Here is a 144,179-nt window from a genome sequence, read left to right as displayed (position 1 = left end):
GTGCATGCGTACACTTATTCCACAGTAAGCATAAGCTAAGAGAGAGAGAGAGAGAGAAAGAAAGAAAGAGAGAGAGAGAGACTAAACTACCGTAATAGTTTAGTCCAATATAACAGCACCCCCCACCCCCTCTCCTGCAAACTCCTCCCCTCCGTGTGTGTTTCTCTGGGGCTCTGCAGGCAGAGTGTATGCCAGGCGAGTCTCTGCCGCCTAGATGGCGTTTCTGGGGTTTCCTTGGCGTTTCTGCGAGCTGGGATGTGAGCTGGGATGAGAGCTGGAATGAAGCTGCGTGCGATTCTGGGCTTTTGAGCTTTCTGCTGCGTGTGTTGCACCCAGAGTGTATTTTAGGAATCCCCCATGTTGTGCGCCAGCTCCAGCGCGAAAGCGAAAGCGTTTTCGCCGCATTTTCCTCACGCTTTTTTCTGCTGTTTTTGCTCGGGTTTCTCTAGTCTGGAGAGCACTGTCGCCACTTAGTGGGTCGGTGGAATGGGTTGTACACGTTCGGTGGCTCCCATATTTTTATAGGAGACGTAGGGGGCTTGGATCCACGTAGCCTGGTAAACCGCCCGTCACGTGAACTCACATTTCATTTGGTTCTCCGTGACGGTCTGGACCCGCACAGGCAGTTAAGATGATTGGTCGAGCCATGCCGGCTCGACGAATCAGCGGCGGCCGTAGGCGGGCTCTGGCTCGTCTGGGCAAGTAGTGGGTACATGGTCTTTGTAGTTCTTTTCACTCTCAACATGGCTGCCGCCACGGAAGTGACAGGCAGTCTGAATGAAATTGAATGTAACGTTCCCAATTCTATGTATTAAATTCTAAAAAACGACCCTCAACATTTGGGAAGGCTAAGCCACACAACTAGTTCGTTATAATCTAACTAAATGCTTCGAAGGTGACTTTACGACCGCGAGGACTCAATCAATGAATACCACGGAGATCATCCACACAGGCACCTTCGGCGATCTGATTGGTTGAAGTTAACACCCACCAGCGGTGATAGACAGATGGGTCATCCAATCACCTGCCAAGTAGCTTGGACAAAGTGCCCGCCTCCGTCAGCGGGTCTGGTGACTTCATTCCCAGATCGACTGGTTTATTGAAACCTATGTGGAGCTATACCGTCCATCTGGCAGGGTCAGGTTAGGATCCACGTCCCACCGTCAAAAAAAAAAAAAAAAAAAAATTTGACGAGATAACTCGTCCACGGCAGTCAACCGTTGGATTTTTTTTGACGAGATAACTCGTCGACGGCAGTGAACGTGTTAAGAGATTTTTAACTATTTGGGACCCATTTCTGGCCTACCTTGACAAGGTTAGGGGCGACGGGTGACTCGCCCGGCTAGTCTCTCATGGACCCCCTTGTGTGAGATCCCATGCATAGCGTCTTTTGTGAGCATGTAAGCACCTTGTGTGGCTGGTGGCACCACATTGTGATATTGGAGTATCAATGTATTTTTTAGTATATATATGTTTTTTTCGCCCCTTTCTTTTCTTTTCCCATTCTGAGTTTGTTTTGTTTGTTGATGTTCTGGAAATTATAAAATTACAAAATAAAGTATTGGGGAAGGGAAGAAAAAAAAGGCATGGAGTCCTGAAAATGAGTCCAGGACTCAAGTCCGACTCAACTACAACACTGGCTCTCATGTAAATTGCAGATTAGCCTACTGTAAAATACACACGTTCCTTTGTCCAATTAGCGTAAATTGTGGGCCTGTACCCGGCCCTACCAATGGGCTTTTTTGGACCCCTTTGGGCTGAAACTGACGACATCACCATGATGTTCCGGCTCACCTGCTGTCTGTGCCAGCCAGGTTTCTTCTGAAGATGGGACTTCCAGGACCTCTGGACACTACGCCTCCATCAGTCCCGTCGCTGCAGCTCTCTGCCCGGGGAGAAGGGCCTGGACTGGGGGCCGCATCCACCTCCATAATCCCTGGAGCTCCTGGAGGTCTGGAGGACAGAGGAGAAGGAGACCTCCTCTGGGACAGAGGAGAGAGAGACCTCCTCTGGGAGAGAGGAGAGAGAGACCTCCTCTGGGAGACAGGAGAGGGAGACCGGGATGTCAGAGGCTCCTGGAAGGCTTGGAGGTGTTGAGGGGCTAAGAGGAGGAGAGAGACAGAGTATGACAGGTCAGAATATGTGTAGAACAGAGAGACAGGTACTAACTGTTAGAGTACTAGTACAGTATAGAGCACTCATTCTCAACCTTTCATATCAAGAACCTGTAATTTACTTAGTCCGCATTTGGGCCACAGAGCATGGAAGATTTTGCCTCTCTAAGGCTATGTCCACACGGAGACGGAAGCTATCTTTTTTTTTTTCGTTTCAGAAAAGTTTTCCATAAACATGGAAACGTTTCAAGAAATGTGTGTATCCACATGAAACCACTGAAACCGCTGTAGAATAACAGAGAATGACAATCTCGTCAATAATGGCATACAACCTCTAGGGGCGCACAGTCTATAATGTGTATCTCACTGTAGCAGCAGCTTAAACCCTTGGCTTTGCGGGGAGGTTTGCCATGTCGATGAATAAAATGATGAAACCTACAGTATACAGGCAAATGCAGAGCTGTTCAGCAGGGCTGATGGTCTCCCTGTAGCCTACAATATAGAAAGTTAACGGTGACATTCCTGATATCATCCACTTCCATGATCTTTAGACATGTTGCAAACACATCCCAGCGTATTGGCCGCTCCTGCACATCACAGCACAGGCTAAATGATGCAACATAAATATACATTATATAAACTCATGGCATAAATGTGTTTTTATTGGAAAAAGTCGCGTCAAGTAAGCTAAAGTCTTGTTGAAGTGGACACTAGCGGATATCACAGACATCACAGTGCAACCGCGTGTTCCTCAAACCTCTCACTTCCCTATTCACGTTGTATTTACGAGGGCTATATATAGGGCAAGAGAGTATGTTGGTTACACTCAGGGTTTAGATTTCACTTTATTTCATTTTGTCCAATATTAAAATATTCCAGAATTGCATGTTGTATTAAAAATAAATATAATTTCTATCTAACACGTTAAGCCTGATTTTGTTTGTGTTATTGTAAAAATGTAGCCGCCGCTAAGCCTTCTGGGAAATATCCGATGAAGGGAGGGGAGGGGTGGATGGGAAGAGTCAGCTGTGTGGAGCCCTGAGGGTGTTGTAGGCTACACGCTGTTCTCCGTGTCCACTTGTTGCTGACGGTGGTAATAGAGGAGCATTATATTTTGCTGCAAGATCCCCACTGCTGTAGCACGAACGTTACTGCCATTATTGTTGCTGGTGGAGAGAGGTGGGGCTATGGCGTCATCGTTTCAGGAAAGATGCGTATGGGTTGTAAACACGGAAATGCAAGGGTGGCGTCTTCAGATTTAATCACTCTGGGACCCGTTTTGAAAAATTAGCGTATACGGCCAGAACGTATAGTCCCAGAACGCGGTTCCATCTGGACGAAACGGCTATATGACAAAAAACTTTAGCGGATACACCTAAAGTCGTCTCCGTGTGGACATGGCCTAACTCAAATCTGAGAATATTTTTATTGTTTTGTCCATGGAGTTGTCCAACTCCATGACTACCTGTATTGTAGATAAACAGAAAACAGGAAAACTATGATCAAAACATTGATCAAACATCAACTTCTACATTATCTAATTGTGTTCTCTTCTTGTAAATGAAATAATGCTGATGTTTAACAATTCATGTTTGCGGGGGACCCTCTGGAACCCCATCCCACGTTGAGAACCACTGGTATAAAGTAGTGCATTTGACTGGTCATGGTCTTATCCACTGACATGGATATGTCAGTCGATATGTCTTATCTCAGTTAGTGAAAATATTCAGTATGCATTGGTGATTCTGCCTCTTGGTCTTCCTGCAGACATATTTGTGGAGTGCCGCAGGGTTCAATTCTTTCAATTCTGTATGTAAAGTGCTTTGTAACTTGTTTTGAAAAGCGCTATATAAATAAAGGTATTATTATTATTATTAATTCTTGGTCCCACTTTATTTTCACTCCACATGCTTCCTTCTAATCACCTGTTGTTTTGGCATCTCCTATTGTTACGCAGAAGATACAAAACTTTATCCGTCAATGAAATCAAATGATTTCAATTGATATATTATTTTAAAGGACTGTCTCATTGCCATTAAGTACACAATGATACTATGGTAATACAGCCAGTAAATGCACAGTAATATCTGTGGTAGTATAATCATTAAGTACACAATAATACAATGCTAGTACTGTGATAGCATTGTACAGTTATTGCACATTTCTAATAATTTTATCGCATTTCACTATTATTATTATTATTATTATTATTATTATTATTATTATTATTATTATTATTATTATTATCATTTTAAGACAAAGCAGATGGGAGGACATGTTGTACCTTCAGGCCAGTCAGCAGGGTCAGGCAGCAGTTCACCAGCTCTGCAATCAACATTAAAACCATGAGAACTGGGACCGGACCTCATGTGTTTGTGTCCTTTTCATTCTTACAGATATATCAGTTATACAATAGCTATGTCAGTTATAACTGTCAGTTGACCTGACTGGACCTGAATCATTAGGAAAACAGATAACAGATCTGTATAACAGATGACAGAAACTCTGAACATCTACATCTTCTACATCTATGTTACTAATCCGACTGACAGAGGAAGAAGAGGAGAGCTGTCTGCTTCCAGAGTACCTCATAATGGAGTACACATAGTACTAGAGCTGCAATGATTAATTGATTAGTTGTCAACTAAATTAATCTCCAAATCGGATTGAGTAATTTTTCAAGAAAGCCAACATTTTCTGATTCCAGCTTCTGAAATGTGAAGATTGTCTGGTTTCTTTACTCCTCTATGACAGTAAACTGAATATCTTTGGGTTATGGACAAAAGAAGACATTTGAGTACGTCATCTTGGCCTTTGGGAAACACTGATCCACATTTTTCACCATTTTATCTGACAGCGCATGTGTAGTCTGCTCCAGCGTCAGACGGTACATGGCTCCCTGACTCTGCAGTACAGTGTGTGAACTTTGTCAGTTTGCTGTGGGATCTGAGAAACTACAGGCTGGAAGTTACAACATGAAGGGTGAGAGACATTAACAAACAACAAAGGGAGAAAGACAGACAGAGGGAGAGACAGCCTACAAAAAGTCTCTAAAGACTCTCCAGCTGATCCAGAATGCTGCTGCACATGTTCTGACAAGAACTAGGAAAACAGATCATCTTTCTCCCATACTAGCTTTTCTGCACTGGCTCCCAGTTAAATCCAGAATAGAATTTAAAATCCTTCTCCTCACCTATAAGGCACTAAATGGTCAGGCACCATCATATCTTAAGGAGCTCATAGTACCTTATTACCCTACTAGAGCACTGTGCTCCCAGAATGCAGGTATACTCGTGGTTCCAAGAATTTCAAAAAGTAGAATGGGAGGCAGAACCTTCAGCTACAGTACCAGGCTCCTCTTTTTTGGAACCATCTTCCCATCTCAGTTCGGGAGGCAGACACCCTCTCTTACTATTACCATTATGCTCTTACTTATTATAGTTGTTAATGGTATCATTATTCCTGCCACTACTGTGCATCTCTCTCTCTCTCTCAACCCAACCGCACATGGCAGATGAACGCCCACCAAGACCCAGGTCTGCTCAAGGTTTCTTCCCTGGTAAAGGGGTCTTTTCCTTGCCGCCGTCACCAACTGCATGCTCTTGTTGGGAAATTATTTCAATTGCCACATGACCTGCAGTAAAACTGCCAGTGCATGTGAGAATTGTTTCAATTGTTGGGTCTAAAAATAAAGAGCCTGGTCTTCTACCTGCTCTACTGTATTTGTAAAGCACCTTGAGGTAACTCGTTATGATTTGGCGCTATATAAATATAAAATTTATTGAATGATTGAATAGTACCGGTCAGTGTAGCCGCGGTGCGGTGTTGCGTTGCTGCACTGTGGCGTTATGTTGCCGCGTTGCTGAGTTGCGTTGCCAAACGATGGCGTTGCGTTGCCGTGTTGCTGCCTGGTGGGGGAGGGGAGACGCTGCCGCAACTCTGCGTTAACTCCGGGATTATCTGAAGGGAAGAAAAACACATTAATCTAAAACAACAGGAAGCAATGCACCAGGCACACAAACGCATGCATGCTCGTGCACACGCGCGCGCGCGCAAACGCACACACACACACACACACACACACACACACACACACACACACACACACACACACACACACACACTCTTAGGCTGGTACAGACCATGGGTACAGACACCGCAAAGGTTGATTTTAGTTAGAGAAAGTAACCGGCAATCAGTATCAACTTAACCTCTTTCTCTCTCTGCCTGTCTCCCTCTCTTTGCCAGTCTCTCTCTCTGCCTGTCTCTCCCTCCTCAGTTTATCAGGTCTAATGAAGGCTGATAATTAATGAGCAGTAATCCTGATCTAATGCTTTTAGCCCATCAGCAGAGCAAACACAGCTTTAATATCATGGCCTTGTTAAGGATCGTTAACAGCTCTCGTTAAGGAAGCACCAATAAGAGCCAAGCTCCTCAGGTAATTAAAACGGTGGCAGTTCCCTGTAAATGCTTGTTAATTCATAAGCAAGCAACAAATACACTGCAAGCAATTAGGAAACACTGGCATTCACTGCTGAGCAAAGCCCTGTGTGTGTGTGTGTGTGTGTGTGTGTGTGTGTGTGTGTGTGTGTGTGTGTGTGTGTGTGTGTGTGTGTGTGTGTGTGTGTGTGTGTGTGTGTGTGTGTGTGTGTGTGTGTGTGTGTGTGTGTGTGTGTGTGTGCGCGTGCGCGCGTGCGTGCAAGAATGGACTGCCCTCTGGTGGTAAAATGTCTAAAGTTGAAGGGACTTAGTGACTGACTGACAGACAGACCGGCTGAGAGAGATAGATAGATAGAGAGGGAGAGGGAGAGAGAGAGAGAGAGAGAGAGAGAGAGAGAGAGAGAGAGAGAGAGAGAGAGAGAGAGAGAGAGAGAGAGAAACAGAAACAAAGAGAAAGACAGAGGGAGAGAGAGAGTTGAGAAAACCACGTGAGGCATCACACTAATCTCCATGATAGACTGAACTACAGTCACTCTGGAGGGCTGTGTGTGTGTGTGTGTGTGTGTGTGTGTGTGTGTGTGTGTGTGTGTGTGTTTAAATTGTTGACCGACAGTGAGCTTATTGTGCAGACAGCCAATCAGAGCCTTGATGAGCCAATGCCTGAGCTCTGAGGTGGTTCTTGTAACAAGATACAGCAGAGAACATAGAATCTAAGGTTTTCACACCTGAAAGCCTGAAGGAAGGTTCATGTTTTGTTACATAGTAGGGCTGTACAATATCCTGTAGTCACGTCAGGATGTGTGATGTCATGTAAGGCAAATTAATCTGCTGCTTGATACAAAAGGAAAACTCACACGGTTCTCATTTTCCACAACTAATGTACAAGAGGTCTGTCTGATATAACATAATTTACTCCCATTTTAAGGGTTTGTTACGAGTAGTGTATATGTTACCTTTTGAGCTTTCGCAGCTCCAAACCATAGTTGGGAAGCCTCTGGTGTTGTGCTAGTCTATTTTAGCTTAGCCTGGCTCATAGCTGCTAACAAGCCTTTTACTAAGAGTCAGGACCAACTCTGCAGTGGAGAACTGTCTGGCACTGTATTTGGGTACAGCAGCTAACATAATGCACGGCCTCTGTGATGTTCTAAGCTATTTTCCCGCTAAATATGCTAACTTTACTCAGTTAGCATCCTGTAACTTACTCTGCTGTGGCTAAAACACACTCACTCACTACTATGTCACCTGTGCAGGTTACCCACTAAGCCACTTTCTTAAAGGGGCAAGGCTTGATAGAGCTTTTCAAGTCATTTGATGAAGAATCCTGTATTTTTTCATATCGCAATATATATTGCAGAAACAAAATATTGCGATGTCAGTTTTTTCTATAATAAAACTGCCTAGGCGGACGGGCTGGCGGTGTCTGTCTGTCAGTCACGTTTGTGAGGTCAGCCGGGCAGACGGCCCCGCTTGACCGATACCACGCGGCCCAGGCCCAGGCTGTTACCTGGTTTTATGTCTGGTTCTTAAATGCTTTTAGGTCTGGCTGTTACATGGTTTTAGAACAGGCTGTTACGCGGTTTTAGGTCTGGCTGTTATGTGGTTTTAGGTCTGGCTGTTATGTGGTTTTAGGTCTGGCTGTCACATGGTTTTAGACCAGGCTGTTACGTGGTTTTAGGTCTGGCTGTTATATGGTCTTAGGTCTGGCTGTTACATGGTTTTAGGTCTGGCTGTTGTTACATGGTTTTAGACCAGACTGTTATGTGGTTTGAGGTCTGGTTGTTACGTGTGTTTTTTTCAAATATTTTATTCTCAGTTTTTCCTAGAACAACAAATGAACAAGACAAACAGGCTCAGACACAGGAAAAGAAAGGAAAGAAAGAAAAAACATCATCGATATTTAACATTACAATGTGGTGCTACCAGCCACGTAAAGTGCTTATGTGTTTCTAAGAGGTCATGTGCATGGGATCCCACGCAAGGGGTCCATGAGATACCCGATGAGCCATCCGTCACGCCTAACCTCAGTCACTAGTCATTCTTAAAGTCCCTGGGAACCAAAATCCACAAAAACCTTCTAACTATTAAATGTAGGGTCTTATGTGAGTAATTGTGTGGCTCAGAAAGTATGAGCCATTACTTTCAACCCAAAGCCTTAAAATCGTCACTTTTCTACAAGGTCTGGATTTCCATTGCCTCATTGAAGAGAGCGGAGCGCGCGGTGCTAAAATGCAGGATCTTATCACGTCATAAGATTTAATCGAATCACACACACGCATGCACGCACGCGCGCACACACACACTCAGTGTGCGAACTATACTGTGGCTTTCGGGGGAGCCGACTTTTGAGGGGCTCAAATTCATAAAAGGGCACTACAGCCGCCGTCCGAAGGGAGGCGGCGGAAATTTGAGGCAATTTGAAGGCCAATTTAGGGGTATAACTCATTTTAAATCAGCACGCTCAAAGACACGGATACAGCTCTTGTCTGTTCCACTTTTCTCTCCAAGAGAGAAAAGCGCGCTGCGCACACAGAGAGGGAGGGAGGGTGAGAGAGCACAGAAAGGCGAAACGGGCGCACTGCTCTCCATATACACTGCATCCACAAGAACATGATATCTCTGCCCAACACTTTTATCCACTCCATAACGCACATGTCCCACTCACTGTGAAGTTCCTGACGCATTCCATCTCACAAACAGTCCTCCATATGCGGGAGGACTCGGAGGTAGGCTATTCCAGCTTCACCTCATCGTCACTTTTTCCACATCTGCGTTTGAAGTAGAAGCGACTTGTTGCTGTTCAACTGACGGCTGCTTCCATTTCTTCGTGAATGTAAAGTTTGTCAAACTGCCTTGTTTTCTTTTTGACATCTTGCTGTTGTTTTAAATCTGACCTGCCCGCGTGAGTGACGTTTGATTTGCACCTGCGCCGCCACGCTTCGATGTGGTGATGATAAGAATAACATGCATGTCGGTATAGGGGCTTACAGTGAATTTGACAGTGATTGAGCACACTCTGAATCATACGATTAAAATAGCGTAATTTTACGCATTATTCACTATGAAGGTACAGAAAAAGAAATAGAAAATACATGGGGTAATATATATTAGTCAATAATTTAGAGACCCCCCCAAATTTCACAAGTCAGCCTTTCAGGGGGTCTACTACTTCTTTAAGGGGAGCCAAAGCCCCCCCAGCTCCCCCGTAGTTCGCACCCTGCACACACTGACACACACACAATAGCACTGTGCAATCGCAGCGCTGTGGCGAGTGTGTTCGCCGAGCAACGCGCGAACACACACACACACACACACACACACACACACACACTCTATCTCTCTTTCCTTCTCTCTCTCTCGCTCTCCGAGAGAGAGGTCTCCTCCGAGAGAGAGAGAGAGAGAGAGAGAGAGAGAGAGAGGAAAATACCTGCTGCAGACGGGACATGCCCACACAGTCCGCGGGAGAAAATACACTCTAAAATGTAATTGATTCTCATGACTTTTGCCATGACTGTCAAACCTAAATTTATATACTTTGCGACGTTCATCATCGTTCAAATTTGGCTGGTGGCTTATTAACACATTCACTGCCAACAGTTTTTTTTTTACTGTAGGTAGCTTCTGCCAAGTTTTTTTTTTTAGGATTCTGGCTCATCTTTCAAGAGCCGAGGATTCTTTTCTGTTAGGATTTTGTGAACACAAAATATCCCAAAAGAACTAATAGAATGTGTGCTTTCTCTGTCTAAAAGAGTTAGTTTGTAGAGTTAGTAGTTATGTAGGCATTAGCAGTTGAATACAGCATGGTTTCAGCGTCTGAAAATTTAAGCTGAGATAAATGCCTTTTTGTGAAATTCGATAGAACAGTCACTTTAACCATTTATTTTTGGCATCAGTAAGACGTCAGACATCTAAACAATAGTTTTGAACAGTAATTTCCTCCATAACAGCAGGAAACCCCCCTCTCCTTCAAACTCCTCCCTCCGTGTGTGTTCTCCTCCTCCCTCCGTGGCTGCAGCGGGTCTGTCACAAGCGAGTTTCTGCTGTCTGTGCTGCCTGGCTGCCCCTCGTCGGGCGAGTCTGGATGGGCTTGCTCGTTTCTTGGGGTTTCGGTTGAGAGATTTGATGAAGCTTTTGCGATTCTGGGCTTATTTATGCAGCGTGTTTCAAAGTGTGTTGCACCCAGTCTATTTTTGGAACCCCCCACCGTTGTGCGCCACCGTTGTGCGCCAGCGCGAAAGCGTTTTCGCCAAACGATTCTACAGTATGAGAATGGTTTCCTCGCGCTTTCCCCTGCAGTTTTGGCTCGGCTTTTTCTAGTCTGGAGAGCACTGTCGCCACTTAGTGGGTCGGTGGAATGGGTTGTACACGTTCGGTGGCTCCCATATTTTTATAGGAGATGTAAAAGGGTTAGATCCACGTCCCACCGTCAAAACATTTTTTTTTTTTTTTTTGACGAGATATCTCGTCCACGGCAGTCAACCGCTGGTTTCTGCTTGACGAGATATCTCGTCCACGGCAGTGAACGTGTTAACATAGGTTCCTGTGATGTGATTAACTCAAAATGCTAAATAATAAAAAATATATTTCTGGTTTCCAAGGACTTTAACCTCTTCAAAGTAGGCCAAAAACGGGTCCCAGAACGCCGAAAACCTTTTAAGCGAGTTGGTTCTCAGGAACCTGAGTCTCTCCATCTGTATAACAGAGATCATGTCCATCAGCCACAACTGAAAAGAAGGTGAAGAGGAGGACTTCCATTCCTTCAGAATGAGTCTTTTGGCAACAGTTGTCCCAAGTGTGAGAGGTTGTTACGTGGTTTTAAGCCAGGCTGTTATGTGGTTTTATGTCTCGCTGTTACATGGTTTTAGGTCTGGCTGTTACGTGGTTTTAGGTCTGGCTGTTACGTGGTTTTAGGTCTCACTGTTACGTGTTTTTAGGTCTGGCTGTTATGTGGTTTTAGGTCTGGCTGTTACAGTACATGGTTTTAGGTCTGGCTGCTACGTGGTTTTAGGTCTGGCTCTTACATGGTTTTAGTTCTGGCTGTTAGTGGTTTCAGGCCTGGCTGTTACCGGTATGTGGTTTTAGTTCTAGCTGTTACGTAGTTTTAGGTTTGGCTTGTTATGTGGTTCTAGGTCTAGCTGTTACTTGGTTTTTGATCTGGCTGTTACATGGTTTTAGGCCTGGCTGTTACATGGTTTTAGGTCTGGCTGTTACATGGTTGGTACCTGTAGCAATACTGGTGCCGGAGGCCCACAAAACTAGATTATCACGCTGCGTAGTATACATTTGAATCGGGTTCGTTTGGCTTTCACATTGCAATGTGCGAGCACACCAAAGAACTTCACATGGCATACCTACATCACCTACGCGTACGCAGGCTGCGTCTCTCTGTAGTTGACGACTGGTTTGTAGTAGACAGGCATGTATGTGTCTGATGTGTTGCTAGCCTTCTATCGCATCTGTACAGGCAAGGTGCTTTGGCCCAACTTGATGCCATCCGAACCAAAAGTTTTGTAGCATCTTGAACAAAAAGGAGTGAAGGATTTAGGATGTTTGTGTTAACGTTGCGTTGGTGAAGGCCATAGTGGGCCACCTACATGGGATATTTGGTGGCCAAAGAAGTCACTTTTTGTGGCCACGGGCCATGGTTAATGTCGAACCCTGGAAGCAAACAAATCAATCAGGGGTCAGAATTTGTTCTTCACTCACAGGTCGCAAGAAGAAACCAGATCAGCTTAATCAGATCAGCTTAATCAGATGAGAAGAAGAAGCTCATTAATGGTGAGAGGCTCGTTCAGCATCAAATCAAACCTCTCCATCCTCACTTTGAAACTTTTCTCATCTTGTCCTCCCCCCTCTCTCTCTCTCTCTCTCTCTCTCTCTGATCTCCTTGTGGACTCAGAGCTAATTGAGGTAGGCCAGCTTCTTATTATTCATGTACAATTACAGGCTGATAACATCTTAAATCCTTCTAAATGACCATTCATGCCTCGCGCTCGCTCACGCCCGCCTTTGAAGTCTTGTCAAAGATGGAAAAATCTGCAAAAAGAGAGAAAATAAAGGCCTATCGAGAGGGCCAATCTTCATTAACCAATAACGAGAGGGCGGGGGGTGGGATATATGACTCCCCCCTCCTCATGTAATATAAACTAAATTCCATTAATTTTTTAAGCTGTGTTTAATACATCTTCCGCGGCAGAAAGAGAAAGTTTCCCCGTCTTTGTCATGTCTCTTCCAGCTGACTGTATGAATATTAATGGCGGTGTTAGGCTGATTAAACGGGCTTGGGCTCAAATCCACCGCAATCCGCCTGTGAGGTGCCCCGCCGTGCCAGCACCGCCGCCAGCATGCATTTAGACACTGACATTAAGCTGGGCGAGAGACACCCACGTTAAGCTGGGAGAGAGAGAGAGAGAGAAAGACACCCACAATAAGCTGGGAGAGACACTGACAATAAGCTGGAGAGAGAGACACCGACATTAAGGTGGAGAGAGAGAGAGACACCGACATTAAGCTGTAGAGAGAGAGCAACTTACTAAATTGTACTGTGGCCAGCCTCACGCCAGAGACGGGGACTTGGACTTGCAACTTGTACAGAAGTCGCACACACAGTTACAGAGTTACAACTTCTCACAAGGGAAGCGACACAACTCCTGGTCGAGGCACTTGTCATCTCTCGCCTGGACTACTGCAATGTTCTTCTGGCTGGGCTACCTGCTACAGCCATCCGTCCGCTTCAGCTCATCCAGAACGCTGCAGCCCGTCTGGTATTCAACCAACCCAAATTCTCTCATTTCACTCCCCTCTTCCGGGACCTTCACTGGCTTCCCATCTCGGCACACATTAAATTCAAAACACTGGTTCTGGCCTACAGGGCAGTACACCAGACAGCCCCTCTGTACTTACAATCTATGGTCAGGCTCCAAATCTCTCACCGTTCCCTCCGCTCCTCCACCAGCGCAGGACGCCTCGCCCCCCTCCGCTACGGGGGCTCAAAAGTCGCTCATCCCGTTCCCGACTCTTCTCGTCCCTGGCACCTCAATGGTGGAACGAGCTTCCACCTTCAGTCACGACGGCCGAATCACTGCCGATCTTTCGGAAAAGACTAAAGACTCACCTTTTCAGGCTCCATCTGGGCCCTTCTTCAACTAACTTCTTTCTCTCTCAAAAAAACAACCTAACCCTACCCTAACTAACCTAAAATCGAAACTAACCTAAACTAAACTTGTACCACTATTCCTTACAGAAGTTGTAGTTGTCATAGACTGTGTTGCATAGTTGATTGCTCTATTGCTGACAAAAATGTGTTATTGTAAGTCGCTTTGGATAAAAGCGTCTGCCAAATGACGTAATGTAATGTAATGTACCGTAAATTCCGGACTATAAGGCGCACCGGTGTATAAGCCGCACCTTCAGAGTTGACTATTTTTTTCTTATATAAGCCGCACCGGACTATAAGCCGCGGGTGTTTTAATGGTATTTTTTGTTTTTTTTACAGTGCACACAGTGTCCGCGGTGTGGTGAAAAGAGGGCAAGAGAGGAAATTAAAACAGAAGTGGATTTATAGTTAGAAAGAGTGCTAAAGAAGAGAGAATTCCGTTTTTTATTTTTTTATTTTAGTTACTCACAGTACTATTGACCAGTCCAACTCAAAAGATATTCGGCAGTTTCACTTTGAGCTCTTGTTCCGCCGCTGTCCATCAATGGTTATGACGAGTCTCGCTGGGTACAGTACGCCAAAGCGATATCCATTGACTTTAACATTTTCGATGATGCTGTTGTATGTTGCGCGTTTCTGTTGCACCAACGCGGAGAGGTCCTGCCGGACGAAAAAGCGCGTACCCTCCCAGGTGAGGGGCTTCTTCCCCGCAGCCTGGAGGATGAGTTGACGGTCGGGCCAGCGGAGTAGGCAGATGAAGATGGCCCTCGGTGGCAGGCCGGGGTCTGTACGTGGCCGAGGCGCCCGGTGTGCCCTGTCCACCTCTGGTGGTTTCTCGCCTTCCTTCAGGTCCAGGATGTAACACAGGATTTTGCCACGAAAGCGTCCATGTCACCAATCTCAGCTCCCTCTTTTACATTGATCAGGCGAATGTTATTTCTTTTACTCCTGCTGATTAAGTCATCAACCTGCGTGTGTTTCGATTTGTTTTTGCATTTTATCCACTTTCGGACTCACTGTGTTGTTTTTGTCCTCCAGTGCGCTGATGCGCTTTTCCGCATTAGAAACTCTGTTCACGATTGCCTTATTTTCTTTAGTGATTGAGTGGATGGACTTCTGCACGTTTTCAAACTTGTTTTCAAGCTGCTCAAACCTCTGAGCGATGTCGGACTTAATCGATAGTGTTTCACGGAGTAAAAGTTTAGCCCAAGCCGTGTATCTCCAGCCTCCAGCAGGTGAGTCATTTCCTCATTCATGGCGGTGATTGCTTCGTCTTTTTCTTTCTGCTTACCTGTGTTGTGTTATGTTATGTTATGTTATGTTGTTAAAAGAGGGCAAGAGAGGAAATTAAAACAGAAGTGGATTTATAGTTAGAAAGAGTGCTAAAAAAGAGAGATTTTTTTTTTTTTTTTTTGAAAAAATCCATAGATAAGCCGCACCGTTATATAAGCCGCAGGGGCCAAAAAAGGCCAAAAAACGGGAAAAAAGCCGCGGCTTATAGTCCGGAATTTACGGTAATGTAAGTTGAGACTCGTCATCAAAAGACTTGAGACTCAACTCTGACTTAAAGTCGAGCTGAAACCAAAAATGTGTTTTTTTTCATTTGAGTTCAAATACCTGGGTATTCCGTGCACCTATTTATTAATGTATGCAAAGAAAATCACAAAAATCAAATTTCTTTAGTTTTTCACACTTTTTCACATCAAAAGTTCATTTTTCAAGATTTCATTCATAACGGTAATCTACAGTTTGCTGACATCACATAGTACTATCAAATTTCTACCCAATTTCAACCAATCATATCACGACCGATCACAACATGGCAGCTGTCAATCAATCTTTGTTTCAGGAGAATTTTCTCCTCCAAATGAAGGAGAAAATGGTGCCTAGTGTCTGTAATCTGGCAGAATTTCTAGCCCATAAACTAACTACTAACTTGGCCAATTGTATGTAACATACAAAATAAGGTAAATGGTAATGTCTAAGAATGCAAATAAATGTAACTGGCTCCTTAAAATCACATTCCAGGATAACGTTAGTTAAGGCCAAATTCAGACCCCAGCCCCTCGGAGATTCCAGGCCGACAGGCTGCACTTTCCGCTCCGCACCACACAAAGGCAGCTGGCTGCCTGCGCTCTCTCGCGTAACGCAACAACACGCTGAATCCCACTCGATTTGGGGGCGGCCAAAGCCAAATCCAGTCCCCAAAATCAAAATCAAATCAAATCATCGACATTCTACTATGGTCCGCCTTTCAACCTGTCATCTCAGACAAATTTAGTTTTTCAGTCTGAAACGTGACTCCGACCCACGCGCCACTTGGGCTCCTTGGGTTCATCTCGTCTTTAAAGAGCATGGAGCAGGGCAATTCCTTTACTAAATGTATACTTAACCTTGTCCCTAGGTCGATTTGAAAAGTTAATGCAGGATTAAAAACAAAAAAAAACACCTTCCTTTTTGAGAAGAAAATAACAGGCTTTTATTTTGTTAAAGGAACACTCCGCCCATTTTCAACCAGCTTTGTATCATTAGAACATCAGTAGTATATCAGAAAACTGTAAACGGTTTTGAAGTCTGTCATTTAATTTGACAGTTATTGAGTGTTAAAGTGTGGACCAGTGACATCACTGGTCCACACTAACTCAAATTAATAACTCATTAACTCAAATCAACTCTCAATAACTGTCAAACTAGATGAATGATGAATAGTTTGACAGTTATTGAGAGTTGATTTGAGTTAATGAGTTATTAATTTGAGTTAGTGTGGACCAGTGATGTCACTGGTCCACACTTTAACACTCAATAACTGTCAAATTAAACGACAGACTTCAAAACCGTTTACAGTTTTCTGATATACTACTGATGTTCTAATGATACAAAGCTGGTTGAAAATGGGCGGAGTGTTCCTTTAAGGCAGAGCCTGCTAAGTCACAGTGGGGAGTGGCTCCCGCGTGCATGTCTCCCTCTCCCCTCCCACTGTCGTCAATTCCATGGTCAAATCAGTCGCATTTCAGGACAGCTAGTCAGGTCAGGTACGTACGCTAGTCAAAGTCAATCAGTCAGCCAGTTAGTCGGTCGGTCAGTTGGTAGGTTAATCACTAGTTAGTTTTTAGTATATAGTTAGTCAGTCATTTAGTCAGTAGCTGTAGTAAGTCGTTGTGTCAGTGAGTTTTGGGTCGGCGTGTTGGCCTGCAGGCAGATAACGAGCTCAGCTCCACTCAGCTGCTGCTACTACTGTGCCTGTCTGCGTGACACACTCTCTTTCTTTCTATCTCTCTCTCTCTCTCTCTCTCTCTCTCTCCCTGCATCTCTCTCTCACTCTCACTCGGTGTGTGTGTGTGTACCTGTCTGCGCTGTGACACGCTCTCTTTCTCTCTCTCCCTCTCTCTCCGCTGGTGTTGTGCTCAGCCAGTCCCCTCTCTCTCACTCGGTGTGTTTGTGTGTGTGTGTGTGTGTATCGCATTACAGTCTGCACCTCGGCCCGCCTCCGCTCGCCCCTTGCTTGCAGGCTCCACTCTATCTTTCTCCGCGGTCCGGTATTTCGTGGGCTAGCTCTGGGCTGTTCCTGCTCTCTTTGACGCCTAGCAGGCTCAAAATTATAAGACTGAGGCCCATCATATGCATGTGCATAAACATGTACTACCTCCTCTTCCTCCTGAAAACCGGCGTTAGCATCCATAGTGTGTGACTGACAGCCCTGACCTAAGTGACAACAGACAGAGGGACAGACGGGCATGCCTGGCGACTCCCCTTTCTTGCGTCACAGCTTTGGGGTCCAAGATTTCAAAATAAAAGCACAAAAAGTAAAACGACCCCAGAAGTCACTGTAGTGTATATGTAAGTGTCTTAATGTGAAAATCCAGTTCCTCCATAATTCACCTACACATTGACTGATTGTGGTCTCTAACCTGCACCATGCTCTTTAAGCTTTGGGATTCGTGAGCAATCTTTTTTTTTTCTTTTTTTGGGGTGCAAAATGTCTACTAACAATTACTAACAAACGTTTTGACTCTGATGAAGACGCAGCAGGCGTCGAAACGTTAGTCATTGAATAAAGCAATTTTCCAGTGAATCGTGTGCTCCAGGATCCTCTTTGGTTTGTCCATTGAACTTTTGTCATAATACTGTCCTGTCCTGAGAGCACCGACCTCCTTTTGCGGAGGGGCTGACGCGCAAGAGACTCCTTTTGTATGTCTACTAACAATGTCAACTAATCAATGCTGATAGTGTATGCTAATGAGTGAGGATACAGTACACACTTTGAAGTCCTTAGTTTTAGCTATGCAGTGTTCTAAGCAGACCGGATGGCATGCAGCAGATGATGGAACGTTCATCCATAAGACACTTAAGACTTGACTTGGACTCTGGCTCAAAGACTTTAGACTTGACTTCTACTTGAGACCTAAGACTTATATGTCCTTTATTTACACATTTAAATACATGTGTCATCAAAATGCACTCTGGCAGTTTAAAATGAGCAAACTGAATTGCAGTGCACAATACATATTAAATATTAAAATTCGTTCAATATCTAAAAATCACAGTAAAGCCAGAAACACAGTAACACAGGATTGCTCTTATTTGTGTCCATTCAGCAATCTGACCTGGACTCTTGACTTGGACTCTAGCTCAAAGACTTGAGACTTGACTTGGACTCTAGCTCAAAGACTTGAGACTTGACTTGGACTCTAGCTCAAAGACTTGAGACTTGACTTGGACTCTAGCTCAAAGACTTGAGACTTGACTTGGACTCTAGCTTAAAGCGGGACTTACCCCCCCAGATTTCCTGCAAAACGGCACTCCACTCGATCCGAAAACCCCGCAGGCAAGATGGCCGCCCACACTCCCCTCCTTATCTTGCAGAATTCCTCCCCCATAAACTAAACATATCTTGGCCAATAAGTATGTAACATACAAAATAAAACAACCCGTAATATCTTAATTTTATGTAGAATGCAGAGGACATGTAACTGTTTAGTTAAACTTGCATTCCAGGAATATTGTGCTCTAAAGATGACGCTAGTGGCTCGAGACTGTTTCGTACTGAAACCCACACGCTTTGTGCCAGCGTAACCTATGTGGGATTCGAAATAACGCATCCGAGATAGAAAACGTTATGAATATAGCCACGTTATAAACAACAAACTAACGCTGGTGATCCGTATGGAAACAGTGTTACTCGAAATGGTTAAAGTTATATCAATTTGGTCATTCAGTAGCGTTTTACTGCCATATAACATAACTAACTAGCGGCTAATATTAGCCACAGTAGGCATTACCCAGGGATGCATTGGTCTTAAAAGGGCTCAGGCTGCGTGAACTACAGTCATAATCAATGGGGTAAAAAACAATTTTTCACATGAGTGGGGGCGCGTGTTAACCCCACCGTGACGTCACGATGTACCAAATATCCCATTCATTTGAGGGCACAAAAAAAAGCAGTGTTCAACAGATAGAGGGAACTTATGCTGCTGAAAATGATACAAATGGTACAATGGTAACAGTTTGGTCTCAAATATGGAAATTTTGACCAGAATTCTTCACACACCACCCCCACAGTCATATATATGAAAAAAAGTGTTTTGGGGGTAAGTTACACTTTAAAGACTTGAGACTTGGACTCTAGTGCAAAGTCTCGAGACTTGACTTGGACTCTAGGTCAAAGACTTGATACTTGCAAGAAACGTGTATGCATCTCTGCCACACACACATGACAATATACATCTACATGATATACGCATACATAGATACTAGATACACTTACACACATACATTACATTACATACACACACACACACACACAGTACAGCAGGAGGCAGCAGTGTCACTAGTGTAGGAAAATATTTGGGGGCAACTTTTGCCTCCACTGTCGAAAAACTAGAAAGACCGCAACGCGGACTTATGCCTCCGCCATTAGTTCATTCTTGAGTCCAAATCGCCATTTGAGGCAAATTGGAAGAAATTCCGTCAAGGCGCTCCTGAGATGTTGCGTTACAGAGCTTGGAAAGTCGATGTTTGAGCCAAATTGGCAGAAATTCCATCAAGCCGTGAGATATGGCGTTAACAAGCTTGAAAATGGTGTTCGAGTGGTCACAGTGACCTTGACCTTTGACCACCAAAATCTAATCAGTTCATGCTTGAGTCCAAGTCGATGTTTGAGGCAAGTTTGATGAAATTCCGTCAAGGCATTCCTGAGATATCACGTTAACAAGCTTGAAAATGGCGTTCGAGAGGACACAGTGACCTTGGCCTTTGACCTTTGACCACCAAAATCGAATCAGTTCATGCTTGAGTCCAAGGCGATGTTTGAGGCAAATTTGATGAAATTCCGCCAAGGCATTCCTGAGATGTTGCGCTAACGAGCTTGAAAATGGCGTTCGAGAGGTCACAGTGACCTTGGCCTTTTTTGACCTTTGACCACCAAAATCTAATCAGTTCATCCTTGAGTCCAAGTGGATGTTTAAGGCAAATATGATGAAATTCCGTCAAGGCATTCCTGAGATATCACGTTAACAAGCTTGAAAATGGCGTTCGAGAGGTCACAGTGACCTTGACCTTTGACCACCAAAATCTAATCAGATCATCCTTGAGCCTAAGTGGATGTTTAAGGCAAATTTGATGAAATTCCGTCAAGGCGTTCCTCAGATATAGCGTTAACAAGCTTGAAAATGGCGGTCGAGAGGTCACAGTGACCTTGACCTTTGACGACCAAAATCTAATCAGATCATCCTTGAGCCTAAGTGGATGTTTAAGGCAAATTTGATGAAATTCCGTCAAGGCGTTCCTCAGATATCGCGTTGAAAAGCTTGAAAATGGCGTTCGAGAGGTCACAGTGACCTTGACCTTTGACCACCAAAATCAAATCAGATCATCCTTGAGCCTAAGTGGATGTTTAAGGCAAATTTGATGAAATTCCGTCAAGGCGTTCCTCAGATATCGCGTTAACAAACATCGTATGGACGTACGGACGGACATACGTACGGACGGACGGACAACCCGGATCCAGGCTATCGGCGGCGGCGGAGGCATAAAAAAACAGGGCATTTACAAAACTAGATTATCATGCTGCTACGTGGCCTTCAAATCTAGTTTGCTGGGCCTCCAGACCGGTACAATACACGTGGTTGTTCTGTGTGTCCGGCCCGGTTGTTATGTGTTGCTTGTGTTGTGTTGTGTTGTGTTGTGTGTTGTACTCTGCTGTGCATGTATAGTCTGTGTGTGTTTTGAGCTCTTATTTTAAAGGTCTATGCGTGTTGTGGGCTTTTATTTTAACTATATTTTTTTTTTCCTGATTTCATTTTCTCCCCAATTGTACTTGGCCAATTTTTATTTTGAAGGTCTGTGTGTGTTTTTAGCTTTTATTTTGAAGGTCTGTGTGGTTTGGGGCTTTTATTTTGAAGGTTCTGGGCTTTATTGTGAAGGTTTGGGGTTTTTATTTGAGGGTTTCGAGCGTTTCTTTTGAAGGTTCTGGATTTTTATTGTGAAGGTTCTGGGCTTTTATTTTGAAGGTTCTGGGCATTTATTTGGAAGGTTTTGGGTTTTTATTTTAAAGGTTTTGGGCTTTTATTTTGAAGGTTTTGGGCTTTTAGTTTGAAGGTTTTGGGCTTTTGTTGTGAAGGTTCTGGGATTTTATTTTGAAGGTTCTGGGATTTAGATTTTGAAGGGTCTGGGATTTATTTGGAATGGTCTGGACTTTTATTTTGAAGGTTCTGGGCAACCAGGACACATACTGTACCCTCATTCTGGCTTCCCACCCAGCCAATCGTGCCTGTATGGACGCCCGACCAAGCCAGAGCTAACACACAAGGGGCGCGAACCTGCGACCCTTGTGTTGGTATGCAGGGAATCTACCGATACACTACCCACCCTAACTCGGTCAGTGATTAACCCTTGTACCCTCCTTATATTTTTTGCCTGTTGCACTCCCTCATCCAGCAGCTGGATATTGATATTAATAAGTTATTTTTTATATTGATAATAATAATAATTATGATTATCCATAATCACTTATCCATTGGTAACTTCATACCTCATACCTCATATCAACATTTCATGCTTACTCAGAATTTTAACCCCTCAAATGCCAGTTTACTGTACTTACACTTTACAGCAGAAAACACAAAATTATGTTTTTTGCCGAAAAAACATGAAAACTGCCAATTTTAGACTCCCAACTAATTTTCACAAAAAACACAAAATAGCTTTATTCATCCATCAATCTTGGTCTAAAGGCTTCAAATCAGTAGTTTGCACTGGAAAATCCGGGTTCTCAGGTCATGTGACATGTTGCTATGACGACCACTGTACTGTGTATTTAATGTTAAACTGCATGCAATTGGCTGCTATGCCAGCACTGATCAAATACAGGGGTGGGGCCAAACACAATATAAGCTACAAATTTGATGTATTGACTCTAGCTGAGAGGTGTAAGATCAGAAAAATAATTATTTTTGGGGAAAGTACGTGGGAGTCCAAAAAAAAATGTTGTTTTTTTGCTAAATTAACATTGAAATCAATGGGAAAAATATGCAATGGATTTTGAATGGTTGTAACTCCACCAAATGTTCAACAAACTCCAAGGTTAGATATTAAGGTCAAATTTAAAGGTGTTTGGTCCAGGATGCCCGCTGAAAAAAATAAAATAGATTAATTTTGTAAAAATTTCCTGGAGGTCTCAAAAAAGTGGTTTTAATGGTTTTAATAGGATCCAGCTGCTGGATGAGGGGGGTTAACGTGATTATAGCGCTTACTTTTTGCCAGGAACACTTTTTTAGCATGGCGGAAGGTTGAATTACCATGATAAATCAAAAAAACATGATTTGGAAAGTTTCAGCCCTGAACTCCCAAAACTTTTTTTTCCACAGAAAAAAAAAATCACAAAAACCACCTTACGATCCATCTGCTGGATGAGGGGGGTACAAGGGTTTTAACTCACTCACTCACTGACTTCAGGTTAGGTTAACCCTAACCCTAACAGACTAACAAACTCCTCCTCTCTGGTTGCAAGTGAGTTCATTAAGGTTGCTTTCTTACTGTGAACGATTGCTTTCGTTCTGTTCTGTTCCGTTCCGTTCCGCACTCGGGAACGATTGCCCCCCCTCCCCTCTCCCCCGCTGGTCAGCTTTCACGTTTAAAGTCCCTGGAAACCAGAAATATTTTATTATTATTTAGCATTTTGAGTTCATCACATCACAGGACCCTATGTTAATAAGCCACCAGCCAAATTTGAACGCAAGAAACGTGTATGCATCTCTGCCACACACACATGACAATATACATCTACATGATATACGCATACATAGATACTAGATACACTTACACACATACATTACATTACATACACACACACACACACACACACACACACACACAGTACAGCAGGAGGCAGCAGTGTCACTAGTGTAGGAAAATATTTGGGGGCAACTTTTGCCTCCACTGTCGAAAAACTAGAAAGACCGCAACGCGGACTTATGCCTCCGCCATTAGTTCATTCTTGAGTCCAAATCGCCATTTGAGGCAAATTGGAAGAAATTCCGTCAAGGCGCTCCTGAGATGTTGCGTTACAGAGCTTGGAAAGTCGATGTTTGAGCCAAATTGGCAGAAATTCCATCAAGCCGTGAGATATGGCGTTAACAAGCTTGAAAATGGTGTTCGAGTGGTCACAGTGACCTTGACCTTTGACCACCAAAATCTAATCAGTTCATGCTTGAGTCCAAGTCGATGTTTGAGGCAAGTTTGATGAAATTCCGTCAAGGCATTCCTGAGATATCACGTTAACAAGCTTGAAAATGGCGTTCGAGAGGACACAGTGACCTTGGCCTTTGACCTTTGACCACCAAAATCGAATCAGTTCATGCTTGAGTCCAAGGCGATGTTTGAGGCAAATTTGATGAAATTCCGCCAAGGCATTCCTGAGATGTTGCGCTAACGAGCTTGAAAATGGCGTTCGAGAGGTCACAGTGACCTTGGCCTTTTTTGACCTTTGACCACCAAAATCTAATCAGTTCATCCTTGAGTCCAAGTGGATGTTTAAGGCAAATATGATGAAATTCCGTCAAGGCATTCCTGAGATATCACGTTAACAAGCTTGAAAATGGCGTTCGAGAGGTCACAGTGACCTTGACCTTTGACCACCAAAATCTAATCAGATCATCCTTGAGCCTAAGTGGATGTTTAAGGCAAATTTGATGAAATTCCGTCAAGGCGTTCCTCAGATATCGCGTTGAAAAGTTTGAAAATGGCGTTCGAGAGGTCACAGTGACCTTGACCTTTGACCACCAAAATCAAATCAGATCATCCTTGAGCCTAAGTGGATGTTTAAGGCAAATTTGATGAAATTCCGTCAAGGCGTTCCTCAGATATCGCGTTAACAAACATCGTATGGACGTACGGACGGACATACGTACGGACGGACGGACAACCCGGATCCAGGCTATCGGCGGCGGCGGAGGCATAAAAAAACAGGGCATTTACAAAACTAGATTATCATGCTGCTACGTGGCCTTCAAATCTAGTTTGCTGGGCCTCCAGACCGGTACAATACACGTGGTTGTTCTGTGTGTCCGGCCCGGTTGTTATGTGTTGCTTGTGTTGTGTTGTGTTGTGTTGTGTGTTGTACTCTGCTGTGCATGTATAGTCTGTGTGTGTTTTGAGCTCTTATTTTAAAGGTCTATGCGTGTTGTGGGCTTTTATTTTAACTATATTTTTTTTTTCCTGATTTCATTTTCTCCCCAATTGTACTTGGCCAATTTTTATTTTGAAGGTCTGTGTGTGTTTTTAGCTTTTATTTTGAAGGTCTGTGTGGTTTGGGGCTTTTATTTTGAAGGTTCTGGGCTTTATTGTGAAGGTTTGGGGTTTTTATTTGAGGGTTTCGAGCGTTTCTTTTGAAGGTTCTGGATTTTTATTGTGAAGGTTCTGGGCTTTTATTTTGAAGGTTCTGGGCATTTATTTGGAAGGTTTTGGGTTTTTATTTTAAAGGTTTTGGGCTTTTATTTTGAAGGTTTTGGGCTTTTAGTTTGAAGGTTTTGGGCTTTTGTTGTGAAGGTTCTGGGATTTTATTTTGAAGGTTCTGGGATTTAGATTTTGAAGGGTCTGGGATTTATTTGGAATGGTCTGGACTTTTATTTTGAAGGTTCTGGGCAACCAGGACACATACTGTACCCTCATTCTGGCTTCCCACCCAGCCAATCGTGCCTGTATGGACGCCCGACCAAGCCAGAGCTAACACACAAGGGGCGCGAACCTGCGACCCTTGTGTTGGTATGCAGGGAATCTACCGATACACTACCCACCCTAACTCGGTCAGTGATTAACTCACTCACTCACTGACTTCAGGTTAGGTTAACCCTAACCCTAACAGACTAACAAACTCCTCCTCTCTGGTTGCAAGTGAGTTCATTAAGGTTGCTTTCTTACTGTGAACGATTGCTTTCGTTCTGTTCTGTTCCGTTCCGTTCCGCACTCGGGAACGATTGCCCCCCCTCCCCTCTCCCCCGCTGGTCAGCTTTCACGTTTAAAGTCCCTGGAAACCAGAAATATTTAATTATTATTTAGCATTTTGAGTTCATCACATCACAGGACCCTATGTTAATAAGCCACCAGCGAAATTTGAACGATGATGAACGTCGCAAAGTATATAAATTTAGGTTTGACAGTCATGGCAAAACTCATGAGAATCAATTATATTTTAGAGTGTATTTTCTCCCGCGGACTGTGTGGGCGTGTCCCGTCTGCAGCAGGGAAATGTCCCTCTCTCAGACCTCTCTCCTCTGCTCCGAGAGGGAGAGAGGAGAGAGAGAGAAGGAAATAGAGATTGTGTGTGTGTGTGTGTGTGTGTGTGTGTGTGTGTGTGTGTGTGTTCGCGCGTTGCTCCCCTGTAAAAATAAGGTTGCTCCGCGCAGCGCATAGCGTACTGACTGGCGGTCATCTGTCTATCTGTCTGCACGCGCGCAGACACACACTGACACACACACACACACAGCAGTGCCGCAGCAGGCAGAGGAGAGAGCTCTCCCTCTCAAGGTTCCTACACACCGCCGACGAGTCTAAGCGATAAACTCGCAGATAGACAGATACTGTAGATAGATAGATAGACAGATGTTGGTTCTTAAAAGAGCCTTTGTGTTGACGCAATGCGTAGTTAGCTAGCTGCAAAAAGGTGTGGGACCACTAGAACTCTGAAGAGAGATGGAGGCAGAATGTGCGGGACTGCGGGTTGCGCGCGTGTACAAAGGTTATATAGAGCTTATGACGTCATAAGCTCCTGCATTTTAGCACCTCGCGCCCTGCTCTCTTCAATGAGGAAGTATCTTGTAGAATCTTGTAGAAAAGTGTCGATTTTAAGGCTTTGGGTTGAAAGTAATGCATAATAATTTCGGAGGCACATAATTACTAACATAAGACCCTAAATAACATAGTTAGAACGTTTTTGTGGATTTTGGTTTCCAGGGACTTTAACATTTCTTCCGCGCTCAGAAACGGAACAGAGTGCACTATGCATCAACTATGCCTGGCCTATTATCATCGCCCGTTTGTTGTCGATGAGGTTCGGAACGGTTGGCTTTCACACTTGCAAGTGTTCCGTGTTCTGTTAAATGCATGAAATAAGTCTGTGGTTAACAAAAGTTTATGAAACAGCAAAGTTTGTGTTCAGCAATATAATTTTCACAAATGAGGACCACTATTATGATTTTTGAAGCGTAAATGCATTTTTAACACGATTTTCAGATAACCTCTTTTGTGATAGGCTTGGGCAGTATTAAGGTATTACGGTATAGCGGGGTATTTAGAAATCCCAACGTATCTGGGGGAGGAAATTCAGGAGGCATTATGGGAGGGAATTTTGCGTCGGATTCACTCCTCATCTATCTGCGCTAGGTTCGGTCTGACCCAATGCAAAATCCTTCACCGCGTACACTTCACTGCAGTGTTTTCACGTCACCGTATGGTACCGGCTGGAACCTCAACAAAGCAGGGACCAAAACTAGCACGACTCAACCCCGACTGTCCAGGTTTTTGATCGGTGGAATGAGACAAAAAAGCGAGACGAGCTGGGCGGGGCCGCGCTAATACCAGCGGTGGAAATGGGCCATAAGGTTAGACTGTCTAGGATTTATAACGATGTTGACCCTACATGTGACCGATGTCGTCAAGCTCCTGCTACTCATATTCATATGTTTTGGTCTTGTTCTTCCCTATATTGGCTGAACATTTTTAATTCAATTTCGGAGTGTATTGGGATTCAATTTGAACCGACAGCTGTTACAGCATTGTTTGGGGATCCACCTCTCATTCTGCTGCTTCCAAAATATAAAGCGGACTTTGTAGCTTTTGTAACGTTGTTGGCCAGACGTCTGATTTTGCTGAGGTGGAAGTCAACCGCACCTCCCTCTCATGCTTCCTGGATCAGGGATATTCTTTATTTTGTTAAAGTGGGAAAGATAAGGTGTACTGTTAATGGCTCACTTGCCAAATTTGATAAAACTTGGGGGCCCTTTTTTGCACAGGCTGGAGCTTGCTGTTGTTCCAGAGTAGCAGCTCTCTTTCTTCCTTTTTGTTTTTTTGTTTTTTTGTATACATCTGTAGTGGGTTTGAAATTTTTCTCTTTATCTTGTAAATTGGGTATTTTATCTAAAATTTTTGTCTTGGTGGCCGACATGTACGTTTTGTGATGTTTGTTTGTTTTGTTTTTGTTGTTGTTGTTGTTGGGGTTGTTTTTATGTCTCTGTCACTGGATTGTGCAAGATTTTGTTCTATAACTTATATCCACAATGTACTTGATACAACATTGAAAAGTGATAAGTGACTTCCTGGACATTTGTATGTCGTAAAACCAATAAACAAATCTGAGAAAAAAATAAAAGAAATCCCAACGGTATGATTTTCAATACCATCAAAACAGTTTTCTATCTTTTTTGTTCAACCTAAATAGTCACAAGTGTCCTTGCCTGTAGCTGAGCTTATTTTACTCATTTATTTTTATTTGCCATTTATAGGCTCCTTTTTTTAACCTTATTAATAGGCAAGCATATACGTGTTACAGAAGCAACACTATTGTTTAAGACCACTTTAAACTGAACGTTACAGGCTTGCCCATAACAGTGTCCATTCCATTAGTTTAATTCATTCTCCATTGAGGACATTTGTGAACAACATTGTGCATGTAAATAAAGTTTTCTGAAACATAGAAGTTGCAACTTTTTTTTTTATTGATGGATATTAATTTATACAACAGGAACTTAGCCAACAGAAGGATTATTTGGCGGTAGAAAAGAAACATCCCCATTGGCTGGTAGGGTTGGCATGATGGTCGAAGGCATCGACCATCATTGATGGGCTGCCCCCACTGACCTCTGAGCCTTCTACATCGGACCATCGTGTTACAGCCCCCCCCCCCCCACACACACTTTTGAATTTATGTGGCTAAAACAGTATTTAAGCAATATCACACGAGAGGGAGTGCTGTTGTTGGCTAATATCGGCACTGGTGTGATTCGGCCGTAGGCACGAGGCCGCAGGCCGAGTGCCGAAGATAATCACAGCAGTGCCGATATTAGACAACAACAGCACGACCTCGAGTGTGATATTGCTTTTATACAACAGTTCTATTAAACAAAGCTGATTAAAAAAATGACAAAAAGCTGAGAAAATATATGATTTCTCTATTTATTCCTCCGCCAACAAAAATAGTTCCCTCAGCTTTCTGCTTTGCCGAAAATGTAGCCTAATCAGCCCAATTAACTGCAGGCTGTCTACTTTACTACTGTCTACTCTACACAGCTGTGAAGCGGAGTGATCTACACACAGTGAAGCGCCAGTGCATTATCATGAAATATTGGCGCTGGTAGGATCCCTCTTGTCCAATCAAATTGCCCGGCCGGAACTACCTGTTGTATAAGTAAGGGATAATGTATATTGAGGCGGTGATTACGGGGAAATAATGACCGACAGGTGGATTGAGCCCGACGCGTAGCGGAGGGCTTAATCGTTCACCTGAAGGTCATTATTTCCCAGTAATCACCGCCTCAATATACATTATCCCGCTTAGAACACGGCCTACAACTAAATCATTCAATAATCTGACAAAAATAATTATTCAAATAGCTTTTTTAATAGCGTTTTCAACGACAAAGCGGTTTCATTCGTAATTGGCACACAAGACACCACAGCTGCAACTGGTTGGCCTAATTAGTAGTGGCTTGCTGACAAAAGGCTCTTATCAACTGATTAATCCAGGTGTGGCAGAGCAGCGGTCGGTTGTCGAGAAATAATGACCGGTGAATATTGTTGATTGACCAATCAGAATCGAGTATTCAAGAGAGCCGTGTTCTAATAATAGATAATTAATATAATCCAACACAGGCTATAGCAACAGCCCCTCCGACCTCCCTCTTTCTGCTGAGTGCTGTACGCTGCCTGTCCTGTTCCTGCGGTACTCTATTTGACTGAACTTATAATGTCAGTCATTCTGGAGCACCTGGAGGCCACAGCTGATTTGAGAAACATCAAAGATCTGAAGAAACCACTTCCGGTTTTGACTCCGCCCCTCACTCTGACACCTGTCACACAAATTCCAAAACACAGAAAGATGTGTGTGAGTGTGTGTTCAGCTCTGCAGCCCACCCTGCCTCTCTTCCCTAAACCAACAGAAGACAAAGGCAGAGGAATCCCCGTGTGTGTGTGTGTGTGTGTGTGTGTGTGTGTGTGTGTGTGTGTGTGTGTGTGTGTGTGTGTGTGTGTGTTCGGACCACCCACTCAGCAGATTAAACCACCAACACACACAGCACACGAGAGCGTTCACACGACCGGCCTCATCTCTCTCTCTCGCTCACACACTCCATCGCCCTTTGTCTCTCTTTTCTTTTTTCTTTCTGGTGTCCATCATCTTGTTAAGATAGTCTCCCTCTAAAGATCCTTTTAGATTGGCCCAAAAACCCACGAACGACCACAAACTAGTGAAACTACCAGCTTTTTCTTTGGTCAAAGAGCTCATTTATGCTCCATTTTCATACGAAAATAAATGTGTCCATTTCAAACTGTGTAACCGTCCCTGCCCACATACCTCCATGCATCTTTCACGTTGGTATTATGTTTGTTTTTTTAGATTTATTACTTGACAGATATATCATCAGAAAGAGACAGGAAAGCATGGGGGAGAGAGAGGGGAGGACATGCAGCAGATGACCGCAGGCCGGATTCAAACCTGGGTCGCTGGGATAAGGACTGAACCTTTATGGTATGCGCTCTACACTCGGTGAGCCACCGGGATGCCCCACGTTGGTATTATGTTAAGCAATACATCCACTAGCGGGCAGTCGAGAGTCAAATGTGTGTGTGTGTGTGTGTGTGTGTGTGTGGTACAGTACTTCTCCCTTTCCTCCGTAAGCTTTCAGAAAACATGCAGAATTATGCACAAAATAAACACAGAGTATAGACAGAAAGCTCTGTCCATAGGCGTATCTGTATTTAACGTTGACCATAATTGGGCCTTAAAAGTGACAAAGTCGTTATTGACAACAGCTTGAAAGACTGCATAGGCCACAATCAGGACTGCGTACTGTACCTGTACCTGGTCAGGGATGTGACACGTTTGGAGAAAAACGCCTACAATGTGAAAGTGTCAATGGCTTATTTTTAGCGTTTAACACAAGCGTGTGGGAGTGTGGGAGTGAGAACTAACCCGTTCTCACCCGTTCTCACTCCCAACTCCTCAAATACTGACTTTTGGTCTGAAATCTGCACTCGAGCCAGGTCCTCAAAGTGTGGTTAATGTAGCCTGCTACAGTGAAGATTTCCGCTAAAAACAGGGTGTAAATGACGTCTTTTCAAGTCAACTTGGCATCTCAGGGCTTGTGGAGACTTGGATTATGCCAGATGAGCAGTATGGACGCTTTCTTTCTCTAATCAGAATCAGAATCAGAAAGACTTTAATGATCCCCGGGGGGAAATTGGGAATCGTCTTTTTTATGTTTTTGCTCTTAATGGGGGTAGGCTAGAGCAGTGGTCCCCAACCACCGGGCCGCAACGCATTTGGTACCGGGCCGCGAGCCGGTCCAATTTCTTTTCTTTTCAAATAAACATAGGCTATAATATTATAGGCTGTGTGTGGTAGTTGAAACATAGTTTCAAGTTGACATTTATTTATGTTTGTAGCTAAAACAAAAACATAAATACTGTATAGGCTACATACAGTACAACACAAAAGGCTGTTATTTACCCTTTGTCGCCACCTGGTGAGTAAATATATATGTACCGGTAACTAAAACCATTAAAATTGACAAACGGTCCGCAACTTTTTTTTCCATGTATCTACCGGTCCTTGGCACAAAAAAGGTTGGGAACCCCTGGGCTAGAGTACCATTGACTAACATTAATTGTGCTAAGCTAACTAGCGCTATTAGCTAACTAGCACTATTTTTCTACTACTGTACATGCATAGAGGAAAGAACGGCATCTATCTTCAAATCTCCCAAAATGTTGCCTCATTAAGGCTCTTGATGCAATTGCACGTGGATGTGCGCATACAGAAAAAATAAAAGTAAACCGAATAAATAAATAAACAGTAGTTCGAACAGCTCCCCTCGTGCAGAACATCTGTTCACTTCCATGTCAGAATGATGCAAAACGTGTCATTCTGACACAGAAGTGCCTGGAATAAACTGCAGAGCTCTCGGCACAGGAAAACATGAAGAGGTGGTAAACACTTCCCATCTGCATATATTACAGATATTGTAATGATATAAAGTGTGTTGAAAGTTGGCAAAGCCTTCTTTTAAAGGTGAATTCAGTTTATTTACAATCTGGACCGTATTTTCAGCTTAGTTTATGTTATAGTCACACAGAACAGAAATTTCTGAAAATTATGCAGTATAGAGCTAGAATGTGCTGCGTTTATGTTATAATGTACCGTGTAGGCCAGCACATGGTACATTATAACAATGTACCGTGTACGCCGGCAGCAGCCAGGTCCTGAAAGATGGACCAAGAGACTCGATTTCTCTCTCACACACACACACACACACACACACACACACACACACACACACACACACACACACACACACACACACACACACACACACACACACAGGGCAATGCGGTTCTGAAAGATGAACCATGAGTCTGGCAGAGGCTTTGAAGTTACCAAATTGCTAGTCTCGCTGGCCAGCCTCCCCTCCCTACCGTGAGAGGAGTCTGGCGCCGCAGGTCTCCATAGTGGGATTGCGATGGGCGGCGCTTAGCGGCAGTGCCCTTGGAAAATAGTTTCCAACAATCCAACTTGCCGTTTTCAGCGTGTAGCAACGAGCTAGCGTGTAGGTTTCTGCCGTTAGCTTGCTAGATAGTTAGCGTTGTTGTTTTCACTGAGGCGGCAGGGCACTATTTACAGCGACACACAGGGAGGAGTGAATTGGAAGCGGCGGAAGCCGCTCTGATTGACATGGTCGGAGCCAATGACAGAGCTTGTAATAAGCCGGGAGCGGACATCCGACAGCAACTGAAACAGTCACTCCAATGGGGAGCAGCTATAGAGCAGGGGAGGGCTTATCCCAGTTGCCTGTTTCCGTGGCGCCAGACTCCTCTCCCGGTAGGGAGGGGAGGCTGGCCAGCGAGACTACCAAATTTCTAGCAATCACATCTGCAATTTAGCAGTGATCTGAGTGCAGCAGTGAGGTTTGAACTGAGGTACGATAACCAAGAGAAAGTATTCTGTGACTTAAGATTGGTCCAAAGTAAATCGGTATAAAACACACATTTACAATAGCGCCTATTTTTATTTTTATGCTGCATATGATTTCACTCACAAAGTAAAAATATGTTGATAATTTTTCACTGTGACATTTGGATCTTATATTTATCTTGTAACACTCTGCTTTCTTCCTTTTACCCATTTTATGTAAAGTACTTTGAATTGCCTCTGCTCTGTCTATGAAATGTGCAAATAAACTTGCCTTGTCTTACATTCTTCAGGGTATATGCAGGAATCCCGAAGTTAAATTCAAAACCTTTTAAGACCTTTTCCATAAAATATTATTTTAAGACCTCAACGCCACTTTTGTCACATCAGCGATAGGGGTGCAAATCACAAGTTTCATCATGATACGATATTATATAGATTCTTTGGACAACGATACAATATTTTCTGACATCACAAAGTCTGCCACAATACGATATCGATTCAATACAGGGGTCTGCAATCGATATGAGACGATATCATATGCTCATTTAACACAATCAACACAATAACTACAAAATTAAATACATCTCAAATGGCGATTAAGACTTTTTAAGGGCCTTAATTTCCCCTAAATTCAACTTTTAATACTTTTCAAGACCCCGCGGATACCCTGTTCTTTAGCATTCTGGGTTTATGCTTAACTAGTTTTCCCGGAATTTGCACTTGTCTCGTGCACGTGTAAATAGAGTGCAAGACCTGAGATTCATTTATTAAATTTTTTAAGTAAAAATTAAAAGAGCCACAGCTACCCATAAAGGAGCCGCATGCGGCTCTAGAGCCTCGGGTTGAGCGTCACTGCTATATGCTAATATGCTATATGCTAATATGTGATCTCAGCCTTAAGTTTTCCAGCAAACATGTTTGGTTATGAGAGGAAAGTCTAACTCTCTATATGCAGAGTGCTCCAGAGTCTCTGAGCCGTTTACCCAGAAGATTACTGAGCAAGGACAAACTGCTCTCCACCACCGCAGAGACGACTACACGGAGACATCAACCAGGCTGCTAAACACTAGAGCTCAACAATCAAATCAAAGAAAAAACATTTAAAAAACCATTCAAATCACAATTATGAACTTCTGCAATTTACAAATCTCAGAGGCTGCAGCTAATTTATTCTGAGATAATCTGGTCAAAAACTAGGGTTGCAGGATGATATTGGCAGCGGCGCATAATCCATAACGGCTGATAAAGGCTTTCAAATTAAATATCAGCATCGGCCCGAAACGAACATTTCTGCCGATATGACGCGCCAATAAAATGCCGCTTTAATTATGCCCAAGTGCTCGATGCTTAACTAAATGCTTAACTAAATACTTATAGGTTTGTTTGAAAGAAAATGTTCCATAAATAAAAAATATGGCATTGAAGTAGTTTTCTTATTTTGCCCAGTGAATGTGTACATTTTGAAAAGTATTGTATTTCTGTCTGTATCTGCCAGTGGGCCATCAACATAAGAGTAGGCATAATAATGTGTTCATTCCACTACAGGAGAGACTTGATGTTCTCTGAAATCAGGTAGAGAAATATATCAGTATCAGCATATATCAATATCAGGAACCAGCCAAAATAGTTGGGAAATGTCTGCATATCAGCAAAATAATCTCTTTTAGATAGGACACTAGTAGGCAGGCAGACAGGAAAGGTGGGGCGGGAGAGAGGGGATGACAATGCGGCAAAGGACCTCGGGTCGGATTCAAACCCGCGTCGGCGGCACGAAGGACTGAGCCTCTGTTGTACACATGCTACCAGGTGAGCCACCAGGACGCACATTGGCAAAATAATCTAATCTGGTGCCTCCCTAATGGAGGTGTATTATCTTTGTTCTTTAGCTCTCTCTTGTTCGTCTGTCTGTAGCGTCTTGTAAGTAGCCCATGTGGGCTGGACACCTTTTAACTAGTCTTTTAACAGATACAGACTGAGTTACCTCCTGTATTAACTGGAGGTGAGTTTGATTTAAACTCCACTCCACAGATACAGACTGAGTTACCTCCTGTATTAACTGGAGGTGAGTTTGATTTAAACTCCACTCCACAGATACAGACTGAGTTACCTCCTGTATTAACTGGTGGTGAGTTTGATTTAAACTCCATTCCACAGATACAGACTAAGTTACCTCCTGTATTAACTGGTGGTGAGTTTGATTTAAACTCCATTCCACAGATACAGACTAAGTTACCTCCTGTATTAACTGGTGGTGAGTTTGATTTAAACTCCACTCCACAGATACAGACTGAGTTACCTCCTGTATTAACTGGAGGTGAGTTTGATTTAAACTCCACTCCACAGATACAGACTAAGTTACCTCCTGTATTAACTGGTGGTGAGTTTGATTTAAACTCCATTCCACAGATACAGACTAAGTTACCTCCTGTATTAACTGGTGGTGAGTTTGATTTAAACTCCACTCCACAGATACAGACTGAGTTACCTCCTGTATTAACTGGTGGTGAGTTTGATTTAAACTCCATTCCACAGATACAGACTAAGTTACCTTACCTCCTGTATTAACTGGAGGTGCGTTTGATTTAAACTCCATTCCACAGATACCTAGTTACCTCCTGTATTAACTGCTGGTGCGTTTTATTTAAAGGCCACTCCACACATACAGACCTTGCTGAAGATAACCTGCAGCCTGTTTGTCTGTTTGAAACATCTCCTCTGCCTGGCTCAGCTCTGAAGTTCAGCTCAGCTTGTGAAGAACCAGCTCGCCCTCTACGGGACTGAAGAGGCATTTCACCTCCTGTTATTTTCCTCCGTCTTTCTGTCAGCTCTTCAGAGAAACACATTTTAAATGGTCTAGCAGCTGACAGTTTGAATATGTGACAGATTAAAGGTAGATCTGAATGCTACAGACAGCTCAGACTTGCAGATTACGTTTGAATTTTTCTGTCACTGTTACAGTTTTAAGCCACACAGAGGCTTTTACTTTACAAATTAGATACAAATCATTGAAGAGTGAAACGTTTTGAGTCCGTTAGTATCGTATCGGTAGTGAAAACTTTTGCGACCTGCGTCTTTTATCTGATTGGCTAAGCGACCATAATGTGACATTGACGAGTGCTGTTGCTGTTTGGCTCTCGACCAAAGAGTTGGAAGGCGAGTTGCACAGGAGAGGTTTTTCTCCCATTTTCTCCCCAATTGTACTTTGCCAATTCCCCCTGCTGTCCCGGTCGTTACTCTACCCCCTCTGCCGATCTGGGGAGAGTTGTAGACTAGCACATGCTTCCTCCGATACATGTGCAGTCGCCAGCCGCTTCTTTCCACCCGACAGTGAGGGGTTTCACCGGCAGGATGTAGCGAATGGGAGGTCACAATATTCCCCCCGGTTCCCCTCCCCCCGAACAGGCGCCCCGACCGACCAGAGAAGGCACTAGTGCAGTGAACAGGACTCATACCGCACCGGCTTCCCACCCGCAGACATGGCCAATTGTGTCTCTAGGAACGTCTGACCAAGCTGGAAGTACCGCTGCCGGGAATTGAACCCGGGTCTCTGCGGTGGTAGGAGAGTGGTTTTACCTCTACACTACCCAAACACCCCGCAGAGGATTTCAAGGTACGCTCCAAACAATGATGTTAGTGGAGGGAGACGCGTGAGGCGGTTTCAGAGCACCAGAGGGCGGATATTTCACCCACAGCTCAGACACAAATCCGCAGCTCAGACATAAATCTGCTGCAATTCAGTCCAGTAGGTACCGGTCATAAAGGAACCGGTGCCATAGTGGTACAAGGTTTCTGTACCCAAACCTAATTATATTTAAATCTGTCCATCTGTCTTATATGTATATACTGTAGTAGTATTATAGTATTACAGTGTTGTAGTACTGCAGTATTACAGTATTGTGTCTTTACCACTGTACATGTCCACCTGTGTTAAGTTTAGATAGTAGTATTGCAGTGTTACAGTGTTGTTGTTATAGTATTGCAGTACTACAGTATTATTAGTATTAGTAATACTAGTATTAGTTAGTATCAGTATTTACCTTTGTACATGTCCACCAGTGAGTCCCGGAGCTCCTTGCTTGGCGGCCATGTTTGCAGACTGAGCTGCTCTGCACTCTCTGAACTGAAACACAAAACACGTTAAACACACTAAACACATAACACAGAAACTACAAGTACAAAATCTGAGCAACAAGACGACTGATGCTGCAGGAAGGACTGAGCCTCATATGTGCTGTGCCAGGTGAGCCACCAGGGGGGCCCAAAGTTTTCAATCTAACGTATTTTGTTTCATAATAAACACATGCTCGTGCGCGCGCGTGTGTGTGTGTGACTAGTAAAATCTACTAGTCGTGAATGCCCTAACACACACACACACACACACACACACACACACACACACACACACACACACACACACACACACACACACACACACACACACAACTACACAAAGTAACATCAGCATCAGCCCTTGCTGTTCCCCAGGCAGCACACACAGGAAGTGACAGCCATACACACACACACACACACACACACACACACACACACACACACACACACTAGGGCATTCACAGACTAGTTGACTAGTCGACTAGTAAAACCACTAGTCGACACTGTGCTTAGTAGTCGACTAGTCGTTTTAGAAAAAAAAAAAAAAAAAAATCTTTAAGAAAGAACATGAGGTATTTACACGACATACATGGACTATCATAATATCCCATATCCCATATCCCCCACAAAGAACATCAAAACACAACAAAACAAAACAAGAAAACTGCATAAGATACACAATAATCCAAGAACAAACAAGACTATTGGACAAACAACCAAACAAAAACAATGCATTCAAAGTAAATACATAGATCTTGCCCTGTTGGCAGCTAGGAAATGCATAGCTTGAAATTGGAAAGCATCCAATCCCCCAGCTGTGTAGTTCACTGGTGGAATGAACTCTCAAGCTACCATACATTGGATAACATTTACTACAAGAGCAAAGGCAGATTCTTAGACATCCCCAAAATATGGCAGCCACATACAGAGTTTGAATTTAAGAACTTTTTACCCCAGTGTCATTAGGCTTATCAGGATAGGATCTGGATGCATTGTTTTTGTTTGGTTGTTTGTCCAATAGTCTTGTTTGTTCTTGGATTATTGTGTATCTTATGCAGTTTTCTTGTTTTGTTGTGTTGTGATGTTCTTTGTGGGGGATATGGGATATGATAGTCCATGTATGTCGTGTAAATCCCTCATGTTCTTTCTTAAAGATTAAAAAAAAATATATATATATATTTTTTTTTGCTAAAACGACTAGTCGACTAGTCGACTAGTCGACTACCTTTAGGTACGACTAGGCGACTAGTAAAATCTACTAGTCGTGAATGCCCTAACACACACACACACACACACACACACACACACACACACACACACAAACTACACAAAGTAACATCAGCATCAGCCCTTGCTGTTCCCCAGGCAGCACACACAGGAAGTGACAGCCATATTAAACCATCTGACACTGGGACAGTTTGCCCTCCCAGTCACCAAACCCGAACCGGTTTCCTCACTCACCACAAAACAAAACTCACCCTGACCAAGAGTCAAATAAAGCTGAACAGAATCGATCCAAACCAGGAAATGAAAGTCCTCCTAAAGAAAGCCCAGCCGTTCTAGTGAGGTGAATGGACTGCTGGTTGTGAACTGTAGGTCATATGGCCTCAGATTATCACGCTAATCTGTTCAACTATGTCAAACTGCTGCATCTAGTCTTAGTTAGGGGTGGGAATCACCAGAGACCCCACCATACGATATTATCACGATACTTAAGTCACAATACAATCGTATATATATATATATATATATATATATATATACGGTATATATATATATATATATATATTTCCTAGAAAGAACTAGAACGACCACACCGCAGATTTATGCCTCCGGCATTAGTTCATTCTTGAGTCCAAATCGCCATTTGAGGCAAATTGGAAGAAATTCCGTCAAGGCGTTCCTGAGATGTTGTGTTACAGAGCTTGGAAATTGGGTGTGTGAGGTCACAGTGACCTTGAACTTTGACCGTTAACCATCAAAATCTAATCAGTTCATCCTTTAGCCCAAGTCGATGTTTGAGGCAAATTTGATGAAACTCCGTCAAGGCATTCCTGAGATATCGCGTTAACAAGCTTGAAAATGGCATTCGAGAGGTCACAGTGGCCTTGACCTTTGACCTTTGACCACTAAAATCTGATCAGTTTATGCTTGAGTCCAAGGCGATGTTTGAGGCAAAAAATATATATATATATTTTTTTTCCCAGATATTTTTTTTATCCCATTTTTATCCCCCCATTAGTGCTAATTTTAATGTATTTATCCTGGTTGCTGCTCCACCCTCTGCCGATCTGGGGAGAGCCAGAACTGGCTCCATGCTTCCTCCGAGACATTGGCAATAGCCAGCCGCTTCTTTTCACCTGAGAAGGGAAGCTTCACCGGTAGTCACCCGTGTTTGAGGCAAATTTAATGAAATTCCGTCAAGGCATTCCTGAGATATTGCGTTAACAAGCTTGGAAATTGGGTGTGTGAGGTCACAGTGACCTTGGCCTTTGACCACCAAAATCTAATCAGTTCATCCTTGAGACCAAGTCGATGTTTGAGGCAAATTTGATGAAATTCCGTCAAGGCGTTCCTCAGATATCGCGTTAACGAACATCGGACGGACGGACAACCAGGATCCATAATACCTCCGGCCTGGCTATTGCCGGCGGAGGCATAAAAACTCATAGGTCGGGCGTAGGGGTGGGGATCACCAGAGGCCCCCACGATACGATATTATTGCAATTTTAAAAGAACCATACTCAATGTCTGTGTATCAACACAAAATATCCCCCCAACCCCAGTTTTGGCAGCATTTAGTTTTCAGAATCAGAAACAGAATTATTTTATTCACCAAGGTATGTTTTCACATACTAGGAAATTGTCTTGGTGTTTTAGTAGTTTCTGTTGTGTTGCTGCTGTACTGACAGGTCAGAGGTCAGGGTTTGAACCGGCTCCTGTGGTTTCAGGTCTTCACCAGGTTTTCACTCCAACCAACACTACAGTAGCTGCTTTCTACCAGGCAGTCCAGGTTTTCACTCCAACCAACACTAGGGCTGTGAATCTTCACTGGCCCTACGATTCGATTCGAGTACGATTATCGATGCATCTCGATGCATCTTAAATCGATGCATCACTTTTCCCGCAATACATGATTTATTTTTTCTCACTTTTTTTTTTCTCACTGTGTGGCTACTTTTAAAATAAAAGTGCATTTGGAATTGCATTGTATTATGATCCATAATTAAAATAAACAACTGCATGTACTTCCATTATATTTTATTTGATTATTTAAAAAAAAAAAAAAACGATTTTTGACATTTGTGAATCGATGCAGAATCGTGCACGTCCGCATCGCGATGCATCTTATAATCGATTATTTTTGACACCCCTAACCAACACTACAGCAGCTGCTTTCTACCAGGCAGTCCAGGTTTTCACTCCAACCAACACTACAGCAGCTGCTTTCTACCAGGCAGTCCAGGTTTTCACTCCAACCAACACTACAGCAGCTGCTTTCTACCAGGCAGTCCACTTGTGACTCTTCAAATGTTCATTTATCTTTTCTCGTAAAGTAGACGAAAAAACTTACAAGCATACTTTGGCTTTTATCGAGCATTTTGCCTCAGAATCCAATTAAATGCTTTGACATAATCTGTCAAATCAGACATGTCAATGCATTTAATGCAGGTTAGTAGCAATTGGAGATAAAATGCAATGACAACAGGCATACTAGACTGGCCCCTATGGCATTTTATGCTTAAACATATCCAAAGGAGTTTTCCTTGTAAACAACTCATTTTGTATAGATATTATTACAGCTGATATACACAGTATATAGCTGAAACCAATAATAGCCAATGAAGATACATTTTTCACATTATCGGTTCGATATATATTGTGCATCCCTATCGACTACTATTAACAGTACATAATAATGTCTTTAAAGACACGCAAGCTAGCTACAGCCACTGTAAGCTACAGTGCAGAGAACTCCAGCCTGCTGAGCGATGTGAAACTGAACCTGTGCTCCTGACTCAGTTAATTAGTGATGAGTTTAACTGTCAGCAGATCAGAGAGCAGCCGGCTGCTAATATCTGACCCTTTGTCTGAACTAGGGATGTCATGAGAACCGATACTTCGGTGCCAAGTCGATACCAACATTCTGAAAACGTGACGGTACTCGCTTTCCTCCAATACCCAAAGTACCGACGGGAACCGAGGAGGCAAATCTGGTTGCTTCATTTGTGTTGTTTTTGGGCTGTAAATCAGCAGTTATCTGGCAACTTTTTTTTTTTTTTAAGACTCGCAGCCGTGAACACGTGACTACATACCCACACACTACACACAGGAGAACAACATGCAACATGGCGGAGGCACCCGCATCTGCTTCTTCAACAACTGCAGCGACAGCTGCCCCTCCATTAGTTGGCAAGAAAAACACCAAAAGTCTGGTATGGAAGTACTTTGGATTCGAGGCTGATGAGCATGGATTAATAATTGAACCGATAAACCTGTATGCAAACGCTGCCGGCGCAGTTTCCAGACGAAAGGGGGGAACACATCCAATTTAGCGAAGAATCTAAAAGACCGACATCCAGACCTCTACAAAGATTTCAAGGTGAGTGCGTTTCATTTCAACGTAACGTAACTTGACAACGTGTTGTTAACACGTGTTGTCATTGCCCATCTATTAATAACGTTACCTAAGGTAACGTTAAACAACCCTGAAATAATAAGATTTCAAGGTGAGTGCATTTCATTTCAACGTAACGTAACTTGACAACGTGTTAACGTGTTGTCATTGCCCATCTATTAATAACATTACCTAAGGTAACGTTAAACAACCCTGAAATAATAAGTTATCAAACGTTTTGTTTGAGAAGGAAGGCTGGCATTGCTGTTTAGGTGTGTGTGTGTGTGTGTGTGTGTGTGTGTGTGCGGTTGTAATAGGCTACCGTTCACTCTGTCAAAAAAACGATTAAAAAAACATTTTAAATGTCACGACCACTCCATATCAGTAAACTACTGCTTGCACTGTGTGTGTGTGTGTGTGTGTTGTGTTTATAGTCATTAAGCTGTACCTACTAAATTAAATATATATTTTCTTTCACAGTATGAGCCAGAGGAGGACTTGGACCAGGAGGACAGGGCCGGGCCAGGGCAAAGCCAGCAACAGCGACAGCAGCAGCAACAGCCAACAATAAACGGAGGCTTTTCTGAAGCTCAAAAAATATGACCATGACTCACATGAAGCAAGGAAATTAGATAGGACAGTTGCTGAATTCATATGCATGGACAAAGTTCCTATCTACACCGTAGAAAAGCATGGATTCCAGAAAATGCTTGAAAAGTTCAACCCCAGATATGAGCTACCATGTAGGAATTACTTCATGTACACAGAGATCCCCAAACTCTACACTGAAACTAGAAACCTCATCACCCAGCATTTTCAAAGAGAAGCAATATTGTTTGTTTTAAATACTGAAGAAATGGTTCTAATAAAGGAGTGTATGTTGAACTACATGGGATTTATCGCTTTGTTTTTATTTTTACCGTGGTATCGAAAAGAATCGAGTATCGTGGAATTTCACTGGTATCGGCATCGACTACTACATTTCTGGTATCGTGACATCCCTAGTCTGAACTAACATCTGATCTACATTCAGAGATCTCATCTGCACTACAGCGTTCTGAATGAGCTGTAACGGTCTGATGGCACAGGCAGGTAGCCCAGTCAGAAGAACGTTGTCTGTAGTTGAGTGAAGCAGTGACTGACCTCAGAAGAACATTGTCTGTAGTTGACTGAAGCAGTGACTGACCTCAGAAGAACATTGTCTGTAGTTGACTGAAGCAGTGACTGACCTCAGAAGAACGTTGTCTGTAGTTGACTGAAGCAGTGACTGACCTCAGAAGAACATTGTCTGTAGTTGACTGAAGCAGTGACTGACCTCAGAAGAACATTGTCTGTAGTTGACTGAAGCAGTGACTGACCTCAGAAGAACATTGTCTGTAGTTGACTGAAGCAGTGACTGACCTCAGAAGAACGTTGTCTGTAGTTGACTGAAGCAGTGACTGACCTCAGAAGAACATTGTCTGTAGTTGACTGAAGCAGTGACTGACCTCAGAAGAACATTGTCTGTAGTTGACTGAAGCAGTGACTGACCTCAGAAGAACATTGTCTGTAGTTGACTGAAGCAGTGACTGACCTCAGAAGAACGTTGTCTGTAGTTGACTGAAGCAGTGACTGACCTCAGAAGAACATTGTCTGTAGTTGACTGAAGCAGTGACTGACCTCAGAAGAACATTGTCTGTAGTTGACTGAAGCCGTGACTGACCTCAGAAGAACATTGTCTGTAGTTGACTGAAGCAGTGACTGACCTCAGAAGAACATTGTCTGTAGTTGACTGAAGCAGTGACTGACCTCAGAAGAACGTTGTCTGTAGTTGACTGAAGCAGTGACTGACCTCAGAAGAACATTGTCTGTAGTTGACTGAAGCAGTGACTGACCTCAGAAGAACATTGTCTGTAGTTGACTGAAGCAGTGACTGACCTCAGAAGAACATTGTCTGTAGTTGACTGAAGCAGTGACTGACCTCAGAAGAACGTTGTCTGTAGTTGACTGAAGCAGTGACTGACCTCAGAAGAACATTGTCTGTAGTTGACTGAAGCAGTGACTGACCTCAGAAGAACATTGTCTGTAGTTGACTGAAGCCGTGACTGACCTCAGAAGAACATTGTCTGTAGTTGACTGAAGCAGTGACTGACCTCAGAAGAACATTGTCTGTAGTTGACTGAAGCAGTGACTGACCTCAGAAGAACATTGTCTGTAGTTGACTGAAGCAGTGACTGACCTCAGAAGAACATCGTCTGTAGTTGAGTGAAGCAGTGACTGACCTCAGAAGAACATTGTCTATAGTTGACTGAAGCAGTGACTGACCTGAGAAGAACATTGACTGTAGTTGAGTGAAGCGGTGACTAGGCCTGCACGATATGAGGAAAATCTGCGATGTGCGATAACATTGTCCAATATAGCGATGACGATACGACTTGCGATAAATAAACAAATATTAAAGTATGCATATTAGCTATACAGTTTATATGTCTTTCTGCTTTAATAATGCTAACACATACCCCAAACATAGCATATGCCCACTGAATAAAGAAATGAAATACACACTGACTCTAGCTGAAACTACACACAGCGTGTTTGGGCTTTGGCAGAGGGGCGGAGCGCATTGCGTTTCAGGCAGTCTTTGCGATGTGTTTATTGCGCATGTTCATATTGCGATGACGATGACCATACGATTAATTGTGCAGCCCTAGCAGTGACTGACCTCAGAAGAACATTGTAGTTGAGTGAAGCAGTGACTGACCTGTGGATCTGCTGCTCCAGGCTGCAGATCTTCTTCTTGGCTCTGAGCAGAGCGCTCTGAACATCTGCTGCCCTGCTGCCGGACGCCATCAACACGGCGTCTCTACCCCCCACCCCCCACACGCATTCACGACACCCGATCTGACGCTTAGTCCGTCACCGTGACGACCGCAGCACAGCATCGCTTCCGGGTCAGACAGGTGGTGGTGAGCTGTGATTGGCTGACAGCCACTCAAAGACACTGCCAGGTTGTGACTGTAGACAGCCAGTCAGGATTTGAAATATTGATAAGGTCACAGGCTTAGGTGTCTGCTGACACATGAGATGATGACTGCACCATCCTCCCAGCAGGAGCAGTACATAACTACACTGTATAATTACGTCTGCAACTAACGATTATTATTTATTTATTTTTATTAATCTGTCAATTATTTTCTCGATTAACCGATTTGTTTTTTTGGTCTATAAAATTGGTGAAAAGTGTCGATCAGTGTTTCCCAAAGCCCAAATGACGTCCTCAAATGTCTTGTTTTGTCCACAACCCAAATATGTTCAGTTTACTGTCATAGAGGAGTAAAGAAACCAGAAAATATTCACATTTTAGAAGCTGGAATCAGAAAATTTTGACTTTTTTCATAAAGAATTACTCAAGACCATTAATCAATTATCAAAATAGTTGTCGATTAATTTCCTGTCGATTGACTAATCGATTAATCGTTGCAGTGTAATGGAAACATTTCAGTCCAAATGAGGCTGATCTTAGCATGTGCAACTACTGTAGCAGCCTATAACCAATAGGAGACCATTGATGTGTGAGACGATTTTGGTGACACTACACTGTAATAAGAGTGAAGTTATTCAATATACCATAATTATGCAAAAGCCCATTTTCTCTAAGTGTTGTAGTATAACCATATATATTATATTACTATAGACGGGTCACTGCAGGCTCCACCAATTGTAACAAATGGAGGCAGCGTGGTCACCTCTCCCCTGAAGTGTTGTGAGAGGACTGTGCCTGGTGACGTGGGGTTAGTGCTGACCTAGCAAGCTAACTTGAAATAGAGATTGTGAGTTCCCAAACTCCACACATATAAACACAAAGCTGCCCCTTGTTAGCTCAATACAGTTGAAACTAAGATATTCCGTAAAAAAAAAAAAAATTCTAGGCACAGATTTAGCTACTACATCAACGAACTTCAGCTTTAGCTAATCGCTCCCTGCTAACATGAGTTCCTGTTGCCAATATGGTTCCTGTATATGGGAATATGGGGTGAATATGGGGGCGAAAGAATCTGTCATAATCTGAGATCACGTTGACTTTTCCCATTGACTCAGACCTGCCGAAAATCTTAGTGGCCATGTCCGTGGAAAGCCATGGGCAAAACCTGCGTGCCAAAATGACAGGAAGTGAGTTGAAGTTGGGCCGTCTTGCTTGAAATCCCATTGACTTTGGTATAATCAACAGGAGACCATTGATTATGTGTGATGTGATTTTGGTTTACATGTACATGGTGGTATAGGCTACCAATCAATGTTTCATGGGGGCTATCTCGAGTGTGCGGACTCTATTTTACCAATTACTGTATATTTGCACCTCTGTCCAGCACCTAGTTTTCATCATTGTTATTGTTTTATGTGTGTGCCTTTTTTAACAGTTTTGCATGAGGTTAGGTAATTTTGGTGACATTACACTCTATGGAGTGTGAAGTTATTCAACAAATAAATTCATCATATCATAATTATACGTTTGCACATTTTTCCAAAGTAAGTGTTGCAGCATAACCAACTGGAGACCCCCTATAACACCCCATTTACACCTGGTTTTTAAATGTGACCTGTATCCAGATAAGTTATCTGGATAATGGTCGCATTTAAAAACCAGGTGTAAATGGGGTGTAAAAGATCTGAACACAATGTGAGCCAGACTACCTGCAGATGTGGTCAGGAAGTTCTGATCACATCCTGATCATGATGCATTTACACCTTGCATTGGCATGCATTTTTCCTTAACAGATAAAATCCAGATATCTTATCTGGATACAGGTCACATTTAAAAACCAGGTGTAAATCGGGTGTCTGAGTCAAGTTAGTAGCCTATTGAATACTTTTCCCAATCAAATTTGATTTCCCCAAAATTTTGCAAAAGCGAAGTGTTGTAGTAGCTATAACCAACAGGAGAGGAGTCCAGTGATGTGGGTTGTTTTGGTGGCACTACACCAGTGGTTCTCAACATGGAGTCCAGGGACCACCAGGGGTCCTTGAGGGGTTCCAGCAAACTGATGAATTGTTGAATTCAACATTATTTCATTTTACACAAAAAGTGACACAATTAGAGAATGTACAAGAATGGCTGTTCTGATCATAGTTTCTCTGTTACCTCTACAATACAGATTGTCTTGGGATTCTGGACAAAATCATCTAATAACAATTAAAATATCAAATTTAAATGTCCGAGAGAAAATCTCATCAGATGGGGGTCTGTGGTAACTGTAGATGTGGACTGAATAGGGGTCCTATATGAAGGGTTGAGAATAACTGCACTGTGTGAGAGTGAAGTTATTAGTAAGTTAGTATTAGTAGTTAGTAATGAGTTATTCCTATCTCTTTCCGGTGTTGCACTTTTTAGACGGTCCCTAAGCACAGACAAGTTGATGACCGGTTAAACCAGACTTTACAGAGACTTATTTAACACATAATATAGCTGGGTAACCGGGTAACCGAGTTTAAACTCTCTAAACTAGAATACACATAGAGCTAAACCGGTTTTAACGCAAAACTAGACTCAACACACAGAGAGGTAAACTAGTCTTAACCACTGAGACCCAGCTGAGTGGACCGGAGTAGCCGCAAAACGCGACTATTTCACTCGAGTACCTCTCCCATCATAGTCGCGCTCGCCCGACCCCTTTATCGAGGGAAAGTTGCACATTTAGCGATCTACAAGCTTCAAACATGCACCAATCACTAATATAAACTACGCACCTTGTTGCCACGGATGTTGTCGAGCAGGCCGCGCTGAGGCCGCGCTTTGTTAACTCGTATTTTAAGAAAGTTTGGGTTATTTGTGTGTCCGGAAACATTATTTTCCCTTCTCCAACGACTCTTCTTCTTTTTTGCTGCTCACCGGTTCAACTGCTCAACTGCGCCACCGCATCATGGGGTATTACATCATGTGTCAAGTATGGGGAACGACACAGGGCAAACCCCATACTTGACACATGATGTAATACCCCATGATGCGGTGGCGCAGTTGAGCAGTTGAACCGGTGAGCAGCAAAAAAGAAGAAGAGTCGTTGGAGAAGGGAAAATAATGTTTCCGGACACACAAATAACCCAAACTTTCTTAAAATACGAGTTAACAAAGCGCGGCCTCAGCGCGGCCTGCTCGACAACATCCGTGGCAACAAGGTGCGTAGTTTATATTAGTGATTGGTGCATGTTTGAAGCTTGTAGATCGCTAAATGTGCAACTTTCCCTCGATAAAGGGGTCGGGCGAGCGCGACTATGATGGGAGAGGTACTCGAGTGAAATAGTCGCGTTTTGCGGCTAGGACCGGAGCAGCCTTTAGCAGCTGGTTAGCATGGAAAACAAACAGGAAGCAGCCACGTGTGTTCAACAGCGACACACAGACAGACCACGAGCTTTACCTTTCTTACCGGAGACCGACGGGACGTTTAAGAGGTGTTGTGCCCGGGGAAGCCTCGTGCGTGCTCTGTTCACAGCTTCGGTTTGTTTACTGGAACTGGAAGTTTGTCTGCAGTCAGTCAGACAAGCCACAAAGAAGACGACTTCCGGTTATACTTGTCAAAATAAAACTTGCAATGCAGGTCCCACGGATAACTTTCAAAATAAAACCCTTATGGTCTAACCCAGAGTAGATAGAAGAGTCAGACTCTTCTCAGAAGCGTCATGCCCATTGTAACTGAGGGGGCAATTGCCCCCTCAGATTTTTGAGAGGTAAATTTTTTTTTTTTTTTTTTTTTTTAATAAACATAGGCTATAATATTATAGGCTGTGTATGGTAGTTGAAACATAGTTTCAAGTTTACGTTTATGTATGTTTGTAGTTAAAACAAAAACAAAAATACTGTATAGGCTACATACAGTACAACACAAAAGGCTGTTATTTACCCTTTGTCGCCACCTGGTGAGTAAATATATATAACTAAAACCATTAGAATTGACAACCGGTCCGCGACTTTTTTTCCCATGTATCTACCAGTCCTTGGCACAAAAAAGGTTGGGAACCCCTGCTCTAGAGGAAAGATTTCTACCTTCTGAAAAGGCAATACCAGCCAAAATAAACATTGTGTTACATTGCTTTGAAACATGTGGTCTCCCTTTTTTGTCAAGTCCATTGAGCCTGGGCAGTGGCAATGTACTTAGTCTGGTGATTATGGATCTTTCCAGGAGGCTGAGCAGTTTGGAAAATAGCCTTATGGTTACACCTGCTCAGTCTGTTAATTTAAAATTAGATATTCCTCTAAATCTGGCTTCCAACCGCCGCCAGAGTTCGCCCCCTCAGATTGTTGGCTTGCATGACGCCCCACTCCATTCACTCCAATGGACCAGTTTTTTTTACTCTCAAGAGTTCCAGGAAGTAAGGTCCTGGATTAAGCAGCACTGTCGAGTTGCAGCAAAATAGACAGTTTGTGTTGTACTCTGAAAGGGTTTTTCATCCCTTGAATCAAATTGTAGGCTACATGATCAGCTTTATTTTAGCATGCGAAAGTAGCGCGAGACCCATTCCTGGCTGTTCATTGGCTAATGAGTCTCGCATTTTGGTCCTCCGCTGACGCCACTCTCTCTCTAGAGGACACTTCTAACCATGTGGGACTAGGGTGTGTTGTAAAATGTTTAAACAAAAGAGAAAAAGCATCTCCATGTGTCACCAATATCATCATTCATCACCTCGCTGAAAACCTGACTTGGCATTTTAAAGGCCCAGAAGAAATTTTCACTTCTCACTCAATTCCATCATTTTGTGTCTAAAGGGCAGGAAGTAACACAGGTGCAAGCAAAACAATGAGGGCCCCGGCACTGAATCACCAAATGGATTGGAAGATGGAAACCCTCAAGTTTTGCTTGCACCTGTGTTACTTCCTGCCTTTTAGACACAAAATGGGTGAATGGCTACATTACACACCGGGGTCCAAATACTAGTCAGTCCATGTAACACCCCAATTCACCAAATTCCAAAGTGGCAAATCAGACTTTAGAGTTACACACAAACAAACAAAATTGTCATTCCCATATGGCAGTAATAGTGGCTTAGACCAGTGATTCTCAACCTTTTCATATCCCTCATTTAGTCCACATGGGGGGTACGGTGGCGCAGTCGGTAGCACTGTCGCCTCACAGTCAGAAGGTCCTGAGTTCGATTCTCACCTGGGACACTGTGGGCGCTGTGGTTGTGTTCCCCCCCATATCATCAGTGCCTACTGCCCAGGTGGGGTATCTCGTCATAAGGGCCTTTCTCTCTGTGTGGAGTTTGCATGTTCTCCCCGTGCTCCCCCAGGGGGTTCCTCCGTATATAACCCCCCCACCAAAAACATGCAGAAGATCAGATCGTCATCGTCATCCGACCAGTGACGACAACATCCGAAGTTGGTCCCCGGGCGCTGTACGAGAAAGCGACCACTGCTCCTGGCCTGCCCCCCGGAGGAAAGGACATGCCTGGATGGGTTAAATGCAGAGGACACTTTTCACCGGCCACCGCCAGCATGAGTGTGTTGTGGCCGCATGCATGTATTGTGGTGTTCGTGTGACAATAAAAGACGGGCTTGTCCGTTACGAGAGTTTACATTACAGCCACAGACCCCCCCCCCCCCCCATTTGATGAGATTCTGTCTCCCAGACCCAAATCTGAATAGTTGTACTTTTATTGATGATTTTGTCCAGAACTCCGCAGGTGAGGTATAAGGTAGATGCCATCCCTTCACGACCTACACACTAGTGCCAGGACGATGAAGCGGTCTCGGAAACTCATGGCCGACCCCTCCCACCCAGGTCATAAACTCTATAGCCTTAAAGGGTGTGGGAGTGCCTTAAAGTTTAGTTTAAGGCACTCCCACATGGCAGAAGACTGAGGTCTGGCGGTAACAGAACCTCTCGACACAGGGACAGTTTCTACTGCCATCCGCCTCTTCAAAGACCGAAAGCCGCCAGAAATCAGGACTTTATCACTCCCATCTCCCCCCCCCCCCCCCCCCCCCCCCGAGCACATCCGGTGTCATGCCGAGTTTTGCACCCCCGCCGAGAATTGCACCCCCACCATATTTTGGGACTGTTTTAACTTAAAAACAGGGGTGCAAATCTCGGCAGGTACAAACCGCCGAGATTTGCACCGCCCTCCATAAAGCCAGGAGAGATCCCCAGGTCTCGAGGTCATCTGTACCCGGATTTTAAGCACCAAAGTTGGCTTCCATGAGCCAGAAGAGAGCCCCAAGCATGGAAGTCACCTCCACGCGGATCTAATGCATCAAAGTCGGTCTCCGTGAGCCAGGACAGACCCCCTGGCTTGGAGATCACGTCTACCGACAATTATATCATTTTTAAACAGTTAAGTTTCCGTATAAATCATTACAATATGCTCCCGGAAGGTGGGGATGCAATTCTTGGCGGGGGTGCAAAACTCGGCATGACACCGGGCTTAGCAACGGGATGGGGTTCGCCCCCACTGACATTATCCTACCCGACCTGCCCCCATATGCCACTTTAAAGGACTTAATATTTTGCACATTATAATTTGCAGAGGTGGAAAGTAGCCTACTCAAGTATAAGTACTTGTGTAGTTGTGTTTAATCATCATCATCATCATCATAACTAAAAGGGAGCATGTGGGCTCTGCGGAAGTGATGTCACTCAACTGGAAATTATGTCATCAGTGATGTCACTTGAGCAATTGTGCAGTGTGACATCACATTGCTGTTCAGACACACACGGGAATCCAGCCACATGTGGCCCAGGCCACCTCCGAAGGTGGCTTGAGGCAATCAGATCTCAATGCGCATTGGGTGCGTTCAGACCTGTACTTTACTGCAATCAGAGCGCCAAAGATCAGAACTGGGCCGTTTAAATGCCAGGTTCTGAACGGGGTCATAGTCAAGGCCAGATCTCTCTACTCTACAACACATTTAAATCTTATTCTAAGGAGTCATGTGACTCAAAAATAATATCATGGAGTAAAGATCTACTTGAGGATATTCTGGAGTGTTAATGGAGTCTAATTTGCAGCGAGGCCTTTAGCCTCTCAATAAATTCTAAACATAAACTGATCCGAGTAATGTACGTCCTCATTATCCAGTATATATTTTTTATTTTATTTAGCCTTTATTTATACAGGGAAGCACTTGAGAGCGAGCTCTCATTTCCAAGAGCACCCTGTTACAAAAGAACATATACAGGAGTTACAGACAGACAAGATTACAAAATTCACAATCAAGCAGCTATGGGTAATTAAGTACAATAATATATACACAAGCAAATACAATAGAAAGTCCCTGCTGAGAGAACATTAGGTAAAACACGAGCATTCCTCCTGTAGGGTGCTGTGAGAGCGCTTTGAACCCTTCAAAGGAGACAAAGTGGTCCAATTTCAATGTATTCTGAAGACTGTTCCATTTGTCTGGGGCATAATAAGAAAAGGCAGTCTTACCTTGCTCCGACCTCACACACGGAGTAAACAGTCTGATGTGAGAACGTGAGCGTGTTTGATGACTTATGTTGATATGGGTGAGGAGTGAGGACAGGTACAAGGGCTTTCCGGTTAGAGCTTTATAGATGAACAATAAGCAGTGTTGCTCTCTCCGAACCGTCAGGGAGGGCCAACCCACCTTATTATATAAAGTGCAATGATGTGTACAAAAGCCGTCACCTGTGATGAAACGCAGAGCAGTGTGGTATACTGCGTCTAGCGGCTTCAAAATGGAGGGTGAGGCGTGCATATATAAAATGTCTCCATAATCAAAAACCGACATTATTAGTGAGTGAACTAAAGATTTTCTGGTAGAAAGTGAGAAACAGGATTTGTTCCTATACAAAAAACCTATTTTTATCCTCAGCTTTTTTGTAAGGTATTCTACATGAGTGTGAAAAGAGAGTTTGGAGTCCAGCCAGATGCCGAGGTATTTATAGGAATTAACTTGATTTATCTGTTCGCCCTGAAGTGTACGGATATAAATATTGTTGCTGGGAGAAGGGGATCTTGAGAATAACAAGACCCCCTATGATAATGAGGATGTACATTACTCCAGTTAAGATAAATAAATTGAATCCAGACACCCCTGACACTTGTGTCAAATGCCACACTCATAAAGGAACTCTTTTCCATTGTATTTGGGAATGTGAGAAGATGCAGACGTTTTGAAAAGAAGTAATACGTTTAATTTTCCAAATAACCTCTAAACCCCTTCCTTAGCCCCAAAATCTGCATCTTGGGCCTATACCGTGTAAATCTATCTTTGAGAGAGCCTGACTTCAGAATGGTTGATCTCTGCTTAATACACACAAAACATCTCATAGCTACTGTATGTAGGCTGGAAGAATGTGTCATGTCCTCACATCAGCCACTGGCTTAAACAACTATCATCCTGTCTTGCACTGGAAAAACGAACATAGTCTCAAACATAAGATCGATCAATTCTACAAAATGTAGGGCCTCTTTCTAGATCTTCTTGAAAGCGAAGATCTGCAACACATTCTGGATTCATGAACCCTCTCATTGCTTGACTGTTTGAGGTGTTTGATACTACAGTTCATTTGGATCTCAAGTATTTATTATTCCTATTCTTATTCTACACTTGTATGAATTGTTTATATTTATACTGTATTGTCTCCTTGATTTGAGTTGATCAAAATCTCAATAAACAAATGCTTAAAAAATATAATAGCTATTCTACTTGAGTACTTTTAAATGTACGCTGAGTAAATTACTAAATTCAGATTGATTTTTGTTTTGCACACCGCACTATGAAAACAGCATGGTAGGATTGGGACTGCTTGCTAACAGGTCCGCATTTATGGGCCCAAACTGGTTGCTCGTTAGTGCAGTGGTCAATTAAATTAAATCACACTCAAGAGTGCCCAAAGGGTCTTTTTCAGTTTTTGTCTAAAAGGCAGGGTAAACACAGGTGCAACCAACTCACTAATTGGGGCCCCAGCACTAGATCACCTATGGACTGGAAGTTGGAAACCCTAATTCATGTTTTGGTGCACCTATGTTACTTCCTGCCTTTTAGACACAAAATGGCTTCTGTGAAAAGGGCCTATTGAATTAGACAGGTGTAGAGGATCAAATTGTAATGATCCCCATCATCACATTAGTTCAGAAATCAGTTTCATTTGACACTGCTAATGATAGCCATAGCAAAATGGATAGTATGTGATTGTGATATTGCTGCTGCTAGCAGCTCTAGCTCATCTGGCAAAGGAGAGAATTGCCAAACTGAGCATCCCTGGCTGCATCTGAACGAGCTGTTTAACTTGTTCAGTATGAAAAACAAGACAAAGACAGGGACAGCTTAGTTAACACGTGCTGGATGTGTGAAATGTAATTATTAGGGTAAATAATATACATTTTTAAAGTAACGTAAGTAGTACTTTACTTGTACAGTAGTAGTAACAGTAACAGTATTTGTACTTGAGTAGGATTTGTCAGTACTCTTTCCACCTCTGATAATTTGCGATTCTTTCTGTATTGCTTTGTCTTCCACTATTGATGTGATCGCTGTGCAGCATACTTGCACTAAGTCAAATTCCTCGTTTGTAATCTGATTACCTACTGTGGTTATTAAAGTGAATCTTGAGAGATAAGAGAAACTATGATCACAACAGTCATCTAGCCTACATTCTCTGTGTTCATTTCTTGTCAATGAAATAATGGTGAAGTTTAACAATTCATCAGTTTTCTGGGGATCCCCTGGAACTAAAAGACCCCTGGTCGGCCCCTGACCCCATGTTGAGAACTTTTTGTACAAAAGATAAAAACTGTGAATTCGAGGCAGATTGCGTGGTAAATTAAAATATAATTTTTTATCAAACAGAAAGCAGCACTATCTCTCTACATACAACATTTAATAAATACGTATACAATATTGGTGGATGTAAACTTTTGTTCAGTTGTAACTAATAATAATTATAATATAATTGGAATATGTGGTGGCCTGCAAAAACCCTTCGCATGGTGAAAATTAAACTTTTTAATTTTTTAATATTTCCATAAATCAGAAACTCTCCCCTATAAAACTTTTTGAATGACTGATAGCTCTCTCAGATCAAAAGCTATATGGGTATTTTAATGTTTTGTGTTTTGTGTCTGAGTAAAACGGCTTTAAAAGTAAAATGGCTTTAAAGATTCCACAACATTCAATTTTCTATAGTGGCATTCCACCGAAACCATAAACATAAAGACTTTCCCTTTTGTTTTACGAAAATAATTATTCACCATGATTTTTGACATTGTTTGGCTCATTGCCAACAATGTGTAGCAGCGACATGAAAGGTTCTCCCAGGCCACCACACACAATGTCTTGAGTGTTTTTAAAAGCTGTATCCAAAACAAGCACACTCAACATCAGTCTGCTTTGATCACTGCAGTCCAAGTGTCTAATGAACGGACAAATGATTGAATGGAAATGTAATGAAAAATCAAACAGTTTAGCTTCTGTCTTTAATCTGTAACTTCACACATTCACAAACAAACAACTGTGCAAATATTCCACCATGAAAACAGGTCGACTCCATGCTCAGTCTGTCTGAAACGCAGCAGAGAAACGGACTGGGTTGTGGACCTTGTGCTGCTGTAGGTACCAGATGTGCTCGGCCTGTCAGTGTTCGGGGTCCTGTGCCTACAGATGATGTCACAATGTTACACATTATAATTAGCTGTATATCTGAGAACAACCATTGAGACGTTTGCTATGCTATCGCTAACCAGAACCTTCGCAAGGGGTGTGCGACCGCACAGGCCCTCACGCCTCACGGGGCCTCGCACCTGGCCTGCATGGATTGTATTACGGATGGACTCTAGCTCCGAGATCTGTTCCACCACAACGGAGGGCATCTCTCTCTCTCTCTCTCTCTCACACACACACCCTCTCTCTGGGTCTCTCTATCTCCATCCCTCTGCTGCTTCCGATGCAAGAACCAGCGCAGCAACAGCGCACATTCACAGCACGCGCTCCCGGGGTGCGCTGCACTTTGCAGGAGAGACAGGGAGATAAATGAAATGAAGTCCACTGAGCGGTGTTTTGATCACATTTCTTTCCATGTGGTAAAACTTTGATTTGCAACTGTTCAGTTTTAGTCATTTTTCTGTGCTGAGAGAGATAAAGCAGCATAAAGTAGCCTAGGCTATAGGGCTGAGAACTGAAACCCCTTATTTACATTAAGTAAAACTAGAACGGGCTAAATTTGCTAAAGCAAATTTGATTGTGCTTGCTGCGGCGTGATGCTCCGCCCCCCCCCCCCCCCCCTTGCAACGCCCCTGCCTTAGACCCCACCCGCCCATCCAGTATAAATACAGCCCCAATCGGCAATGTGTAGCTAGGACGTGTTTAGGTGGTTGCAAGGGTGTATTAACTGGTTGCTAGGGTGTTTTCGGCTGATCGCTATAGGGCGTTCGTAGATCGTTGCTAGGGTGTACTAAGTAGTTGTGGGTGGGAAATGGGTGGGCAGGCCTATGTGAGTACAAGTGGGAGGAGCCAAAGAAACCAGGGAAGAAATAATTTTGATCGTAGAAGCTACGGTTCCAAACCTAAGAACCAAAATGTAAAGATGGCAGCTATAGCGCCACTGTGAGGTCAATCTGTGTAATTTTCTAGGCCAGAGTAGAAGAGTACTCTATAAACCTATGTACCCAATTTGGGAACAGTAAGCTCTTACGGTTTGTGAGATACAGGTACTAGTATACAGGTACTAATGTTGCTATAGCGCCCCCTATAGGTGAAATGACACAATTTTATTTTGATCAGCTCAGAGTACATATGTGCACACCTGGAGCAAGTTTGGTTCAGATCGGACAATGTGGTCCGGAGTTATGCCATTTTTTGTGAAATAGGCCCCACCCACAAAACTTCGGAAGTCGATTATCGCAACGGTGCTGTCTTTCAAAAAACCGCAGTCCACACATGCTGTAAGATGTGGTTTGGTGAAGATCGGGCACAATTTGAAGGAGAAATAGTGAAAAAACGCTTTTGGACAAAATTCAAGATGGTGGAAAATCTAGTTAGATGAAAATGGGCGGAGCCTATATCAGCAGATGCGGAATGACCCAGGGAATCCAGGGAAAAAATAAGTTTCATTGTAGACGCTACGGTTTCAAAGTTATGGACCAAAACGTAAAGAGGACTGTTATAGCGCCACCTAGTGGTCAACTAGTGTAATTTTTTCTGCCCATAGTAAAAGGTGATGCTGTAAAGTTTACATAGGTAGGTTTACAGCAGGGGTGGGCAACTATTTTTCATGGGGGGCCACATGAGAAATCCAGATTGTTGCCGGGGGCCGAACAAATATTGTCATGCCGTAACCCATGGATGGGCAACTTTGATGATAGAGAGGGCCACAAAAAAATGTCCTCGCTACCAGACTTTGCTGAGGGCTGAACGGTGCCAGCGCGAAAAATTTGGGGCATTTGAAGGCAGGTTTAGAGGAATAACTAATTTTAAATTAACAGTTGTGATGTCATTATTCAGTCTTAACCACCAATATTTGATCCTTTTCTCACTCACTCTAGTCTCGGCTCCCAGACGTTTGGTGAGCTGCGCCACCAAACGTCTGGGAATTTCACTGTCAGAAACTGTCTGTCAGAGCCCGGCGAGAACGGCCGGCAGCAGACACGCCTACATTTATTATTAGAATTTTATTTGGTAGCGGCAATGCCATTTATCATAGTTCCAATATAGAGCAAGACACCGATGTGCTGCAAAGAGAGTTTATACCTGTTGTTTATTTTACAATAATTTTTCCTACCCGGAAGTGGTCCGCTTGCTACTGTGAGTCATCAGCAGGCTCTGTAACGTTAGCCTCGGGAGTCGGGCTTATCGCTGGGGAAAAGACCTCTAGCCGCCGGGGCCGGATGAAACACGCCCTATTAACAGGTTATGTTTGTTTCTAAGTGATTAATATGTTTCTCCGCAAACGCGGCGATGTTTTGCGAGACACCCGTTCTGCATGAGCGTCACTGCCTCCAGAAAGCAGGCCCGCCCACAACACTCATGATTGGTTCTCCGATGCAAGGCTTCCAACAGCGCCACCTAACGTTATGCAAAGATTTAAATAGTAATATTCTCAGTCTTACAGGAGTGAAACGGATTAAGACTGAGGGCTGAGTCTACACTCACTCCTATGTCACCACCTGCTCTCCCTGCAGAGCTTGAAATTAACTTTTTTCACCACCTGCCAATATGGCTGCTAGATTTTAAAGTTACCAGCCAATTCGAATTTCCACTATCCGAAATGTTTTTCTTGAAATAAACGAGAATATGAGTGGGTTAATTTAAGCATAAGTATCAGTAAGTGGCCGGGATTCTCAAAGCCTGTGTTGAGGGTCACACGAACAAAAATGCACTCTTGAAGCTAAATAAATCCAAAACCAACAAGTTAATTATTTAAATTTCTACTTCAATGTAGAACAGTCATTTCTTACACATGAGATTACTTTTAGCCTTTTAGTGATAAAGATTATTGAAAGATATTCCATATTCCAGACTGAAATGCTATAACAGAAGAGTATTGGCCAGAATGACATGAACATTTGGACACTTATTCAGCATGTATCTTGCATGTTGCGTTCAGGTGCACTGTAAAAAAATAAATAAAAAATAAATAAATAAATTGTTGCAATTCCATCGCGGGCCGTATGTTGCCCATGTGTGGTTTACAGTGTAAACCTACCTACGAAGTGTGATAGCGGCAGGTCTTACAGTTTCTGAGCTACAGCTAATTTAATGCAAACGATTTTGAAACCCCATTCAAGTGAATGGGGGAAAAAATCACACGTTATTGCGAAAACCGTCCAACGAAACTCTTAGCAAAGTCTGAGCACACGATTCCTCAATGAGCCGCACGTTTTGACGTCTCACATGTCTACGTAGTGTGAAAACTGTCGGAGAAATGGCGAACACAACTTTTGGAAACGAGAAAATATAAATAAAGGAGAAGTATGAGAGATTCCAAGGATTGTGCTTGCCTATCAGCAAGCACAATAACAAGTTTGGTGATTCTATTCATGTGCTGATATACGGTTGTTTCAGAGTGAAGTTCAGAGTGGGCAGTTTCTCACTCATCACTGTACAATGTAACATGATGATTATGGGCTATACTTGGCTGCAGCTCTGACCATGTACGCATCGGTGCCAGCGGAGAGCGCGCACGCAATCTGCGGAGGTCTCCCTCGCCCGACCATGTCTCAGCTTTACTTTTTGTCTGTGCGCTCTGCAGCTGTGGCTGAGAGACTGTGCATGATGATGCTGTATTACTTTTTAGACCGCGAGCATGACGCACTGATAAAAAACATTGCAAGTATTTGGAACACTGAAAGCGGACCGCATGTCAGCATGAACGTGAGAGAGAGAGGAAAATATTGATGGCGAGATCTTTCTCCACATGTAGCCTAGATCAAGATCTAAAGCTATGACAGTTTTGCTGTGATGGCAATCCATTATTTCAGATAAACTACTACAAACATGTGACGTTGTCTTTGGTGCGCACTTGATAAATTATGTGTTCACTGTCCACTGGCATGTAGTAGGATTAGGCTTGCTATGTACGTGCATTCATGCGTGTGCATGTTAATGAGCAGGGCCTCGCACACGAGGTTCGTACATGGCCTCGCACCCCTCTTGCGACGGGCCTGGCGCTAACCACGATAAACAGCTAAAGCTAAACAATGTAATTGAATGGCAAGGTAAGCTGACGTTACATCAAGCTAATCGACTGATATTTGGAATACATTAAAAATACAAATCATACAAACATTCAATCATCAGGATTCAAGTGTACAGGAGCATTTCTCATGAACGTGAGCCTTGCTTTTTTTAATTAAATGTGGAAAAATACACTTTACGCGAGGTAATGTCTTTTCATCCGAAATAGGTTGGTATTAATGCATAATAGCATATAGAAGAATATAGAATATAATAATATACCATCCTAACACTGATTTAAATGTGTGTTTGAAAGTGTGTACAATATGTTTTATGCAGTTATGCTAAAGCTAAATAATGTAACTGAATGGCAAGATAAGCTAATGTACGCTAACACATATCTACCATCTTGTAACTGCATAAAACACAGTTCAAACACACATTTAAATCAACGTTATGATGGTATATTATGATATGCTTGTGTGCATGAATACCAACCTATGTAGATTGACAATTAAATTAATCGATGATTTTGTGTAGGTCCCAGCCTGCCAGATCGGCTTTCTGACGTGAAGCCAATCACAATGCATGATGTCATGACATCATCTGTACCCGAACACATTTGGCAGCTACACCTGCACGCTGCCGCTCCTCTCTGCTTCTCCCAGCAGGCTGGGTAAACGGCGTAAATAAAAACAGGAAATAAAGCTTGATGCACGGCATCAGTAATGAACAGTAGATAAACAAAATCTGGGACAGGAAGCGGCCTCGCTCAGTCCCACCGGCGGCGGCCATGTTGGCGCCGCTGTCAGCTGATCTGTAGTTGAGTGTCGTCACCATGGTGATGTCATGGCAACACTGATCCATCGTAATGTAGAATCTGTCTTCACATCGTCTGATCACACATGAGCGCGCACGCACACACACACACACACAGACACACACACACACACACACACACACACACACACACACACACACACAGAGGGGTCCGTCGTTGCTCTGTAAATTAACAGATGCCTGTCAGCCAATCAGGACCTGACCTGTCTCTCTCTCTCTGTCTGTCTTTCCAGTAGAACTCTGGAGTTCGCTCTGATTGGCTGCTTCATCCTCTTCCTCCTTTTGCACCTGTCTCTCTCTCTCCATTTATCTCTCTCTCGTTTTTCCTCTCTCGTTTTGTTCCTTGTCTTCTCTCTCTCCGTCCATCTTGTCGTCTCTCAACTGGATTTGCATCCTGTCCTCTGTCCGTCCTTCCCATCATGCTTTGCTCCGCTGGGTGTGACCAGCGAGGTCAGAGGTCAGGAGATCAGGGGTCAGGGAGGTCAGAGGTATCCACGGTAACCTGCCAATCAAACAAAACATTTTAGAAATCATTTTTTTAATTTCTACTTTATTGGCCAGTCAGATGGAAGAATGCAGTAGCCTGGGAACCTGATAAATCTGCCAGTGTAACCGAAGTGAATCAGCGTCGATTCCTCGTGAGTCCAGTGTGGTAGCAAATGGATTGGTTAAACTCACTCCCCCAGTATAAAGGCACGTTAATCAGCTCCGCCAAGGGAGCTAGCTCTCTTGGTGCAGTGGTTAACGTGTCTGACTCCCAAGCCGAAGGTCGGCGGTTCGTATCCACCCCTGGGCAAGCGCTTAACATGGGTTGCTGCAAGTACCACCAACACAACACCGTTACACCAACTCATGTTTCATTTGCTCTGCAGATGCATCTGGCCCCCCTCACGTTCAGACACATTTCCACCTGGAGTAGGAGCTTCCAGTCTGATAGAAACACGCAGTCTCTCGCTCCCGCAATTTCTTTTCATCTACCTAACATGAAAAACCTAACTACTCAGCTTTAAATTCAAGACTAAGTGGAGATGATATTCGGCTTCGTAACCGAAACATGCCTCTGAAAACGAGGCAAAAAGACTTAAACGAGCCTCCTGGGGAAACCGAGGTTAGTATGGCCTCCATTGCTGCTCTCCTAGAGGCGCACCGAGAAGCTCTCTCTGCCGACTTTCAGTCAACCATCTCGAAGCTCGTGACGAAGCTTGACTGCATTCAAGTCACAGTATCAGACCATGCTCTTAAGATCACTGCCCTGGAGGCCAATGCGACCTCACAGGAAGAACGTCTGTTAGCACTTGAAGCTAGCTGCGCTTCACTAACGGAGAACAATGCTAAATAGTCAGCTAAAGTCACCGATCTCGAGTCTCGCAGCCGGCGTAACAATATCAGAGTCATCGGTCTGCCTGAATCAACTGAGGGTCCCCCCCACCTCCTTCTTCTCGGAGCTACTCGCAGAGGTTTTTGGCGGGTTGTTGGGCTCGCCGCCCGAATGTGACAGGGCTCACAGGACACTTGGCAATAAACCAGCGCCGAGACAGAGACCAAGGCCCGTCATCGTTGGGGTCCACAAATATCAGATCAAGGAGAAGATCATCCACGAGGCCCGGACCAGAAGAGGGAAACTACTCTACCGGGGCAGTCCCATTGCCATATTCGAAGACTACGCCCCGGAGGTTATGCAGCAGTGTTTCAGCTACCGAGAGGTGATGTCGGAGCTCTACAACTGAGGCCTCAAGCCAGCCTTGCACTTCCCGGCCAGGCTCTCCATCGTGACAAAGGAGGGAGGTAGGAGAAGATTTTCCTCCAAAAAGGCCAAAAAGTATTTGGCTTCCACCGATCATGACACCGGTTAGTCTGGGCCTTTTTATATTTTTTATATTTTTTCGTCCCAGCGAACTCTCGGCTGTCTGGCTAGCTAAGCTAATCGCATTTCTTCAAGAAACTCACCTCAAACCAGCAGATCACCTCAAACTTAAAAGAGGGTGGGTAGGCCAATTCTATCACTCATCATTCTCAAGTAAAGCCCGTGGGGCTGCAATCCTTATCCATAAATCCATTCCATTCTCCATGACAAACACAATATCAGACCCTAATGGACATTTTGTTTTAGTTTCAGGCAGTATCAATTCATTCCCTTTAATTTTACTCAACATTTACGCCCCAAATATTGACGATTCAATTTTTTTTTTAATAGTTTTTGATTTAATCCCGGACAACAATTCAAACATAATAATCGGAGGTGATTTTAACTGTTACTTAGACCCATACTTAGATAGATTGTCCACACGCCCACCCTCAAACATATCATCTGTGCAAGTCTTAAATAATTTTATCAAATCGAGGAACCTAGTAGACACACTTGGATAATACACACCCCTGATAAAGAATTTTCATTTTACTCACATGCCCATAAATCCTACAGCAGAATTTATTATTTTTAATAGACTCCCAGTTAATTTCCCATGTTGTTAACACAAAATACCATAACATTTTGATTTCTGACCATGCTCCTTTGACTATTTCGCTGAACCTCTCTCTTCCTAAACAAAGCTATTCTTGGCGTCTTAACCCTTTCTTACTCGCCGATATATTACCACCAAATTAAAGCACTTTATGGAATTTAACGACAACGGAGAAGTATCAGATTCCACACTATGGGAAACATTAAAAGTTGTTATTCGTGGCGATATAATCTCTTATGAATCCACAGCGAAGAAAAAGAGCATTTTCAAAGAGCGTTTTCCTCACGCTTTTTTCTGCTGTTTTTGCTCGGGTTTCTCTAGTCTGGAGAGCACTGTCGCCACTTAGTGGGTCGGTGGAATGGGTTGTACACGTTCGGTGGCTCCCATATTTTTATAGGAGACGTAGGGGGCTTGGATCCACGTCCCACCGTAATTTTTTTTTTTTTTACGAGATAACTCGTCCACGGCAGTCAACCGTTGGATTTTTTTTGACGAGATAACTCGTCGACGGCAGTGAACTTGTTAAGAATTTAACCTTTGTGGCAAAAAACTCAGTCAAAATCCTTAACCAGATCAGAAGAGTTCTGAGTATACCAGACATCTCCGCTTATAAACCAATTTGTTTTAATCACACTTTTTTGCCTGCACGGTCAGACAGAACCTATTGTGCATGGAGTGAGAAAGGGCTGTGTTCAATCAAAGACTTATACATAGATGGCCATTTCGCCTCTTTCGACCTTCTGAGGAGGAAATTTGAGTTACCCAACAAGCATTGGTTTAGATATCTACAAGTCAGAGATTACGTATGCTCTAAGTTTCGAGATTTTGAAGTTCTCCTAGATGAACACACTCTCTCTGAGGTCTTGTCGAGTCCCCCCCACTCCAGGCACCTTATTTCTAGACTAGTACACTTGTTCGATAACTATAACAGGGCCTCCACTGAGAAGATTAGAGAGGCATGGCAGGACGAACTTGGTGTTGATCTATCACAGATTATATGGGACAGGAGTCTGTCTATGGTCCAGTCTTGCTCAGTTAATAGCAGACACCAGCTGATCCAATTCAAAGTTACTCACCATCTTCACTATTCCAAATCGAAATTGCACAAGATTTACCCATCTGTCTCTCCACTATGCGATAGGTGCCAGGTGTTAGAGGGTACATTGTCACATGCTTTTTGGCTTTGCCCTTTAATATCCGGATTTTGGGCCAAAGTTTTCGATTGGTATTCTAAGGCCTACAGAGTAACTCTTAAAGGAGAATTTCGGTTTTTTACACCACGGTCCTCATTTCCAGCTTAAAATATTATGTTTTACTCACCGAAATAGTTTGGCTTCATTCGGATGCCCACGGAAGATTTTAGCTCCGAGTAGTCTCCTCAAACAGGCTATAACGAGAGCCTGCGGCGAGTGCGGGGCATGCTGCACACGCTCTCTAAATGACACTTTTTCTGTCAGATCACGGTTCATTATGGTTGTAAATATAATTATTTAGCTAATAGCTAGAAGCTAAGCTAACATCAACACAACAGTCAACGTTGATCTGCCCCGGATGGGGTTACAGTGCCCATCTTCCCCCTGTGAAACCACACTTCTTCAGAGGAACCACAGAAGGGGGAAGATACGCACTGTAACCCCATCCCAAAATGTGGGAGTTTAAGGTTGCCGTTTTTATTTGCAAAATGACAGGCTATGCAGCATGAAACATATTCATACGATAGCGCTGCTTGGTGGACCATTTGCACGCGGAATTTACTAGAAGGCCCGGATAACTTGAACTGAATTGACTTACTTGCACAATACATCCATGCCATCTGTAACCGCGTGCAGCCGAGACGTTGCAGTATCCCAGTGTTTGCGGAGACTGAAATCTAAACTCGGATCAGATCTAAACTCGTGTTGGCTCGCGTAATACAATGCAACGACTGCCTGGCTTGTGAGCTAACTTACTGCTTGATAAAATAAAAATAAAAATAAGAGGGGGCATATAATATGCTGTTACTGTCGTGTAAATATATCTATTACTGTCAGGTCATCACAGCAAAGTGGAATTTTGATGTCATCATCATTCACTTCCTATAGTGGAGCTGGATTCAGCGTTGAGAGTCTGACTCATTCATCATTGGACAATACAATGTCAATCTTACCGATCTATGCAATCAACAACCAATTTGGTTGAATAAATAAATTGATTGATGATTGGTGAGGGCGGTTTAGGCTTCACTGTTCCCTGTGAATTGCATGTGTTTTTCAACCAATCATAGATTTGCCTGAGATAAATTACCAAGGAATTGAACAGCCCAAGAGGGGAATGTTATTGTAGTGTACCCCTGTGGGCATGACAGACAGACCCACTGGCACAGACTCTGTCGGCATGCCGCTCGATCAGTGCCCTACAGGTGTCACTGTCGAAGCATTTGAGAAAAAACACATTTTATTGATATTTTATAAAAAAAAATATATATATTATTATATAAAATCCCCCATCTCTTCTAAAAACTAAGGGAGGACCATCCTCCCTTGTACTACATTTAGAACCTCCACTGATATATACATGTATATACCGTATGCAATTTTCAGAAAACAGGCAGACAGACAGACAGACAGACAGACAGACCTTGATGAAGATAGTATCATCTTTGATGTAGAAGCCTGTTTCCAGCATGCTCTGAGCGATGTCGCCGAGACAGACAGACAGACAGGCAGACAGGGAGAGACAGAAAGAAAGAAAGACAGACAGACAGACTGACATACAGACCTTGATGAAGATAGTATCGTCTTTGATATAGGAGCCTGTCTCCAGCACGCTCTGAGCGACAAAGAGCGGACAGCCCGAGGCGATGTTCATCTCCGCTGCCGGCCGTCTGAAGCTGCTGCTGTTTGGGTCTGGCTTGAAGGCGTCACCCAGGTGCTTCCTAGACGCTCCCTGGTCCATCAGCATGAGGGTGACCTGACAGGCAGACAGACAGGTAGGCAGACAGACACACAGGCATATCAATGTCACTGTCACTCAGAACAACAGTGTTCAACAGCGCTCCAACAACATGCGCTGGATGAAGTCACATGCTAATCAATATATAACCTACAGTACAGTTTCCACTCGTAGCGGGGGGAGGGGGGCTACGCTTTGTGTGGGAACCACTCTAATCACACACCTCTCTGGATGACAAGCAAGTAGAGCAAACTGGCACCAGGCATACCAAATGCGTTGTCACTTTTGCCAAGTTGGCGACACTGTGCCACAGCGGACTGCATTCAAATAAAAAGCAGAAATGCGGCACCTTTGTGCAGGGTTGTGCAGAGGAGTGGGTATGTTTATTTGTGCTTTAACCGCTGTGAAACAATCTGAAAAGAACGCTCGTGGGGGAGGAGGGGCCAACTTTGAATGCTGTGTTTACAAACAGCAACCGACAAACCTGCATAGTGTGCCTTTAATCCTATAGTAATGCAAAGTGTCTGGCTGTGAATGAGTGAGCAAATTGTGTTCAGCCACAACTATGCCATTTTACGTGCGATCGGGCTGACTCTTTCAGGAAGTGTAAAGAGCACCCCTGCAGGTGACCTAGCGGCGCCGGCTTTTTGAATTAGGTAATTATGGCCGAATAAATGGACAAAAATGGCTAATTAGTGGTCAAAATGCCTCAATACAGGTTCAGCAGCATGGAGAGCTCCAGAGTGGAGAAGCACACCGGTGAGTGTTGTTGCAATCAGCCAGGGAAGTGGACTATGAAAACCCTCTAGGGAGAGAGAGAAGAGGCTGCATGCCAACTCTGTGAGCGAGGCCTGACTAAATGGCCAGTCAGTATAGTATAAACAGAAGTAGTAAACCAGTCAGTCAGAAACCAGTCAGTAAACAGTCAGTTCGTCAGTCAGTGTGTGCACCTTCTGTTTGAAGGGCCAGGGCAGCAGGGCATCGTACTCGCCCCTCATCACCACGAAGAAGAGTGACAGGTGCGTGCCCTTGCCCATGCCGTCTCCATTTAGGTAGACACGTGCGCACATCTTGTAGCCGAAGTATCCGGTGTAGAAGGGCTGGGAGTACAGAGACAGCGTCTTTGCTGCCACCGCTTCCTGTTTCCTGCGCTTGTAGTCTCTGATCTTCCAGATCAGCACGCCGTTGAAGCTCGCCGTCTCCAGCACCTGGAAGCGGAGGTCCATGTCAGCCAATCGGATCTCATGCACGCTCAGCATGTCGTCGTGCCGATTCAGCTGGGTCTCCAGAGAGGCTGTGTGCATGAGGAAGGATGCTGATTATTAACAGAGATATATAGAGATTTGTTTTAATGAGAAGGATGTGATAAATAAAATGCATTATTATTATTGTAATAATATTGTAATAATGTTTAATATAATAATACCGTATTTCCTCTAATATTGAACCAGGTCTTTATTTACCTCAACTGCAGGCTTATATTAGATGCAGGCCTTTATTTCTAATTCCCTCTGTTTGATCAGAATATTTGCTCACATTTTAGTACCAAGCCTCTTTGTTTTCTGATCTGCTTCTGTTGGGGTTCGTTATGTAGACGTTTTTTGTTATTTCAATGTATTACAATAACTAGTGCAGTGCCCGTTCCCCCATGCACCACCCCGTGGGCGCTTCCCCCCCGCACACACACTGCACTCTGTCAGGTCCCCCTACGCGCTTCCCCCCCGCACACACACTGCACTCTGTCAGGTCCCCCTGAAGTTTGAAGTCGATCCGACAAACCGTTCTCGAGATACGCGATGGACAGACATACAGACAGTCCTGGAATAAGTCCAAATGGCATGAAATGCGGCACCGCACTCCATCGGGGTCCGAGCAGCGTACTCCCCAAGTTTGAAGTCACAATCGGACAAATGTTTCTCGAGATAAACTGCTTTTTGTGTTGCCAGTAGGTGGCGGGGGAAATTGCAAGATTTGCAAGAAATTCAGCGCTGCACTACTTCAAGTTCCCAGGAGCACACTCCCCAAATTTGAAGTCAATCGGATGAATGGTTCTCAAGATAAGCCACTTTTTGTGTTGCCAATAGGTGGCGCTGTGCCGAATTGCACAAAATTCGACACTGCTCTATGTCAGGTTCCCAGCAGCGCACTCCCCAAGTTTGAAGTCGATCAGATGAATGGCTATCGAGATAAACCGCCTTTTGTGTTGCCAGTAGGTGGCGCTATGCCAAATTGCACGGAATTCAGCTCCCTGCACTCCGTTGAGTCCCCCTAAGCGCACTCCCCGAGTTTGAAGTTTGAAGTCGATCAGATGAATGGCTATGGAGATAAACCGCCTTTTGTGTTGCCAGTAGGTGGCGCTATGCCAACTTGCACAGAATTCAGCTCCCTGGACTTCCTTGAGTCCCCCTAAGTGCACTCCTCGAGTTTGAAGTCGATCGGAGGAACAGTTCTCAAGATAAACCACTTTTTGTGTGGCCAATAGGTGGTGCTGTGCCGAATTGCATGAAATTCGGCACTGCGTCGAGTTCCCATCAGCGCACTCCCCAAAGTTGAAGTCGATCGGACGAACGGTTCTTGAGATAAACCAAATGTTTTATGTTGCCAGTAGGTGGTGGCGGACGGACTCAAGCGCCTGAAGAAATTTGGGCTAAGGAAAGAAATCCTCAGGGACTTCTACAGAGGCACCATTGAAAGCCTGCTGACTGGCGGCTGCACGACTGACCGACCAACGCTTCTCGATGGCATGCAGCAGATGATGCTCATCCATAAGCAGTGGTGGATGGCCAGGTTTTACTCTGGGAACCCTACTTACACAGGACGGGGTTCCCGGAAGTGGCGTGGCCCTAGAGGATATTATTTCCGAATGCGTGACTCATTATAGCCTACCATTATAGCCATGTAAAAATCTCACTTAACTAAGATCACTGAGCTCTACTGATTATTTCCCCTTGGTTTTATTCATGATAAACTTGAATATTAATGCTGCTTATTCAGCTTACAAATACATGTTCTCCTACTATTATCTGTACTATTATCTGTGCAATAAAGACAATTGGCACGTAAGGTATACTTACTCTACGTATTTGCTTACTTAGACGTACTCCACTATTTTGCTCCTATCACATTTAATACTGTTTATTCCATGCTATGTTGTGTTCTTTCTTCTTATTCTGCTTATTTTACTATCGCATTACTACTGTGTATTTTATTTTATGCTATGTGTGTTATGTGAACGAGCAACTGTAACTTGTCCCAATTTCCCCCCGGGGATCATTAAAGTCTTTCTGATTCTGATTCTGATTCTGATTCTGATCTGTTGCTTTCATGCTGCCCTCTCTCCAGTGTTTACTTTAGCCCCCTCATTCTCGACCAATCACTCTGAATGACCCTACTTACAGCACCATTCACTCTCTCAACGACTGTACTCACAGCAGCCAGGGCTTGAAGGCGCACACGCTTGATTGAACACAAATGTATTAATATCGAATGTGTTTCGCATGGAAACAGGGCACTGCACTCCGTCGGGTCGCCATCAGCGCACCCCCGAGTTTCAAGTCGATCCGACCAACGGTTCTCGAGATACGCGAAGGACAGACAGAGAGACAGATGGCCCATTTCCACCGCAGGTAGTAGCGCGATCCCGCTCCGGTCGACTCGATAAATGGTCTCATTCCACCGGTAAAAACCGTCCCAGCCCGGGTTGAGTTGGGGTTGAGTCGTGCTACTTTTCGTCCCTGCCTCGTCGGGGTTCTAGGGCTGCGAACCCGGTACCATACGGTGACGTGAAAACATTGTTGACGACTGATTGGTCAGGCAGAATCGTGTTTACTCTGTCTATCTACTGACTGGCAATGCAATGCTGCATACCAGTTTAGTGGGCTTACCTTCTCTTCTGTTATGTTATTTCCATCAGTCTTTTGTGTTGCTGCCTTCGCCTCTGGTGAAATAAAATCGTGGCGGTGGTTTCAATTGTTTTGAGAGAGAAAAAAGTCCGCTGGTCAGGAAGCCCTTGTAGTTGAGTGCAGCGCTCCGCTAGGCCGCAGGCGGGTCTTTGGTGAAGCCGCGGTCTTGCCTGGTGAGAGGCCGCCGGGGTAGAGGCTACTCTGTTGCGCCTCTCCCGTCCCCGCGCAGCGCATGCATGTGAGTTTGACTAACAACAAAGTGATATCCATTCTCCTGGCCGATTGTCACATTTGCCCATGTACACTGTAGGTCATTTAGAGGCACCAGTATTTCATAAACAGTTTAAAAGTTCTGTGGATGGATTTAATTGTAACGTTATGTTATAGCCTACTTCGGCTATAAGCGAAGGACAGATATGCGGTCGCTATGATGACCAGCTGTGGGCGGGGGCAGATGATCGGCGGTCGAAGCAGAAAATCCATCGGGCCGAAACGAGTAGAGCCGACTGGTGACGAGCTGTGCAGGGCAGTAAAATGTGGTGGAAATGAGCCAAGAGAGACAGACCCTAGTATAGATAGAAGATAGATAGATAGATTATGGTAATTGAAGAAGACATGCTCCAGAGCCTTCTGCTGGCCTAGCCAGCTTGTGCCATACTGCCATCTTGTGGCACTTGTACATTGCTACAAACTCAAGTTACATTAACAGGCACCAGGGGCCGGTTGCACCAAGTGGTCTTACGACTGGTCTTAAGCTAAGTTGGTCGTAACTTTACGACCTAACAGCTACGCCGGTTGCACCAAGAGGGTTTAAGCCTTCTTTTCACTACGCCCAGGCGTAACTCTTACGCCTGGTCAGGAGGAGGCGTAGGGTCGGGGTGCCTGCCTGTAACAGAGATCTCTGAGGTAGTCTATCAGCGGAGACCTGCTGTAATTGAGTCCTTCGTCGTAAAGTCGCCTTTGAAGCATGAAGTTAGATTATAACGAACTAGTTGTGTGGCTTAGCCTTCCCAAATGTTGAGGGTCGTTTTTTTGAATTTAATACATAGAATTGGGAACGTTACATTCAATTTCATTCAGACTGCCTGACACTAATCGCCGCAGCCATTTTCCCCCGGGGCTTCTACAGGAGGAGGGGGGTGGGAGGAGGGAGGGTGTAGTGACGCACATACAGTAGTGGGTGATGGCGCGAGGCACATTTTTGGCCCAATCAGGGGGCATTCCCCTGCAATTCACATGGACGCGCATTGCTACGACCAGCGTAGTTAAGACCAGATGTAAGCCCTATTGGTGCAACAGGCGTAAATCCACTCTAAAGACTGGTCTTAACTAAGACCAACGTAGGAGTTACGACCAGGCATAGTTAAGACTACTTGGTGCAACCAGCCCCAGAAGTTTAGTGGTATCCACCGTTGTTATTTCCTTTTTTGGGCCGGCCTTTATGTGTTTGTGTTGACCATGCCTCCGGCCAGGCCCTCAACCGTTACCTGAGGTCAAGCTTTTAATTGACTACCGGCCACTATTAGAGGAAATACGGTAATAGATATAATGTAGGTATCTCTGTGTGTGTGTGTGTGTACTGACCCAGTGTGTGTGTATTGGTGCTGGCTCCGCCCCTCCCCCCCTGCTCCAGAGCGTTGAGTCTGGTCCTGACGTGGTCCAGTGCTCCCCGCAGGCTCTCCACCTCGTCACGCACCGCACGCAGAGACCGCAGCTCCAACTCCACCTCCAACAGCTTCTCACTGTGAGAGCTCATCAGCTTCTGTGAGTGACAAACACCAGAGAGAGGAGAAACTGTTTAAAGGCCACCTCCAGTCAGCTTTCCTATCTGTATAACCGCTGGTGTTCTATGAAAACATTCTAAAATCTATCTTGTATAGTCGCATGTCATCTGATTTGCGCCAAAGATCTTACATTGATAAGAACCAAAGGCTAATAGTTTGTTCCACTGCAACATTATGGCGGCAGCGCTGTTGTCAAAAAAGCAGAACAGCTTCGTCTCTTGCCTTCAATATACTCTTTGTCTGCGGCTACAACGGAGGTGACCGGAAACAGTATGCGGCCATACTGTTTTCCTGTATCTCCATAAAAACATTTGTTTACAAGCCACAATATTGCTATATTATCAACAAGCCAACAGGTATCAAAGTTGATGGGCTTCATGGAAAGAACGTGATTCCAACTGGTTAAAGGGATACACCACGTTTTTGGAAGTTTAGCTCATTTGCCACATCCCCCCCACATAACCAAGATACCCCATGCCTTACCGGCACTGTCCGCTCAGTTTACAGTGAGCTACAGTCGTGAAGTTAGTAATTATCGGCATAGAATGGAGGCTAATGGTACAGCTGTTAAAAATCTGCCAAAACACACAAAACACCGTGCCAAAATACATGTTGTGCTTCGGGTCCTCACCACATGATGAAATATTAATCCAAAATGCACATAATTAAATTGTCTTTTTGGAAGGAAAAGAGGTAGCTGGCACTACTTTCCAAACATGGCCGCCGACCTCTTTTCCTTCCAAAAAGACAGATTATGTGCATTTTGGATTAACATTTCATCGTGTGGTGAGTACCCGAAGCACACCATGAATTTTGACGCCGTGAGATGTGTGTTTTGGCAGATTTTTAACAGCTGTACCATTAGCCTCCATTCTATGGAGATAATTACTAACTTCACGACTGTAGCTCACTGTGAACTGAGCGGACAGTGACGGTAAGGCATGGTGTATCTTGGTTATGTTGGGGGGATGTGGCAAATGAGCTAAACTTCCAAAAAAGTGGTGTATCCCTTTAACAAATATATCAAATTGGTCATTCAGTGGTGTTTTGAGCTAGTGGTGTTTTGACTTAGTAGCTAACGAACGTAGCCAACAGCTAGATAATGCCAGAGGCTAAAGCTAGCTATTTACTATATATACTGTATTTACTGTATAATATCAGTCATGACCTGAAGCATCACTATAGCATTCCATTGAGTCATCACCCCTTTTTAGAAACATCTTATATATATTTTTTTTACTTTGAGCACAAAATGAGGTTATTGCCAAAGAAATGACTGGCAAACAGATGGTCATGACTCAGCAACACACAGGGGGGCTTTAAGGCCCCAAACAGACAGAGTGCATTTTAGCAGCATGTGGTGGCTTTTTCTCATTGTTTTCAATGAAAGTGAAGCTCGCTGCTTTGCGTTGCTGAGCGCCTCGTGTTTTTTGCAGGAGCAACCTGAATGCCTCCAGTTGAAAGAGCTTCAACTCAGACATCATTTACATCATTTGCATTCTTCCAGCCGACCCATCAGGATCACAGAGACACTGGCCATGGCGGTGGAGAAATAGGACGTTATAATCAGTGAATTTCTGTTACCGCAACAGCGAACTTACAGGCACTAGCCTATATTGGAAAAATATGGTAAGCCTTTGCTTGTTGCATAACACTGTATTAACTGCTAGAAGACAGTCCCTCCAGGAAATTGTGATTTGCGATCGCAGTAATTAATGATAATTCAACCAATGTCTGCAATATTTGCGGGGGCTTGCAATTTTTCTAAATTCCCACAATTTCTCTGCAACAAAAAAAAATCACATAAAACTTTACAAATTCCATTGGAATTTTTGAGAAAAGTTGCCATTAGGTAGTAGTTAGGGGGGAACAAACACAATTTCTTCCTCAACTTGCAACTTTTGCCCATTCCCGCAATTTTACCACACAAAAAAATCACATAACATTTTGCAAATTGCATTGCAATGTTTGAGAAAAGCCGCTGCAAAATCAAGTGTTTTTGATCGCAACAATCAAAACAACAACAACTGTGAAATCCTGGAGAGCTAACCAGCTGAGCAGCTGCTAAGCTGATGTTGCCATGATCGGCTTTTTATTTAGCTGCTCTTTGATAGGCTGTTGTACCTGCATGGTGTTGACTTTCTGCTCCAGCTGTCTGTTCTTCTCTCTCAGCTCTTCATTGTGGCTCTCCAGCTCTGACAGACGGCTGCTCAGACCAGGTAACACCTTATACCTCTCCAACAGCTCTGCTTTAACATCCTCCACCTACACCCACACATGCAGGCGAACACATGCACGCACACACACACACACACACACACACACACACACACACACACACACACACACACACACACACACAGAATAAGAGTATTAAATATAAAGTGTAGGAGAGCTGATGATATATACAATATGTATATGTATGAAGGGTTAAACAGTAGCGCAGCAGTGCAGTGGCAATACATGCGCAGTTGAGATTTTTTTGTAGAAATGTTGAAATGCCCTGCCAAATTATCTATTTCACATCCATTTGCAGTTGAGAGGCCTGTTATTTACTATATTTACGGTAGTGACCCGCTCTACTCTGCCTCTGATTGGTTGCCTCCTTGCGTTCCATACATTCCATACCAGATGCACAGCTGACCATGACCAAATGCTATGCGCCAAAGACAAACAATGTCAGGCTAAAAAACAAATAAACTGCAGTGCAGCCATCATGGACAGAGGAGTGGGGGGGGGGTTATGTTTCAGAAGGACCGTGCTGTGTTCACATTCACCCGATCTACTATGAATCACCTCATTCAATGGAAAGGAATTGCTTCAAAATGTCCCCATTCTCTGGGGTGGAGTTGTACAATCTCTCCAACCCAGTTTCTCTGGGGTTGTAGAGATTACTTGTGTAGCGAAAATCATCTGGTAACGTGCATTAAATATTGAATATTTAATGTACAGATCTCTCCTCTCCAGAGGTCACAGGAACTGACCTCTGGCTGCACCCTGCATCTGGGGGGAGCCCAAAAAAAAGGCCCAAGGCACCAGCCTGTCTAGAAATATCAAAGGAGTGATTTTTAACTGTTGACGAAAAACACAGTTCAACTGAAATGTCCGTCCTGTCCGGTTGGCGGAGATTTAGTTCAGAGGTCACACAGAGCTGACCTCTGTAGGACTCTGGACCGGAAACACACTTGCACGCACACACATGCGACTTCAAGAGCAGACTTCAGGAGCGTGTACAGTACCTGCGACTCATGGGGTGTTTGGTATCAGTATTCTCAGAATCGCAAGCCACATTGACCTATGTAGGTTGTGAGCATGCTGAATAATGCTTTCTAAATGTACAAAATTGTCCCATCTTTCTTAACTCATTCCTGGCCATATACGTCTTTAACGTCTTATCAGGAATGTGCCTCCCAGCCAAATACGTGTTTGACGTGTTTTTGTTTTTATTAGTGCAGCGCATAGTTCAAAGACTTCTGAGACATGGTATGAGGTCCCTGGCCTCAAAGACAAGCCGACAACACGCGATCAAACACATACCGCAGCTGTTTTTTTTAAATGGGGGAGGAGGCAAGAAGACAAAAGCCGTGAGAAACGCTGCCTTTTTGCAGAGTAGGAGAGAGACGCCATTGTGTACAGTTGTGACAGTGTGCTGAGTTGAGTTGAAGTTGAAGTTGAAGAGATTACAGTAGCTAGTAGCCTATAGTCGTCAGTTTAGTTAGCGTTAGTTAGTTGTAGTATAGTCTGTAGTATAGTTTAGTTAGTTAGTTGTAGTAGTCGTAGTCTAGTCAGTCATGGTGAAGGCAAAAGGAAAGACCAAACACCGCATCGCCCCTCGGCGCGGCGGTGCCCGAGCTGTTCGCCTTGCTGCAGGGCAGCGGACGCTGGATGAGTTGTTCGCGGTAGTCAAACCCGTGACCACCATCGATCCGGTTCCAGCGCCTGGTCCCAAACCCAAGCCGGACCCCGTTCCTGTGTCCCAGCTCGAACGAGACGAGACGGAGTCAGAACTTAGTGACGAGGAAGAGAACGAGGACAACACAGCAACAGACATGATTCCCCAGGAGGAGCCATTTTCCAGGGCGCATTTGCGAGACGAGACGGAGTCAGAACTTAGTGACGAGGAGCAGAACGAGGACAACACATCAACAGACAGGATTGCCCAGGAGGAGCCATTTTCCAGGGCGCATTTGCGCCGTAAAAAGACCCGCCGGGATTACATTGAAAGTGACTATGACTCCCAGCCAACACAAAGCTCCCAGTCGTCTGAAGAAGAGATGGTGCCGGCGCCAATTGTCCATGTCGAGGGCGAGGAAGACTGGACTCCAATGCGACAGGACCCTGATGATCGCGGTAAGGAGTAATTTTGTTGTTGATATATATGCATATTGTGATGTGACGTGTGATTGTGACGTGTGATTGTGATGTGATGTGACTATGATGTCATCTGTGTGTGTGTGTGTGTGTGTGTGTGTGTGTGAGACTACACTGTCTCTGCATTCTATGATAATCCTATAGTTTACTGAGACACTAGTACACTACACTGTCTCTGTACTAAATGTGATTATATAGTTTACTGAGACACTACACTGTCTCTCTGTACTAAATGTGATTATATAGTTTACTGAGACACTAGTACACTACACTGTCTCTCTGTACTAAATGTGATTATATAGTTTACTGAGGATATTTTGCTTTTATTTCAGATGAGGAGCCGATTGTTGCACAACCCAGTGAGCCCACATCTCAGAATAAACAACCTAGATCAAAAGGTAAGATCTTGTTTCCCTCTTTTCTGTCTTTGTCCAAAATGGCTGATCTACAAGCTCACAATTATACATGTTGTGTGTGTGTTGTAAATTGTATTGTAATGTATGTATTTCTTTATTTACAGGCCGTGGTGCAGATGGAGAGCCGATGGAGGGACAGTCCAATGACCAACCCAAGAAGAAGGGCAAAAAGAAAGACTGCACCAAAGGTATGTTCATTTTCCCTCTTTGCCCAATATAGCTGATCTACAAGCTTGTGCGTGTGTGCAATGTGTGTGAGTGTGCTATAGTAATGTATTTGTATTTCTATATTTTTATAACACCTATCCTGTATCCAGAGCAGCAATGGTACTGCATGGATGAAGTGCCGTGGGAGCCAGAGGACATCCCGTTCACTGCAGTTCCTGGACCGCTCAACAGTGCTGCTGCGCTGGAGTCGGACAAGCCAGTGGACTTCCTGGAACTCATCCTGACCGAAGAGCTGCTCCAGTATGTTGTTGACCAGACCAACCTCTATGCACAGCAGACAATTGAGGCTGGCGCAACGAGTGTAAGGCTCGATGCATGGAATCCTGTTGACATCCCTGAACTGAAGACCTTCCTAGGGCTCCTCTTCCTGACTGGGCTCATTGTAAAGCCTGACCTGTTGAGTTACTGGTCCACGAACGAGGTGCTGGAGACCCCCTATTTTGGAAAGACAATGTCCCGAAACAGGTTCCAGATCATAATGCGTTTCCTGTATTTTACTGACAACACAGCAGTGAGAAACTAGGATGACAGGTTGTACAAAGTCCGCCCAGTCTTAGATATGCTAGTGAACAAGTTCCAGGAACTCTACCAGCCAGGCCAGAACATCTCAATAGATGAAGGAACTTTACTGTGGAGAGGCAGATTGAGCTTCAAAGTTTTTAACCCACAGAAACCTGTGCGTTACAGTATCAAAAGTTATGTGTTATGTGAGTCCCAGACAGGATTTTGTTATAATTTGATGCCTTATTGTGGAGACGGTAAATCTCTTGTAGATACAGTGTGTGGTCTCCTGTTGGGGCTGGAACAGCAGGGCTACAAACTGTACATGGATAACTTTTACAATTCTGTAAACATGTGTGATATCCTGCTAGATCTGGGGACACATGTATGTGGCACACTGCGGAAGCATAGAGGAGAACCACCAGCTGTACACCATGCTGAGAAGGCCACCCTGCAACCAGGGGGCAGAATTGCCTTCCACACTGACCGGGTTCTGTGCTTGGCATGGCGGGACACAAATGTTGTGAGAATGGTATCCACATTTCACCAGAACGAGATGCGACAGGTTTTGACGTGGAAGAAAGGTGTGAGGGGGAAGGTGGTGAAGGAGAAGCCTGTCTCTGTGATAGAGTACAACCAGTCTATGAACGGTGTTGATAGGCTGGATCAAATGATTTCGTACTACCCGTTCATCAGGAAGTCCTATAAATGGACAACTAAATTTGTCATGTACATGTTCCAAATCTGCCTCCACAATGCTTTCGTCCTGTACAGAGCTAAAAACCCACAGGGCACAGTAAAGACCATGTATGCGTTCCAGGAGTCTCTAATACAGGCGTGGACCACTGCCACAAAGCTCTACAGAGTTCCCTATGCTGACCGTCCGAGTAGGCTGTCTGCCAACCTGGCAAAGCATTTCCCTGTCAGGCATGACCCCACCCCCAAAAATGACAACCCAGCAAAGAAATGCAAGGTGTGTCTGATCAACAAAAAGAGAAAGGAGACACGTTTCCAGTGAAACTTCTGCCACATCCCCTTGTGCAGGGTCCCCTGCTTTGAGGTCTACCATGACACTCTGAACTATAAAGAGTAGGGGTGTCACGATACACTAGGTTCACGATACGATACAATAGACGATATTGGGTTCACGATAACAATACGATACGATATTTTAACAATATTTTTTTGCGATCGATTTGTAAGTTGAGGGGGCATCCTTCACGCTAATTTGAGTAATTTCACCATTTTCATCCTCAGTGTCTGTAACGTCCCTCGTCTGTTCAAACAAAGCAATGAAAAGGAGAGCGAGCATGCAATCAGATGCAGATCAGTGCCACCATGTTCAGCTTATTTTTCTCGCGATATGAGATTTCATCTCAACGATACATATTGTCACGTTTTGATATCGCGATATATTGTGGGACGATATATTGTGACATAAAGAGTAAATTCCCCTCAGTGGTAGAACGAACTCCCCACTGAGGTCAGGACGGCCGAATCCCTGCCCATCTTTCGCCGAAGATTGAAAACTCCTTTTCTTTTCTTTTTTCAACTTTTTATTTTAGTTTTCAGTGAGTCCACCTTTGAAAAAAAAACTCACCTTTTTCAAGCTCCACTTGAGTCCCTCCTGAACTAACCCTTTTGATGTAGCATCTTCCCCCCCCTTCTCCACCCCAAACCCCCTCCCCCCATCTAGCATCTCCCCCCCCCTTCTTCACCCCAACCCCCCCCCCCCCAAAATAACCCCCCCCCCCCCAAAAAAAAAACCCATTGATGTTACTCTACTGCTGCAAGGGTGTATCTGTGTAGATGATGTTCCACAGTTGATTCCACTAATGTTGACAGAATGTGACATTGTAAGTCTCTTTGGATAAAAGTGTCTGCTAAATGACGAAATGTAATGTAATGTAAAGAGACACACATGGGCCCCGCACACACACACACACACACATTCACACTCACTCACACTGAGTAAACTGTATTGTTGAATGTAAAAAAAGCACTTCATGTAGCCTATATATATATATATATATTTTTTTTTTTTTTTGTCATTTGTGTCATAACGAATAGTATTTACATGTCTGATGTCAATACAGTTCAAAATAAAATAATTGAGAGCGAGTTCTGCCTGAGATTGTGTCCTTTACAAAAATGCCTTTTTCTCGAATTTCTCTTCTCAGAGAGACCTTTTTGGTGAAAACAGGGTGTATATAAATGGCTATAAGTAGAGTACAGAACATGCTAAAAGCTCACTTTTTTTTCTGGTGAACCCAGAGACGTACATCTTCATTTTGAGGTATTGCAAATCACTTTGGTGCTAATAGATAATTTACTGTGGGTCTTGAAAGATGACCAACAATTATGAAAATCTTTGGCCTGAGCTAAATATTGGCAGTCCTAAACTGGCCATGAATGAGTTAAGCCTCTTCCCAGACAGGGGTCATCAAATGGGGGGGTTTGGGCAAAGCAATAAAACCGACTCAACATTCCTTTGTCAAGGAAGACCCGCAAAATAAGTTCAGGGTTGTGTGTGTATGGTTCTAGAGTGGAACTAACTATCCTCAGGATTTTACATTTTGTCAAGTTAATTGGTATTACATACTGTACTTATTAGGTAGGAATGTATAGTGTGTTAATGTGTGTGTGACAATCATGGAATCAGTTACCGTAGATCTAACAGTGTTGACATGCTGTCGAATCTAGGGTAACTGATTTAATTCACCCGAGATAAGTGATTTAATTAACCTGTGGTTCCCTTAGATATGGTTTGGTTGTGTACACATATATAGGATTTGGTAAAGATATGTGTTCCAGAAATAGTTTTGGTTTATTCCTTAAATATAAAGATACACCACACATGTTTGATTTCAAAATAATCAGAATAATGTGTGTGATGTAATTATGAAAGTGTCATGGCCATGAAGTCATTTGATGAGATGTTTTAAGCATGTGATAAGTTTTAAAGGAAATGGACAGACCTCTTTCCCTCTTTCCCTGTGACAAGCCGATCATAAATCTCTCAGCTATGGCTCTGGTGTAGGCTACCAAAGACCAATGTCTATATCTATATCTATCTATCTATCTATCTATCTATCTATCTATCTATCTAGTTATCTGTCTATTTACCTCTCTCTTTTCCATCTATATTTTGTCTTTCTCACACCAAGAGTGATGTCAAGAAGTAAAGTAAACTTGTACCAGAATTACATAGTTTAGTTGAGTTCTAGAACTATACTAAACCCTTATCTGAATGCAATAAAAGGCAGGGCCATGTTGCAAGGGGCGTTCCCTGCCCCTTGCTCCTGACAGGAGGAAGTAAAAACTGAGGCTGGCTGCTCTCTAACAGGTTTTTGGGCAGATGAAAAATAACTTTGGGGGCACAACAACAAGGACTTTTTAGAACAGGCAGAGCCTCCTTTTGACTCAAGATATAGTCCATTGATTTCTGGGCCTCAAGAGACAGCATGCTCTTGAAGGCCATTGCAGCTTTCACCAAACCAAAAGGTGATTGTCTCATTTAATTTGCCCAACAGAGGGGCAGGTGGTCAACCTCCAATTATCACGTGGCCCTATCGAGGAATGGACCGCTGCTTCAGACCGCTGTACTGAGCACGCATAGGCACGCTGACTCTTAAGGATGTTTTTTCAGTTCAAGACCATAGTTTCCAAGAGGGAAGATAAAGAGGAAGCCTCTCTCTCATTGAACCAAATATTGCAGACTGCCAGAATGATATCCTCTAACCGAGAGGATCGTTAAAGACAATTAACCAACTTTGGGACCTCTCGCCTGCGCTTCCAAGAGCAGACACGGCCGCCCTTCGTCGACATGGGAACCCTGTGTTTCGGTGGGACAACTGCTGTGCTGAGAGCCAGAGAGAGGGATCAGCCACTCAACTCGGCGAAAGTCAGGCACAGTGACCACAAGTCTCTTTCTGCTAATTTGAGAGTGCTGTAAAGATATAGATTAACTTAGAATACTCATCTATTGAATTAGAATATGTATTTAGTTAGGTTAGGCTTAGGCTTAAACTAGGCTTTTTTTTAATCACTTGACCTGCTGTTGCTTTTATCAGCAAATACCTAATTTCCTTTCTTTCACATTTCTCCTCCTTTCTTACCTCTCTCAATCGAACAAGGTGTTATGCATAATACTGTGATTTTACTATTTGGTGGATTCAATAAACGCATTATGTTTTGAAGTTAAAACACGTGTTCATTGCTTGTTATAATAATATCAGTCGATTAAAGATCTCCCATCCTTAGAACTGATTCTGATTTCACTGTGACCTACGGCAGTAGTAATATAAAAATTACTTATCAACGTGGTGGTTCCCCTGAGGTTTTGATATCGACTTATTGAATCAATAGCGATATCAAAATCCATATTTCTATCTAAATTCCTTACACTTGCAAAACCCCATTTAATGTCCAGCTTGCACAGGTTACCTTAAAAACCCCATTCAATGGACAGTTGCACAGTTTACCAGAAAAACATTTAATGGATAAACCTGGGGTCTCCGAGGCCTGGGTGGGCCCCAGGACCCTGTGGAGGTCCTGGGGTCACTTCGGGGGGTCTGCGGGCCGAAGGGAGGGTTCGAGACCCTCGGGGGTCATCTCCGGAGACCCCTCCAAGCCTCTCCCATGCCCCATGCCTAATCCTAACCCAGACCCTAACCTCTCCCACCCCCCATGCCTAAACCTAACCTCTCCCACTCCCAATGCCTAAACCTAACCTCTCCCACCCCTAACACTAAACCTAACCTCTCCCACCCCCCATGCCTAAACCTAACCTCTCCCACTCCTAACCCTAACCTCTCCCATCCCCCATGCCTAAACCTAAGGACACAGGGGTCCAAGCAGACCCTCCCCATGCCTGCAGAGGTGGGCAGGGTGGTCGAGAGAAGAGCCAATGGAGAATCCTATCCATTAAATGAGGTTTTGCAAGTCATCTGTACAACCCCTGAATCCTATCCATTAAATGGGGTTTTGCAAGTAATTTCTACAACCCCGGGGAAACCCCTGAATCCTACCCATTAAATGGGGTTTTGCAAGTAATCTCTACAACCCCAGGGAAACTGGGTTGTAGAGATTGTACAACTCCACCCCAGAGAATGGGGATATTTTGAAACAATTCCTTTCCATTGAATGAGGTGATTCATAGTAGAACGGGTGTCACATTACGTTTTGAAAAAGAGAAAAGAGGGAAAAAAGGCAGTCATCATACCCCTCAATACCTTGCTCAATTATATTAGTATATACTAGGGTGGAGACTGGAGATGATGCGCCATGGCTGCAGTTATGGAAATCTCAAAATCGTGACTGACAGACAGCCTGAGTGACATCACAGTTGGTAATCACAGTTGCTCGAGTGACAGCACTGATGACATCACAGTTGCTGAAGTGATGACATCGCTGATGACATCACAATTGCTCAAGTGACATCACTGATGACATCACTTCCATCACTGATGACATCAGAGCCTTCTGTCCGTACTCTGATTTCATTTCGTCCGTTTTCTGTCCGTCATCTGAAAGCTTACATGAAACGGAGGAAAACCACGTACACACTCATACATTTGACTCTCTAATGCCCACTGGTGGATGTATTGCTTAACATGATACCAACGTGAAAGACGCATGGAAGTATGTAGGCAGTGACGATTACACCGTTTGAAACGGACGCCCTTATTTACGGATGAAAATGGAGTATAATTGGGCCTTTAGCCAATTTTGTCACTCGGGAAGTTGTGATGTCATCAGTGATGTCACTCGAGCAACTGTATCTTAGTAGTTTCATAATGGTATAAATATCATCATGCTAGCTTCAAAAATGAGCCCACCACAGCCTTTGAAAGACAGTTTCTTTTTAGATCCGGGTTTATTCATAAAACATTGGAGGCCCCCAATGCCCAGGCCTAACGACGCTCATGTAGGATCATCTGATCACGTGTTATTTTTGTTTTTTGTTTTATGTTATTCTTTATTCTGCCTTTTTTTTGTTCTAGTCATTTGTTCGGTCATGACAAAAACAATACTATGCAAAGTGGTTATAATGATAGCGGTGATGCTGTGATGTGGCATGGATGTTATGTGTACTGATGGGTTTCTACAGTATGTTGCTTTTCTATAATGAAATAAAGTAAATCTGTATGATGGTAGGTGGTTCATACCATATCAGAATCAGCTTTATTGGCCAAGTATGTACAGTACACATACAAGGAATTGGACTCCAGTTTGCTTTGCTCTCAAAGTACATACATACAGGAAAACAAAATAAAGAAAGAAAAGGAGCCCAAGTCAAAAACAGGCAAGGCAAGAAGGGTACATTTAGGCATAAGCAAAAATTTACAGTAGCTACTATATACAATTGTGGTATAAAGTGTCTATTTTAAATAGGTATTTAACCCCATAGGTACGTTATGCTCCAATATGTACCGTATCATAGTCCGAGGGAATTCACGTCAGTCACCCTTGCTGCAGTTTATATCCCCCCCCAAGCCAACGCAACAAACGCAACCAAGGAACTCCACCGCGCGATCAGCGCACAGGAGCTCAAACAACCGGAAACAGCAATGATCCTGGCAGGCGACTTCAATAGAGTCAACCTGAGGAAGCGCTTGCCTTCACTCCATCAGCACATCAACTTCCACACAAGGGGAGAACGCACACTGGACCAGTGCTACACGAACATCAAACACTGCTACAAGGCTACACCCCGCCCCCCCTTCGGCAGATCGGACCACGCCTCCATCCTGCTCGTTCCCAGGTATCAACAACAGCTCAAGCGACACCCCCCGGCCTTCCGAACCGCCCACTGCTGGTCAGACCAATCAGAGGACATTCTGAGAGACTGTTTCGACCAAACAGCATGGGAAGAGTTCAAGGCTGCAGGAGACCTGGACGAATATGCAGACACGGTAACAGGCTTCATACAAAAATGCACAGAGGACATAATCCCCCCAAAAATAACCAAAATAATGCCAAACCAGAAACCCTGGATTAACTGTGATGTCCGGGCTGCACTCCACGCCCGGACCACCGCCTTCAAGTCCGGGACCCCAGAACAATACAAGCAGACGAAATACGCCCTCCGAGCTACAATAAAAAAAGCGCGGAGAGAATATGGAAGGCAGCTGGAGGCAAAACTGGACTCCAACAACCCCAGACACCTGTGGAGAGGCCTCCATGCTGCCACAGACTTCAAAGGGGAAAAACAGCAAAACGCCAACGTGTCACCCACCCTGCCAGACGAACTCAACGCGTTCTACGCCAGGTTCGACCCCTCTGCCAGAGAGCCTCCCCTCCTCCCCTATCATCTACCTAACATCTAGCAGCTAAGACTGAGAGGATGAAGGATAGCTTCTTCCCTCAGGCCATTAGGGCCCTCGACAACTACAAATAGATTATATATATATACGGTATATATATATATATCTATTATAATAATAGTGGTAATAATGATATATATAGTTAGATCTATGCACTTTACATTAATCTATGGCACTATATGTGTATTGCACTATAATTATTATTGCTGCTTATTACTGGTGAACTCTTGGCTTTTACCTAATTTTACCTAATTTAAATTTTATATTCTTTACTTTTTTACTTAGCATTTGGTTCTTACTCTATTTGACTGCACTATGTTTTTAACTAATTTGACTGTACTGTTGTCTTGTCTGTCTCTACATGTGCACAGTCTTGGAGTGGCTGCGGCCCTAATTTCACTGCTCATTACAACTGTGATGCTGTATGTGACAATAAAAACCTTGAACTTGAAAAAACACAGCAATGTGCGACTGGATCCTGGATTTCCTGACAGACCGCCGCCAGGTGGTGAGGGTGGGCAACCTCACCTCCTCCCCACTGACCATCAGCATAGGAGCGCCCCAGGGGTGCGTCTCCAGCCCCTTCTGGTACGACCTCTACACCCACGACTGCGTGGCGACTCAAACTTCGAACACCATCGTGAAGTTTGCAGACGACACAGCAGTCGTGGGGCTGATCTCGGGGGGCGACGAGACGGCCTACAGAGAGGAGGTGGGGGCCCTGGAACAATGGTGCCAGGACAACCACCTCTCTCTGAATGTCTCCAAGACCAAGGAGATCATTGTAGACTACAGGAGGGGGGGGGGGCGCACACCCCCCAATCACCATCAACGGCACAGTGGTGGAAAGGGTGGACAGCTTCAAGTACCTGGGAGTCAACATCCACCAGGACCTGACCACACCGCCACTGTTGTCAAAAAGGCCCAACAGCGAATACACGGACTCAGGCGCCTGAAGAAATTTGGGCTAAGGCCAGAAATCCTTACGGACTTCTACAGAGGCACCATTGAAAGCCTGCTGACTGGCTGCTTCACCACCTGGTACGGGAACTGTACCACCATGGACCGCAGGGCACTACGGAGAGTGAGACGCGCGGCCCAGCACGTAACAGGATGTGAGTTGCCAGACCTGCATGAACTGTACAAACAGCGGTGCCTCAGGAGGTCCCTGAAGATCATCAAAGACACAAACCATCCCCATAACAGCCTGTTCTCCCTGTTACCCTCAGGGAGAAGATACAGGGTCCCAAAAGCACGCACAAATCGCTTGAGGAACAGTTTCTTCCCGCAGGCCACGAGACTCCTTAACATACACAAATAGTGTAGTAGCCGTGCTGTACGTACTGTAGCCGCTACCATTACGTATGTCTAATGTTTAATTGTATGTTTAATAAGGAATATGCTATTTGCACCTGTATGTCAAATACGCCGAATTTAAAACGCAGAGTTTAATTGTATGTTTAATAAGGAATATGCTATTTGCACCTGTATGTCAAATATGCCGAATTTAAAATGTTTAAGCACGTCTAAAGTATGCACATGACATGTGCACCTATGGTTGTTGTGTCTCTTGTTGTTTTTGCACTCATATGCCCTGTTGTATTTGTACTATGTTGTAAACGGAGTCCACAGCACAAGAATTTCACACGTGATACTTGTACCATGGAGTGACAATAAAAATCTTGAATCTTGGTATGTATAATATACGTATATTCATATATTATATGAAGGAATGTAAATTTACAGTAACTACTATAATACCTTTTTTACATCAAAAGTCCCACTAGTACATGTTTTTTTGTTACCCAGGAAAGCAGCAGGGGGTAGCAGCAGCAGTATCGCCTTTTTAAACTTTTATATTGCACTCTCTCAACCCCGTAAGTTTGCGGGTTCTCTGTTCCCCCTCCCTTCCCTTCTCAGATGGCTGCACAGGGTCAGCGTCAGGCCAGCCAAAACAAAATGAAAACTTCCTGTAAAACTTTCAAAATAATGTCATTTAACTCATTGAGTGCCAATGACGATAATCGTCGTCAATTCGATTAGTAACGTAGAGTGCCAAAGACGACGATTGTCGTCAATTGCGTTTTTTGACGGTGGGACGTGGATCAATGCCCGATACATCTCCTGTACAAATATTGTAGCTATTGGAGGTCTATAACCTATTTTACAGAACCCTTAGGTGGCGACAGTGCTCTCCAGATTACAGAAAGGCAGAGAAAAACAGAGAAGTCATTGGGGAAACGGAAATCGCATCGCATCCGTATGCATCGATATGCATGAAGCATAACGTTAGCTGTGCCTGCAGCAGCCAATCTGCTCCCACAATTGAGCTCCTCCGTGTCCGCTGCGACAGCCCATCCGCATGATCAGCCGTGGAGTTGTTATTATTCTCAACTGGAAGCATGGGAGTGGGTGACAAACACACGCGGAACGCTGTAAAAAAGCTGGATGTAGCGCACCCTTCACTGTGCACAGCAAACGCAGTAGAAAGCCACCAGAGACACTCCCACGGACTGGAGGAGGGGTTTGCAGTTGAGGGGGGGGGGGGGGGGGCACGCAGAGCAGCACACAACACTGACCCAGACAGACCCAGACAGCAGGAGAGGATTGGCAAACGCAAGCCAGAATATCCGATGCCCACCAGCAGCAAATCAAGACCAGCAAGAAGCTGCAACCAGCAGCGCACGCAGGGGCCAGCGCTGCTGGTTGCAGCTAAAAAATATTATTCTGCCAAACAAAATTCCCTGGCCTTCACTGTTTTATTGAAGGAAATTATTTTTGAGGTGTGACTACATCAGAAAATTAGCTTCAGAGTCAGTGATGTGCTTGAAATGTTTAATTTCACAAAAGGCTCATTATCTCAGCTTCTAGAAAAAAACGGCTGTTTTTGGTTAAATCAAGCTATCTTCTCCGGCTGATAACTAAAGAACGGAAAATGATATCAATAAACCTGTTTTTGCTGATGATAGAAGAGAGTCTCATCGTTCTTTTTGCGTGTTCGGTGTTTACATAGTAATATCACACAATATTCTGTTGGCCTCGAGAAATCACTGAAAAAAGCTCTGAAACTCTGGTCCGTTCTCCAAAAGTGGCTGGCACTCAATGAGTTAAACAAGTAAATAGCCTTACTGATGCACGTTGGAGGAGAAAAGGGTGTTTCAACAAACGAAGCCACAAACATTGCATCAAAATACTCGTTGTGATGTTAAGATTACATATGGAGTTAAATTGTCGCTGTAAAGCATTACTCAAAATGTTAACGTTACAACAAGGGTTTTATTTTGAAAGGGCTAAAGCGGACGACCTACTTACATTCTGGCTCACTTGACGCAGTCTATGTGCCTGGGCTGTGCATGAGAGATGCTTTTTTTCTCTCTGCATATTCCGTCAATGTAAAGTAATTAACTGTTGAATTTCAGCCTGTGCGAATCACTGAATCGCTGACTTGCACTGGAAAGGCAGCGGCAAATCAAGAGGAGGAGAAGCAGGGTCGGAAAATAACGTGTTGGACCACTGCCAAGATTTAAATCTCCGTGGCGTGCAGAGCCGTCGCATAAAAACCCACCTCACTTGCAGGGTCGCTCTATCGGCTAAACAGCCCAGCTTGGCAACTTTTAGACTGAAGAAAATGCCACTAGTTTGTGGATATTAGTTGGATTTTTGGCCAGTCTAAAAGGGGCTTTAGTATAAACTATATACTATAAGAACTGAATCCTCTGTATATTGTGAGATTCATGCAAAAACTAAATAAAAAAAGAAAAGAAAAGAAAAAGAGTATGCTGCAATTGGGAACTGTGCACATAATTTACATTGCTTTTTTAAGTGATGAACAAGAATGGTGAACAAGAAGTTTGGTAGGGTTAATGATTCCAAGTCAGATGTGGATGTTTATAGGGCGGTCCTAGCAGCCCCAGATGGTCTACCGACACCGGCCACTACAACACGGGCACGGGCTGGGCCCCCGCGGCCTATGCCTGACCATCCGGCCACAACAACACGGGCGCGGGCTAGGCCCCCGCGGCCTACGTCTGACCACCCGGCCAACACAACAACACGGGCGCGGGCTGAGCCCCGGCGGCCTATGCCCCCGCGGCCTATGTCCCCGCGGCCTATGCCCCCGCGGCCTATGACTGGCTGTCCGTAAAACCCAGAAATCCAGCTTTAAAAAGTACTGCTGCTCAAAACTGTTTAGTACTCTTAACCAAGCTAAAATTGTCTGGGATCCACGGCGCAAGCCAAAGGGACTTTTGTGTGGACATTTAAACATTTGCAGTCTTGGCAACAAACGTGAACAACTGGAGCATCTCCTACATAACTCCAACATTGATTGTCTAGGTATATCAGAATCCTGGTTGAAACAGTCCTCTCCAGAAGCCCTTGTATCCATGCCAGGATACAATGTCTTCAGGAAGGACAGGATTAAGGGTAAAGGTGGGGGTGTATTACTCTATATAAAGAGCACCCTTGCCTGCAAAGAGATTATTTGGTCAACAGATGTAAACTTTGATTGTGTTGGTGTAGACATCACCCTATCAAATGAAATGTCTTTCTCTCTGATTTGCCTCTATAGACAGCCAACTGCTAAAGTGGATTTCTATGACCAGTTAAAGCTCCTGTTGAGATCCTGTGATCCTAACAAAGAGACCATTTTTTTAGGAGATTTTAACGTAAATTGGGATGACAAACATATTAGAAAAAACCTTAAACAAACTGTAACGGCCAAATTGAACCTGGTTTGTATTTCTTGTGTGCTTATTTGAGTGTAATATTTGATGTGTCCAGGGGGCGTCGCTGTGCCGACTACCTGGGTTCAGGTGGTCTATAAATGTAGCTTCTGCCCTGGGATTGGTAGGTGTTTTGACTCCGGAAGGGCGAACGGTTTTTACCGCACTGCTGTGCTACATGCCGTTGATAATGTTTTGTGCTATTTGGTTTGTTATGTTGGGATATTCGTGGGTCGATAAATGGATTATTGTTTGCCTGTCAACGATGGAATAAATGGACTGGTTTCCGCACTATAAACAACTGTTTGGATCCTTTCATCAGCAGCACATCACAAACTGGTATCGTAACAAGATCACCACAGCTAGCGAGTCAGCCACAACTCAACCCGGTAATCAAGCACCTCGGTGGCTCATAGTATAGGACTAGGGCCTGCCTCAACATTAGTAAAAACCGTGCCAAATTCACAACCGGACTTTGTTTTGTTTGTTGGATACGTCACGTTTGTAACGTTACGTTACGGAGGAGGAGGGAGAGCTGCCAGGACAGGCCGGGTAGCCAGCGTTGCTAACGCTACTAACGCTACTAACGTTTGGATTAACGTGGATGATTTTGGATTACGCGATCGCTGCGCCAGTGGGACCGGGAGACCTGCTACGGACAGGCCGCAGCTAGGCTCATCTCGGCTGGCCTTGCTGGCGCTGCAGTCAACCGAACCGGAGGAGGACCAGGTGATCTGCCGCGGACAGGCCGGGGTAGCTGCTTGGTGCTTGGCCTCTCGGCTAAGGTGGAGGACGTCTGCATCCATTCATAGGGGGTGGATACAGACACGCAGGAGCTACAGTGCTAATGCTATTTAGCCACCTGTGGAGTATCCAACACATTGGAGGTATTGACTGTTCGCTTTCCATTGACTGTTCATGCGAACGGACTATAGGACTGACGTTGCACCATGTCGTCCGGAGCGGTGCACGCCAATATAAAGGAAAATGTGTTTAATCATGGTGGTATGGATCTTGGTGAATTGTTTGTTGTATGTGCAAAAGCTAAATCTATTAATAAAGGTAGTGTATTTGAAAAACGTAATGTTGTTGTGGGTGATGTTCATCCTGATGTCAGTGTGTCTAACCATGACAGTAAACACTCCAGTAGTTGTAAAGGTGTTAGGTCAAGCACCATATCCAAAATGATCATTCAGAGGCTGAAAGGTCAGCACTTGTGATCTGTGCAGCAGCTTTAAAGGAGAAGCATGCTCGGGAGGACGAAGCAAGAGTGCTGAGAAGGCAAGCCGTGGAGGAGCGGCAACTACAGCTGAAGAGGAAGTTGGAGCAGCTCGATATCGACACTGAGCTAGCGGTTTGTGATGCTAAGCTGGCAGTGTTTCGTGCAGCTGAGCACAAACGTTCCTCTCGAGCGTCCTCAAAGAGGAACACACCACCACAACCACCAACACAGCAGCCGCAGCAACCCTCACAACCACAACAACCGGAGCAGCAGCTGCAGCAACCCTCACAATCACCACCACCACAGGCCGATCTGCAGCAGGAGAAGGTCGGTGAGGTCTACGCCTCCATGAGAGAGTCGAACTCGCAGCAGGAGCGGGCCGTCGTTGAGTTTGAGGCCTCCACGAGGGAGGAGGAACTGCAGCAGGAGGCGGCGGCGATCTGTGAGGTTCTGGAGGAGGAACCGCAACAGGAGCGGGAGGTGGCAGCTGTCTGTGTGGTTCTGGAGGAGGAACCACAGCAGGAGCGGGAGGAGGACGCCCACCAGGCCGACCTACAGCAGGAGCGAGAGGCGGTGCTCGGTGAGGCAAACCCACAACAGGAGCGGGAGGAGAAGCCACATCAGGTGTTGGAGGAGGCTTTTAGTGACGTTGATGCTTCCATGGCTGAAAAGGAGTGGTGCCAGGACCGCTCACTTCTTCCAGCCAGCCGAACCTGCTGCGACGGAGAGGCGATGGAGCAGCCGGCCTCTCGTCGTTTGGCAGTGCTACAAGAGAAGGAGCAACATTCTCGCCCCCCAGAACGGTGTCTTCAGCTGGAGGAGAGATGCACCGTGGAGCTGGACAGTATGTGCTCTGACCTTAAACCTCCTTAGTTGTCTTTCGTTAATTAATTTGGCTCTATGTTTATTTTGTGTAATTGCTCCTGACCTCCTGTCATTCTCAATTAAGGAGCGGGTGTGTAACGGCCAAATTGAACCTGGTTTGTATTTCTTGTGTGCTTATTTGAGTGTAATATTTGATGTGTCCAGGGGGCGTCGCTGTGCCGACTACCTGGGTTCAGGTGGTCTATAAATGTAGCTTCTGCCCTGGGATTGGTACTGTAGGTGTTTTGACTCCGGAAGGGCGAACGGTTTTTACCGCACTGCTGTGCTACATGCCGTTGATAATGTTTTGTGCTATTTGGTTTGTTATGTTGGGATATTCGTGGGTCGATAAATGGATTATTGTTTGCCTGTCAACGATGGAATAAATGGACTGGTTTCCGCACTATAAACAACTGTTTGGATCCTTTCATCAGCAGCACATCACAAACTGGTATTGTAACAACATCACCACAGCTAGCGAGTCAGCCACAACTCAACCCGGTAATCAAGCACCTCGGTGGCTCATAGTATAGGACTAGGGCCTGCCTCAACACAAACCATGGATGCCCATAATCTAACACAATTAATTGAACAACTGACCAGAGTAACTAACACCTCCCAAACCAGGATAGACCTTTTATTCACAAACAAAATTGATAGAATTGCCAAAACCTATAACTTGCTAAATGGTCTTTCAGACCACAATCTTATTCTCTTTGCTAGGAAACTAAACAAAAAACGGTCCCTAAATGCCCCAAACAAAAACTGCTCTTTCTTTAATTTCATCCCAAAGAACATGCAACAAAGCTTTGGAGATGCTCTTAAAAATATAAACTGGGATGAAACCCTCTCCTCTGACAATTTAGAGTTAAACTGTAATCTGTTCACAGAAAAAATCAATGAAACAATATCCTCCTTCTCCAGGAAGGGGCGCCAAAAGGCCAGGCAGGAGCATTATCTCCCGTGGTGGAACGAAAGGCACAGTTCTTTACTGCGGCTTAGGGACTCACTCCTTAAACAAAGCCTGAAATCTGGGCTGTCAACGGACAGGCAGAAATTCACCCATGTACGCAATAAGGTGACTGGGACCTTAAGAAAGGCCAAAGCCAACTTCTTTATCAGTTTAATTGAAGGTGCAAAAGGAAACGGTAAAAAAGTATGGGAGATCTTAAATAAATTACTAGGTAAACAGAGCAAACAGGTAAACGATATCCTGGAATTAAAAGTCAATAACGTCCTGACTAAAGACCCCACTGTATTAGCCTGTACTTTTAACGAGTATTTTTTGAACAGTGTATTTGAAATAACAAAACTCTTTGCCCCCTCTGGTAATTCACCCAGCCCAACTGTGGATGCTGGACCCCTCTTTGAGCTGGAGGAAATAACAGAGGATGAGGTAAGAAAAATCCTTGTGCCACTGAAACGCTCTAAGGCCAGAGACACCCATGGCCTGGACACAGACTTCCTAAAAACACACTCTACCGCTCTAATAAAACCTATCACCATATTGGTGAACCAATCAATTAGACTAAAGGGGGTACCATCATCCTGGAAGGTGGCCATTGTGACCCCAATTTTTAAATCAGGTAGTAGGGCACAAGTGGCTAACTACAGGCCAATCAGCATCCTACCCACCATATCTAAGGTTGCTGAAAAGTGGGTGTCGAAACTCATGATTAAACATCTCGACGAAGGTCACACCCCACTCCACCCACTACAATTTGGCTTCCGTGCTCATCACTCTACCGAGTCAGCTAACTGTCTCTTCATTGAGAAGGTTAAGCATATGCTCGACAAAAACACACATATGTTGGTGCTGTGTTCTTGGATCTTAGAAAAGCATTTGACACTGTCAACCACCAAGTACCGGTACTCCTGGGTAAATTATCTCATTTCAATTTCTCTGCTGATACTATTAAATGGTTTAAGTCCTACTTAACTCATTCTCTGCCAAAGACGTACCCGGACGTACTTTTAACAATGGCGTTCTGTGCCAAAGACGTACTCGGACGTACTTTCATGTTTTGGCTGTTTACATTACATCAGACACTTTCCCAGCCTGTGACATTGTTTCAGGTCAAACTGATAAAAGGAACCCGCTAGTTTAGTATTTATGGGTGGAGCCTGTGGTCGAAACAGAGTCCGACCCATAGTTCTCGGATGGCGACGATGGCGAGGAAGACGCAGGCGTTTTTGTTGTTGCTCCACGACGGAGCGCCAGGGCGACGAAGGCTCCCCTTCACAGCGTTCTGATCCGTCTGACACAGATGAATCGGAGGAGGAGAAATGGGTGCCACTTGGAGAGAGCGATGACGATGGTAAAAAGTAGCCTATTTTTTGTATCGCGTTTGAGATGAAATGATCACACACACAACATTCGAGTATAATTGTCACGCATTGTTTATAACTTATGCCGCCGGCATGACTCGCTTCACGTTTCCTCTTGCCAGCTCTCCCTCTCAAGGGAGAGCTCTGTCACACTCAAGGGAGGGGGAATCACATGGATACGTCAAACGCGTCAAACCGCGTCACACACCCGTCCCCAGCAACCAAGGCGAAACATGTGTCACATAAACATTTCAAAGTTTACAGCACTAACGTAGCTATTGTGTGATCTTCTGTGCTAACGTTAGTTATGAGAGGTAACGTGACAGCAGGTAACGTTACAGCACTCGTTATTCCTGTGTGTGTGTGTGTGTGTGTGTGTGAGAGAGAGAGAGAGAGTGTGTGAGTGTGACCACATAAGGGTTCGTTCCATTTGTTTATGCTTTTATCAAGCTAAGCTAAAAATCCACATGGCAACTGTAAAAGTAAATTATTTATTTGATTTTGTGCACATATTTATCATACTTTGATAAATACTGCGGCCAAGCCTCATCTGTCAAGAAACCCCAGGGGCCAGACTCTCTCTCTCTCTCTGTAGCCGCTCACTGGGCGGGATGGACCGACACAGCTCCCTCAAATACATTCTCTTATTTTTTATTTTTTATTTAATGTATTTATTTGGGAAAACAAATACTGTATAATGTGTCTGATGTGTCACTGAGGCAAAAAATAAAAGGCTCAAAAGAGAGTTCTGCTTGAAACGGTGTCCTTCACTAAAAACCTTTTTTTCTCCTATTTCTGTTCCAAGGAGGGCATTTTTAGTGAAAACAAGCTAACTTCCACTGCTTGTAACTAAACAAGGAAACATGGTAGAGTTTCAGTTTTTTACAAGGGGTAAGAAGAGAGTCTCTGCTTTATTGTGAGATATGTTGTGTAATTCTATTCCTAGCACAGAATATTCTGTGGGTCCTGGAAGATCAGGAAATATGCTCAAAATCCTGGCACTGGGAGCACACAGACCGAAATGACCCTGGCAGAGAATGAGTTAACAAACAGAAAACAGTGTGTTATGGTTGATGGTGTCAAGTCCCCTTTTCTTGATAACCCAGTTGGTGTGCCACAAGGATCGATCCTTGGGCCATTATTATTTTCCCTGTACATCAATAGAGAGCCGCAGTAACGAGTCCGGAAATCATCGATGCTAACAGCCCTGGTTCTTCACAGTTTTCGCCTATGGGAGTTTTGAATGGGTTTTTGGCGCGATGCTTCTAATAATCTCTCTGGGCAACGCTGGCTTAATCAAACGTGAACCAGTGTTTAGTAATATCATCTTCACACATGAAGACCACTTTTATGAGTTTTGAAGCTTTTACATGCCGTTAAACGGGCGGCTAGCTAGCAAACGGCTAAATGAGACTACACTGCTGAGTCGATGTGGATATATACATCAATAACGTCACCACTTCAAACGACGAACACAGAAATTCTCTTTCCCTCACCTGGTTCAGCCCCGTTCAGCCCGGGGTAATCAGTGCACACATCAACAACAGTCCAGGTTGAGTGCTGACGTGACGTGAAGCCTATGTGACAGTGTGTAGTTCTGGATTAGCTTAGCTCGAGCATTTTACTTCTAGGGCTCGCATTTACGCTACAAAACTCATGAAAGTGGTCCTCATGTGTGAAGATTATCCCGCTGAACCTTGGTTCGCGTTTGATTAAACTTGCGTTGCCCACAGACATTATTTGACATTCAAAAATCCCATAGACAGAAACAGTGAAGAACCAGGAAGTTCGGGAGTTCCGCATTCAGCCTACAAAAATACGTCATCCCTGCGGCTCTCTATGACCTGCCGGACATATGCTCTGACTTCAGCGTGCAGATGTACGCTGACGACGCGGTCATTTTTGTACAGGGAAAAACAACTGACCTGATTTCCTGTAAACTCACAAATGTATTGGAAGAGGTCCAACACTGGCTGCAAAACACGTGCCTGTTGCTAAATACAAAAAAAACTGTATGCATGATGTTCAGCAAACGACCAGTTGGTATCACAAGGTCCAATGTGTTTCTGGGGCGGGAGGAATTGGAATTGGTCTCCCATTTCAAGTACCTCGGAGTCATTTTGGACTCGAACCTTTCCTTCAAGAAACACATCAAAAAAATGAAAAGCACAATTAATTTTAACTTAGTTAATTTTAGACAAATCCGGCCTTTCTTAACAGTTGATGCAGCTAAAACATATCTTCACTGCATGATTTTCTCTCACATTGAATACTGTTTCACAAACTGGTCGTTTGCAGGTGCCACTGTCATAAAACCTATTGAACAGCTCTATTACAGAGCCATCAAGGCATTTGAACCTTTGTCATACCACCACTGTAACATTCTGGAACAACATCAATTCCTGAGCTTTGAAAATCTCAAGGTCTTAAAGAGTGCCTGTTTCTTCTTCAAATGCCTACATGGACTAGCTCCCCCTCCGTTACAGGAATTCATCCAAAAAAATAGACTCACTGGACTCGGCACTAGATCAGACACCAGAGGTGATTGTAAGGTCCATCGTAGAATGACCACGTTTGGTCAAAATGTCCTATCGATAAAAGGCAGCCAAATATGGAATAGTCTCCCCGTCTCCATAAGGGACAGCCCCACCCTTGCCGCTTTTAAAGGTAGACTTAAAAAATGGCTGAAAACAAACCAGTCATGTGTCCACAGGTAGTATGTTTTTCTTCTCCTTTTTTGTGTGTATTATTATTATGTATTTTTATTTTTAAAAGAGTAATTGCTGCCATGTATTTTAGAGTGTTTTGTTGCTACTCATGTTTTACGTAGTTTTAGTGTACTGCTGCTACCTATGTTCTATGTATGTTTTTATTATGTTCTACGTTTTATGCTCTATGTTTTTTGTGTTTTATGTTTTATGGGGACAACGGATGGAAATTAGCCTCGTGCTAAATCCGGCAATTTTTACACTTTTACTATGTTCCAGATTTTACTATCTGTTCTGTGGTTTCTGTGTTCATTAATTTTGCACTGTCCCATCCAAATAAACGAATAAATAAAAATAAATAAATATAAGATGGCAGCCTTCTTGTGGATAGAATAAGATTACAGATCTGCTGGAGATTTTAATTCTGATGTGCGAGTCATTAATCTTGGTGTGGCACACTACCAGGCTAGTGGCACACTGATTGCCAAGCAAATTTGAAAATGGCACTTCATATCAAAAAGGTTGCCAACCCCTGGCCTAAGCGATCCAATCTTTGTTTCACAATCTAGTGATGTCTTGCAAAGATATTCCACGCAAAAGTAGTGATGTAAAAAACAGTTATAAAGTAAACAAGACAACTTGAGTCAATAATTTAAGTTTAATTCTGACCCTTGCTTAAGCACATTTTGGGAGACAAGTACCCACACCTGCTGCAGGCAATTACCCCATTATCAAACACAGTCAAGCTGGGGGTCAGTCGGGGCGCCTGTTCGGGGGGGAAGGGAACTGGTGGGAATAGCGTGATCCTCCCACATGCTATGTCCTGCCAGTGAAGCTCCCCGGTGTCAGGCGAAAAGAAGCAGCTGGCAACTGCATATGTATTGGAGGAAGCATGTGTGTGTCCTAGGGCATTCACGACTAGTGAATTTTACTAGTCGACTAGTCCTTTTTTTTTTTTTTTTTTAATCTTTAACACGTTCACTGCCAATGACGAGTTGAGTCGTCAAAAAAAATCCAACGGTTGACTGCCAATGACGAGTTGAGTCGTCAAAAAAAAAAAATAATAATTTTGACGGTGGGACGTGGATCAACGCCCCCCACGTCTCCTATAAAAATATTGGAGCCACCGAACGTGTACAACCCATTCCACCGACCCACTAAGTGGCGACAGTGCTCTCCAGACTAGAAAAAGCCGAGCCAAAACTGCAGGGGAACGCGCGAGGAAACCATTCTCTCATACTGTAAAATGGATTGGCGAAAACGCTTTCGCTTTCGCGCATTATCGCGCTGGGAGCTGGCGGTGGGGGATTGCAAATTTGCATAATAGATTATGGGTGAAACACACTTTGAAACACCAGCAGAAAGCGCAGAATCGCACGCAGCTTCATTCCAGCTGAGCTCAACCCAGAAAACCCAGAAACGAACGAGCCTCATTCTCATACTGTAGGCGAAAACGCTTTCACGCTGGTGCACACGGGCGCACAACGGTGGGGGGTTCCAAAAATAGACTGGGTGGAAAACACACTTTGAAACACGCAGCATAAAGCCTAGAATCGCACAAAGCTTCATCAAAGCTCTCAAACCCAAGAAACGAGTGAGCCCCATCCACACTCGCCGACGAGGGGGCCGCCAGGGAGGGAGGCTGCTCACTGCTCAGACAGGCAGTAGAAACTCGCTTGTGACAAACGCTGCTGAAAGCCACCAGACACGCCCACGGAGGGAGGAGTTTGAAGGAGAGGGCGTTCAGAACTATATTGTTTAGATGTCTGATCTCTCACTGATGCCAAAAATAAATGGTTAAAGTGACTGTTCTGCCTGTTTGATTGAATTTCACAAAACTGCGATTATCTCAGCTTTCAGTCTCAGACGCTGAAACCATGCTGTACTCAACGGCTAATATCTACATAACTACTAACTCTACAAACTAACTCTTTTAGACAGGGAAAGCACACATTCTATTAGTACTTTTGTGAACTTTGTGTTCACAAAGTCCAAGCAGAAAATAATCCTCGGCTCTTGTAAAATGAGCCAGAATCCTCAAAAAAAACCTCTGGCAGAAGCTACCTACAGTAAAAAAAAAACGGCTGGCAGTGAATGTGTTAACTCATTGAGTGCCAGCCACTTTTGGAAAACGGATGCTCCCAGTGCCAGCCCTTTCAGAGCGTTTTCAGTGATATCTCGAGGCCCACAGAATATTGTGTGATATTACTATGTAAACACCGAACACGCCCAAAGAACGATGAGACTTTATTGTATCATCAGCAAAAAAAAGTGTATTGATATCATTTTCCGTTCTTTAGTTATCAGCCGGAGAAGATAGGTTGTTTTCACCAAAAACAGACGTTTCAAACTAGAAGCTGAGATAATCAGCCTTTTGTGAAATGAAGCATTTCAAGCACATCACTGACTCTGAAGCTAATATTTTCTGATGTAGTGACACCTCAAAAATAATTTCCTTCAATAAAACAGCGAAAACAAAGGAATTTTGTTTGGCAAAATAATATTTTTTAGCTGCAACCAGCAGCGCTGGCCCCTGCGTGCGCAGAGCTACACCTTCTTGCTAGTCTTGATTTACTGCTGGTGGGCATCAGATATTCTAGCTTGTGTTTGGCAATCTGTCCATTGAGCCTGCTGTCACAACACCAACACTGTTGTATGCTGCCCTGCGTGCCCCACCCCCCTCAACTGCACACCCCTCCGTGGGAGTGTCTCTGGTGGCTCTCTGCTGCGTTTGCTCTGCACTGAAAAGTGCGCTACGCCCAGCTTTTTCACAGCGTTCCGCCGTTTTTGTCGCTGGCTTCCAGCTGAGAATAATGTAACTTTTCAGAAAGACGCTGGTGTCGGCTACTAATCATGTGGAGGGGCTATCGCAGCGGAGACGGAGGGGCTCAATTGTGGCAGCAGCTTGGCTGCTGTTCACAGGCACAGCTAACGTTATGCTTCATGCATATCGATGCATACCGATGCGGTTTCCGTTTCCCCATGACTCCTTCTCTGTTTTTTCCTCACCTTTCTCTAATCTGGAGAGCACTGTCGCCACCTAATGAGTCCGTAAAATAGCTTCTACACATTCGACATCCCCTATACTTTCACAGGAGATGCATCAGGCTTTGATCCACGTCCCACCGTCAAAAAACGCAATTGACGACTTTAGTCGTCATTGGCACTCTACGTTACTATTTGAATTGACGACGATAGTCGTCATTGGCACTCAATGAGTTAAGAAAGAACATGAGGTATTTACACGACATACTGTACATGGACTATCATATCCCATATCCCCCACAAAGAACATAAAAACAACAAAACAAAACAAGAAAACTGCATAAGATACACAATAATCCAAGAACAAACAAGACTGTTGGACAAACAACCAAACAAAAACAATGCATTCAGCTCCTATCCTGATAAGCCTAATGACACTGGGGTAAAGAGTTCTTAAAGTCAAACTCTGTATGTGGTTGCCATATTTTGGGGATGTCTAAGAATCTGCCTTTTCTCTTGTAGTAAATGTTATCCAATGTATGGTAGCTTGAGAGTTCATTCCACCAGTGAACTACAGCTGGGGGATTGGATGCTTTCCAATTTAAAGCTATGCATTTCCTAGCTGCCAACAGGGCAAGATCTATGTATTTACTTTGAATGCATTGTTTTTGTTTGGTTGTTTGTCCAATAGTCTTGTTTGTTCTTGGATTATTGTGTATCTTATGCAGTTTTCTTGTTTTGTTTTGTTGTGTTTTGATGTTCTTTGTGGGGGATATGGGATATGGGATATGATAGTCTATGTATGTCGTGTAAATACCTCATGTTCTTTCTTAAAGATATATATATATTTTTTTTTTAAACGACTAGTCGACTACTAAGCACAGTGTCGACTAGTGGTTTTACTAGTCGACTAGTTGACTAGTCTGTGAATGCCCTAGTGTGTCTCCCCGGGTCAGCAGAGAGGGTGGGGCAATGACCAGGGCAGCAGGGGGAATTGGTCAAGTACAATAGAGAGCTGCAGGGATGACGTATTTTTGTAGTCAGAACGCGGAAGTCCCGGACTTCCTGGTTCTTCACTGTTTCTGTCTATGGGATTTTTGAATGGGTTTTTGCCGCGATGCTTCTAATAATCTCTCTGGGCAACGCTGGCTTAATCAAATGCGAACCAGAGTTCAGTCGGATAATCTTCACACATGAGGACCACTTTCATGAGTTTTGTAGCGTAAATGCGAGCCCTAGAAGTAAAAAGCTCGAGCTAAGCTAATCCAGAACTGCACACTGTCGCATAGGCTTCCACGTCATGTCAGCGCTCAACCTGGACTGTTGTTGATGTGCACTGATTACCCCGGGCTGAACGGGGCTGAACCAGGTGAGGGAAAGATAATTTCCGTGTTTGTCCTTTGAAGTGGTGACGTGACGTATACAGTATATCCCCATCGACTCAACAGTGTAGCCTCATTTAGCCGTTTGCTAGCTAGCCGCCCTTTTAAAAGCTTCAAAACTTATAAAAGTGGTCCTCGTGTGTGAAGATGATATTACTAAACACTGGTTCGCGTTTGATTAAGCCAGCATTGCCCAGAGAGATTATTAGAAGCATCGTGCCAAAAACCCATTCAAAACTCCCATAGGCGAAAACAGTGAAGAACCAGGACTGTTAGCATCGATGATTTCCGGACTTGTTTCTGTGGCTCTCTATTGAACAGATAAATTGCATGCAGGTATGCACGCAGTCACTGGATAGGTTAGTCATTCTTTTAGTAATCGTTAGTAGGGATCCTACGCACAGTTCAATGAGACCCCATATCTTGAAGCTGCGCCAGCTCGCATGGCTGTTATTGGAACTACAGATTGTATTTACTAATTTTTGTATGCGCACATCTACGGACAGTCAGATCAAGCTTTAACGAGCCATATCACAAAACTGGTTGAAAAGTGTTCCTTTAATATGTTGCTATGGTTACCTTGTTCTCTAATGTTGTGTTTCTGGCAGCCATCAGCCTCAGGTGCTCAGCTGCCAAGGCCGACTCGTGCTCCCTCATGTCCTGGTTCAGTCCCTGCAACGCACGCACGCACGCACGCACGCGCACACACACACACACACACACACACACACACACACACACACACACACACACACACAACCATCAGTGATACATACTGATACCAACCGGCCATACAGATATACAGATCCTTTCCAAAGAATTAGAATATCATGGAAATACCATGGATGACCATGGGCTTCAGCGGATTGTCAAGCAAAGACGATTCAAAAATTTGGCGGAGATTCAGAGGGAGTGGACTGAGGCTGGAGTCAGTCATAACTGAGAAGTAACTGCTGATTTTCTTCACACTATTCTAATTTCTTGAAATACTGTTTTGGGGGTTTTCTGGAGCTGTTGGCCAAAATTATGAAAAATGAAACAAATAAAGGCTAGGAATATTTAACTTTGTGTGTAATGAATCTATAATCTATGAAAGTTTCACTTTTTGAAAGGAATTATGGAAAAAAAATAACTTTTCCATGATATTCGCATTTTTTGGAAAGGATCTGTATGTATCACACTGTCCTTTTAGTGAAATTTAAGCCCTCGCCATGCAAGCCGTAGGGCTATGCTGTGTGTGCCGTAGGGCTACGTGGTCCGTGCTGTAGGGCTATGCCGCGGCGTTATGATATTATGGCGTTATGATACAGTTATTTCATTTGTAATTAATTATTCTGCCTATTGCAGACAGCCCCTCACTTTGTTTCTGATTTCTGTGTGGTGCTCATGGACAGCTCTTTTTCCTCCGTACTGTTTACGCTCAGATGTGGGCCACGAACATTTTTGAGATTTTGTGGTGGGCCATGAATCGGAAAAGGTTGGGAGCCGCTGTTCTAGTCATTGAAATCCTAGTGAAATCACACAATTTACTCATTTTGCTGGGGACTCCCCTGCAACCCCCTCGTCAAGCTGACGTTCAAGTATGTATGTCTAGCTGTCTGTGTGCGTGTGTGTGTGTGTGCAGCAGCAGCAGTGTGTACCTTGTAGGAGCAGCCATAGCGGATGAAGGGGCAGCTCACCTGAGCTTTGGGACAGTCGTGCTGGTGACTGGACAGCTGCACACAAAACCACACACTCTTCATCAATACTACTAATATTAACAATAATACTAATGCTAATGCTAATGCTATACTATATTCAGCTATTCACCTGGTCAGGTTGATATCATCAGTCGGACCAATTTTTGTCTGAGATATCACCAGAGAAAAACGTTTGACATACAGACAGATGGACACAGCTCAGTTCATGTTAACATGTGACTAGTGTGCTGTTACATGTTAACATGTGACTAGTGTGCTGGTTACATGTTAACATGTGACTAGTGTGCTGGTTACATGTTAACATGTGACTAGTGTGCTGGTTACATGTTAACATGTGACTAGTGTGCTGGTTACATGTTAACATGTGACTAGTGTGCTGTTACATGTTAACATGTGACTAGTGTGCTGGTTACATGTTAACATGTGACTAGTGCGCTGGTTACATGTTAACATGTGACTAGTGTGCTGGTTACATGTTAACATGTGACTAGTGTGCTGGTTACATGTTAACATGTGACTAGTGTGCTGGTTACATGTTAACATGTGACTAGTGTGCTGGTTACACATTATATGAACACATGGCTATAACTATAAATGTCTGCGGCAGCTCTCTCATGCCGTTATAATAAAAGGTGGATCAGTCCCCCACAAGACTAGATTGCAGTATGAAACTACAGTAGATTGAGTAGAACAACTGAAACTGAATCATATCCCTATAAATATAGTATTATTATTTTTATTATTATTATTATTATTATCATCATCATCATCATCGCCTCTAACAGAGAAGAATCACGATCTCCATGGTTGTCCATAGAACCATTCTCATTCAGATATCTTGAGGTGAGAGGTCAAGGGACCCCTTTGAAAATGGCCATGCCAGTTTTCCTCTCTGCCTGAAATTGGAGCGTTATTTAGTCCCCTTCCTGACAAGGTATCATGGCAAGCTTGGTGCCAATAGATCTTAGGTCTTCAACTTTCATAAGACAGTAATGTTGGCCAAGGACATCCGCGATTAAAAAACTGCATTTACTAGCGCCCTGGCTGCACAGAGGCTAAGCTGCATGTGTTTGGGTCATACAGTACCTCGCTCCTGGCTGCACAGAGGCTAAGCTGCATGTGTTTGGGTCGTACCTGGCTGCACAGAGGCTAAGCTGCATGTGTTTGGGTCGTACCTGGCTGCACAGAGGCTAAGCTGCATGTGTTTGGGTCGTACCTGGCTGCACAGAGGCTAAGCTGCATGTGTTTGGGTCGTACCTGGCTGCACAGAGGCTAAGCTGCATGTGTTTGGGTCGTACCTGGCTGCACAGAGGCATGTGTTTGGGTCGTACCTCGCTCCTGGCTGCACAGAGGCTAAGCTGCATGTGTTTGGGTCATACCTGGCTGCACAGAGGCTAAGCTGCATGTGTTTTGGTCGTACCTGGCTGCACAGAGGCATGTGTTTGGGTCGTACCTCGCTCCTGGCTGCACAGAGGCTAAGCTGCATGTGTTTGGGTCGTACCTGGCTGCACAGAGGCATGTGTTTGGGTCATACCTCGCTCCTGGCTGCACAGAGGCTAAGCTGCATGTGTTTGGGTCGTACCTCACTCCTCAGCAGCGAGGAGAAGGAGCAGTGGTTGGGACAGGATACTGGGAACGCTGGACACACCGTCTCTTTGTGTTTCTGAAACATTAAAACATCACTTTAGTCACAATGAGAGGGTTTCACTAACACTTTCTATGAAGCCTGTGTCTATAACACATTATAATAATAATTAATTAATATATATGTATATACATTACATTACATTACGTCATTTGGCAGACGCTTTTATCCAAAGCGACTTACAATAACACATTCTTGTCAGCAATAGAGCAATCAACTATGCAACACAGTCTATGACAACTACAACTTCTGAAGGAATAGTGGTAAAGTTAAGTTTATAGTAAGTAGTTAGTACGTTTTGTTTTGTTTTAAGAGAGAAAGAAGTTAGTTCAAGAAGGGCCCAGATGGAGCCTGAAAAGGTGTGTCTTTAGTCTTTTCCGAAAGATTGGCAGTGATTCGGCCGTCCTGACCGAAGGTGGAAGCTCGTTCCACCATTGAGGTGCCAGGGACGAGAACAGTCGCTCAGAGTATTGAGACCAGAGAGGCTAAAAGTGCACTGACTCAGTGTGCTATTTAGCCTCTCTGGTGTCTGGACATAGTCCCTGGAGCGAAATATCCAAAGACCAGAGAGGCTAAAAGCGCATTGACTCACTGCGCTTTTAGCCTCTCTGGTCTCAATACTCTGACAACGAGCGACGGGATGAGCGACTTTTGAGCCACCGTAGCGGAGGAGGGGCGAGGCATCCTGCATTGGTGGAGGAGCGGAGGGAACGGTGAGAGATTTGGAGCCTGACCAAAGATTGTAAGTACAGAGGAGCTGTCTGGTGTACTGCCCTGTAGGCCAGAACCATTGTTTTGATTTAATGCGTGCCGAGATGGGAAGCCAGTGAAGGTCCCGGAAGAGGGGAGTGACATGAGAGAATTTGGGTTTGTTGAATACCAGACGGGCTGCAGCATTCTGAATGAGCTGAAGCGGACGGATGTCAGTGGCAGGAAGGCCGGCCAGAAGCACGTTGCAGTAGTCCAGACGGGAGATGATAAGTGACTGGACCAGGAGTTGTGTCGCTTCCCTTGTGAGAAACGGGCAGATTTTGTGGATGTTGTACAAGGAGAACCTACAGGAGCGTGCTGTCGCAGCAAAGTAGGCAGAGCAAGACAGCTGGTTGTCAATGATCAGCCCAAGGTTCTTAGCTGTTTGGGAGGGAAGTACCGTGGTATTGTCAATGGAGATGGAGAGGTCTGCTAGAGGGCAGTCTTTCCCTGGGAGGAAGAGTAGCTCTGTCTTACCAAGATTGAGCTTAAGGTGGTGGTGGGCAGACATCCAGTCACCAATGTCTTTGAGGCATGCAGAGAAGCGTGCCTCGATTTGGGTGTCTGAGGGGGGGAAGGAAAGGTAAAGCTGAGTGTCATCGGTGTAGCAGTGATAGGAAAAGCCATGAGATGAGATGACATGACCGAGAGATCTGATATAGAGAAGGAAAAGCAAGGGGCCCAGGACAGAGCCCTGGGGGACACCGGTGGTAAGAGGGCAGGATCTGGAGAGAGATCCTCTCCATAAGACCCGGTATGAGCGGTTAGAGAGATAGGAAGCAAACCAGGAGTGTGCAGATCCAGAGATGCCTAGGTCAGACAGGATAGAGAGAAGGATTTGGTGATTGACTGTGTCAAAAGCAGCGGACAGGTCAAGGAGGACAAGGACAGAGGAGAGGGATGAGGCCTTAGCAGTATGAAGGGCCTCTGTGACTGCAAGGAGAGCTGTCTCAGTAGAGTGAGACGCCTTGAAACCGGACTGCAGAGGGTCAAGGAGGTCGTTATGGGATAGAGAGAAAGTTGATCGATATATATATATATATATATATATATATATATATATATATATATATACAATATATACAGTTGTAGACATCATGTTGTGTATATTTGATCCTTTTTCTTAATTCAAGTTATATATGTATATATATATATATGTAAATATATATATATTTGTGTTTTTGTATTTCTAGTTATTTATAATTATTAAATTCTCAGTGAAGTTTACGGTTTCATTGCAGTGATGTCATTTTGGACAATAAAGTTTATTGTATTAATTAATACACAGGACAAGATGTTACTATCCCTTGTGCCAAAATCCAAAGAAAAACACATTTAGAAGCCCAATCCAGAATAAAACAAGCTAACAGGCTAACAAACTAATAAACAAGACACAAATCACCAGTTACCTACCCTAGCCAACAGCAGTATGAAGCATGTCATTGGGGTTTTCAAGTGGGCACCTTCCTTCACCGACGTTTCGTTAAGTTAGGCCCACGACACCTCAAGAAGGCTTAACGGTGTAATCCAGCGTCCTGGAAACACCCCCCTCCATGCTACCACCGCACAACTGCATATTACCTCACTATCTAAGCCTAGCTAACCAGGTCGGTTCGGTATGACATTCCTAACTACACCACCACTGTCAATGATTCAGCCCTGTTGATGCGGACCGTCAATCATGACCAACAACAAACAATCCCTAACTACACCACCACTGTCAATGATTCAGCCCTGTTGATGCGGACCGTTACCCTGTCTACATTACATATCTCAAGTCACGTCAAGCCATATCTTTGTCAAGTGTTTGATATTTGAGGGATCATTGCAAAACAATTGTGTAATATAATGTCTATATATAATATAAGAATATCGGCCGAAATATCAATATATTGATATATTGTTTTTTTTTACTCTCTAATATTGGTATCGGCCCCAAAAATCCAGTATCGGTCAGTCTCTATAATGCCATTATAATGCATTATAAGTATAGTTATAATTGTGCATAGACAGTTATGTAAGGGATAATGTAGAGCGAGCCGGTCATTACTGTGAAATAAACACAGATTGAGCTAAATTAACCATTAAATTTACCGGACTTCTTTCTGCAGATTGGTATGACTGGATGTGGTCCTCCAGTCTTTCAGAACGTTGTGCATAGCAACAGTCTGTTATACAGAAATAACTATACTTATAATGCATTATGATGGCAGCAAGTATTATTATAATGTATAATATGTATTATAGACACTGGCTTCATAGAAGGTAAAAAATAAAAATAAAAATAAAAATAAAAATAAAAATAAAAATAAAAATAAAAATAAAAATAAAAATAATATATATATATATATATATATATATATATATATATATATCTGAACAGGAATTGAGAGCATTTACTGACTACCGGTATATTAATAGTACCTACCCCACTTTACACTTTACTATTGAATTTAGTTGTGAAAAAATTCATTTCCTGGATCTTTTGATTTCTATTAATGAAAGGAGACTATTGGAGACATCTATTTATAGAAAGGAAACCGATAGAAACACTTTTTTGCACTCCACCAGTTTCCATCCTGACCATATGATTAACAACATCCCTTATGGTCAGTTTGTGAGACTGAGGAGAATTTGCAGTAAGGAGGACGATTTTCAAATTAAGGCTAAAGAAATGGCTCAACGTTTCAGACAAAGAGGATATGACCAAACACTTATTGACAAAGCTATTGAAAAAGTGAATGGCAGAGATCGGGAGGAGCTCTTCAATCCCCCGCCCCAACACACTGAAAGCAGAACCACTTTTGTGTCTGAATACTGCACTGCCTCCAAGCAAGTCAAGCACATTATAAACAAGCATTGGCATATCTTGGAATGTGACCCAGGCCTGAACCACCTGTCCTCCTCAAGACCCCGATTCAGTTTTAGAAGGGGCAGAAATGTAAGAGATGTTGTTGTTTCCTCCATGTATAAAGAGCCCATACAAACTAACTGGCTCGCTCAACAAGTGTATGGTAATTACAGATGTGGTAAATGTGCACACTGTTCAAATACATTTGATACTAAGACATTTAATCATCCCCATTCAGGAAAGAAATATGTTATTAAGGATTTTATTAATTGCCTCTCAACTCATGTGATTTATGCCTTACTTTGTCCTTGTGGATCTATGTACATAGGCCAGACAAAACGCCTTCTCAAGCTGAGAATTGCAGAACATAAAGCCGCCATTTGGAACAGCAACCTGGATTACTCCATCCCCAGGCATTACAAAGAAAAAAATCATGGTTCAGCCTCCTCTCTCAAATTTATAGGAATTGAAAAAGTACAACCCAATCCAAGAGGGGGTAACATAGTTAACCAACTTCTCAGACGAGAGTCCTTCTGAATCCATGAGCTAAATACAATTGAACCGTTTGGCCTGAACGAAACCCAGGATTTTAGTTGTTTTCTGTAACTGTATAACTTTGTGATTTATATTAATTCTTGTCTCTCTTCTCAGATTGGTGTCCTAGGGAGAGATGAGCCATTCAGCCACTATGCCCCCTGACACTCACCCCCTCCCCTTTAGCAATTGAGGGAGATACAGGTCCTCTACTTCTAGACTAAAGTGGAGCGTAACCTTCTTTATTGCCAATTGCTGTAATTCTTATTGTCCTTTTCTAAATAAAATTTGAACTTATCTTTGTAATTGTTTGCATTGCTGTAACGCTAAGATTAATGTTAGGTACTCCGTTTCTAAATAGAATTTGAGCTTAACCTTGTAACTGTTTGCATTGCTGTAACTCTTAGATTAATGTTGTGGTTCCTCTTTTTCTAAATAGAATTGGAGTTTAACCTTGCATTGCTGTAACTCTTATTGTATAGGTCCTCATATTCTTTATAGATTTTGAGCTCAACCTTCGAATTTGCTCATTTCTGTAACTCTGACAGTGCTACATATTAATGTTAGCTTATGTCCTTGCTTTTTAACTTATTATATATCGCCATTCCTTTTGTGATATTGTATTTACTTTGTTGACTATGATATTATGTATATTTCTGCAACCTGTAAACCGAAAAAAATTGTGATTTCCTAATTGGTCATGTGACCAATTAGGTCCTGTTACTACTTAGGCTCACCTGGGCCCTCATGGTTGTATGAGCAAACCTGATGAAGCTGCTACAGCGAAACGCGTCGTTTGCTGAATAAATCTCAGTTAAATCCTGACTTCAGTGTGCGGTGGTACCTTCTTTTGTTTTATATATATATATATATATATATATATATATATATTGCACTTTCAAAACAGAAGTTACTAAGTGCTGAACAAACAGCCACAAGCACAGAAATGAGCCAATCAGCAACAAGACGCACCGTCTCTAGGTTTTATCTAAATCTGATCAGTGACCTTCTTGTTTTGCATTCCTTGTATATTTTGTAATGTGTTTACTGATAATGATAATAATAATAATAATAATAATAATAATAATAATAATAATAATAATAATAATAATGATCATTCAGTGCTAGTCACTTTTACTGTCTCGCAGGGTCAGGGGACTTTTCCAGCGTGGTTACCCTGAAATACGGAACTACTGGGCATACTGGTTTTACTCAACTTCCCCGTGACATATCTGGACACATTAATCAAATCCAGTAATGCTAAGCTTATGATGATTGGACAACAGGAAATAGCCAAATAAGGCCATTTAAGTCGTGGGACAATTTATGCAAGTCCAAATATTTGGACTTTCCCTTAGAATGAGGTGGTTTCCTCAGTGAGCTGGGGGACCAGTGAGGTACGAAACCTCTTCTACTGCAGGAGCTCAATCCAAAGATATCCTGGCTGAACCTCTGTAATTGACAAATTTAGTGTCCGAAAACCCAGATTGCGATTCCATTACGATTCCAAATTCCTGTCAGTTACCTGTAGGTCTGTCAGTACCTGTAGGTCTGTCAGTAGTTCCCTGTAGGCCTGTCAGTATTTACCTGTAGGTCTGTCAGTATTTACCTGTAGGTCTGTCAGTATTTACCTGTAGGTCGGTCAGTAGTTACCTGTAGGTCTGTCAGTATTTACCTGTAGGTCTGTCAGTATTTACCTGTAGGTCTGTCAGTAGTTACCTGTAGGTCGGTCAGTAGTTACCTGTAGGTCGGTCAGCAGTTACCTGTAGGTCTGTCAGTAGTTACCTGTAGGTCTGTCAGTAGTTACCTGTAGGTCGGTCAGTGCCATCTTGGTCTTGCAGAACTCGCAGCTCGCCTCGCGGTGTTTACATTTCCAGCTCAGATGGTCGGGGATTTCCTTCCTCATCATCCTCTCTTTACATTTCCCCAGTGGACAGGGAACCTCAAAGTACAGACACACATTTAGATGGTCCTGCAGAGACAGACAGAAAGACAGACATGTAGAGACAGACAGAGAGATAACAGACCTGAGATCAGCTGGACTCTGTTATGGTATTAAGGTGTTAATATTAATGATGGATCGTTCAGTGATGTTTAATATAAGATAGATCAGTTTAAAGTGATAATATGAATTAATGTTAATTTCTCCTCACTGGAACCTGCTGTTAATAAAGATATATTAGAGGTATAACAACATGTTAGTAATGGTGTAATAACATGTGAGTAATGGTAAATAACATGTTGATAAAGATATAATAGAGGTATAATAGCATGTTAGTAAAAGTATAACATCATGTTAGTAATGCTATAATAACATGTTGATAAAGTTAAAATAGAGGTATACTAGCATGTTAATAATGGTAACATGTTAGTAATGTAACATGTTAGTAATGGTATAATAACATGTTAGTAACTTAGTAATGGTATAATAACATGTTAGTAATGGTATAATAACATGTTAGTAATATTATTGTGCTGTGAGTTTCTCCTCACCGGGACCTGTTGCAGGCTCATCAGCTCCTGGCAGCCGTTGGCTTTGCTACGACAGAAAACCTTCAGGGCCATGATCTCTCTGTGGCAGCACACGTCCCGAAAGATCTGCAACAAAGCAGTACACCACTGTCTATTTAGAACTAGTCTCGCTTGCCAGACTATCCTGCGCTGTACCAGCACAGGAGAGTGTCTGGCTCCTCTTACTCTCACTCTGGTCTAGCGGGGGGAAAAGGCTCTGTTATCTTTACAACCATCCACTGAAAGTAGCAAGCAGGCCTGCTTTATTGCACAATCATTTGTGAAAACTTGACATTTTCAGTGTGTAGGACAGGGCTGGCCAATACGTCGATCGCGGTCTACCGGTAGCTCGCACACACCATGTTGGTCGATTGTGGCCTGCTGCTCTTGAGAGCTGTGTTACATTAGGTTACCACGACAACTAACGCCGCTTTGCATCCTGGGGCTGTGTAAACTGTGCACACGTTTCTCATTATGCTTGCAACAGGTTTAAAATATTTAAAATATCAGTATATTTGGAAGAAAACTAGTTTCATGATACGAGGCCGAATATCGCGTTGTTGAATCACACAAACGAGTCTGGAAGAGGAGCTGCGAGAAGCGGGACTGGAGCACCGTTTAGCCCAGACGGACATGCCTGCAGCTGGGTGGCTGCCCTGTGATGATCAGGGAGACAGACAGAAAACTCCAACAACAAACACGGTGCTTTGCTGAACCTGACAGAATATTTTATGTAGACTTTGCCAAGTCATAATAAAGAACAACGAACAGTGACAGACGGTGTTAACTTGTCCCTACTTGTAGTGTTGTTTTTTTTCAATAATATTTTTATTCAATTTTTAAATTTTACAAGACAAGACAACGACAAAAACAAAAACAAAAAAAAGACAGGGCAGCTCAGACACTTCACAAGTTAGCAAAAACATAGATGTGGACAACAGTAAAGGAAAGGATGGACAAATGAGTGAGAATACAAGAAAATAAATTAAATTAAATTAGATGTACAAGGCAAAAAGGCAATAATCAGGTGTCAATATCACTTCGGTTGAGGTATCCTATAGTCAGTGTCTCTGCTAGGTTAGGGTCAATATATTTCAAATAAGGCTCCCACACTTTATAAAAGACATCGGTTGTTGAGTGCAGCATACATGTCATGAACTCCAGAGGCATAAGCTGCACAATTATCTGGTCCCAGTTCCTCTTTGTTGGAGGTTTGTCTTTAATCCAAAATAAAAGAATATTTTTTCTAGCAGCAAAAGTTAATAAATTAAATAGCCGTTTGTGATGTTTATAAACGAGTTTCTTATGGGGAAGACCAAGAATAAGGCTGACAGGGTCCGGGTCCAAATCCACACCAAAAATGACACTCAACTGCTGCACTATGTCTGACCAGTATCGTTCTATCTTAGGACATGACCATATGCAGTGACAGTAATCGCCCACCTCTATCTTACACTTAAGGCAGAGGGGAGACAGGCTAGCATTCATTTTATGATGAAGGCTGGGTGATATTTGCAATCTATGTATAGTTCTTTGCTGCATCAACCACAGTCTGTTGCACACATAAATTCTTTTGGCATTATCAAATATATCACACCAGTCCTCATCATCAATCTCCACCTCAAGGTCCCTCTCCCATGTCTGCTTGGTGGCCAGGGTGTTCAGAGTAGAGGTAGACCTTAATAAGCTATAAAGAAAACTAATAAAACCTTTACTTGGGCCAAGTAAGAGTACCCTTTCGACCTCGGGCACTGACCATCAGCATAGGAGCGCCACAGGGGTGCGTCTCCAGCCCCTTCTGGTATGACCTCTACACCCACGACTGCGTGGCGACTCAAACTTCGAACACCATCGTGAAGTTTGCAGACGACACAGCGATCGTGGGGTGGATCTCCAGGAGCGACGAGACAGCCTACAGAAAGGAGGTGGAGGCCCTGGAACAATGGTGTCAGGACAACCACCTCTCTCTGAACGTCTCCAAGACAAAGGAGGTCATTGTAGACTACAGAAGGGGGGGGGGGGTGGGGGGGGGGGCACACACCCCCCAATCACCATCAATGGCACAGTGGTGGAAAGGGTGGACAGCTTCAAGTACCTGGGAGTCAATATCCACCAGGACCTGACATGGGCCAACCACACCGCCACTGTTGTCAAAAAGGCCCAACAGCGACTACACGGACTCAGGCGCATGAAGAAATTCGGGCTAAGGCCAAAATCCTCAGGGACTTCTACAGAGGCACCATTGAAAGCCTGCTGACTGGCTGCTTCTCCACCTGGTACGGGAACTGCACCACCATGGACCGCAGGGTGCTAAGAAGGGTGAGGCGCGCGGCCCAGCACGTAACAGGATTTTGAGCTGCCAGAACTGCAAGATCTGTACAACCAGCGGTGCCTCAGGAGGTCCCTGAAGATCATCAAAGACACAAACCACCCCCACAACAGTCTGTTCTCCCTGCTACCCTCAGGGAGGAGATACAGGGTCCCAAGAGCACGCACAAATCGCTTGAGGGACAGTTTCTTCTCACAGGCCACGAGCCTCCTTAACATATAAAAATAGTGTAGTAGCCGTACTGTACCACACTGTAGATGCTACCATTATGTATGACTAATGTTCAATAGTATGTTTAATTAGGTATACGCTATTTGCACCTAACAGAATGTTATTATGTTTAATTATGTTTAAAGTATGTTCATGCCATTTGCACTATGGGCAGTGAATACGCCACTGTCTGTGGCGTGTCTTACTGCTCTATTGCTCGTTGCCTCTTGTTTTTTATTTATATATCTTTTATTTATTTTTTGCACTATGTTGTAACGGAGCCTACAGCACAAGAATTTCACATGTGATACTTGTACTACGGAGTGACAATAAAAATCTTGAATCTTGAATCAGAGGCTTCTATATTTGTTGTTAATGTTGTACGCCGGAGTATGACGTCCCTCACCTGCAGAAACCGAAAGAAATTTTGGTGTGACAAATTATATTTTTGCTGTAACTGGTTAAAGGACATCAGGGTAGGGCCATCAAATAAATCTCCTAATACTAGTAGCCCCCTATCCTTTCAAATGTTAAAACCAAGGTCATTAAGACCTGGAGGGAAGTCAGGGTTCCCCTGAATTGAAGCAAGAGGTGAGTTAGTTTGGTTCAGCCCTCCATTGATCTAACCAATTTCCATGCCTTATAAATAACGGTACCAGAGGCTCGCGACCCCCACTATCCCTGGAAGTGGTTGAAGCATACAAAGGTGTGTGGACATGCACGAAATAGAGTAAACAAAACAAACAAAACCTAACAATTACGGTTAAAATGTGCTGTTTTTAACAGTTTTTACATTGTATTTCACACATTCTGTACTTCACACATTATTTAGGTCAATTTCACACAAAATCATCTCGCGACCCACCCATCGGTGGGTCCCGACCCCCACTTTGGGAACCACTGGCCTAAAGGTTAGAGAAGCGAGCTTGTGACCGGAAGGTCGTCGGTTCAATCCCGGGACCGGCAGGATAAATCTGGGTGGGGAAATTGAAAAGGCAGCGCTTGCCTCATTACCACCACCGATGTGCCCTTGAGCAAGGCCCGTAACCCCAACCGCTCCAGTGGAGCTGCTCAGTGGCCAGCAGATCAGACTGTGGTTGTACTGGTCAGCTTCCAGGTATGAATGTGTGCGTGAATGTGAACAGGGCACTCCTGAAAAAGAGAGCATTGCTCTCAGTGAGACTCCCCTGAATGAATAAAGGGGGGAAAAAAACAATAACAACCAAAACAAACACACCACTTTTGCATATCACGGCCCAAATATGAAGCTCCGCCCTAAAGACTTCGGATTGGTTCTGCAAAGCAGTCTTTTTTTACACGCTCTAATTCATTCCACCAATTTTTTACAACGAAAGCTGGGAGATTGTCCTCAGTGCCTAGTTGAGTGAAGTGTTTAGAGACTTGTGAGTCTAATTTAGACCGCTAGCTTTGGTCTGAGAGCTGATTGAACAGTAATATGGTAAAACAGCAGCACTGGTCTATACTGTTAAAGCCCATAATCCTTTGCCACAGACTCGCGCAGACAATATCCAAATCTCATTGACATTCCAGGTGTCACCCATTTATTTTAAATCGAGGTTCCTTCATACCTTATCTTTAAACAGCGGCTCCATGTCTGCTGGACACACTGGGTTAGGATGACTGAGGAGGAGAAAAGACAAGGAGAGAGGAGAGGAGGTTTTTTAGTAACTGATTCAACATTTCTACAGACGTAGAAGTTTCTAAAACTGAACTGAAAACAAAGTTAGGACACATCATCTTCATCATCGTCATCTGACTTCATCCCATCCCATTCCCTCAAAACTGACCTCAGATCTGCTTCCTCCTCATTCTACCTAGGGACGCACCATATATCGGCAATCATATCGGTATTTGTATCAGCCCGATCAGCAAAATAAAAGCAATGTTCATATCGGTTATCGGTATCGGCCAAAATGTTCAAATTGAGAGGAAGAAATGCGGCAAATCTATGATTTATGGGCTTTTCTAAATTTTGGGGAAATTAAGAAAGACGTTACTTTTTCAAATTCACAGTGTTTACATGTGTTTTTCAGTACATATATTTTTTTATTATCATAGAAACTGGTTTTTATACAGATCATATCAACATCGGCAAATATTGGTTATCGGCCATAGCAGCAATGTTAATATCGGTTATTGTGTCCGCCAAAATTTTGATGTCGGTGCATCCCTAATTCTACCCGTCTGTCTCTCTACCTGTCTGTCTGCCTGTCTACCTCACCTGCCTCTCCACGTGCCGTCTGTCTCACCTCAGGATGTCGGAGATGCAGCTCTGGCAGAAGCGGTGTCCACACTCGGTCTGTCTGGGCTGGCACAGCACCAGCCGGCAGGCCTCACAGCAGTACTTGGCCTCTGGACTTTCTACAAAGTGATCTGTGAAGCCTCCATGGAGAGGCAGGAAGCCCCGCTCACAGCCCTGAGGGACTCCTGCACACCAAACAACACCACAGGTCTGTCAGAGAGGACGCAGCTGGGTAAGATAGCAAACATTCTCTTACCTTCACATCAATCTATTACGCCCCAACGCCTCAACAATCTGAACAACCAATCACAATTTAACTCAGGTCTTGCGCTCCGTTTGTGCAAACTGCAAACTGCATCACACTGGGAAAACTAGCTCAGCACGAACCTAAAATTGCTAAAGAACGTAAGAAATACAAATATGAAGAGGAGAATCAAACATTTAAAGAGCACTGGGAACTCAAGTTTTTCTTTGTGTCCATGTGTTTGGGAAAATGCATCTGGCTGCTTTGTGATAACGTCATTTCACAATTGAAAATGATACATTTCCAGCGCCACTACAAAACAAAGCACCCAAGGTTCAGTACTGACTTCCTGAAAGGTGGAGAGCTCAGGGCTGAAGAGCTGGAGAGACTCAAACAGAACCCAACTGGTTTCAGGAGGAAAGGGACGTTTTTGGATTGTGGCTCTTTCAAAAATATTTGTTGTTAATGTGGCTCCTGAGTAGTGCAAGGGTGAGTCCCACTGCTCTAGGCCTATGACTAGGGCTGGGCGATATGGACCAAAATCATATCTCGGTATTTTTAGGCTGAACGGCCATACACAATATACATCTTGGTACTGCATTTTCTATGAATTGGGCAAAATGTTTGGTTTTAAGTCAAAGCCACATGTGAGATGTCATAAGCATGCTATGACCTTCAACACTCTCTGCTGTACTCACTACCAATTATTGTGTATCCCATTCTGAATCTTCTGCAGATTTCTGAATATGCAGATGGAAAAGTATCGAATTGAGATCAGGTAGGATTCCTTTTTCTCAGCATGGAGGTATAAGACTGTATCATCTGCATACATGTGCAGAACAATTTCTGGGACTACAAAGAGCAAATAATGTATGTAAATAATACATAAAAGGGCCCCAACACAGATCCTTGGGGAATTCCAGAAGCACTGGAGAATGCTGACATTATATTTTTATTTTGGTACAGTGCTTCCTTTGAGTTATGTAAAATTCCATCCATTTGACTCCATCAGCTGATAAATTATCCACTGACAGACTTGCCGATTCGCTGCATCGAATGCTTTCTTCATATCCAGGTTTGGTCTTATCTCGATAAAAAGGCAGACTGCTCCTTTGGTTAAATGTTACACTCGATTATTTACATTGTTGATTAATTTGTAGATTATTTTCTCGATTAATCGATTAGTTGTTTGGTCTATAAAATGTCACAAAATGGTGAAAAATATCGATCAGTGTTTCCCAAAGTCCATGATGACGTCCTCAAATGTCTTGTTTTATCCACAACCCAAAGATATTCAGTTTACTGTCATAGAGGAGTAAAGAAACCTGAAAATATTCACATTTAACAAGCTGGAATCAGAGAATTTTTGTTTTTGTTTCTCTTAAAAAATTACTCAAAACAATTAATCGATTATAAAAATAGCTGTCGATTAATTTTCTGTCGAACGACAAATCGCTTTATCATTGCAGCTCTAGACTGTTTTTCAAAAAAGCAGAGTCAGTCCGAAAACAGGAAAGTTGCTGGTTGCTGTGTTTCTCTGCACGGCCTCCTCTCACGTTGTGAATGTCACTAAATGCCATGACGACTTTGTCACTATGAGTCATGTTTCATTGAGGTCACAATTCATTCTATTGCTTTCACTTTCACACCATTTTTAGGTCAGTGAGCTCAGAGTGTTCTGTGTTGTTGGTTACTGTTGGTTACCTGTGCATCAGCTCGTTAAGCGTTTGTGTTCAACAGAAACTACCGAATGTAGGTGTCATCTTTGACCAATCCCCGTCTTTCCATAATCATGTCAGCCAGCTCACGCTCATGTTTTTTTCTAACTGAGTAGCATCGCTAAACTAAGATCTGTTGTGTCCTAGGTTGAAAGGGAGATGATTATTCATGCTTTTATTTATTTCGCTTTAAAGGCCCATTCCGTCGGTTCTGGCGAGAAATAAATGTACACAAAGTGTTTATTATTGGCAATGAGTGAATGCGCCTTGACGTGACTTAAAAATGGCGACCAGGGGCGTTTCTCTCCGACCAGCCGTTCAGAAGATACATGGAAAAACCGCAGTTTCGAAGGGGTTCATTTCCCGCCACAGCTAGAGGATGTGACGTCTCGCGCGTTCACGAGCTTGCCTCTTGTCCTAGATGGCTAACAGGAAATGGCATTGGCTAACGTTACGTTCGTCGCTAGCTGCTAGCAAAAGGAAACACAGACTCCAGAAAAAGTCCACACTAAATAAATAAATAAATATTTATCTAATGAAGCCCGTCTAACCAGACAGCAGCAATGTGACCGACATCGGGGGGAAACTAGAGTCAGGACTGTGTTTTCGGTCCTTGAAGGGAACTTGCTGCTTGTAGCTACTGTAATGTGGTTTTGACCAGATAACGTTAGCTGCTTGCTAATGGATTTTCAAGATTCAAGATTTTTATTGTCACTCCGTAGTACAAGTATCTGACCACCTGGTCAGACACTCTGCTAACATTACCGTCTTGTGTGAAGTAATGCAACCCTAACGTTACTACCGTTATGCTTATAATCATGGAATATTATTGTTTGACTGCAGTTAGCTGCGGTGGTGAGTGCCTATTATAACCATAACGTTAGCTTGATGCTATACACGGCTAACTAATAGACCAAATCACCGTGACGTCACCATGTAAACAAATTTACTTCCGGGTACCACTTGGGAAAGGCGGCAGGTTTAAATGTGCGTGTTGTCATATAAATGCTGTCAAACCCTCTCGTTGTTTTCGGCCGACTACTTTCAATTTAAATGGTTAAACGGTTGGTAAACATGCTTGTCCGACGTATCTAGCCTTTCTTCTGTGTTTGTTTTATGTAGTGTTAGCTAGCTAATAAAGTTTGTTTGTCTGTCAAACTCGCTGTTTTTTTACGTTACAGACAGAGTAACCTCGCGTCACCAGGCTCTTCTCGGCGAGAAAGAGCCTGGTACAGACAGAGCTACTGACGCCAGGTCAATTTAATTTAGCTTCTAGTCTGGTCCAACAGGTAAATTAGCTAGTCTGGTCTCCACTAACGTTAGTGAAAGTGTTGTTATGAATGATATTAAACAACAACACAACACGGACGAACCATTTTTGTCTTCTTTGTCTGTTTTTGTCTTCAACATGTCAGTTTGTGCCGTCCACCGCCATTATAATGTGTGGACCTCAGGGGTACCCGGAAGTAAATGTAAACATCCCGGTGATTTGGTCTATAGATTTAGCTATATTTATAGAAATGACCACCAGCCCCACTAATAACGTTACTGTCTTGTGTTGATAATGAATCTAACAGTCGGAAATATGCCTAACGTCTGCCTAATGCCTAATGTCTGTTATGCTTACGGTACATTGTTTGACTGTTCAGTTTGGTCAAGACGTACCGGGGGAGAAGGCTCTGACTGCAGTTAGCTGCAGTGGGACTGCACATAGTAACGTAGCTTGATGCTAATCGCGGCTAACTAATATTAATTTACATTTATAGAAATTACCACCAGCCCCACTAATAACGTTACCGTATTGTGTGGATAATGAATGTAACAGCCGTAAATATGCCTAACGTTACTGTTATACTTATGAAACATTTTTTGATTGTTCAGTTTGGTCAACTGCAGGCATTAGACGGTACCGTACATACAGGCTATTTCCTGGCTTGTGCTAACATGAGTATCCACTTCCCCGCAGCAAATAACGCAAGCCAAAACACGACCAAACATGCCACAATAACGTCCCCTAATTCATCCAGAATCCTTCCTGGGCATCTCGAGGCTGATCTGACCGATAAATTGTCCAGGTTGCAGTTTTCAAGTGACGTTTATGAGTTAACATTACATAGCAAACCAACACCTCTGCTGTTGCCAGGCAACTGCTTGTGCGCGTGCGAGTATGGTGCCCGCGCGTCAGCTCGTTCACACGCTGCCTGCAATTACTCTAACGGCCACCGGCGTCAGTAAGAGTGAGAATTGACGGAATGGGCCTTTAAATTATTGTAACGCTCTTTTTACTTCTTTAAACAAAACTTCTTTGGACCGTGCCCAAATAGGAATGGATATTGTTTTAGATTTGTCCAATACGATGCTAAAACGATACTTTGTCTAAGATCTAATTATTGCCGTCCATGTAAACATACTCAGGGACTGGTCTGCTGATCATCTGCCCTGGTGTGTGCCATGTAAACGCAATTAGTCCAGTAAAAATGTCACTTGACCTCACACTAATTGCAACAAAACCAAACTCAACAGATTTTGTATCCTCAATATGTCCTCAATGAAGGAAAAAAAGTGTTAAGGAAATGTATGAAGGGAAATTTTTGAAAATAACCCATATGATGCTACCAAAAACGTTTATTTATTAACTTTTTTTTTTTTTTTTTTTTTTTCCCTCCTTGAAGCAAAAAACACATACAGGATATAAGTGATGAGATTTATGGCACATTAAAAAAAAAAAAAAAAAAAGGCTTCCATAGGCTTCCATAGGCTACCATCATATTTAGGTCATTTTCAAAACTTTCCCTTCATACATTTCCTTAACACTTTTTTTCCTTCATTGAGGACATATTGAGGATACAAAATCAGTTGAGTTTGGTTTTGTTGCAATTAGTGTGAGGTTGACCCACATATTTGCGTAAAATGCCTGGACTAAATGTCCTGGGTTCGAATCTGACCCAGGACCTTTGTCTCATGACATCCTTATTCATCCAAAATCACCTTAAAATGAGGTATGGGTTGTTAATGTTTGGCTGCTTACTTTCTGATTTAATGTCAAATTCAGAGACGGGAACTTTCCACTAACAACTAGTCGTTACACACCTACTGTAACCTGTAAACCTGCAGAAAGGACATGAAAATCCCCTTCAAGTCTAGTGTCTCCACAAATCACCCCATGAATAAATCCCAAACCTCATGGCACTATCCTTAAGGTATGGCATTTTTAATGGATAATTAATTAAAATAAAAGTTTATATAATAAGAAATTAAAGGCCCCCTCAGTGTATTTTGGCATTTTTAATGTGTTGGTGAGTCATGACCTGGTCTGTTGATTAGCCACACTGCTCACTTTTTTGTGTGACAAATAAGCTCATTTTGTCTACGTAATAAAAAATAAGATGTTGCTAAAACAGGTTATGACATCAGACATAATGATGGTCTGACATCTGATAGACAGATAATACAGTATTTACAGTAAAAAACTAGCGTTAGCCTCTGGCATTACCTAGCTGTTAGCTACGTTAGTTACAATACGTGGGCGTAAAACACCATTGAATGACCAATTTGATATAACTGTTAACCAGTTCGAGTCACACTCTTTCCGGTTGTTGATATTATTATAACAATATTGTGGCTTCTAAAGTAATGTTTTTTTACTGAGATGCAGGGAGACTGTCATGGCGGCATACTGTTTCTGGTATTTCTGCTGTGAGCGCAGACAAAGAAGAGTTTAATGAAGACAAGAGGCGAAGCTGTCTGCTTTTTTTCTTTACAAAAACGCTGCAGTCATTATGCTGCAGTAGTGGAACAAGCTATTAGCCTTTGGTTCCTATTAATCTAAGTTCTTTGGTGCAAATGATGACGTGCGATTAAAAAGCGCACTCTCGTGTGTGGAACACCAACGTTACACAGGTAGAAAAACTGACTGGAGGGGCTTTTAAGGACATTTCAGGGACACAATTACGGGGGTTGGTTTCGTAGTGAATTTGAACTGTGGAATAAAGATGAACCCCCCCCCCCAAAAAAAACAACAACAACAACAACAACAACAAAACAACCAATTGGCTGAGCTCTTTACCTTGTGGAGAGCTGGGGTCGCTGGGAGGCCAGGGATTGGTTTGGCGGAGAGGGGGCGGAGCAAGCGGTACGGCAAGGGAGAGGGGCGCGGCCAGGGAGGGCGCCACCTGCTGGAGGGGAATCTGCACCTCCCTCCCTTCAGCACTCCTCCCTGCCGACATGACCTGAGGAGAGGAAACAAGGAGAGGGGAGTGGGAGAGGAGAGGAGAGAGGAGAGGGGGAGAGGAGAGGAGATAGGAAAGGGGAGGGGGAGAGGAGAGGAGAGGGGAGGAAAGTAGAGGAAGAGAGAGAAGAGGAGAGGGGGAGAGGAGAGACGGGAGAGGAGAGGGTTAGAGGAGAGGAAAGGAGAGGAGAAAGAGGAGAGGAGGGGGGAGGAGGGAGGAGGAGAGAGGAGAGTAAGTTTTCAGTTTAGGATAATGATGATAGCAGATGAAAACTTTGACTTCAGACTTAGGGCCCTATCGTCATACGGCACTATCGTTTGCGCTGCCGTTTGCGCGCCTCTTATGCTATCTTCCCTGTGTCTTAAGCTATCGTCTACCTCCACCATCCAGTTTTGCGCTGGAATCTAAGCGCATACACAGGTATAGGCGTGGCCCAGGCATGTCCGTGCGCCTCTTAGCCTATCATCTGCCTCCCCGCAAGTGTCATTTTGCGCTCTGGCAAAGATACCGTCGCTATGTTCCGAGCGTAAACAGAGGTTTGGGCATTGCCCGTGCCAAAATGAGTTTGAGCGCTCCAGCGCAATGTGTTGGCCTTGGGTGCTCTCAATTTTAACGCCACCAAATAGCAGGTCTTAGCGGGTGAGCGCACACAGTATTCTCTGCACAGTGCAGGAAATCCTCGCTTGGATACATTACGCACGGCACGATGTCACTCTCTCTCCAACACCTCGCGCGCGGACACACTCTTGACTCTTCCCTCCTCAGAATGCCACGTTGATTTTTATTGTAAAAATGAGAATTTGTTTGTCATGGTTTTGTGCCAAAAAGTGATTTGCTGCCAGAAACTGATTTCGCTCTGTGGGACTGCGCACAGCGCTGTCTCTACCCACCCTGTGAGCCCACATTCTCCGGGAAAACCCACCTCCGGGGGAGACCAAAAAATTATTTGCGTTTTTAATTGGATTACCAGGGGAACGAGGGTCTGGTGGGGCGGGAGTCTGTGTGTAGCCCGGGGAGGGGTGCATAAGTGTGGGCAGGTCCGGCTAGTGTGCCGGGTCCTGGAGGGGGGTCTCCCCGGAGAAGGTGGGAGCTGGGCCGGGTAGGTAGGCTGGGTGTTGGGGGTGGGTCAGTGCACTGGGTGTCTGGGACCGGTCATGGGGCTCACAGGGTGGGTAGAGGCACTGAGGCAGCGCTGTGCGCAGTCCCGCGGAGTGAAATCAGTTTTTGGCAGCAAATCACTTTTTGGCACAACACTGGCCAGTAGGCTATACAGTAACCTCTCTCCCTGCAATTGCACCATGCAACAATAGCTTAACCCGAGTAGACAATTCTGGTATAGGGTATTGAAATAGGCTAGAATTAAAATCTCACACATCCCTACTCTATTAAAGAAACAAATATTTTTAAATGTGTATGTTATAGCCTATATCATACATGGGCAAACTACGGCCCGCGGGCCGGATGCGGCCCACGAGCGCCACCTGTGTGGCCCGCGATGGAATTGCAATTTTCTTTTTTTCTTTTTTTTTACACAGTGCACCTGAACGCAACATGCAAGATACCCGCTGAATAAGTGTCCAAATGTTCATGTCATTCTGGCCAATACTCCACTTCTGTTATAGCATTTCAGTCTGGAATATGGAATATCTTTCAATAATCTTTATGACTAAAAGGCTACATTGAATTAGAAATTTAAATAATTAACTCATTGGTTTTGGATTTATTTAGCTTCAAGACTGCATTTTTGTTCGTGTGACCCGCAACACAGGCTTTGATCATCCCGGGCCACTTACTGATACTTATGCTTAAATTAACACACTCATATTCTGATTTATTTCAAGAAAAACATTTTGGCTAGTGGAAATTCTAATTGCCTGGTAAAATAGGTTATACACACCCAATAGCTACAATATTTGTACAGGAGATACAGAAGGCTTTGATCAACGTCCCACCGTCAAAAAACGCAATTGACGAACATGTTCGTCCTTGGCACTCTACATTACTAAACCAATTGACGAACATGTTCGTCCATGGCACTCAATGAGTTAAGACTGAATAATGACATCACAACTGTTAATTTAAAATTAGTTATTCCTCTAAACGTGGCTTCAAATGCACCAAATCTTTCACGCTGGCGCCGTTTGGTCCTCAGCAAAACCTGGTAGCGAGGACATTTTTTGTGGCCCTCTCTATCATCAAAGTTACCCATCCATGGGTTACGGCATGACAATATTTGTTCGGCCCCCGGCAACAATCTGGGTTTCTCATGTGGCCCCCCATGAAAAATAATTGCCCACCCCTGGCCTATATGAACGAAACGACTAATTACAGTAAGCACACGCTTTGGGACATAATGGGGATATTCACTGCGTAACTGCGCAGCGGCCCTTAAAAACACGATTTCAGACGGAAGCCCGTCTTTATTGTCACACAAACACACTACAACACATGCATGCGGCCACAACACACACTCATGCTGATGGTGGCCGGTGAAATATGTCCTCTGCATTTGACCCATCCAGGCTTGTCCTTTCCTCCGGGGGGCAGGCCAGGAGCAGTGGTCGCTTTTTCTTTTCAGCGCCCGGGGACCATCATTGGACCATCATTGGACCAACTTCAGATGTTGTCGTCACTGGTCAGATGACGATCTTCTGCATGTTTTTAGTGGGGGGTTATGTACGGAGAAACCCCCTGGGGGCAAGGCCGGATTAACCATAGGGCAACCGGGGCAGGTGCCCCGGGGCCCTCGGGGTGAAGGGGCCCTCCAAAAATTTTTTTTTTTTTTTTTTGGTCGGGCTCATGTTGGGCTCCACAGAACTATGACACAAATCTAAGACCAATCAGGACAAAATAAAATGTGTTTCCAAGAAGATTAGGTCTGATGATTTAGTCTCATTGGATGCCTGTGGGCAAGTGGTGACCAGGGGCGCGGGAAGCGGGGGTGCTTGTGGTGCTGCGGCACCCTCTGCTGTTTTGTATTGGAAATGTAATGTCAATAATTTTTTCATCATTGTAAAGCCACAGCACAGTGAAGAGGATATTAATGTGAAGATTAGCCTCTTCCTTTTGCTCTCAGAGTGCATCAGATTCATGCATTTTACTTTAAAATGTACAAAATGTCTTTGTCCAGGGGGGCATAGCCCCCCCTAGAAACCCCCCAGTCACACTAATATTTTTATCCTGCTGGTGCTACCTGTTTGCAAAGCCTAGAATCGCCTATGAGTGAGTGAGAAACTGAATCTGAGAAACTGAATAATGACATAACAGTATACTAAGGTTAATTTAAAATGAGATATTCCTCTAAATATGGCGAAAAAACATCCAAACATCCGGACGATGGGTAGGGGGGCCCCTGGGAGATTCAGTGCCCCGGGGCCCCTGGGGGTGTTAATCTGGCTCTGCCTGGGGGGTACGGGGAGAACATGCAAACTCCACACAGAAAGGCCCTTTCGACGAGATAGCCCACCTGGGCAGTAGGCACTGAAGATATGGGGGGGTCACAACTCCAGCACCCACAGCGTCCCAGGCGAGAATCGAACTCAGGACCTTCTAGCTGTGAGGCGACAGCGCTACCGACTGCGCCACCGTACCCCCTTTGGTGTGTTTCAAATGGATCGTTCCATCAGCATAAATTTTCGTTACGAATCCAAACTGGTTCATCTTCCAATTCTCTCTCTCTCTCTCTCTCTCCCTTTTCTCTCTCTCTCTCACTCTGTCCCTCTGCTTGCACTCAACAAGAAAGAAGCTGCTGTCACAGACGTGATGGCGGTGTGGCTTTTAAGGGGAGTGATCTCACACTTGTGAATACTGTTTTGGGCATAAACACGCCTATGGCGGTTTGCGCCGAGATGACGCGAAGCGCATTGGGCCGACACGCCCACAATTAGAGCTTTGCGCGGCGCTATTCCAGCGCAAAACGGTCGCTAACGCAAAACTACCGCCATTGCGACGATAGGGCCCTTAGAGTTTGTTTATTAGAGTTTGTTTATTTGCACAGTATAAAAACAAGATAAAAAACACAATAATGACAACTGTACAGTAAGGAAAATAATATACAGTGCAGGAAGAGGCAAAAAGCCCAGAAGGCTTATAAGAAGCTTCCACCTTTATAACAAACACATGAGATATAACATACAGCATAACATGAGGAGAGAAAAAACAGAAAGAGTATGTGTAGGATGAATGAAAGCAGAATCTATAAATTGTCAAATACTTGCAAAAAATGTAAGTGGCAAAACTGCCCATCATAAACCGCCAAATTGAAATAACCCGCCAAATTGAAAGACTTGTCAGACTTGCTTCTGACTTGTCAAACATGACTTTACCATGTGTGACATTGATTGAACCACTTTCATGTTTAAATCACTCCTGTTGTAGTGAAGTCACTATATCAAGTCCAAGTCGAGTGTCGAGGCCCAGAGTTTGAGTCTGAAAAATGGTTTTAGTCTTTGTAGCTAATTAATTTCCCCATGACAACTGTATGTATATAACTCACTCGTTTATACAGTCTATGGCTGCAAAAAGAACTCTGATTGTATAGAAGTCAATGGGAAAATGAGCCTACTTCTCACTGGATTCATGACCTCAGTATTAGGGATGTCAACCGATAATCGTTTAACCGATAACCAACCGTTTCAACATTAACCGATTAATACTATCATTTAAAGCAGTGGTTCTCAAATGGGGGTCCGGGACCCCCAGGGGTCCGTGGCACTTTGCCAGGGGGTCTGCGAAAAGTTTTCAGGAAAAAAAAAAAAAAAACTTTTGTTGTTTTTGGAAAAGCTTCATAGTTCAACAAAAATATGTTATGCTTTAAATCTAAAATGGTTAATGGATTACATTCTAATCTAACAAACCTATCAATTTAAAAGTCAAGCACGTTACCATGGAAACAATTAAGCTTAGCCCAAAATCACAAATCAGAATGAGGGGGTCCCCGGTATATTTTCTATCTTGTAAGGGGTCCTTGGCTGAAAAACATTTGAGAACCTCTGATTTAAAGGATGGCTTTACCGATTTTCAACCAGATTTGTATCCTTACAATGTCAGTAGTATGAGTAGATGGGCAGCCTTTACCTTCCCTCAGTAAGCCCTCTTGGCTGTACTCCCTTTTCATTCCCATTCACACTGCACCGCTCTGATGCGTTTTACGTCACAACTGCGTCAGAGCGGTGCAGTACACATGCGGAAGGGCTGAAGATTAGAACTACAACTCTTTTGTGTGTGTGCCCGCCTCTAGGGGGCTTCCACGCGCCTTCACAGCTCCGAAATCAAAACACTCCGTCAGCCATCTTTTCTGCCCGCATCGGTCTGTAGCTAACTTAGCTCACACTGCTACTGCTAAAGCAAAGCTACTACTACAACTGAACCATGGCTGAAGGAAATATTCCTGATGAAATTGAAGAGTTTGATATGGATGAAGACGATTTCCAAAGTGTGCTAATAAACTCTGACATTCAGGGCTACTTAACGCCATATGAGCCAGACTACAGTGCAGAGGAATTGCGGCGTATGGAAGGAGAGGCAGTTGAGCAGGCCGCTGGAGACGAACCAGAGCCCGGCCCCGAGGCTCCCTGTGCCGGGGACAAATTCTGCATCGTGCCGCTGCCACAAATGTGCTCCGATGGATCGCTCTGCTACAGCGAGAGGCCAATTTCTTCTTGAAGAAGTCGCTGAATATGCCAAGGAACGAGAGGGATGTGTATGGTTGCATCAAAGTTTTGGACCATGGATCGTTGGGTTTCAGAGACTTTTTTGAGGAGACGGAAAATAAACTGGAAGAGACAGCCAAGGCCAGCAGCATCGAGTAAGTATTGTAATAGCAGAATGTGTAACAATACATTACTATTACAAAACTACTGTTTTGGTGTTAGAAGAGTGGCGTTGGTGAATAAATTAAATAATTATGTGATGATGTTTTTCATAGGCTATGAAAAACATCATCACATAATTATTTAATTTATTCCCAGATGCCACTCTTCTAACACCAAAACAGTATAGTAACGTATTGTTACACGTATCATTGGGCTATAAATAGTACATTTTAATCTTGTCAGTTATTTCGGTTAATGATCGGTTAATGAGGGTTGGTTGTCAATGTCTAACCTTGCAAGCCAGCTGGATTCTCACGAGATCTCAATCTGGCAGCGTCAGTGAGGCGGGGGAAATCATTTTCGTCATCCCTACATCAGTAACCACTTTCCTAATGAGTTCATGGTCTCAATCACTAGTTTCAAGTCTTCTTCAATACAGCATGTTCATTTTGTAAATTATGGTCCCATTTGCTCCCATGGAGCCAACACAGCACAGTTTGAGACACAGATCAAGATTAGTTACTGTTACAACACTGAGAATGTTTTTCAATTTTAACAATATATGAACAAAAATGAACAAGCTCAGACACAGTAACGGAAAAGAAAAAAATACATACATATATCAACAGTTATAATGTGGTGCTACCATCCATATAAGGTGCACTTGTAAGAGACGTCGCTTATGGGGTCCCACGCAAGGCGTCCAACAGAAACCAGCCGGGCAAGTCACCCATCGCCCCTAACCTGGTCGAGGTAGGCTAGAAACGGGTCCCAAATAGTTAGAAACTTTTGAAGTGAGTTGGTTCTCAAGGATCTGAGCCTCTCCATCCTTATAATAGAGATCATGTCCGTCAACCACAGTTGGAAAGAAGGTGAAGAGGGGGACTTCCATTCTTTCAGAATTATTTTTTTTGGCAACAGTTGTCCCCAGTGTCAGAGACTGTTGCACAGCTGTGGGGAAGTCCAGAGAGGTCTCCAAGCAGCCAAAGATGGCGAGTTCTGCCTCCGGCTGAAGGGTAATTTTGTAGGCCTTATTGTACCAGTCAAATATTCTGGCCCAGAATCCCGACAGTGAAGGGCAGAACCAGAAGGCATGAGACAGAGTGCCCTCTGACACCTGACACCTGTCACACAGTGGTGAGATAGAGGGGAAGAACGTGTGCAACTTGTGCTTAGAATAGTGAAGACGATGAGCAACTTTAAATTGAATCAGCTGGTGTCTACTATTAACTGAGCAGAGTTGTACCACAGACAAACTCCTTTCCCATATAATGTCAGATAATTCAACACCAAGTTCCTCCTGCACAACACTGAGAATGTTTCTAATGAGAAGGAGCAGCTTTACAGAAGCTCACGACAACTAAAGAGAGGCTTGAATGCGTTGACACTTCTCAACTGTGCGGTGTTACACGTTAAGTAAAATAAATATCAATTTATATTCCTCCACAATATATAGGATGAATCAGCGTGACATCATGGCAACAAAAAAGCACTTCGGGTGCTACTGCAGCACTTCACTAGTATGAAATAAAGCTGAAAAGCAGTGCCAAACAAACGTTAATATCTCAAAAACTATACATCACATTGCTTATATTTTGACATTCTGAGAGCAGAAGTCACTAAAGGGATCCATGTATAATATATGTATGTAGTGTTAAAGTTGTGTGAACTGTCACAGTTTTAAAATGTGTGGATAAAAAGTACAGCCTGCTAGAGTGAGACACACTGAAGGCTGGCTCCATAGGGTCCCATTATAAAAGCAGAAAAAAGTATAAAACATAAACTAGGATTTCTCAAATGGTACAAAAGATAAATTAAAGCTGAATTAAGGTGAATTAAGGCTTAAAGTATGAAGGAGCAGTTAGAGTTCAAAGAGGGCATGGTTTCACATTGAACTGCTGTTTAAAACCAATGGCGGGTGCACCCGGAAGTCTGTTGAAGCCGTTTGTTTACCAACATCCTGATCCCTCGTATATAAATTCAAGCACTTTCAATGACCCATGTCTATTCATGTCTATTTTCACAAACTTTCAATGCCTTGATTCCTCCCCTCAAATTCACAAACTTTCAAGTATTTCAAGGACCTGTGAGAACCCTGACCTCTGTCTGACGCACGCACGCGCGCACACGCACGCACGCACGCACACACACACCTGTGAGAACCCTGACCTCTGTCGCACGCACGCACGCACGCACACACACACACACACACACACACACACACACACACACACACACACACACACACACACACACACACACACACACACACACACACACACACACACACACACACACACACACAGCTCACTTCCTGTCCCAGGCTGAGCTGTTGGGATGCTAGGGGCTTTTCCACTGACTGCATCACTCACACTCACACACACAGTGGAGTTTCAAATTAAGTAGCAGTGGGATTCGTAGGGGATAATTCCCTCGAAAAGATGTTCAGTCCAAAACAAGACAACTGCAACTAACTATTATTTTCATTATGGATTAATCTGTTGATTATCACACACGAGATACGACCAATTGTGGCCAGGGTTTCCCCCAACAAGTTGACCGGACCCCCCACCGGGCCTAAGCATCGGGCTCTCTCGTTTTTTCCGCTATGGAAGTGAAGTTGTGTCATAGCTTTTTTAAATTGTCAATTCCACGATTCTGTCTGTGACTCTGTTAGCACAGAATTTGAAACTATAGGGCCCTACATTAAAGAGGACATGAAACATTTGATCATACTCGATTCCTAGGCTCGCCCGCTACGCGAGCCCGTCCTGCAGCTCGCCAAGCTGGCCCTGCAGCTCGCATTCGCAGCTCGGCCGTTGCACAGCCTTGCCCGCAGCTCGGCTGCTGTGTGGCCAATGAGACCAGCATCACTGATGATGTCAGATTTATGACATCACTGATGATGTCATCAGTGGGATTTATGACATCACTGATGATGTCACAGTGGGATTTCATCAGTGGGATGATGAGTGGGATTTATGAAACTGATGATGTCACAGTGGGATTTATGACATCACTGATGATGTCACAGTGGGATTTATGACATCACTGATGATGTCACAGTGGGATTTATGACATCACTGATGATGTCACAGTGGGACAATCACAGTGGGACAGACAGTGGGACACTCACAGTGGGACAGAGACAGAGAAACAGACAGAGCTCTAGCTCCCATTATACTGATGATGATGCTGACTCTAGTCCATTTGCATTTCACCTCAGACAAGACAGGACACTGCTCTCAAGTCTGACATTTACCTAGATTTCCTTTTCACCAACTAGGGCACTGCTTGATTACACTAGGTTGACTGTATAGTACACTACAGTAGTGGAGTTTTGGTAAGATTTTTGAACATTTTGTTGAATCAAGACAACCACAAACCAAGTCAGAAACACAACAGCATTATGCTGTGAGCAGGTGCATTTCTAGGGTCTGAAGACTTTGGGGGCTTAGCCCCGCCCTCTTTAGGGAGGCCCGGGTTGGGGGGCACGTACCGCCAGGCAGGGCTCGACACTAACTTTTTCACCATTGTCCCGGAACCGTCCCAAAATAAATGTAAGCCGCCCCGAACCGTCCCAAATTTATTTTTTTTGTTTTTTTACATTATTAGTTAAAGCAGCTACGAGCAAGATTTTCGATTGTTATTAAACAGTATAATTACAATATTGATGCATCACATCTTACCTATAATAGTAGCTGAGACCAAAGCCGTGTGAATCGGAGATTGCTCTCTTAAGTCTGTGTCTGTCTAAACTCGCGTCAACAGGGGGCTCTCTCTCTCTCTCTCCTTACCGCCGGACCGGCTAAACCCGGAAGTGAACCCCGGAAGTGAAACACAGCTGCCTGCATTCCCCCGTTCGCGCTGCCTAGCAACATACCATAAACAAGGAGAACGCCATGCATACTCTCGCGAACATCTCTCGTTATATTCTAACAGGTTTTTTGGAAGTTATTTTGTGGTTATGGCCGAAGTGGCTGCTGCAAACCGTTTCATTTCACTTCCTGATCTGCCCTGGCCACAGAGAGACTAACACTGGCCGATTCACTCGGGGTTCAAGCGAGACTACTCTGCGTTGGTCTCGTCTACTATTAGAGGTAAGATGTGATGCATTGATATTAAATTTAGACTGTTTAATAACAATCGGAAATCTTGCTCGTAGCTGCTTTAAAATCATCAATCATCAACCTTTTTATTGAAATTCACCTGAAAAGGGAAATTGTAATGTTTTCTATCCATCCATCCATCCATCTAACTATCTATCTGTTCACTATTATTTATACGGTGGGGCTGTGCCATGGGACAAATATTGGCTATCTGCAATTGAGTCCAACATCGGTTGCTTTTGTTGGGCGATCTTTCGAGCGATTGTTGTCATTTTAATTTGCTAATTTAATAGTAATAGTAACAGTAACGCATGTGCGAATGAGAGAGACTGACAGATAGACAGAGAGAGACAGAGAGAAAGAGCGTGAGGGGCACACACACACACACACACACACACACACACACACACACACACACACACACACACACACACACACACACACACACACAGCGTGAAAAGAAGCAGAAGCATGCCAAGTGCTCACCTGGGGAATACGAGGCAGGATGATTAGAGGTGATGCATCCTTGCATTTAAAATATCTGCCAAAGTCTGACTGAAGCAAATAAAACTGAAACTAACTCAAAGGTAAAGCAACCTTAGATGAGATTAAGACACGTTTTGCGCCATGAGCTCCACTCTATCTACCTGTCTGTCTCTCTGCCCATAATGTTTGTTTAGTGTGCGTGTGTGTATGTGTGTGGTCAAAGAGGTTTCATTTGAGTTCGTGTTATTTTTATCGTCATATCGCTCCGTCCCCAAATTTATTTGCATCGTCCCTGAACCTATTTTTAACGTCCCCGGAACGAGGGGAAGTCCTTCGTGTCGAGCCCTGCCCCCGGGATCCCCCCCCCCCCTCAACAGGTAATTGCACAATTTTCTAGCAATTTGAGATCAATACTGAAAAACTACATCAGTGGTTCTCAAAGTGGAGTCTGGGGACCACCAGGGTTCCAGGCAGTCCCCATAGCAAATTCATGAATTGTTCAACTTCAGCATTAGCCTTGATTGACAAACAGAAAACGCTGACCCATTGACCACACGTCTATGACAAGACACCGTCTGAATGTATGGGAATGGCCCCCCTAGTCATGGGCTGTGTGAGTCTTATGGCAGTGAGCTCATTTTACCATCACTAGCACAGGTTATAATGTAGTTAGCAAACACTGAATTCCATTTGATGTCTCTAGGTCAAGATGCAGAAGAAAATCTCAAGGTTTTGCTATTTTTCAAGAAAAGTGGCAGTGTAGAAGCTAGTGTTGAAGTGAGTGACTAGTAATAACCATAACAGCACAAATAATTGACAGAAATCTCAAAATATACAGTATTAACCCTAATGAGAAAAGGAGCAATAGTGGTGGTTAAAACTGAATAATATAACAGTGAAAAAAGATACGCACATCCCAACCAGTTTGAAAGGCAGGTGCTGGACCCAATAAAAACTGCAGTGAAATAAACAAAGAAGGCCGCACACTGTAGCTCCCGTTCTTCAGACATAAAAAAAAGGCTTTTTTAAGAAGAGCGTAAGCTCGAAACGTAACACATGGAATAAAACAAAAGCAAACGGGAGCTATAGTGTGCAGCCTTCTTTGTTTAAAACTGAATAATGACATCACAACAGTCAACAGTCTAATCCTAATGTTAATTTAAAATGAGAAATTCCTCTAAATCTGGCTTCAAATGGCCCACATTCTAGTCAGTTCTAAGGTCACCACGGAATGTTAGCCTGTCTGATTTTTGGCTTGCATGATGGCGCTGCCCGGTGGTACATATCTGTTCCCTATGCATATATCTATTTAATTATTAGCAAAAATCGCCAACGTGGCCTTTTATGAATTTGAGCCCCTGCCCCTCTAACATCCTCTGCACATGCCTGCAGACAAGGAACCTATAAGGAAGGAAAAGACATCACTGACATCACACCCAAATTTTGCAATCTGTGGAAGCATTTTTCAATCAAAGGTGAAACAACATAGATGATGGTATGATGGTTCATAGTCTGACTTTCCATGCCTGCCCCATTCACTTCAATAAAACTCTCCCCAAAGTCTAGCCCCAATGCAAAATTTGAATGCTGTGATGAGAGTGATGTCTCTTCCTTCTATATAGGTTACTTGCACACAGAGAGGAAGCAAATTGTTGCATTTCAGATAATATCATGTTATTTTTGAGGGCTTCAAAGCACTAGGCATCTTGCTCGCTATGCGCACTCGATTCCTAGGCTGCTGTGGGGCCTCGCCTGCCCTATCGCATGCGCAGCGCACAATGGCTCAACTTTGCATAATGATGACATCACAATGTCACAATGTCAATCATCAGTGACAAAAATTGAAACAGACAGAGATTGCCCACTTGCCCCTTTGATTGATTGATTGATTGATTGATTGATAGAGATAGATAGATAGATAGATAGATAGATAGATAGATAGATAGATAGATAGATAGATAGATAGATAGATAGATAGATAGATTTCTTTCTTTAAAAAAAATAAGAAGAAAAAAGATCCGGGCCAGGCTATTCATAAAACACTCCCCAATGCCCAGTCCTAATGACGTGACATCGTTAGGATGTCATCGACGTCCATGGCTGTGAGCCTGTTAGAATTCAAAATCCTAGTTACTACCAACACTCCACTACTGTACTGCACAGTCAACCTAGTGATGTCATCAAGCAGCGCACTAGTTCCCAAAAAGGTGAAATATTGTTAATCTTTTAGCAAATCTAGGTAAATTTCATACCTGACAGCTGTGTCCTGTCTTGTCTGAGGTCAAACGCAAATGAACTAGAATCAAATGTTTCATGTCCTCTTTAAAGCTGCCATCAGTCTGTCGTTGGCCCACGTCAGGCCGCCAGCCCCCATCAAGAGATACTTGCCACCGGGCCTAACACATTTCTGGGGGAAATCCTGGTGTCTGTAGGAACACCTGACTAAGATGGAAGTACCGATGCCGGGAATTGAAAACGGGTCTCCGCCGTGGTAGGAGAGTGCTTTTACCTCTGCACTACCCACCCTGATGACCACAGTTCAAGTTCAAGTTCAAGAGTTATCCTCCCTTTGTGGATGATCTCTGTTGTGACTCAACACCGGTTACGTTTATGTTCTGTCAGTTTGATTCAAGATATATATTGTCACTGCATTGTATACATTACACAAGTGTGAAATTCTTATGCTCGGGGCTCCATTACAGGACATAGTGCAAGTGATACAAAAAACAGTAGGTGCATAGTCAAGTAAGCAGTAGGTACACAATCAAGTAGGCAGGTAAACAGGTAAATATGTTTAAAGCATGTAAATAAGGCAAACAGTGTAAAACACAATAGAATAGAAAAAAGATAGAATAATAAAGAAAGTGTGTGAAGGCTGGGATCAGACACTGCAGCTGCAGCACAGTGAGCTGCAGACAGAGCTCTGGACAGGGCTCGACAACAATAAGGCTTGCCCTATGCAAGTAAGATGCCATGTTGGGCAAGTAGAAATGTAATTCGGGCGAATGCGGCACACCACCACTGCTGAAATACGGCTCTGCTGCTGAAGTATACTGTGTCGTTTAATAAGCTAAACTAGAAGAGAGCTGGCCTGCAACAACTTCAGATCCCCAAACACTACCTGCTGTAACCAGGCTGCTCTTAAAGGGAGAGTTCACCCAAAAATGACAATTCTATCATCTACTTACCCTCATGCCAAATGAAACAGGTGAAATGTGTTAGTCCATATACCACACAGGGAGGTTCCCAGGAATCCCAGCACATCTTGGTACCAGCCTTCTCAGGGCTGTACAGACTGCTAGAGTTATGCCAGCATATGCCATTAAAACAATATTCTGTGCTAAGAGAAATATGTCCTCACTCGCATGGGTGCTAGTGAGTTGCGGGTCCAGAGTGCTCTGATCTGAGATCAAATGGTCAGATTGAATTTATGAACACACCCATTTAAAGATTTTGAAACTTTTTTGTTCAATAAATGAAGCAATTTCTGTCCTTAATTGAACAAATATAAAAGGAATTTCCGCACACTTGAATCTGTACAGATTTCACATTTATTAAGCGAGCTTTCGGTCGACTAGACCTTCATCAGAGCATACAGATCACAAATGACAGGCAGGCTTAAGACTCCTGCTCTGGTCATCAGCAGTATGCCAAACACCTGTGCACACTCAGGTAGAAGCAACACCTTCTGGGATTTGTAGTTTTTGGTGTTTGTAGTTCTCAGGCTGTGAGTCCCACTGAAGGGACCTACCAGACTAACTGAAAAAAAGTGTAACACAGGGAATACAGAAAAACAAAGAAACAATCATAAAGCATATTACAGTAAAGTGCCACAAAAAAACAAATATCACAGGTATAGAAAATACCTTAAATTTTTATCAAAGTAAGATAAAAAACTAAATATCAAAAATAGAGCAGGGAGCCATGAAAGGGTTTCAGGTTGGAGCCGTCATTTGTCAGGCCTCCTACTCTACACAAGAAAGAAAGAATTAGTGAACAAAACAAGAACAGAAAAAACATCCTGATCTACAGCATAACACTCATGTCAAAATCCTCATTAAGGCCAGTGGGTTCTAAAGCATTTAAGGTATCAATCCAGAAGAGCTCTCTTTGGCATAATCTCCTATCTATATCTCCCCCTCTTGGCAGTTCAATATGTTCGATGCCCTGAAAACGAAAAGAAGAAATAGGATGAGAACACAAATTAAAGTGACGAGCTACAGGATAATTAATGTCATTTCGTCTGATGGAGCTCTTGTGTTCACTAATCCTTTGTTTCAGCATACGTGTTGTTTTACCTACATAAATTTTATCACATGGACATTTCAATAGATAGATGACATTTTCTGTACTACATGTGATAAAGCCCTTGACAGGGAAGCTTTTGCCTGATCTAGGATGTCTAAAAACTGGAGTCCTCCATGTGTTGTGACACTGGGCACAATGGCCACATGGATAGTTCCCATCCTTTAGTGGGGCTAGAAGAGTCTGTTTTGGGCTCGTCTTAATATTAGCTCGCACCAGCTTGTTTCGCAGGTTTGGACCTCTTCTGTGGACAAAAAGAGGAGGATCTTTAAAATGCTGAGCCACTGCTGGGTCAGAGGTCAAAATAGGCCAGTGTTTTAGAATAGTGTTCTTAAGGATATGAGTCTGAGGAGTATACGTACAAATACAAGAAACAGAAAAGTTTAAGTCTTTTTTAACACTTTTCTTTAGAAGATCAGAGCGGGGTTTTGAAAGAGCAACCTGGAAAGCCTCATCCACACAGTGTACTGTGTAGCCTCTGTCCAGAAAACGTTTTTTCATGGCAGCAGCTTTGTCAAGAAAGTCTTGATCTGAATGACAAAGGCGTCTAAGCCTGTAGAACTGGCTTTTTGGTAAACCATATTTAAGAGCTCTCGGATGGGCGCTGCTGGAGAGGAGAAGAGTGTTTTTGTCAGTATCTTTTTGATACAAGGTAGTGATGAGGCTTCCATTGCATAGTTCAATCCACATATCCAAAAATGACACACGTTTATGGTCATAATTCACTGAAAATTTTAGGTCAGGATTCACACTATTGAGAAGGTTAACAAAGTCAGTCAGCTCATTACTGGTCCCTTGGAAAATGCAAAAGACATCATCAAGATATCTAAACCATTTGAGGATTTTGTGAGAAAAGGGGTTTCTGTTAGTGTCAAAAACAAAACTATGTTCAAAAAAACCCACATACAAATTAGCATATTCCGGGGCAAAGGTAGAGCCCATCGCTGTACCTTTACACTGTAGAAAAAAATCCCCATTGAAGGAGAAAAAATTCAGTTTAAGAACCAAGGCCGCCAGCTCACAAATGAATGTGCTGGGAGGAAGAGTTTCCTCAGTGCGATCTTTTAGATAATACTCAAGAGCCTCAAGACCTCTGTCGTGGGAGATGTTTGTATAGAGGCTTTCAACATCTAAAGTAACCAGAATGATGTCATTAGGTAGGTCTTTTAATGTTGAAAATCTTGTTGATTAAGTCAGTAGAGTCCTGAACATATGAGGGAAGCCTCCGAACATAAGGTTTAAGAAAATAATCAACATAATTAGACAATGGCTCTAAGAGAGAATCGTTACTGGCTACAATAGGCCGGCCTTTAGGTTTAATCAAACTTTTATGTATTTTAGGCAGCATGTAGAATACAGGAGTTACAGGATGTTTACAATTCAAGAAATCATGTTCTTTTTTAATGATCCACTTCAGCTCAAGAGCACGGCATGTGACATCAGAGATCTTCTTTTGGAAATCAAGGGTGGGGTTGGCTCTCAGTTTCCTGTAAAAAAGGTCATCATTCAATTGTCTGTAGGCTTCTTCTTTATAGTCTGACATATTCTGGATGACGATGGCGCCCCCCTTGTCCGCAGGCTTAATAACAATCTCAGAGTCTTTTGAAAGCTCTTGTACAGCTGAATGTTCATCTTTACTGAAGTTAGAGAGAGAATGAGGGTGTGTCTCTTTCAATGCATCGAGGGTTTCTTGCTCAACCATTCTGCAAAAAGTTAGAATAGAAGGATTCGAGGTATGGGGCACAAATGTGCTTTTTGGCTTAAATACAGGTTCATCAGACCTTTGTATATTGGAGTTGCCAAACATATGTCTCAATTTAATCTTTCTGAAGAAACGGAATAAATCCGTCTTCACCTCGAATGAGTTTGTCCTATGTGTGGGGACAAAACTCAGGCCTTTGGAAAGAGCAGAAAGTTGATGCGGGGTTAATACCTTGTCAGAGAGGTTGATCACAGGATTCTCGCCTGCTGACGGGTGAAGGGCCTGACCCAGTTGGGATCTGGGTGTCTTCTTCCCCCTCCTCGTTTTCTTCCACGCCGCTGGAAGTTTTTTGAGTGGCGATTTCGGCCTGCTGGATGCTGGTACATGCTTCTGTTGGAATCAGTGTCGCTGGGGAAATCACTGTCGGCCGTGGTGGTGTCAGACTGGCTCTGGTGGCTGGTGGTGGGGCGTTGGGGCTCTTCTGCTTGGACCCACTTGTAGACTTTGTCTTGAACGTAGTCCAGGGTGTCCCGCTTGTATTTCTTGATTTTTGTTGCCATCAGCCCATCTTCATATATTTTGAGTGTGTGTTTGGTAGACTCGATGACATTGTTAAAGTGATCACCCATCTTCTCTCTCATAAGCGCTTCATGATTGGCAATGTCTTTCAAAGCGTCCTCCTTTTGTCGTGAGACCTCTTCAACGATCAACAACATGAGATCCATGGAACATTTGTTCAGTATTTCGCACCATTTCTTGTTAAAGTCCTCATTTTGTTTTCCTATAGTAGGGGCTTTTTGGATACGAAGTCCCTGTGGGATGCGTTTACTGCGCCAGTACTCACTCAGGGTGTAGCCATGGAGTTTGATGCGTGTCTCTTTCTTTTTGAGCCGGATAAACTTGATTTTCATCTCCTCCGATGTAGAAGGGTGGTTCCCAAACATATTCACAGCTGGGAACAGGATCAGCTCAGCATCAGCATCAGAGAAGGTAAAGGTCTCAGCTCCTTTAGATGATAGAGCATTGATTTCTTCGAAGGACATAGTGGATAAATGTACAAACCCAGGGAGCAGGCAGGAAAAAAGTCTAAAATCTGAGGGAGGGCCACCGCTCAACCCAGCCAAGTATCGGCCAAGGTGCTGGAAAAATAACTAGAGTTACAAATATAAAAGGAATTTCCGCACACTTGAATCTGTACAGATTTCACATTTATTAAGCGAGCTTTCGGTCGACTAGACCTTCATCAGAGCATACAGATCACAAATGACAGGCAGGCTTAAGACTCCTGCTCTGGTCATCAGCAGTATGCCAAACACCTGAGTGAGTACTGGCGCAGTAAACGCATCCCACAGGGACTTCGTATCCAAAAAGCCCCTACTATAGGAAAACAAAATGAGGACTTTAACAAGAAATGGTGCGAAATACTGAACAAATGTTCCATGGATCTCATGTTGTTGATCGTTGAAGAGGTCTCACGACAAAAGGAGGACGCTTTGAAAGACATTGCCAATCATGAAGCGCTTATGAGAGAGAAGATGGGTGATCACTTTAACAATGTCATCGAGTCTACCAAACACACACTCAAAATATATGAAGATGGGCTGATGGCAACAAAAATCAAGAAATACAAGCGGGACACCCTGGACTACGTTCAAGACAAAGTCTACAAGTGGGTCCAAGCAGAAGAGCCCCAACGCCCCACCACCAGCCACCAGAGCCAGTCTGACACCACCACGGCCGACAGTGATTTCCCCAGCGACACTGATTCCAACAGAAGCATGTACCAGCATCCAGCAGGCCGAAATCGCCACTCAAAAAACTTCCAGCGGCGTGGAAGAAAACGAGGAGGGGGAAGAAGACACCCAGATCCCAACTGGGTCAGGCCCTTCACCCGTCAGCAGGCGAGAATCCTGTGATCAACCTCTCTGACAAGGTATTAACCCCGCATCAACTTTCTGCTCTTTCCAAAGGCCTGAGTTTTGTCCCCACACATAGGACAAACTCATTCGAGGTGAAGACGGATTTATTCCGTTTCTTCAGAAAGATTAAATTGAGACATATGTTTGGCAACTCCAATATACAAAGGTCTGATGAACCTGTATTTAAGCCAAAAAGCACATTTGTGCCCCATACCTCGAATCCTTCTATTCTAACTTTTTGCAGAATGGTTGAGCAAGAAACCCTCGATGCATTGAAAGAGACACACCCTCATTCTCTCTCTAACTTCAGTAAAGATGAACATTCAGCTGTACAAGAGCTTTCAAAAGACTCTGAGATTGTTATTAAGCCTGCGGACAAGGGGGGCGCCATCGTCATCCAGAATATGTCAGACTATAAAGAAGAAGCCTACAGACAATTGAATGATGACCTTTTTTACAGGAAACTGAGAGCCAACCCCACCCTTGATTTCCAAAAGAAGATCTCTGATGTCACATGCCGTGCTCTTGAGCTGAAGTGGATCATTAAAAAAGAACATGATTTCTTGAATTGTAAACATCCTGTAACTCCTGTATTCTACATGCTGCCTAAAATACATAAAAGTTTGATTAAACCTAAAGGCCGGCCTATTGTAGCCAGTAACGATTCTCTCTTAGAGCCATTGTCTAATTATGTTGATTATTTTCTTAAACCTTATGTTCGGAGGCTTCCCTCATATGTTCAGGACTCTACTGACTTAATCAACAAGATTTCAACATTAAAAGACCTACCTAATGACATCATTCTGGTTACTTTAGATGTTGAAAGCCTCTATACAAACATCTCCCACGACAGAGGTCTTGAGGCTCTTGAGTATTATCTAAAAGATCGCACTGAGGAAACTCTTCCTCCCAGCACATTCATTTGTGAGCTGGCGGCCTTGGTTCTTAAACTGAATTTTTTCTCCTTCAATGGGGATTTTTTTCTACAGTGTAAAGGTACAGCGATGGGCTCTACCTTTGCCCCGGAATATGCTAATTTGTATGTGGGTTTTTTTGAACATAGTTTTGTTTTTGACACTAACAGAAACCCCTTTTCTCACAAAATCCTCAAATGGTTTAGATATCTTGATGATGTCTTTTGCATTTTCCAAGGGACCAGTAATGAGCTGACTGACTTTGTTAACCTTCTCAATAGTGTGAATCCTGACCTAAAATTTTCAGTGAATTATGACCATAAACGTGTGTCATTTTTGGATATGTGGATTGAACTATGCAATGGAAGCCTCATCACTACCTTGTATCAAAAAGATACTGACAAAAACACTCTTCTCCTCTCCAGCAGCGCCCATCCGAGAGCTCTTAAATATGGTTTACCAAAAAGCCAGTTCTACAGGCTTAGACGCCTTTGTCATTCAGATCAAGACTTTCTTGACAAAGCTGCTGCCATGAAAAAACGTTTTCTGGACAGAGGCTACACAGTACACTGTGTGGATGAGGCTTTCCAGGTTGCTCTTTCAAAACCCCGCTCTGATCTTCTAAAGAAAAGTGTTAAAAAAGACTTAAACTTTTCTGTTTCTTGTATTTGTACGTATACTCCTCAGACTCATATCCTTAAGAACACTATTCTAAAACACTGGCCTATTTTGACCTCTGACCCAGCAGTGGCTCAGCATTTTAAAGATCCTCCTCTTTTTGTCCACAGAAGAGGTCCAAACCTGCGAAACAAGCTGGTGCGAGCTAATATTAAGACGAGCCCAAAACAGACTCTTCTAGCCCCACTAAAGGATGGGAACTATCCATGTGGCCATTGTGCCCAGTGTCACAACACATGGAGGACTCCAGTTTTTAGACATCCTAGATCAGGCAAAAGCTTCCCTGTCAAGGGCTTTATCACATGTAGTACAGAAAATGTCATCTATCTATTGAAATGTCCATGTGATAAAATTTATGTAGGTAAAACAACACGTATGCTGAAACAAAGGATTAGTGAACACAAGAGCTCCATCAGATGAAATGATATTAATTATCCTGTAGCTCGTCACTTTAATTTGTGTTCTCATCCTATTTCTTCTTTTCGTTTTCAGGGCATCGAACATATTGAACTGCCAAGAGGGGGAGATATAGATAGGAGATTATGCCAAAGAGAGCTCTTCTGGATTGATACCTTAAATGCTTTAGAACCCACTGGCCTTAATGAGGATTTTGACATGAGTGTTATGCTGTAGATCAGGATGTTTTTTCTGTTCTTGTTTTGTTCACTAATTCTTTCTTTCTTGTGTAGAGTAGGAGGCCTGACAAATGACGGCTCCAACCTGAAACCCTTTCATGGCTCCCTGCTCTATTTTTGATATTTAGTTTTTTATCTTACTTTGATAAAAATTTAAGGTATTTTCTATACCTGTGATATTTGTTTTTTTGTGGCACTTTACTGTAATATGCTTTATGATTGTTTCTTTGTTTTTCTGTATTCCCTGTGTTACACTTTTTTTCAGTTAGTCTGGTAGGTCCCTTCAGTGGGACTCACAGCCTGAGAACTACAAACACCAAAAACTACAAATCCCAGAAGGTGTTGCTTCTACCTGAGTGTGCACAGGTGTTTGGCATACTGCTGATGACCAGAGCAGGAGTCTTAAGCCTGCCTGTCATTTGTGATCTGTATGCTCTGATGAAGGTCTAGTCGACCGAAAGCTCGCTTAATAAATGTGAAATCTGTACAGATTCAAGTGTGCGGAAATTCCTTTTATATTTGTAACTCTAGTTATTTTTCCAGCACCTTGGCCGATACTTGGCTGGGTTGAGCGGTGGCCCTCCCTCAGATTTTGTCCTTAATTGAACAAAAGGAACCGATAAGAAATACCGTTAAAGTACCGGATCGATAAGCACCGTTAGTATTGGTAAATAGTAGAAGGCTACCATCCATCCATATCTATATGACCAATATCTAATGAATTTTGACCAATAAAGCATGCCTTGTGTAATGGCTAATGGGGATCCTAATAAACTAATAAACTATGTTTTGGGGCGTGATTGACAGGACGCCTGTCCAATGATCGTGCAGCTCCCCCATCAATCATGGACCAATACATCAGAACGGCAATATGGTCCCGCCCCCTTTTAGGGGGAAAATACAAGCCAGTCGCTGTTGACTTCAATGTAAAATAGCGGTACCAAAAAAAAACTATAGAAAAAAACAGAATTCTTTTCATAAATGACCCAAAGACACCATGACATGACAATATATTACAACTTGGCCATCCATAGAATGCGCAAGATACATCGAAAATATTAATTTGATCCATCTTAAGTCGTGTGACTCATGTCCCTTCTGTGACCTAGTTACAGAGCCCGGTGTCCGTCTGTCAGTCTCTCATGGCCACGAGCTCCATTTGAAGTCGGCAACTTAGGGTTTCAACATACAAGTGACTTTTTATGGAAACGAGACTTTTTATGGAAACATAGATGTTTTATGAATAGTTGTAAGCCTGTCTTTAATTCTGCATACGCACACTCCAATAAGAAGCACACATTCCAAATATATTACAATTTTTCACCGGTGATTCACACAGTCCTCACCCTCCAAAATGCACAGTGGAGGGTGCTAGTTTAGCAGCACAGCGAGCCACTTCCAAACATGAGATTTCACATTTACAAAGTGCTTCTTGGGAGATTATGTACAGTATATCAAACTGGAGAGTGGCGTCGATTCGTAAGGTTTGTAAATTATGTTCTGGTGGTATTTAATTTTCCGATAAGCAGGGCCACCACATTTAGTTGACAGATTTCTGAATGGAGTTTGGTGTGGCTGCCACTCCACATAAGAAAATGGTGCAAGCTAACATTTACACTTTACAGTAGTTGATCTCTTGGTAGTTTCAGAAAAATAGCAACAGGCTTTTGACTGTCGGGGGAGGGGGAAGAAGCTTTGAAGCAAGCTATTATGTGGCTAGTTCAGTTGCTATTTGCCTTATATGAATGAGCCAATGATGAGTTTCCACCAGGTTACATGCATCCACATCGACAGTGTCACCCCTACTCTATTAAAAAAAACATTGCAGATCTTTTTGTTGTTGTTTGTTTGTTAGTGAAACCAACAACACGGCAACTCTTCGGCATATCAATATTAATTTAAACCATTTTAAATAGTTTGTTTGAAGTGTTTTCTGTTTCTTGTACAGTCTTTTCCTATGGCGAGTTTCCCCCTAAAACGTACTACAAAATGATGTATTGCCTATCTCGGACTATGTTTTGGGGTGTGATTGACAGGTCGCCTGTCCAGTGATCATGCAGCTTGCCGATCATAGACCAATAGCAGGCGGAGCTGTGGCTCTGTGGGAAACCCCTGGTCTCATGCTAGCTGCTTCTGGCTCCAAACAAACAAGATGGCAACCTTCAAAATACCAAACTGGAGGCTTCAAAATGGGAGTCCACAAACCAATGGGAGATGTCACAGTCTACGTTTCGACCATCATGAGGGTGAGTAGATGATGACAGAATTGTCATTTTTGGGTGAACTCTCCGTTTAAGGCTCTGCCACATGCTCTACAGCGCTTGTACATGTGCAAACTGCCCGGTCAATAGGTACATGTACCTCCCCCTGTCGCTCACTTCATATACAATGACTGGTTTTCCATATAAACCCTAGACAATAGAGAGCCAAAGTCCCTCCCCTTCAGGGCGGGCCCTATGCGAATCAGCGTCTGAAAAAATATGAATGGAGGTGAACAGCAAGAGACAATAATTGTTTGATCCTGTTTGAATTGTGCCATGAGGTACACATATGTTTGTCAATTTAAAATATAACTTTGAAGTGACGTCATAACTTTTTCTCTTGCCAGGTCTGACCTATATTGTGTGAGACTCATCTATATATATATATATATATATATATATATATATATATATATATATATATATAATGGAGTAGATATGAGCTGTGAGAGCAGATAATGGAGTAGATGAGAGCTGTGAGAGCAGAGCAGTTAAAGTGAAATAAAAACATGATTCTAATGCCAGATAGAAGCCAGTAGAGACAGCCAACCTGTCAATCATCATCCTACAGTATAACTCACTAGCTAGCAGTTAGCTTCTACTGTTAGCCTCCCCTGCTTATAGATATCTATATCTATGTCCCCTGCTAGCCTCTACTCTTAGCCCTCTACCATCAGTCTC

At 43.6% G+C, this 144,179-nt stretch overlaps 1 protein-coding gene across 1 annotated transcript; it reads right to left on the bottom strand.

The window, feature by feature from the left end:
* Positions 1–59,378: 59,378 nt before the first annotated feature.
* On the bottom strand, positions 59,379–120,673 carry traf3 (TNF receptor-associated factor 3; the record flags this gene model as incomplete). The annotated part of the gene is made up of 13 exons (XM_083634227.1): positions 59,379–60,058; positions 64,776–64,967; positions 65,900–66,243; positions 70,436–70,613; positions 72,760–72,900; positions 100,272–100,364; positions 101,333–101,407; positions 102,975–103,055; positions 108,980–109,144; positions 109,666–109,770; positions 113,812–113,863; positions 114,493–114,670; positions 120,514–120,673. 13 exons carry the CDS (start codon positions 120,671–120,673, stop codon positions 60,023–60,025), a joined length of 1,800 nt encoding a protein of 599 aa, XP_083490353.1. The 3' UTR covers positions 59,379–60,022.
* Between the last annotated feature and the right edge of the window lie 23,506 nt (positions 120,674–144,179).

The sequence above is a fragment of the Poromitra crassiceps genome (genome assembly GCF_964638095.1).
Source record: "Poromitra crassiceps genome assembly, chromosome: 3".
Taxonomy (NCBI): Eukaryota; Metazoa; Chordata; class Actinopteri; order Beryciformes; family Melamphaidae; genus Poromitra; species Poromitra crassiceps.
This window is presented reverse-complemented; position numbering and strand designations above follow the sequence as displayed.